General features: G+C 40.0%; 2 protein-coding genes and 1 non-coding gene across 18 annotated transcripts; 2 read left to right on the top strand and 1 right to left on the bottom strand.

Annotated features, from left to right (window-relative positions):
* The first annotated feature begins 40,356 nt into the window (after positions 1 to 40,356).
* On the top strand, positions 40,357 to 94,890 carry STK38L (serine/threonine kinase 38 like). 8 transcript variants are annotated; one of them, XM_074871336.1, is made up of 16 exons: positions 40,357 to 40,469; positions 53,086 to 53,168; positions 69,958 to 70,003; positions 70,286 to 70,430; positions 72,239 to 72,290; positions 73,513 to 73,635; positions 74,220 to 74,303; positions 81,362 to 81,485; positions 82,057 to 82,211; positions 83,002 to 83,104; positions 83,864 to 83,925; positions 84,252 to 84,369; positions 84,792 to 84,915; positions 87,418 to 87,513; positions 89,169 to 89,260; positions 90,750 to 94,890. In XM_074871336.1, exons 4-16 carry the CDS (start codon positions 70,297 to 70,299, stop codon positions 90,875 to 90,877), a joined length of 1,395 nt encoding a protein of 464 aa, XP_074727437.1. In that variant the 5' UTR covers positions 40,357 to 40,469; positions 53,086 to 53,168; positions 69,958 to 70,003; positions 70,286 to 70,296; the 3' UTR covers positions 90,878 to 94,890. The 8 variants fall into 8 exon arrangements, with proteins under 8 accessions (XP_074727437.1, XP_074727435.1, XP_074727434.1 ...); XM_074871334.1 differs by lacking the exon at positions 69,958 to 70,003 and adding an exon at positions 45,861 to 45,900; XM_074871332.1 differs by lacking the exons at positions 40,357 to 40,469; positions 53,086 to 53,168 and adding exons at positions 54,410 to 54,974; positions 55,251 to 55,340.
* Positions 94,891 to 103,782: 8,892 nt separating this feature from the next.
* On the top strand, positions 103,783 to 143,938 carry BMAL2 (basic helix-loop-helix ARNT like 2). Of its 9 annotated transcripts, XR_012629272.1 has the most exons (18): positions 103,783 to 103,996; positions 112,258 to 112,405; positions 113,729 to 113,764; positions 116,878 to 116,916; positions 119,576 to 119,733; positions 122,296 to 122,375; positions 123,137 to 123,229; positions 125,209 to 125,326; positions 126,143 to 126,286; positions 127,803 to 128,043; positions 128,959 to 129,065; positions 129,646 to 129,796; positions 131,003 to 131,058; positions 131,849 to 131,957; positions 138,618 to 138,699; positions 140,407 to 140,515; positions 141,206 to 141,268; positions 141,827 to 142,018. XR_012629272.1 is itself a non-coding variant. In XM_074871327.1 (17 exons), exons 1-17 carry the CDS (start codon positions 103,936 to 103,938, stop codon positions 141,961 to 141,963), a joined length of 1,869 nt encoding a protein of 622 aa, XP_074727428.1. In that variant the 5' UTR covers positions 103,783 to 103,935; the 3' UTR covers positions 141,964 to 143,938. The 9 variants fall into 9 exon arrangements, 4 of the variants coding, with proteins under 4 accessions (XP_074727428.1, XP_074727429.1, XP_074727431.1 ...); XR_012629274.1 differs by lacking the exon at positions 138,618 to 138,699; XM_074871327.1 differs by lacking the exon at positions 141,206 to 141,268 and having other exon boundaries at positions 141,827 to 143,938.
* On the bottom strand, positions 136,920 to 136,992 carry TRNAK-UUU (transfer RNA lysine (anticodon UUU)). Its single transcript has one exon. It is a non-coding gene; the product is annotated as a tRNA-Lys (tRNA).
* Positions 143,939 to 144,179: the final 241 nt, after the last annotated feature.

The following is a 144,179-nucleotide window of genomic DNA, read 5'->3' as shown; positions in this document are numbered from 1 at the left end:
TACAAATAATTGTCTGCAGCCTAGAGCAGGATTTCTGTATTACTCTTGACTAGGTGAAAAGAACATGAAAAGTTACTTCCGTTGCCAGTAAAAATCACATTTCACAAGCTGGACTTTCAAAAATGTAATGATGCAGCACAACTAAATGCAAGAAGTCAGAACTTATGCCACTGCGCTATTAGTCTGTCCAGGAACTATTTTGAATTGAATAGAATCACAAAAAAACACTTAAGAAGTCCCTCAAAAAGAGAACATTCACCAAGGAATAATTCATAAGTAACCTACTGGTAAAGCTACTTCATGTTTCAAGTGTTACCACATCTGGTCCAGCAATTTTGACTTATCTAATGGTAAAACTTCCTGATTTTATTTTAAATTGCCATAATTTCCTCCCCTCATGTCTAAAGCACCATACAATGCATTATTTAAGCCAGAGCAAGTAGCCAAATATACCAGTTCCTTAAAGAATGGTAGTAAGTCACCTTTTATTACAGCAAATTGGTAGTTGCCACATCCACTCCAGGTATGGACTTACCTCATGAAGCAGATAGATAAAAGCACTGATAAGACAGGGCACATAGCCTGAGATCTGCAAGATTAGCATGCTATTCATAAAATGCATCAGCTAGAACCAGGCTAGGTTCCCAGGGACCGAATAGCTGCATGGGTGCAATGGCATGAAGAAGGTGACAAATTTCTGCTGCTCTTACCTGTAATAATATTGTTAGGTGTAGAGTAACATCAGCGAGGCAATCAAAAATAAAAGCAACAAACACATCTCAATTAGGTATGTCACACAAGACTACACCCCTTTGCTTGTGATATTTTCATCACACCCTCCTTAAAGTGACACCTCTGAACTAGTTTTGAGATCTGGCAGGAAAGGATGTCATTAGAGAGGCAGCTCCTGAATGTGAAAGTGATTGACAAGTTTAAGCTATTGTAATATTTAAAACTGGCACTAAAATATCTTAACCCAGTTTCTTAAGCCCTCTTTAAAAGTATTCAGAAATACTCCTCGTTCTTGCCAAAATAAGATAAAAATAATGTAATGTACTAAGAGAAACAGGTACTATCCAGATCATTGTTAATGAAAGAACATGGCAACACTTCCCTAGGTATGATTTACAGCTGAAGTTTAGTCCTACACTGTTAAAGTCAAGGGATGCTGCTCTACTAATCTGTTGTCGCTTCTGTCTTCCTATTCCTGGTGTGGGGTAGTTCCCTTCTGACATCATGTGTGGGATGAAGCTTCCACGACTTCTGTGCACATGTGAAGTTATGGCTTTAGTGATGGAACTGAGAGCAGCAACTGCATCACTTACACATTGACTCTAGTCTCTCATGTATGTGTTTTATCGCCACAATATCCATTCTTCAAAGTTATTCTTCAGAGGGAAAGGACTCTTTGTACACATTTCACATCCTTTCACCTATGTGCATGTTAATGATGATATTTTAATTAAAAGTACAGAGAAGGACTATGTTTTAAGGAAAATTGAGTAGTAAAATGACCATGAAAGAGTGAAAGAAAGAGCAAGCCAAATTGCAGGTCTTGTTGAGCTAAGACACTTGAAATTAAAGGGAACTAGAAATGCAATAAGTTGTTGGTGATTTTTACTTTCCAAAAAATTGTGTAATGAAAGCTTAAAGCAAAGCTGGTTGTGCAAGCCTGTGCTGGCCAATAGGCCAAGATTTAGTCAAAGTTAAGAGAATGGTTTTTTGACGTTGTGCCCTAAATGTGGGGCAAAACATTATCAATCGGTTGAATCATCTAAAAAAATATGTGTCTGTGTAAGATGTTAAGGAGACCAATTAGGTGAAGAAATTATTCACTCCATTTTCCCTAATTAGCCTGATTTTGGAATGTCATCCCTGTCCACTTGCTTTCAGGCTGTGAGTGCTTATGGGGATGAACACCCTACTGCAGAACTCCACTGCTTATGGAGAGGGCAAGTCAGCGCTTACTCCCCAGTGCCACCATGCACACAAACACACAGTTCACTCCATGAAAGCAACAGGTCCCACATGTTTGTTAGCTGAGAATAAAAAACTTACAGGGTCTGTCTGTCATTCTAGTTGTCCAACATCTAGCATCAAATATGTTGGTGTACTGGGCCTGCATCTAAGAAATCCTGTTGTGGGGCGGGGATGGGAACTGTTGACTTGGACATTAAGTGCATCATTGCTACAGTCTGAAAGGACAAGTCTGCTACAGAAGAATCCTTTCTCTCTTAAGAATGGATCTTCATCACGCTTTCCTAACTGCAAGCTGGGAATCAGTAGGAGAACTGGCCTCAATGTAGCTTATTTTTAGAAGGATGGGAGAGGAAGCAGGGCATGGAGCAGTGGGCCTCCTGCAGCAGTAACTGACAGAGTGAGGAAGGCAACTCAATAATAAATACTCCTGACCACGTTTTCATTACTCAGTCCCTTCCCTATCTGTTTAAAGAGAACACAGTATAGGCACTGCCTTGAATTGGTTGTTGTTTATAGCCCTGCCTAAGGACAGAGCTTTTTTCCAGATATTGGACATAAATTTTTCCTGTCCAGAGAAGCTCAAAGTTCAGGATAGATATTAGGTGTAGGGGACCAACTGCAGGTGATATATGTTATACTCAATGACAGTCCTATAAACACCCTCACAAAAGGAGCTTTTTAAAATTTACCTGACTTTGGGAAGAAAGGTGACCAGCACTAAGGAAATTAGCATGTGTCTTCAGAAGATATACTAAAGGACAATCTCCTTGTTGAGCATTGATGCAGTAAGCTGCTTTCCTTTGAGCATATGAGCTCTCCTATCGTAACATGTGTATCTCTGGGTTTGCTGAGGCAGCATGTCTGACTCCTTGTAGCTGATGACCCATAGCTGTGATTGGTACCATGGTTGACACTGGCAGTTACCTGCAGAGCTAACGGCGACTCTGCAGCAGGGTGAAGGTGTGGACTGGTTCCAGGCTGGGGAGAGATGGAGCATGATATTGGATTTCCAGTTTGGATGGTGTAAGCACTAATGCCCTGGTGATTAATCTAAACACAATCATTGATGCTCACTCACTCTTTGCCATATCCGTGGCCCTTTACTGAATTAGTCATAGAAAAAAATGTTGAGTTATCTCTGTTGAAGTTCCCAGAAGCCCTCTCCTGTTTATCTGAAAGAGGAAGGGAGTTGGCATGAAAAATTGTGTATAGATCCTTCTGATTTCATTTGTATCAAGTGTCCTCCAAGGGCCGAATAACATTTTCAGTGGTCTTTAAGTGGACATAGAAACTTAAATATTTGATCTTGCTGAGTTGTTTTTGTGCCAAAACTTAGGAATTGCCATTGTTGTTCAGTGAAGTGAAAAGTGACCTGATCCCTGGAGGGAAGTGTCCTACAGATATTTCAGGGGATGCACTGATTTTTAGCTAAACCCATCACTGTCATTTCATAAAATCTTATAGAAATCAGCAAGCAAGAAATGCAAGATTTCAGTAAATTTGATTTGCAGATGGAACAAGGGATCATTTTGTTTAACTATGAACTTTATGCAGTAACTCGTCACAGAGTATTTTATTGATGCCTTACTATCAGCAATATGTTCATGCAATTTACCCAGCTGGGCCAGCTAGAAACAGGCAGGAGAGGAGGGGAGGATGATGAAATGTAATGTGTATTCTCCCAACACAAGTTTCTTCATAATGCTAAAACACATTGCCCTGCAGAACAGGTAGCTTTCCCAGATGATCTGCAGAGTGTTGCTTTGTTTCTTGCAGCAAGGCATTTACATGAAGACAGAATAACTTGCCTAGCTTGGCTGTTCTCTTGACAATGTGATACAGAGGCAATCTACTTAGTTTACTTCTCAAAGCTACAAAGAAGTACGAGTCACAAAATACAGAGATAGCATCCAGATATCACTATCTCTAAAGATCAAGGAATTCAGCTCCGTTGTTTCTGTTCAAGCTTTTCTCTCTTTGAGATGATGAAGTGATGAGCCCTGAATAAGAGGAAGTTAGCATAAGTGTTTATTAGTACACTCTTAAAAGGAAAAGAGAAGCCTAAAAAGGGCAAAGCAGTCATTAGTTCTTGGCAACGTAGAGCTGCAAAGTAGTTAGGGCAGAAAACTGGAAACAAAGGCTAGACAAATCTATTCCTGATTCATTGGGTACACTTAGGAGAGATGCTTAGCTCAGACTTTTGTTAAAATACAGATATTACTTGTCAAGATTACTGCATTCAAATTAAAGCTTTATATCAGGCAAATATAAAGCAGGTATCCCTTGGGCGATTTTCATGATTTAGAAGAATCGATCACAGAGATGCATAGATGTGGTGCAAATTATAGAATGAGTGTGTGTGTGCGTGTGTGTGCATTTGTGTGTATTTGTCTGTATTTGAAGGAATCAGACTTTACCACAAACATCTCTAGCAAAATCCCAGTGCTGATGGAATGAAGCTTGGCTCAAACTCCTTCAGAAGGGTGGAGTGTGTGGATTCAGATCTGGCCCTTTTGGGGGCCAGATGTCTTTCTCCATTTGGTTATATCATACAAGTAACAAAGGTACCTAAAAATTCACAGATGGAAAAGGCTGGGAAATTGCACATAATTTTTTATGACCAGCTGGACCAATTTACCATCCCAGACAGGACAAGAAATTAAAAAAAATCCAACCTTTTTCTGAAACTGATTCATGGTAAGGAAAAATATTCCATGTGTTTCCTCATTCAGTTAGGAAATGTGAGCTGTTCTAGGAATCACCAAGAAGCATTAAGTCATTTGTAGGAAGCTCAGATTATTACATCATCTGTCTGGACAGAGATGTATTGCTGCCAAAATTCTGTGCTGCAGAAACCAGTAAATCATCATTTCACCTTGTCAATAGCTTTAACAGGAGAGGGAACAGGCTGGAATTTTTTCTGGTCACAACGGTACTCCAAAAGAAGTTCTGAGACAGGAATGCTATTGCCATTAGGAAGGAGTAACAATATTTACTTGTCTCTCAAAGGGGAGGTCAGGCCCATGGTGTTGTCATCCCTCTGAAGGAAGTTACTACCCCTACAACAGCTACCAAATAGCTCCTGAGAGTACGGGGAGTGTTCCTCATACACGTCAGTGGAAATGGCGGGGCTCACCTCTCTGGCTTTGCACCAGAGAGGATAAGGAGAACAGGCAGAGCTCGTTGTGTGGCTAGTAACCTCCAGCTTGTGCCAAAAAGCAAACATAGAAGATCTTTTATGCCCTAGGTTGGATAATATTTGTGAAGCATTTGCAAGTGAAAGAACTGTATAAATGCTAAATACTGTTGTTTAACTGGATTGAGCTCTTTTTACAATTGAGGAACTGCATTTAATAATGTGGCCTGTCTTTACTGGAAGGGATTTCAAATTATTTCCCATTCTCCACCTTGTATAAATATACTGTGTTTAAGGCAGTTACTGTGTAATTCTGGAAAACAACAGGACTGTAATTTGAAGTTAGTAGGATGGGAGATTATAAGGCTGAGGAAGTAGTAACTTGTCTATGGTCTCATACATATTTTCCATTTCTTGCTTTTATACTATCTCTTTGTATTTTTGTAATCCTTTTGAGTATTCCCTTACTGATTGGGGATTTTGTTCCACAAATTTATTGCTTCACAAAATTTTAAAGAAGACTGGGTAGCCAATAGTGTTGGTTGTTTTTCCTTACACAATGTTTCTGCTTTTCATTATTCTTATTAAAAAGTGTCTTGCTTTAACTTTACTTAATTTGTTTTTCTAGAACTCTTAATTCTGCACTCTCCCTTCACTATAGTTTACATTTGTCATGTTCTTTATCCTCTGAGTGTTTAACAACTACTGCCAAATTTCCCTTAGCTTCATCCCAAGAAGGCTTAAAAACCCCTTCAAAAAGAAGCAGAATTTGTTCCAAAAGAAATCTCCAGTAAGGAAATGAAAGTGAGACTTGATATTTCTAAAGTCAAGTCAGGCTATTTCACGTGTACTTTTACATCAGAAGAGAAACTAAAAAGAAAATGCTCAACATCTTTCCCATTTGCAGGCTGTCTTTAGATAGGAGCTCAAAGCTGGAATGAGTAGAGTGGTCTTATTTATTGATCTCACCTCAGTTGCCATCCATCACCTATGAAAGCTCTTAATATATCGTGAAATACTTCAAACGCAACATGGGAATTTTACAAGAAGATGCCTTTAACTGAACCACAGTAGTTGCATCATGAAGCATCAGTATCAGTGTAGACGTCACGATAATAAACTATTAGTTGCCTGTATTTTCTGTGAATGTGGGATTGGTCAAATTTTCCTGCCTGCTTTGAAAACTCTGTGGGATAGTAATCCATAACTGGGTTTATGTACTGCAGCACATAACCCTTTGATATGGGGTGTCTCCTGCTGTCTAGTTTAACTGGCTCCAAGTTATATACTGAGGTGCCCTGTACAGGTGTCCTTGTAGAGTATGGGCATTGGAAAGTGAGATTCAGAGAAAGCAGCAAGTTGAGCAAGAAACTTCCAAAACCAGCCAGAAGGAAATGCAGAGGAGCATGCCCAAGATTAATCTTCAAAGTCAGTGGAGAGAGAAGTATGTGATTCTCTATGTGCTTCTCTTTCTGCATGAACTCACTCTTTGAGTCTGGTGCCTAATCCAAGTGAGCCACTGCCATGTTAAGGAAAAGGAAAAAGTCCAGAAATAAAAAGAAACTGCATTGTATTTCAGCTATATGTTAAAGCAGTTGTTAAGGCAGATATTTACTTTGGAAACACAAATTTACTAGTTTGCAGTGAGACTGTTAAAATAAGTCTCCTGATGCCAGGCTTGTGTGTGTTTTAGCCTGAGCCTCTCCTGGTTTCTCTTGTTGGGGTCGCTCCCATTTGTACTCTTCATGAAAAAGTAGTGGAGTGAGGAACTGTCAAGTAAGGGAAGAGCAGCAGAGCAAAAGGCAGGCATGTGGAGGTCTGCAACCTTGAGTTTATGTTCCCACCTGTGACAGATTTTTGGTGACCAAATATTTATCAAAGGAAGGTAAAGCATATCTTTCATCATCTTGTGGGTGGTTCAGGGTTCAATTTAATTGTTTTTCTGCAATCAGACAGGAATCTGGAGCCAGAGTTTTGTCTTATAGATGCCTTGGGGCTAAAGTGCAGATTGATCACTGCTACATTTCTTTACTGTAACAGGTAAATACAGGTGTCTCAGGAATTACCAGTGAAGAAGCAAGTAGCCTTGGCCCCTGCAATGGGGAAAGCTCCCTTAGGAAGCTTTGCTCTTGTTGGGTAACTATCCAAGGTTCATTTGTAGTTCAAAAGGCATTTCATGGGAGGTGTTTCATGGATGGGCACTAGCTCCGGTTCTGATTCCATCAGATCAGCAAATGCCACGTAGACCAGTGCAAACCTATTGTGACTTGCAGAAACACGACCCCACAACCTATAAGGTTATAAAGTAGGTATGTTTATTCAGCGCTGAGATGCACAGGGGATCGCTCCACCACAAACGTGCACCCCTCTCGTGGCACCTTGTCTTGGCTTTATGCTACAAAGCATCACATATTCATAATACACCTATACATATGCATGACCTATCCCCGCTTCGTATTATAATGAGCCTGAAAGTCTTTTTCATATGTTCCGCCCCGGTCTCCTCCTAGTTGCGTCTGTGCAGTGTGTCCTGGTGGTCATGGGCTGGGGTCGCAGAGATGAAGTAGCTCCTCTTCCTCACTGTTGAACTTTTTACCTCCGTTCCTTGCGCAGTCTCTCTAGCCTCCTGGACTCAGGCCGGACCATAGGGTTGGTTTTGACCAGTTTTTAGGGCTGTCTTCCTATTCCATCAGGAAGCGTTCCCTCACAGCTTCCATTAATCAAGGTTTCCATGTTGTTCTGCTCTCTGGCCCATCGACTATGATCTATTATCCTATTCAATCTTAGTTATCTTTTAACTAATGGGCCTCTAGCCCTTAGCCTGATCTCTAAGTCTTCCATCTTTATCTCTAAACTAAGTTATACCTTCATTTCTTGAGTGCCTAATTTCTATATCCTATTTTAATTTCCTAGCTCCTCATCTCAATTGCCTGTGATCTTTCCCCGGGGCTTCACAGTGAGATATACCCAGAAGAAAACCAGATGTGTTTGAGACCTGCACTTTTTAGACTTGGAGGCTGAAGAGCATTTCCATCAAACACAAAATTCAGGTAGACAGATGAGATCCTTCAGGAAATGTGAAGGCCTCTGTAGGTAACAAAATTTGAATGGGCTGATCAGCCACCCAAAACATGATGCTTCCACTATTTGAAAGCTGATTCATGGCAAAAAAATTCTGTATCAGGAATAAAGAAACGACTAGATGGATCTTATGAACCCTTATGATTGTTATAAAATATGTATAGATTCTGGTGGATCGCTGTCTCATGGTTTGTGATGAAATGTTTAACAGGAGGATGCATGTTCACTAAGGTACAGTGGCACTGGCAAACCAATAATTTTTCTGCAAGGGTATGAATTCCCAGCAGAGGTTATTCTTTGCTTTATTCTGGTTTATGGAGTGCTATGGTTTACCAGCACAGGTCCTCCATGCACTTTATTCTTTTTGGTCAGTGTGATGGTTTAGCCCCTGCCGGGGTCTGAGACCACGCGGCCGCTGCCCCTCCCCCACAAAGGGAGTGAAATACAAAGCCCCAAGACTGAAATAAGGAAAGGTTTAATACAACAATGCAATAGCAACACAACCAACAACAACAATAACAGTAATAGTGATAGCAATGAACAGAGCAAAATAGCTACCAAATACAGCAGTTTGAAGCACGATGTACAAAACCACCAGTGCACCGCGCTCCCGCGCCAGGAAAAAATGTGACCTGCCAGGATGTGACGTCGGCATGGTATCTGAATAACCCGGCTAGAGCTCCCCCCCCACTGCTGGGGAAACTTAACCCTATCCTGGTTAAACCAGGACAGTCAGGTATTCCAATGATCTCAAAAAATCAGCTGAATCAGCTGAAAATCTGGCCTTAAGCATTACAAGAAGCACTGATGTGTGATGGACGTCTGAGAGTTGGATCCGGTTGTGAGAGCTTGAGCTCCTGACAGTCGCTGTGTGTCAGGGACCAGAAGAAGCCACCCAGCCTAAGATGGAAGCTCAGTGTGTGCAGAGCGTGATTAAAACATGCCAATATATTACTACCTGTCCTATGTGTTTAGGTTTTCTTCACGCTCTTCCCCTAAACTTCCTAGCCTACTGCTGGTACAGCATGGTTTGCTGCTATCTGTCACACCAGCATGGCATTCTGCCAAGTCCATTGGTCAGTCTGTTTTATACAGCTCATTTCTGATATGTGCTGTCCATGAGAAGAGCTGAACACAGGTAAGAAATCTTCAGCTTCAAGAGGAAGGAAGGACTTCATAACAAAAAGGGGACGACTGAGGACAACACTGTGCTATTTCTTGAAGATGTCTTGAATTCTGCTGGCAGCAATGAAATCAACACTGTCTTGGACAATACAATACAACTAATCCGCAAACGCAGACCCTTCAGGTGATAAAGAGGTGAAAAATGTCACCTGAAATAGAAACGCCAGGCAATCAGAATACTGAGATTCAAAGAGAGCAGTTGCTGACACACCTTCAGTGGGAAGTGAACAATCTCTTCTTTGCCAAGGGGTTGCATAGTCTTGAGTACAGATGTCTCTATTACAGAAGGCAGACTATTGAGGAGCTGGGAGCTCAGGCAAGCTGGTACCCCAAGCCGTGACGGCTGTGCAGGTGCCAGCCAGGCACACCAACAGGGAGCAGGCTCGCTTCCAGTGTAAATCAGCCTGGCAGGCATGTTTGCCCCAGAAACCAGCCTGCTTGGACTACATCAGAATTTCATTGACACTGTCACATTTCTGCAGAACATGTTGGGCCACCAGGCAGGATGTCCTCCCTATGCACCATCTGAAAATGGGACCAGATTTTATAGTAGTGGGATGACAGCAAGAGGGGCATCTCGTTATCCGTCTGAACCTCACAACTGGATCAGCAAATACAAGAAAAGCAGACAAGAAAAGTCAAAGGCTTGCTATGGTGGAAAGGTCAGCTGTTCAGCTTTGTGAGTGCTGATGTAGATCTATTTTGTTTACACACTTGATCATTAATAGTGTTTGCCTAATTGTCTCACTAGACTAATTGTTAGTTTTACCCTGTCTGTAAATAAGACAGTCTGTGGTTATAGTAGAACAGAATCCCTCACTGTGAGTTTGACAAATAAATGCAGATTATGAAATACAAACATCTACTCTGCCCTGCAAGTAAGAACCTGCTTTGTAATACTGCAAAGGATAGTCTGGTTGAGTAATAAACCTCCTGTGAAATGCACAGGCTCCAGAAAACACAGATAGTGAATTTGAAATACATAAGTAATTTCAGACTTTGTTTTCAGACTTTTGACCAGTTGCGTTCAACTGGTTTGTGTTACTGAAAGCATCATCGCTTTTACAGCACAGGAAGGAAGGACAGAGCTTTTAAGTGACACATAACAACTGAAGAAATGCCCGATGAGGCACTGGATGAGAGGCAGCTAGTGGATGCTACACCAATCACGGTGTAGGGATGATAGGGAGAAAATTTGACTTTGCAGTGACAGTAAGGATGGTAATACTGGAGTAAAGGTGCTACAATAAGACTGTGGTAGCTTATATTTTATGATGACACACTGCCTCTGTTGACTGCTTAATCCTTAGGAGAACTCAGTACCTGCAAGCTTCTGTAGCCCTTGCAAGTGGATGCGAGTAGATATGAGCTGAGGATCTGGCTCTCATACTTCAAAAAGGTCTGTAAATGCTAAGTATTTTCCAGCACCAGTGAAGAGTGTCTCCAGAGATGCACTGTTACTCCCTCCTTCTGATGTATGCACAGTTCTTGCTAGCCTGCATGAGTACAGAGCCATGGGAGGGAGTTGCTTGCCCAGCTTTGATGGCTCTTAAAGGAGGCATGTGGTCAGGAAATGCATCGCTCTCCCCCATTGTCCTGAAAGGCAGTCTAGACACCTGTGTTTTAGGACAACAAAGTTAGGTGAGATAAATTTCATCCTAGTGTGACAACAACCAAGGTTTCAATCCAATGATGTGTAAAAGGGCAAATCACTTTTAGTCATAGTAAATTCAGAGGGTACCTCAGAAAGCATATGAGCAGATTTGTATTTAACTCCAGGCTTTTTCTGGTCTGCTCATCTGTGCTGGATATATTGCACAGCGTGGAGCACAGTTAATATATGATTGCTATGTGCTATCTTGTCCTATGATGCACAACATCCTTAATTAGCAAAAACACAAGAATGAGACAACACATTAAATTACTAATGTGAATGAGTATTTCACAGATGTTTCTCTTTTAATCAGTGAGAAAACTAAGCTGAAGATGTGTCAGCATACTCACAACAGCATGACCATGCACATGATTAAGCAAAACCCTTTCAAGGAAGTGATACATTGTTTTGGGTTTGCTTTTTTATTTTTATTGCATTATGCATAATAAGCATATAAATGTGCTTTTGCACATCAGTTAGGTAATCCGTGTCTGCCTTTATCCTAAGCTGCAGACATCGAAAAGCACAACTGGAAGATGACCATCATGCAATAACTATGTTCCAGTGTCTCCTGATATTGAGTCAGATCATTCCGATGAGGATAGCTTCTGTGAGATTGTTCTCCCTGAGCATCTCTTAGAAGTTGTGAGACTCAGCTCTGTCTATTCTGAAGCACTCAGACCTATCTTATCCCATTGTTCTGGCTAATTTGTTAATGGATAATTGATTTAATGGGAAAGGAAAGTTTCCTGTTCATAGTCAACTTTACAGTACTGCCTGCCTGGATATGTAGTATGCCAAGATACTGGTTCCCAGGATCATATTTCTGATCTTCCACCTAGTCCCAGCATGTATCTGATATCCAGGTTTACTATGTGCCCTAGCCAATGATTAGACCTAAGCAAGTCAATACTGAGCAGATGTCCTACGGTACAGTTTACCAGGTGCAGATTATCATCTCAACTATACTGCATTCAAGGACATATGTGCTCTTCAGATACAGAGTTAGAGCCAATCACTGTATGTGAGGAGCAAGTAAATGCTAGGAGAAGAAAGTTGGTTTAGTGGCTTTTTGTTTATTTTTCCCCACTAGCTGGGAATTGGGAGCCATGAATTTAACACAATGTTTTATGTGAGACTTCCTGGGTGGTCTGTGACAAATGACTAGTTGAATGTCCTGTTATCTGTAAAGAAATAACTCTTCACTGCCATTTGTGCCCTTGAAAATCAGCCTTAAGTTCATTGGGTCTCTGTAGTCATTTGCAAATTGTTTCAATTTAGGAGCATAGTACAAGTCTTAGAAATCCTCTCTGCTTAACTACAGGAAACATTTCAGTGCTCATGAAAAAGTGTGGATGCTGAGCAAAGGTAATTTGAAAATTATTGCTGTGATTATTAAACTGCAGTACCAATAAATAATGTGGTGTTGTAAATGTAGTAAGTAATTTGCATCCAATTTCCACATTTTATTACAGCATCTGTCTGGAATTTGAAGTGTGGCATCCTAGCCTTAGTTTCTGTAGCTCAGCCCTGGTGGGAGACCAAGGTTTAGTGTTTGTGTTTAACTCTTGAAAGCAAAAATCAAAGAGGGCATTCGCTTCTACTTCCTACCACCTGGGGTAGAGAGGGTTCCCTTGGCTTGGGTGTCAAATTCAAATTCTTCTTTAACCCTGGAACCAAATCCCTTGAACTTTGGCCCTCTTTTTATCCCTGATAAGCCTCCTAAGAGTTCAGAGAAAATACTTTGTCTGGAAGGCAAGAGCCCTGGGCTGTACCCAGCTCTGGCAGGGCGGCTCAGACAAGCATGGCTAGCAGGACCTTGTCATCCCAAATGCATCCCGCCAGGTGACTCACCCATGTGGTTAGGTCAATGGCATCATGAACTATTTCTCTACTTACTGCAAGTGCACGTGGGATGTGTGTGTGGGATTTGCTTTTCACACAGAGAAGTGAAGCAAAATCTACGGTGTGCTAACATGGCCCCATGCTTGTATTATCTGAAGAGGTTCATTGTGGGGACGTAGATTAATGGTTCTCTACCTCATTTCCCATATGGCTGGCAGCTTGGCAAATCCTGGGGCCTCCAGCTGTCACACATGATGGTGCAGCTGATGGCAGCATGTGGCTCACTCTTCTCTTGCCCCCAGTGAGGTTGTTTTGAGGCTGACTGAATCTGTGTCACTACATGCCATCAATTTACCACTTGGCTTGCCTAAATGCTGTCACAGTTGCTTGTGGCTGACATCTTACAGTTAATGATGTGACATAGTCTCTGAGGACCCACCGCTGAGCTCTGTGTCTGCCTGCGGGCAGTTTCATGGGAATGAGCAGATAAGATTGCTTTTCTCCCATTGTGCCCATCATGATTATTCCTCAAAGGCTGGGGCTGCTTGCCTGAATTTATAAGAATGTGAATGTAAGATGGCTCTGTGGGCCACCAGTGCATGCTCCTTCAGTATTGGCTCAGAGGGTGAGTGATTACCCTGGAGCGGTGGGATTGCATTACGTTGCATGTGCATCTATGTTGTTTAGCTTTTTCCCCAAATCCTGACTGTCACCTTCTGCTTAAATATCTGATATTGTTTCTGTCCCAGGTGGATCAGGATTTGCCCTTCCTCATCACTGTCAGCATCTCCAATGTAGTGTCACATGGTTTCTCTCTGTCTTTCCTGCAGCTAATGAGAACGCTGTTGTAGGGAAGCTGCAGGAGAAGACCCAGATTCATTCCCCCAGCATTCTTCTCCTGGCTTCTGCTTGTGCAGTGCTTTTTCAGAGTGATCTGTTTGAAATGAATGCATAATCAGCTGTTGTCAGGATGGATCCACATTATCTCCCATGTATGGCCAAACCAAGTTTGCTAATAGCAGCTGATACACACCTTCAAAACCATAATTACAGGTCAAATCTTCAGCATCCTTTAGCCTGGGCACAATAATTAATATTCCCTTTTGAGAGCACACTAATAGATGTTTCTGCTGATCAGAACATTTTTATAGACTAAGTAATCTACTTCTCTGAGTGTAGTGCATTGTGTCTTTAGGCGATTCCTCTGAAAGGACCCAGTAACGTTTTTGGTGGGTTACTGGGTATATCAGGAGAACACAAGCATCTGTTGACTAACAGGCAGTCAATATGGCAGATCTGCACAGTGATGGTTTGTTTAGGTGGAGTTGTAACAGACATTAACTGGCTGCCATAATGCGTGGGTATAAGTTATTTAGCCTTGATTTAGCCTCATGCAAATTCAAAGCAGGGGGATCACACCATGGCTACTCTAATTATATGCTTTAGAGATAGTTTTAGCACCAGTAGTTATACATACACTTTTAGCAGTTAAGGGGGCTGCACTTGTAAATTGGTAATAGCAACATGTTACCATACAGCCAGAAGACCCTACTGTAAAAGTTGAGCAGTGGCCTTGGAATGATGTTACCATACATCAGACATGGGGCAGTATGGGTGCTGGGGGTGGGGGGTGAGTGGCTTTCTTCCTTCTTGCCACAGTGTGTCTGCACCTTTTTGTTCAGCTGACCAGCTCTTCCAGTGAACCAGCAGATGGTATTGTGGATGCAGCAGTGTACATCAGCAGCGACATCCTTTTCTTGGCTATGTCCTTCACACTGAACACAGTACTTCCTTGGCATGTTTCAGTTTTCCACGTTCAGCTTAGATACAAACTTAGGCTGGGTTGAATTAGGCTTTTCGAAGTGGTCTAGATGGGCCTGAATCCCTCTGACCCTGTGTGCTTTTTTTTCAGACCTCTTTTTAAGATTCAAGGTTGAGCCACTAGGTTTGGCTTTTCCAACACTTTGTTTATGGTTTTCCTCATGCTTTTCCTCCTCTAACTTGAAAATTCACATTTTGCTTTTTGTATGTGCTATTTTTTGCCTTTCTTTACTTGGGTTTTGAGCATGCTATGGCAGGCAGGCTGCTATTACCAGCCTTGCTTCAGCAGCACCCAAGCAATCCTATCACGTTGGGCAGCAAGATCCGTTTCTAGGTCCCTTCTAGGTTCTGACCCTACCTTTTGTAATATTTTGTGGCAACAGAAAGATTTCATGCAGCTTGGACAAGGACTTTATGCCTGAGAGCTGAAATCTGTTAGCTCTTTGATCCAGCTGTAAAGACAACCCCTTTTCAGCCTCAGATGTAGATGTGGTTCACACTCTCAGTTTTCAGCTTCTACCCTGCACCTGCTGTAACTAGAAAAGAACAAAACAAAAGGCTTTCTGTTCTCAGATGGTTTATGAGTAAGGTGAAGTACTATATTTTTTGCAGTCATATCACTTAAAGTGATTTTGTCCTTGAGGGCAGCATTACCTCACACACAACAAGAGAATGTCTGTGAACTTAAATGTGAGGCCTCATGAGACAAGTGTTGCTCTGCCATAATTCCTTATGTAGCTTTATACAGTTTTCTCTCATTTGATCTTTTATTGGTTCTGGTATAGAGTTACCAGTCATCCTTGCACAGATTTCCTTAACACAGTGGACAGTTTTTATTTAACGCAAGGGAAGGGTCTGTCACAGCAAGTGGAGCATCCAGGTAAAACTGCTTAAAAGCCAGGACTCTCTGCAAAGCAGCACGTTTGCAGAGCCCTGTCTCCCACTTGGCATACTCTTGTTTAACAGACAACCTCTCTGGCTCTGCTTCACCTCTGCCTTGTTTGTCTTGTCTTTCCCTGGTGCAAGTTCATAAGGGCAGTAACTGCCTTCCTGTTTGTACATCAGTGCCTTCATCTCAGCCAGGGGCTCTTGGCATTGCATAGCTAACTGCACTGCAGAAACATCATTTCCTTCAGGCCACTGCTAGAGAATGGAAACACAGCTGACATCTGATTCTCCAGTTAATCCATAGGCCCCATGCTAATTACCCTTACACAGTAGGCTGCACATCCTAAGTGCAGAAAAACAGCTTGTATCAATCCAGAGAACAGCTAATGAGAGTAACCAGCCATTAACATATCAAATCAAATAATAAATGCTGGAGAGCACATCTGATGGCTCAGAGTCTTTTGTAATATGTGAGGGTTGGTTTTTTTTAACTGCCCAGTAAAATAGCAGCCACTTCTGTGCAGCTTAGCTTCACAGGAAATGGCTTTTATTAGAGTTATAAATCAAATTGAAAGCTATAGTGAGTTTTAGTAGCTGGGATTAAAATTCTAGACTTACCCATTAAAATAATCTTCTGCCAAGGCTGTGTTTCACTCTGTTGGTCAAGGACCTTAGGGCTAGCTGTGGGAAGTCTGGGAAGAGTAGAGCTCTCCAAGTTCAAGCACTTTTACCAACAGACTCAGGCGTAGGGACTGGATGAAAACAGGCAGAAAACATGCTAGTGAGGTGTGCCAGAATGCTCTCCTATGTGCTGTTTTAGCCTGATGTAACTCACATAGGATTTCTGGATGTAAAGATTGTTTGGCATTAGTCCTTACTACAGCCAGCATGGAAACAAACGAAATACATTTGAAAATATGCTACCTGAAGTTAAAACTCTGGGACTAGCAATCAGAGGAGTTTTCTGAACTTCTGTTAGATATTTTGCTTGACGGTCTTAAATCTCTTCCCAATCAATTAATGTATCTACGTGACACCTCTCCACAGTAGAAATTGGCAGTTGCTAAAAGCAATTCTCTTTGGTGCGGGAAATAGCAGAAAATGAGCAGCCAGAAGAGTGTAAGTGCAGAAAATGAAGACTGATGAATGCTTTTTAAGCTGGGCAGAGTGGCGAGGAGGGAATCTGCATAGACAATGCTGTCATCAGCTGGGATTTGACGTTCCTCTTCCAGTTGAAGCTACCATGGGAGCTTCCATGACCAGTTCCCATCACCAGTGGTCTTATTCAAGTGGGTCAGGACCTTTCAGCTTCTAGCTTCATCCAAGGAAGGAGTACTGCAGTGGCACAGAGTTGCAGGACACTCTTCTGGGGTATCTGTTCCAGCAGATAGACACTTGGAAGGGAAGAGAGCTGGCTGCTGCCTCATCCAGCTGCTTGGTGGAGCACAGAACTTTGTTTCTTGCAAGTCTCTCCTAAACACAGCTGATTCCCTCCTGCACCATGTTTTCCTCAGGTAAACCACTAGGACCCTGGCCATTCTCCTGCCTCAGGGCTTTTTAAGGATAGAGCTTCTTCCCCCGCCCTGTCTGGTACAGCACTGCAGAGTAAGGCACTGCTCATTTTGTCATCTCTTTTGTGTACGTTCACTATAAGATAGAAGACCACAATTCCCACCTAGGAGCAGACCAGAATAACTGGATCTACAGCTGGACCATTTTCTATACAAAGCCATCTTTTAAAGAATTATTCTTCTTTGCAATGTACTCATGCAGCTATATTGCTTTAATAATTCACTTGGACACCAGGGTGATGATGATAGCATCACTATGATGCACTGTCAATCAAGAGTATCTGTTAAATCTTCAGCTCACTGAGAAAGTGTAGATTTGCTGTGCAGCCAGCTTAGTTGTATTACAGCTCACGTGCTTGTGCCAGGATGCTCCTCCCTGCCAAATTTTGATGCCACTCAGAAGCAGCACATACCTGCACCTTGATTTCCTCACCTGTTTCATAGCATTAGCTTGGCTCAATCAAGAAGTTAACAGCACCTGCCTCATTGAGTTTCACTGGATGGGCTGGCAGAGGCTTAAAATCCAGATGCTCATTTATTTTCAATACACAGAATGCATATGTTTATCTTTGGTGAGCTTGATACAAAGCTAGTTGAATTGTTTGGGAGATTTGTGTTACCTTCAGTGTGTTTGGACCTAGGCTCATAGGAATGACTTGCGGAAACATAACTCTACAACCTATAAGGTTATAAAGTAGGTATGTTTATTCAGCGCTGAGACGCATGGGGGATCGCTCCACCACAAACGTGCGCCCCTCTCGTGGCACCTTGTCTTGGCTTTATGCTACAGAGCATCACATATTCATAATACGCCTATACATATGCATGACCTATCCCCGCTTCGTATTATAATGAGCCTGAAAGTCTTTTTCATATGTTCCGCCCCGGTTTCCTCCTAGTTGCGTCTGCGCAGTGTGTCCCGGTGGTCATGGGCTGGGGTCGCAGAGATGAAGTAGCTCCTCTTCCTCACTGTTGAACTTTTTACCTCCGTTCCTTGCGCAGTCTCTCTAGCCTCCTGGACTCAGGCCGGACCATAGGGTTGGTTTTGACCAGTTTTTAGGGCTGTCTTCCTATTCCATCAGGAAGCGTTCCCTCACAGCTTCCATTAATCAAGGTTTCCATGTTGTTCTGCTCTCTGGCCCATCGACTATGATCTATTATCCTATTCAATCTTAGTTATCTTTTAACTAATGGGCCTCTAGCCCTTAGCCTGATCTCTAAGTCTTCCAGCTTTATCTCTAAACTAAGTTATACCTTCATTTCTTGAGTGCCTAATTTCTATATCCTATTTTAATTTCCTAGCTCCTCATCTCAGGAATGTTTGTTCCTTTTTGCTCAAAAGAGTGAGATACATCAAGCTTTGTTACCTGAGAAGCTGAATTGGAAAAGAGTGATGGCTGGGAAGGGAAAGAAGGGAAATGTTTTCTCTCCCACCAGAAGACATATTTTGAAATATTGGTGGCTTTATAAAGCCTGCTTCGTTGCATGGAAAGGGAGTGAGGATTCTTTCTGGGGGTAGCTATTGAGAACTCCATGGATGAAAAACCTGCTGATGAAGTTTCAGTTATCACTAAAGTTAAAATATACCATGTACTGTAGAAGAGTTGTTTCTCCTTTTGCCAAGATCCAATCCCAAAACAAAAAATAACAGAGCAAGAAAAACTCATGAAAATTACAGGAAAACTATCTCATGAAATCTGAGACCTTCAACCAGTCCACATCAGATCTTCAAGGATCAGAAAATACCAATGAACAAGGAGAACATTTCTTTCTTTTTCTGTGGCTCTGTCTTCTACCTTATGTTTTCAAATTGCTTTGGGCCTTTCCCAGCCAGCCTAAATTCAACCTAAATGTCTGTGCCTGTAGTGGGTTTAGAGCCCCTGGATGACAATTCAGAAAGCCTGAGGGAAGTGCAGAGAGCATCTTGAGTCCCACAGCAGGAAACATGAGACAAAGACAACACTTGGTGGTATTTAAGCCAGCTGAATATGCCCATTTTCTTCTGTTTGCTTTTTATAATGGTGATATCAGCTGGTGTGTTTAAAAATTTATTTCTGTCCTTTCTTTTTTAGGAGATGGGCTGTGTAGGAGGAGAAGAGAATCCTTTTGTTTATAAGGAACATAAGGTACAAACTCAACCTCTATCCAATGGATACTGTAGGCTCCTTCCAGAAGGAACATCTTGTGCCCATTGTCCATGAACCTTCTGGGTTCACACCGTAACTCTCAAGGAAGTGGAACTTCTTGTAAGTGACTACAATAACAGCAATTCAGAGACAATCATCCATTTGAGCTGCACATTTTAAGTGATAATGAATATTCATACAGTAATTAGAATCTCAGATAAAACTGGTGCCAAGGTACAGAGTTCTAGTTCCCAGTCAGGAGTGAAGCGGGTGATGGTATGCCTGAGTAACCCTTTTGGGGCTGGGTCTCTGCATCCTCCTTTGTGCAGTGCCAGGGTTTATTAGTGCGCAGGCAATACTGTGTGGTTGCCTGGCTTTTCAGAAGGGTGATGCTGTTGACCAGTGCAGGTGGGGGGCATTCTGCCCAGTCTCCCACCAGATCTCAGGAGGAAAATGATGGAATGAATGGATGTAAACCACATTGTTCATAAGGCCAGTGCAAATCCTCCATCAAAAATGTTTCGTTTTAGACCATAAGAAAGTTCTGACAGAGTTACTGTGGTCCTGGAGACCTAAGGGCCTTAACATTTTAGGAAAGTCCTTTTTCATCAGACAACAACAGTCACTTTCAATTCTCCAGGGAATTAGAATCAAAGCACCCAGCGATGTCAAGCTATGATATCTCTCCTCCCTGGGGACTGCAGACTTCTAGGACACTGCTGGGAATCGGGAAAGGCAGGCAGAGAAAAGTAAAGTGATTTATCCAGTGGGAACAAACCCTGCTTTTTTCTAACCCCTGCTCACATTATGCCCCTCCTCTTGGGGTGTAATGCCAGAGGCATACTATCAGGTTAAACTGTGATCACAGGGTGCTAACTTCCAGATGGAGGTATTAAATAAAACCCACAAACACCCCTCCCCTTTCACAGAGAAAGCTATCAAAGCACACCTGCCCATAGACAAGGGGGCAGGTGCAGTTCCTTGGGGAAAAGCATTTGATTTCTGCCAAGGCTTTTTGGAGGATTTTATCGTGCTCCCAGAATAGACACAGCCATCTTCTACTTTGTAAAAGGCATTGACTTTGCTGTCATCTTTCAACCTAAGCACCCCTTATTGCCCTCCAGGAAAGTGTATCATGGGGACTGGCAGCTCTCTTCTCCCATTTCTTTCTTCCTTGATGCCAGCCCCTGCACTCTCTCCACACTCAGGAGTTGTGAAAGGCATAAGAAACTGAGGCTTATTTCTTTCTATGTTTTTCTACTTGCATGACCCTTTTCACTGCAGCATTTAAATGTCTGTAATGTATTTGTCTTCCTAATACCACATTAAATAGGGAAGTACTGTGGTCTCATCTCACGTTCAGGAATGCCAAGGCATTGTGAGTATTTGCTCTAAACTCGAGAGGGAAATTCTCTTTGAGCTAGCTTCTCTTTCACCCATCCTTTCTCTGTTTATTGGCGGGGGTGGGGGGGGTGTGTGGTACGTACCCTTGTTTCTGTGTGTATGTCCGTTCTGTGTTCATTCTACTGAAACCAAACACCTTTGTTTCTGTGTGTTTGTCCGTTTTGTGTATGCGCATGTATATATAAAGGTACCGTTAAGTAAGTTAGTGTGAATCTTGTCATTTTAGAATCTGTGAATAAGTCACTTTTCTTTCTTTCAGTATTTCTGAATTATTTTGTAATAATAAATTGTTGTTAGCTATTAATAAACTTAGATTTCTTACTAAATCATTACTGTGTCAATACTTTCATCTGCAACAGATACCCAAAACCCATCTGAACAGAGTCCTGAGCAAGCTGCTCTAGCTGACTTTACTTTCAGTAGGGTGTTGGAATACAGGAGCTCCAGAAGTGCCTTCCAACATTATTATTCTGTGAGACTGTGACTCTGAGTTCTGCAGCTTTTGCTGTGTCAGGAGTATGTCTGCTGGTATGACTGCAATGTGTGGTTAACTCTTGGCTGTTCATATAGTGTAATACCGGAGTTGAGGTTTGATCATAAAACACACTCAGAGACACGTGGGATGGCTCTGCACAGAGCTGGAGTGGGACAACAAATGCAACTTCTAAGGTGCATTTCTGTGGGGATGACGCTACGCTTTTCCAGGATGAGCTGAGTTAAAGTGTTTTTACAGATCAGAGTTCAGGCTAGTAAACTCTGCTGGCTCTAGCTGCGTTCTGCTCCTGGAATTGGAAGCATTGGGCATCTTGATGAAGAGACACCTTGGCCGCACCTCATCTAACTTAGCCTCACTTATTTTCATACTGAGTACAGGCTGGCTCCATTTGGAGATAGTTTCCTTTCTCTAAATTCTGTTCTGTATCTTTTCAGGTTCCAGATTTTTTTCATGAGAGTGTGCCCTCTGCCTCTTTGTGTGATGTAATGAGAAGCTAAGTGTGTTTGTTTCCAACACCCAGCTCCTGAATGCTTTACTTTTCAGATCAGTAGAAAGTGGCGCATATGACATTATACTGAGGCCAGCTTATGCTGACTTCTCTATGGGAGAAGAGGCTTCTGCCTCTGTAAACTCTGTCTCTGGAGTTCACGTGAAAATGAACATGCATACATCTGCAGACGCAGTAAAACACAAGGAAAAGAGTGCAGTAATGATTTGCATTATGGTGTACAACACTGAAAAGAATGTTGCATCTTCTTTAGCCCCCACAGTAAAGTCCATCCTCAGCCTTTTTCAGGAGTGTAACTGCTATATAAAGCCAAAGAGTGTGGAAACAAGAACTGTCCTAATCATGTCCAAATGAAAAATTACACCTTCTTTCAGCTCTGATTTTATGCTTAGAAATGCTGGCAATTTGGTCATGGGGTCAAAAATTGCCTTTAGCCCACCATGCCCTGCCTTGCCAAGGCTCTTTTTCTCCCCTGTCTCTGCTTGGCAGGAGAGAAAGAGGAGGAGGAAGAGCTTGGCAGGGCCCTGAAGGCACCAATAGACCTTAATTGTCCTGTCCAGCCTCACCTGGGGCCTCTACCCACAGCCTCTTCCAGGGGCCATAGGGCTGTTTAAGCTCAGGACTGGGCTTCAGACCCTGTTAGAGCTACACTGTAGGTGCACCTGTCTTTAGTTCCAACTGTGGCCATGGACCCCCTTGATCTGGACCAGGCCTTACTGCAGGTCTGCCACATTGCTATGGACTTGCTTGGTGATTACTGGCTGACTCTGACCCTCATTATTGGCACTGGACCTAATCCAGACTTGCTAACTCGTGTTGCCTTGGACCTGCCTCATCACCATGGACTTACCTGATGATCTGGACTCTTAGCTGACCCCAGCTGTCATCCCCAAGGCTGCCTTGCTCGCCTTGCTTGGAGGCAGTGGGACAGGGCCTGGCTGGCGAGGCCCCGGTCCTGCTGGCCATGGTATTACGCTTGGCTTCCCACCTCTTGGGGAGCAGCTGGCCCCTGCTGAGTCCTGACCAATCCGGTGGCACATACGTTATTGCCTACTAGGGAAATCTTACCTGGGTGGCTAGTTAGGCTAACATGGAGTTGCACAAGACTTGCTAGCTCTAAATGCAACTTGTTAGAACATCTGAGATGGTTGAGCTTCTTGGAGAGAGCTGGACAAAACTATAGCAAGCCAATAGGAACACGTGCCTGGTGAAAATGTTCTAGACCATTCAGAGTCGGCCCCAAGTGACTAGCTCCCCTCTTTCATTAGCAATTTATGGAGTTATATCTTACTAGCAGGTGCTTTGCCACCACTGCTCACATCAAGAAAATAGGATGTTATGTCCACAATATGCCTGTAAACATGTGAAAAAGGCTCCAGATTAGGCCTGTCAGATCTAGAGAAAAAAAGACTAACAGAAGAGACACAGAGCATTCCCTTTCAAAGACATGTCTCTTCTGAAAGTCTTTCAAGAATTCCTCTTTCTTCTGGAAATATATTTTGAGACTTCTGCCTTCATGTTCTGTCTCTGTGAGCCCATAACTTGGCCTGCAGAGGTGACAGTTTTATGTTGTGACTTCCAAGAATGGCTTGGTCCATAAGCTGTAAAAGCCTTGTACAGCATGAGTGTGTGCATGTTGACACTGGAGGTGTGGATCTGACTCGTAGGTCACTGTTATATCTGAACTAATTTTAAATTTGTCACTGCCTTGGCACTGCCCATACTCTACTGGTAGCAGCCTGGAGCTTGCAGCAGGCTGCCAAACCATCCCAAAAAGGAGGGCACCTGCAGAGGTGATTATCTGAACTGATCTCTGGGCTACGCTGTCTAGGCTGCTTCCTGTCATTGGTATCCCAGGGCAGCTAACCTGACCATATTTGGAAATCAACTGGCAAAGGAACTTGAAGTACAGAAACAAAATGATTCATGGCCAAAGCCTGGACACTTACTTTTGCAATATGTGGATGACATACCGATTGCTACAGAAGAAAGATCCACCTGCATAAAGGTAACAATAGAACGTTTAAATTTTCTTGGACTAAACGAGTACAAAATATCCAAAAATGAAGCCCAAACAGCAAGCCAGACTGTAATGTATCTGAACTTTAAGATTTCAAAAGGACAGTGGCAATTGGGAATAGACTGTAAGGAAGCCATTTGTAGCATACAGGAGCTGAAAAATGTTCATGAACTAAGGGCCTTTTTGAGAACGGCTGAGTGGTATCGCCTTTGGATAATGAATTACGGTCTAAAGGCTAAGCCATTGTATGAAGCTCAAAAAAACTTTCCCTTTGTATGGGGCCCACATCAGCAACAGACCTTTAAAGATTTAAAATGAGCTCCAATGTCTGCACCTGCCCTTGGGACTTCCAGATTTAACCAAAGATTTCCACTTGTTTTTTTATGAAGGACAACATCTTGCACTAGGTGTGCTGACACAGAGAATGGGAAGCTAGAAGAGACCAGTTGGATACTTTTTCAAACAGTTGGATACTGTAAGTAAAGGATGGCCGACTTGCCTTAGAGCAGTTGTTACAGTAATGCTTATTCAAGAGGCCCAGAAATGAACTTTGGGAAGAACAATAACAATGTACGTCCCACACATGGTGATAACTGGTTTAGAACAAAAAGGGAGACATTAGTTGTCCCCAAGCAGAATGATAAAGTACCAGGTGGTCCTGACTGAACAAGATGATGTGGTTTTAAAAACAACTAACCTAATAAACCCTGCAGTTTTTCTAAGTTTTACACAGGAAGAAGAGCAACTGGAGCATGACTGCCTGACTACCATTGAACATGTGTACTCCAGTCAAGAGGATTTGAAGGACACACTGTTAGAAGATCCCGACTAGGAGTTATACACAAGATGGCAGCAACTTTGTGGAACATGGAGTTTGATACTCTGGATATGTGGTAACAACAGACAACTAAATCATAAAGGCAAATGCATTGTCTAGCACCACTTCAGCTCAAAAGGGAGAACTCATTGCTTTAACTCGAGCTCTTGAATTAAGAAAAAGAAATAAAAGTAAATATCTGGACTGACTTGAAGTATGCTTTTGAGGTAGTACATGTCCATGAAGGTTTGTGGAAAGAAAGAGGATTACTGTCCTCCCAGAGATCAAATATTAAACATCAGGATGAACTTTTTCAATTACAGAATCACAGAATCACAGAATCATCTAGGTTGGAAAGGACCTCGAAGATCATCCAGTCCAACCGTTAACCTAGCACTGACCGTTCCCAACTACACCGTATACCTAAGCGCTATGTCGACCCTACTTTTAAACACCTCCAGGGATGGGGACTCCACCACCTCCCTGGGCAGCCCATTCCAATGCCTAACAACCCGTTCTGTAAAGAAATACTTCCTAATATCTAGTCTAAACCTTCCTGGTGCAACTTGAGGCCATTACCTCTTGTCCTATCGCTTATTACTTGGTTAAAGAGACTCATCCCCACCTCTCTGCAACCTCCTTTCAGGTAGTTGTAGAGGGCGATGAGTTCTCCCCTCAGCCTCCTCTTCTCCAGACTAAACACCCCCAGTTCCCTCAGCCGTTCCTTGTATAACATGTGCTCCAGACCCTTCACCAGCTTCATTGCCCTTCTTTGGACACACTCGAGTCATTCAATGTCCTTTTTGTAGTGAGGGACCCAAAACTGAACACAGTAATCAAGGTGCGGCCTCACCAGTGCCGAGTACAGGGGCAAGATCACTTCCCTGTCCCCGCTGGCCACGCTATTTCTGATACAAGCCAGGATGCCATTGGCCTTCTTGGCCACCTGGGCACACTGCTGGCTCATGTTCAGCCAGCTATCAATCAACACCCCCAATTATTGCAAGCAGTTCAGAAACCAACCCAGGTAACTATCATGCACTGTAAACCACTTCAGGTTGGGAATACAAAAGAAATTGGAGGAAGTAATTTAACAGATAGGGCTACCAGAAGAACAGGGAAAGAAATAACATTACAAATGGCATTGATTCCAACCAAGATAGTAATTCTCCCGAGGGAGAAACCTAAATATTCAGAAGAAGATAATAAATTAGGACAATTATTGAATGCTAAGAAAATGTAGCTGGATGGTGAGTGACGACTAATAGACAAATAATAGTACCACCTCTTCTAACTAAGAAATAATTCAAATAAAAAATCAAGAATGTCATTGGGACATAGAGGCTTTGGTAACCCTTTTAATAAAAGACAAGTAGTATCAGTCAAAATGTTAGGATTAGCCAAAATAATAATTGCAAAATGTGTTTTTAAAAAAATAATAATTCAGTAATAAAGGGTCCAAATGGGTAAGCTCAAATCTGGAACAGAACTAAGAGACTATTGGCAAGAAGACTTTTCACAGTTACCTAGACAAAATGGGTATCGATACATTCTGGTGGGGGGGTTGATACTTCTACATGATGGCCAGAAGCCTTTCCTTGTTATACCACTCAGACAAAAGTAGTAGTAAAATGGTTACTATAAGAAATAATCGCGAAATTTGGAGCCCCTATTAAGATCTCTTCAGATAGAGGCCCACACTTTGTTGCTGAAGTAGTACAAAGTGTATGTAAAACTCTAGAAATTACTTGAGATTTACATACACCATGGAGGCCACAATCCAGTGGAAAAATAGGAAAAAAAAAAAAAATCAGACCCCAAAACAACAAATTAGCAAATAATGTCAAGAAAATAATTTAAAGTGGCCTCAGACAATTCTATTAGCATTGTTGCAAATCAGGGTACAACCAGAAAATAGCACATCAGTTAGTCCTTATGAAATACTATAAAAAACCCCATATGAATCTCTGGAACCGAATCCAAATGTGCATGTAAGAGAAAACAAGATGTATATAATTATTTACTCTCAGGAAAAACCCTGACTGCAATCCGAAATGCAGTACTGTGGAACTGACCATTATCCATGAAATATCCAATACATGACTTTCAACCCAGAGACTACGTCTATGTGAAGACGTGGACTTCTGAACCCTTACAAGAATGCTAGAAAGGACCATTTCAAATACTACTGGCTACCTTTACAGCTATCAAAATTGCAGAATCAGATGCATGGATGCACTATACTAGAGTGAAGAAGGCGTCCCCTTCCTAGAAGATCGACAGTAAGAATCTGGGAACTTTAAAATTGACTCTAAAATATGTCTAACTTTATATATTAATTAGAAATTGTTTTAGATTTGATTCTAACCTAGAAACTGATGCTGGTAGAATTCTAGTTTGAAGTAATAATCAAAAGACATATAAATATATAACTAAAGAAAAATAAATAAAAAAATATAACTAAGAAAATACTAGACCCGAAGGTGAAGAATAGAAAGCATATAGAAACCGCACAACTAATATACCTCCCAAAGAAAACACCAGAAGAAAAATTTGATATTAGAATTATTTAAGAAATTTGACAATTTGCAGAACATAACACAAATTACTGTTTACTGATACCAAGAGCAGTAGATGAATGTGTTCCATAAGGAATTTTAACAATTAATTTGACCAATTTAAAACACAAAAATGAGACTAGTTATTGTGAACAAATCCCCTGTTGTTCAGTAGTATGAACAAGTAAAAATTATCAAGAAACAGTAGAAGTCCCCAGGAAATAAAGCAGATTATAAAAAATTGTTAAATTGTGTTTTCACAAAAATAGAAAAATATTGAACTGTTGGGTGGTGTTCTCATGATGAACAAATTAGAAACAATGTAAGTAGAAACATCATGGAATAGATGTGTGACAAAACCTATTAAACTACACAAGAGGAGGAAGTACAATAAGATTCTATATGGTCCATGACTACATTTTCACAGTTTCAATATGGCTAGAACTCCTCGGTGTTTTACTTGGGATTCGACAACTTTTGCAGCCTTTCCATCAGTAAATGATAAAGGAAGCACACTAAGAAAAGAAAAGAAAAATTTAGTGTCTTGGTAGAAATATGAGGAAGTATATAGCTACAACAATGTAGACCTAATAATTCAGAGAATTCCTTGTTTGGCTGCTGCCTTAAAATATAAGTGTCTTTGCCAAAGTCTTAAAAACAGCCTTAATTTGACCAAAACATATATACCCAGAAAAGGAACATTATTTAGCTGTAGAAGATCTGCAATTCAGAGCCCAGGACATTTGGTTTGGGCAATGAGTGATGGAACCGGGACAACACATCTGCCCTTGAATGGAAAAGTAAAACAAATTACTTTAAGTATGCCAATGTTGTGCCCAATTTAGAAGAAATCTCCCTTTATGAGGTCCTTAGAAAATTTAAAAATAAAGTGGGTTAGATCAGAGATGGATGACACATAGAATGAACCTCCAACAGGAATAAAAATTAGTTACGTTCTAGAATCCCTTTTGAATCCCATAGTATCATATAGAAACAGAGAATGGTTACATCAACTAACTGGACAGGTAGACAAACTGGTTAATGTCACAAGGAAAAGATTCAAAGAATTAAATTTTCAATTACAAGCAACTTCAAGGGTGACTTAGCAAAACAGAATGACACTAGATATGCTCCTGCTTAAAGAGCATGGAGTTTGTGGATACCTTAAAAAAAAGAACAGATCACTGCTGCATACATATCACAAATGTGACAAAAGACGTAAAACATGATCTAGAACTACTAAGAAAAATTTTAAAAAGATACAAAAAAAAAAAAGTCCAAGAAGATATGTCAAAAGATTGGATAGACAACATTTTTAGTGAATTAGGTTGAAATTTAAATTCATAGATAAGGTTATTAACTGGCATATTATTTATCTTACTAGTTGTTTTCTTGATAGTAATGTTGATTTATTCCTGCTTAAAAAAAATAAATTACCAGCAAAATTGTATTCAATTGCATGAACATAAGAGAAATCCAAGACTCACACCAGCATACAGTAAAAAAGAAACATAATAGACTCTGATATGCAAGTATTGAAATGATTTTCAAAACTTTCAAAGGGGGGAAATGTTACTGATTGTTACTGATTTGTTATTAATTTGAGTTGATGATTTTTGGTGATTTTGATAAGGAATGATTAGGACTAGTCAATTAAATAGAATCTCACAGAAATATCAGTTTTTATGAAAGATAGTGGTGGAACGTTTTAAGTAGTCATAGAGATGTTGTATTTAGTTTAAGGTAACCATACAACCAGTTATGCTGCTGGACGAGGTACCATTGTTAGACTGTTTGGTAAGCATGATTTATTGCCCTGTAGACCAGGTGTTTTAAAAGCTGTATTGTGAAAGGGCCTCGAAGCATGTTAAAATTGCAATGTGAGCCAAAGTATTTGAGTCAAGGGCATTGGGGGGTCTTTCTTTTGAGTCAGTAGTCTGTGGTGGTCACAAAAGCAGCCCCCCGACTCATTTCAGGACTCGAGTGCGCATGACTGGAAAGAGGTGGAAATATGAAAATGAGTTACGAGGATTATCATGTTCATGTATGAGAACTTGATTAATATGTATTGCTGTATCCAATATAAGCAGCATGTTACACGACTCAGGTGTGAGTTGTTGGTGAGATGACTCTCCTACACACTGGACCGTTAATACAGGAGTGTCTGCTTATCTACATGAAATTGGTGTCGATAAGTTCTTTTATCCTGCTTTGGTGACACCAGGAGATCTTTTGTTGGCTTATATTAAGACCTTAAACATATTTTTTCTTTAGGATTCTGCCTTGTCTTTATCAGACCCAACTGTTTCCAACCTTTGGAAGAAGGGACTAGCCACTCACAGTGATTACAAAGAGGCTGTGAGGCTATGCAGGGCAGAAATCAGGAGGTCTAAAGCCCAGATGGAAATTACCCTGGCTTCAGCAATCAAGGATAACAAGAAATGTTTCTATAAGTATGTCAGTAGCAAAAGAAAGACCAGGGAGAGTAAGAGGAAACATGGTAACAAGTGACGAGGAGAAGGCCGAAGTCCTTAATGCCTTCTTTGTCTCAGTCTTCAATAACAAGACTAGCTGTACTGAGGGAATCCAGCCTCCTCAGCCAGAGGACAGAGACTGGGAGAACGACCCCCCCGCAATTCAGGAGACAGTCAGTGACCTACTGCATCACATAGACACACACAAGTCTATGGGACCAGACAGGATACACCCGAGGGTGCTGAAGGAGCTGGCTGGGGTGCTCGCCAAGCCGCTTTCCATCATTTACCAGCAGTCCTGGCTGACCGGGGAGGTCCCGACAGATTGGAAACTAGCCAATGTGACGCCCATCTATAAGAAGGGTCGGAAGGATTATCCAGGAAATTACAGGCCTGTCAGCTTGACGTTGGTGCCTGGGAAGCTGATGGAGCAGCTCATCCTGAGTACCATCACACAACACATGTGGGACAACCAGATGATCAGGCCCAGTCAGCATGGGTTTATGAAAGGCAGGTCCTGCTTGACAAAACTGATCTCCTCCTACGACAGGGTGACCTGCTTATTGGATGAAGGAAAGGCTGTGGATGTTGTTTACCTCGACTTCAGTAAGGCCTTTGACCCCATTTCCCACAGCATTCTCCTGGCAAAACTGGCTGCTCGAGGCTTGGATGATCGCACGCTTTGCTGGGTAAAAAACTGGCTGGATGGCCGGGCCCAGAGAGTTGCGGTGAGCAGAGTTAAATCCAGTTGGCAGCCGGTCATGAGTGGTGTCGCCCGGGGCTCGGTTTTGGGGCCACTCCTGTTTAACATCTTTATTGATGATCTCGACGAGGGGATCGAGTGCACCCTCAGTAAGTTTGCAGATGACACCAAGTTGGGTGGGAGTGTTGATGTGCTCGAGGGTAGGGAGGCTCTGCAGAGAGATCTGGACAGGCTGGAGCGATGGGCTAAGGCCAACTGTATGAGCTTCAATAAGGCCAAATGCCGGGTGCTGCACTTCAGCCACAACAACCCCCAGCAGCGCTACAGGCTTGGGGAGGAGTGGCTGGAGAGCTGCCAGTCAGAGAGGGACCTGGGGGTGTTGACTGACAGCAGGCTAAGCATGAGCCAGCAGTGTGCCCAGGTGGCCAAGAAGGCCAATGGCATCCTGGCTTGTATCAGAAATAGCGTGGCCAGCGGGGACAGGGAAGTGATCTTGCCCCTGTACTCGGCACTGGTGAGGCCGCACCTCGAATACTGTGTTCAGTTTTGGGTCCCTCACTACAAAAAGGACATTGAATTACTCAAGTGTGTCCAGAGAAGGGCAACGAAGCTGGTGAAGGGTCTGGAGCACATGTCGTACGAGGAGCGGCTGAGGGAACTGGGGTTGTTTAGTTTGGAGAAGAGGAGGCTGAGGGGACAACTCATCACCCTCTACAACTACCTGCAAGGAGGTTGCAGAGAGCTGGGGATGAGCCTCTTTAACCAAGTAATAAGTGATAGGACAAGAGGTAATGGCCTCAAGTTGCGCCAGGGAAGGTTTAGACTAGATATTAGGAAGTATTTCTTTACAGAATGGGTTGTTAGGCATTGGAATGGGCTGTCCAGGGAGGCGGTGGAGTCCCCATCCCTGGAGGTGTTCAAGAGGCGGGTTGACATAGCCCTTAGGGATATGGTGTAGTTGGGATCTGTCAGTGCTAGGTTAACGGTTGGACTAGATGATCTTCGAGGTCCCTCCCAACCTAGATGATTCTGTGATTCTGTTTTCTTCATGCTGTGACAATTATTTGGAATATTTTCATTTAAAAATCCAAGCCCACAAGATAACTGGAATGGAACAGAATTGTTTTCCTTTCTCTGCTCTCCCTCATTAGTAATCTAAACAAGTATGAGGCTGTATTAAGTTTGTAATGATTTTGTTAGCTTGGAATCACTTTCTTCTCTTCTGCAGATGGAGATTGTGCTTAGACCATTATACTCCAGTGTGTGGTTATAGTATACTAAAAGTGAAAAGGTTAGTTGTATAATTTATGTTTTCAATTACCTTGATAGTGAAACAGAAGGACAGCAAAGGTAAGTCTCATAAAGAAGAACAGCAAGAAAGAAAGGAAATTATGGCATGTTTATATATTTTTTATTACAAAAGTAGCATAAAAGGCTACCTAATCAAATCTCTGTGCTGAGAGGCTAAACTGGGAAGATGACAGTATCATTGCAAGCTCTAACTGCAACACCGGTGAGATTTCAAAATGTCATCTCATTTATTATGGATGTCTTCACAGGGGGATTGTCTCAGTTTCTTATGGGCTTGACCAGCATATGCAATGGTTGATCAGTTCCTCTCCTTAGTAAACTTCTAAAACTATTACTGAAATGCTAAAATTATTGTGAAAACATTCACAGTAGTTAGGACTTCATCTGGTGCCATCAGCAGATGCTTTTGAGATGAATGGGAGAAGCTCACACCCATTTCTGTGTTCCCACAGCACACTGGCTGAACATTCAGGCAGATACCCTGCTGTGTAGGGCGATAGCATGTATTACTTGTTCTTTACTGACATTAAAACTTAAGAATGAAAGTGATCTTGCTGACATAGGCCAGTACACTCGACATCTTCATGTGCCAGATTTAATTAGACTGACTGTGCGTGTATGTGTCTGTGTGTAGGACAGAGTCAGAGCCCTATAAAATTTGTGTCAACCAAGAACCGATTATTGATAGTTTATCAAGACTTCACCAGCAGCACCATTCATCTTTTACGAGAAAAAGAGTACATTTTCTGGATAGTTATAGGGACTGTATGAGAAACATAAGCAAACTGATTCTTATACCCCCATTTCAAATTAGAATTACACTTTGATTTTGAAATGTTTTTCTAGAAACTCCTACTTCACATTAGATGATACATGTATCATCAGCAAAGAAGCCAGCTCATTTAAGAACTGACCTTTGCCAAGTTGATAACTATTATTTTTATATCCCTGTTTTTTTACTGCACTTAATTGATGTGTAAGAAATACCCAGACCTCAAGAGCTGACAGCTCTGCTCCTGTAAAGAGTTGTCTCTCTCTTTGCTCTGTGTAGCAGAACCAAAGTTTACTGTTTACTGCCAAGGTTGGAGAAGTGCCCTTTCTGCAACTTTGGCGGTAAACAGCACCTTCCTCACTAGCACCCTATAGCTTTGAGGGGGAAGCAGAGGTGTAGGAGAGGCACAGTTATGGTAGAAACAGCAAGGGTTCAAGCACTTGGCTTCAGTGCTGGCTGAGAGGCAACACCTCTCAAGAGAGAACCAGGTTAAAAATTTGTAGAAGACTTCTCATGTTATTGAACAGCAAGCAATACAGAAAATACCGCTATACTGTTCAGTAAGGAAGAGTCAGTAATGAAAGACATCACAAGGATGTGCTTCACACACACTGGAAACAAAGGAGAAGCTGTGCCAGTCTGTTAGTGTGTTGGGGAAATCTAGTAGGAATGTGCAGGAACAGTCAGGTACTGCTAAGGGGACTTAGGGAACAGGGAAGGTTCTAGGGAATAGAGCTAGAAGACAGTGAGGGAAGGGACTGGAAATGTAAATCAAGAATACAGCAGAGCAGGGATTGCATCTCTGTGTGCATATTTAGGATGGAGTTTTCAGGCTTTCAATTATTCCATTGAAATGGAGGGTAGTGACAGAACAAGGCAGAGGAAATTAAATAACTAAAGCACTTGACTAAACTGCAGGATTTCATCACCATCATCTCCTTCTTCTTTTCCAGACTCATGATTTTGTGACTTTTATGAAAGTTTGGGAGGGGAGAGCTGATTTACAATTTTTGAGTGTTTAAGAGTTTGCAGTGCTGCATTAGTCCTGTATTAGCTTAGCTTTGTGTAAGAAATACCTCTAAAGTTCTTTACCCTGTCCTTACTTCTTCCACCATAGAAACAGTAGGTCTGCTCTTGAGACTCCTTGATCCTTGGAACTGTGGTTTTCTCAGGCTATCTGTAACCTGTGCTATCTGTGGCCTCTTCGCTCACCAAATCCTTCTCCCTTCAGTGTAGCTTCTCTGAGGTATCTACAGCTGGACCATGCATCTTAGCAATGGAGTGCCTGAACGTGAATGCAAGCTTATGTTCTAAGCTTATACCAGCCACTTTTGGACAAATCTTTCATGGTCCTAGAAAAGTTTCTTCACAACCCCAGCGGTGTTTTATCCCTCTTTGTTGTAACCCATCCTCTTACCTTCCATACTGACTCCATATTTTGAGCTACAGACTCTGAAACTAACAGCAGGTTTTGACTCCCCTGCAACTGACCATCCATACATGAAGATATCAAGAGGGAGAGAGGCCAGAAGTCCATGGCCTTCAGGCAGGAAGCTTGTCACCTTGTGTAGGCAACCTTCAGCCCCATTCTGTGTGACCAGACACACGACCCTATCCTGTGACCTGAAGTGTGGTGTTTCAAGTTACAATAGAAGAAATATGACAGATCCGCTACACTATGCTGTGATGCCAGCTATCCCTTCCAAGCAAGAATGTCCTCTCCCTAGGCTATTCCAGAAGCCCATGTTCAATGGGATAGCTCCTGTGAGTATAAAGACTTCAGTATCAGGCCCTAAAATAAAGGCATTAGGGTTGAAAAACAGAGAACAAAACAGAACAGCAAGTCGCATCATTTTGTTTACATCTTGTTCCAGTGTCTTTTTTTCTTAATTTAAGATCTTTATGTCAGACAGAAAAGCTGAACTAGATAGCTATATTGCAAAGACAAGAAGAAAGCAAACATTAAGAAGACAGACTGTGTGGTAAGCTTGCAATATACAGATGATCTCCCATGTATCAGGATAATGTGAAAATAACAATGGATCTAGCAAAGAATCTGCAGAGAATCTTTGCTAAGAGAAAAAAAAGCATATGGTCACTCCTGAAACAGTCTAAGAACAAAACAAATATATTAGAATAAAATGTCTAAGGAATAGGAGTATTTTTGTTAAATATATTATCTTGTATCCCTGGGTTTGACTGGAAAGATTGTCAACTTCATTTTTCTTCAGAATTTTAAAGAAAGGACAATGCCGACTATGCTAACTGATGAAGAATATTGAGCTTCCTCAATAATTAAAAACAGTTGTTGTTATTAGTGCTTTTGTTAACTTTTTTGTTCCAGACTTTCTGTGTTTCCTTGTTTATGGAAAAAGATCATGTACTAAATATGTCTCTTGCACGTCCACCAAGGATTTTCTCCAAAGAGAATCTAGGAATAATATTTTAAGAGAAGATGTTGTTTAAGTGAACTCAGCTATAAATATTTTAATTGCTTACAAAATTAATCAAATTTGTCACATCCTTAAGTCCTGCATGAGGAATTTGGTATCTCTGTGCCAGGAAGAACCATGCGGTGGGTTCCAAATTGCCTGCAAAAGTCACAGCCAAGCTAGAAGTTCATGCTAAAATATAATACTACTTACATAGAAAAGAAGTAATTTAAACAGTATTGAAAACTGGCAAAATACTGGTTTTGGAAGGACAGCTGTGAATTGCTAAGACATTCAGGATATGAGCTGACAGTCTGTAAGGTGACTATAGTAATTTCCTTGATTTTGTATAGCTGAATGAGTTGCTTTGTTCATTAGACTACTCATATGGAAACACAAATCGTTTCCCAGTGACATAGATGCTATTAATATAAAGGAAATTATTTGGGCTTTCAAGAAAGTATAAACTAGAACTTCCTAAGAAGGGGTGTGCAGATAGCAAAAATCTGTAGTTGCCTGTATGGAACAGAGCTGGATTGTTACACAGTTTTCAAAAGGCACCTCATTAAAAAACTTAACTAATATTACTTACTTGCTGATATTGCTTAACTTTGTTACTATTTTTAAGAGGCATAGCAAACAGTGTATTCTGCCTTCAAAATAAGATGTGAGGAACAAAGGCTATGCCCCTGGATAAATTCATCCACACCCTGAAAAGTGAAATTCTGATCTTGTTACTTCCAAAAATGTAATAGAAATGGAAAAGGTTCAGAGATGAGCAACAAGGATGATGAAAAGTCTGGAATGGCTTTCAGACTGGGACTCTTTAGTCTGGAATAAAGACAACTGAGAAGGTATAGGATATTAAAAAAAAGAGTAGCACTGCCAGGATGGACATGGATTGATAGTTTACTGTCTATGCTGATACCAAAACCAGGATCCACACCAAGATGCTCTCAGGAACCAGGTTCAGGACAAGCAAAAGGAGGTGATTTTCACGCAACAGACTGTGGAACTCCCATGTGCTGGGAATACAAGATGTTTATAAGGTTTTAAGAGGAGACTACGTAAGCACTTGGAAGAGCAAACCCTTGGAGTTACTATTTAGACAGACCACATCAGGCTTAGGATAGGTGGAGGCTGGGAGGATTTAAAAAAAAATCCATTGTGAATTTGTTCTATTCTTCCTTTTCCCTAGGTGTCTGCCCATGATCACCAGGAATGTGACCCAGACAGAGCCTAGGTCTGAACCAGTGCAGACATTCCTATGTTGTTACATCTTTTTAAATATTGATGACAGTTTCCTAAATAAGGAGCCCAACCTAGGAAAAACGAGACGAGTAATGTTACTTCTGTAAATAGTCTCACAGAAGTAAACCAAATCAATTTCAGTGTTACCTAAGTCTTCAAGAGTTTGCAGGCCCAAGATCTGCTAAACTGTTTAATTCAGTGAATTAAACTGTGAAACATTGCATATGAAGTACAATCATACATGCCTCCTTCTAAGTTTGCATTCTGCCTATTAAGAAATTATCACAGAATCACAGAATCATTCAGGTTGGAAAAGACCCTTGGGATCATCGAGCCCAACCATCAGCCCTACTCTACAAAGTTCTCCCCTACACCACATCCCTCAACATCTCAGATTTTACATTTTATTCTGTGCCGCAGCATTTTTAAAATATTTGATTCATTACTGTGCCCCACAGGAATCGAGCAACTAAAGATCTACAGTACATTCAGCAGGTATGAAATCTTGTCAGAATTGTATAATAGCATGCTAAGTGTCATAAAACAGATCAAGGGATTTGCATTTATTCCTGTCCTTCTAATGTATTAAATAACAAAAACATATGCTTTTTTTATTTAGGCAGATCAGGGAGTTACAAGTAAAATTTGTATTAAAAACAGTATCAGGAGCAGCTAAAAAAGTCATAATGAAAATGTGTGAACGTTTCTGTATGACTTGCACTGTGCTTACTTAGCTCCGCGTTATTTCTTGACCAGTCTTAAAAGTTTTGGTATTTTTTGGCTTATTTTGAAGAAATACAACTGGTTCATATTGTACAGAAAAATAGTAAGAAAGCAAGGAAGGAAAGTCAGAACTGATTCCTAAATGCTACATTAAGTAGTTAGCTGCAAACTGCTTGTGATTTCTCCTGTAAATTAAACATTTATAGGTTATTTCTGATGCTGAGAAGGTTAAAAAACCCCAGAATCTTTCCAAGAGACATCTCCAGCATGACTCTGATACAGAAACTTGTATTTGTTACACCAATTGACTGCAGAAGAAAGAAATGTTTGTCAAAACTTCACATAACTGGCTTTTCACAGATAAGATATCCCTCCTTTGAATTACAATAATGAGGACAGTATTGGTTTGGTTTGCTACAGACCTTCCCCTAAGTTTTTTGAAGGCTTCAGATGTTCAGTGGAATTTTACAAGTGGTATTTAGGCTTTTGTGTTTGCCTTTAATTGCTGCGCACCAGGGTATATCTTGATGCTGCAGCCAGAACCATCTGAGCAGAGGGCGCAGAACCTTTCACTGCTTGTTGAAACTAGCAGGACTGGAACACTATACAGTCTGCAGAAGTATGCACATTTAGAGCAAAGATTTTGTTTCAGAATTGTCCTGTTTTCAGCCAGGATAGAGTTAACTTTCCTTGGGCAGGGAGGGAGCACAGCTGGAGAGCCGGGCCCAGATTGGCTGTTGGAGTATTCCATATCATGTGACATTATGCTCAGTATATAAAGAAGGTGGGTTCTCTCTCATTTCTGCTTTTGGTTGGTGGTGGGATCTTTTGTTCTGTTGGGATTGCTGTTAGGGGCAAGCTGCATACCAGTCATTGTGTGGTGAGCAACCAGATTATGTGTTACCTGTTTGGAGTCCCTATTGTTACTGTTGTTTTGTTATCATCACTGAACTGGTTTTTTTATTCAACCTACAAATTCTCCCTTTTTTGTCCCTCCCCTATTTTACCGGGGGGGGGGGGGGGGGAAGGGAAGGTAAGTGACTGGCTGTGTGGTGATTGGCTACTGTCTGAGTTCAAACCATGACAAGAATGTTTTCCTAAGTCCTATGCCTAGCAACTTAAAGAGATGTTGCCCTTCCACATAGCACATGGGTTCTTACACCTCTAAATTAAGGCTAACTCTGCAAATATACACAAATAGAAGCTATTGGGTCAACAGTGCTATAACTGTTAAGCTGCATTGCAGTTTTGGTTAAAGCCTTATGTATTTCTGCCAAACTTTCCACATGTCATTTGCCTGCACAGACATTATTTGCAGGTTTGGTTCTGCCATAGTTCATTTCAGGATGAGCATTTTGTTGTAACTTTCTTTGTGTGCAGCCCTTCAAAGGCTACAGACATGCTTAACTGTATTCACACCAGGTGTCCCATTGACTTCAGTTGCAACACTGGTGATCCTATTGTAAGATAACCTTTTATGTGTACAACAGTAAGATAACCAACCTTCTATATATATAGCTATGTTAAAAAACATGTAAAATTAGAGAATTAAAATAAACCATGTCCATTTTGCAATGGAAAGTCCACCAATATAAATACTTTTACAGCCACATAAAAATAGAAACATTAAATAGTTTTTCCATAGGTATCTTAAGTAACAGCCAGTGCTACTATTACAATGTTTTTTCTCTTTATAATTGTGCTACTACTTAGGAAAACTCATGATTCTGGCTTATGAGGAAAGTTATATGGAATTACAAGGAAAATTTATAAACAGACATGTATCATTTGTCTAAAATAAGAGACCAGTTCTTTACATGTCAGGAATTTTTGTAGTCTTAGGAACCATTTGTTTTCCTTTTCTCTCTTGAAAATAACTAAATAAATAGAAGTTTGCCCCACTTTCCCCCTCACACACGCAGGACCAATGAAACAGTAATTTTCCACTGGCACAACAGCCTTGCAGTGTCTGTCATCTACTTTGCTGGCAGGATCCACAAGAGGAGCTGCAGCAGCAGTTCAGGAATTGTAATGTCATGTTGTGAATATTCATTCAATTTTCATTGTCACAGCTGGTCCTCATCCTCTCCAAGACTGACCTTGCCTCCCCCAACTTTCTTTTGACATCTTTAGAGCAGGGGAGTGGACAGAAGCAAGATACTGAAATCAAAACTCTCAAATACCAGAAATACCCAATCAAAATCAATCTCTGTTCCTATTGGGGGGGCAGGTGTATTTGTCCCACCCATTTACCATTGCTACTGATAAAGATTTTTAAAGACTTTTGCTCTGGGAAGAGTGCTTTAGGGAAATAGGACAACCACTTTTCTAGATCCGTAACCAGTTTATTTTGAATTTACTTATCATAGAGTGTCTTTTACTCTCTTGCTAATTCTTTTTCTGGGTTATATGTCTGTGTTTTCAACACTGCAACATGGTAAATGGGAGTGCACAACTTCATTACTGCAGGCTCCAAATGTGGAAATGGAGTTCAGATACCACAGAGGGCAGTCCCTCCAGAAAGCACTCTTGCACTGGATTCAAGTAAAAACATGCTAATTTTAGGCTTCTGTTATTTCAAACCTACCAAATCTAATGCTTCTGAAAACCCATCTCTGCAGGGAGGTCCACAGTGAATCTCCTGGCTCTGTCTGCAGGCAAATAGGACACATAGATACACACTTACAGGTCCTGAGATGGTGAGATCTCTGGGCAAGAAATCTCCTTTAGTGCACAGAGCTCCTAGACTAATGAAGTAAAACAAATTAAATGCAGCTGCCAAATAAGTCCTCTTCATTAGCAACTATCCTCAAGTCAAGTGACAACACTAGGAGAGACTTTCAGTAGCTTCCACATGTTGCATGTTTGTGACAGAAGCAGAAGATGGTTGTACTTTGTCATTCTTCCAATCTGAGCTCAGAGATTTGCCTTCTATGTAGCTGGCTTTGTAAGAAATCTGTACCACTGCATCCTTGTGGTAACAGCTTTCCCCCACAAGTGCTGCTGCTTCATTTTATGATGGGTAGTACTAAAACCAAAGCAGGGTTTTACTTATCTTCTGCCTCTGTTAATATCCTTACCCTTGTACTTTGGTGGTGGGACAGAAGGCTATAAAAGCAAAAGGCCTGCAAAAGTATATTTCCAGTTAATTCTACTGTCTTCTGTTTGAGCATCTGGGCACCTGCGTATGCTCGAGGCAAGTTTAACAGTGCCCTCCTGGCTGTGAGATCTCTTCACAGCCACAGGCCCTCCGGTGCACCTCCACCGCCAGATCCGGTCGAGAGCGAAGGTTTAAGCTGGCTGTTTCGACTGAAGAGAAAGGCAGCCCCTTCGGCCCCTGGGGAGCCAGGGTAGCCAAGCGGGCGGCTCCAGGAAGAGCCGCAGGCGAGGCCGGCAGCCACCTCTGAGGAGCTTTTGGCTGTTTTAGAGGAGGAATAGAGGCAACCTGGGGGGGAAGGGGCGGGGCGCGCTGGGCTCCTGTAGCACCTGCCTGAGGGGCGAGGCGGGGCGCGCCACTGGCGGGCGGCGAGAGCAGCCAATGGCGACCCGGTTCGGCGATGCCGAGCTCTCGCGAGAGCCGCCGGGTAAACATCCCTCCGCCGAGGCCCTCCTGCTGCCGCTATTATCGCGGAGGAGGAGGTTGAGGTTGCACACCAACAGGCGCTGATTGCAGGTCAGCGAGCGAGGAGCTACCGGGAGGGCGGCGCGGAGAGGTGAGTGCTGTGGGCAGCCGGAGCAGCCCTCGGACCAGCCCGGAGGTAGGAGAGCAGCCGTCCCCTAGCGTGGTGCGGGGTGGGGGGGAGACGGGACACTGTCATAACAAGACTGAGAATCTCTCCCTGCCTTTCTTCTCTTTTTCCCCCCCACCCCCAGTGTGAGGCAGCAGGAGCAGCCATAGCTGTCGAGTCTGAGGGAGGACGGCCTTAGTCCCGGCTGCTGCTCAGCCCTGGGGGGAGGCGGGAGGATCGAGGGTGGCTCTCGGCTCGGGAGTCGCCGGGGCAGTTTGCCCTCCTGCCTCTGGCGCGCCGCCCCTCAGATGGCTTCTCCCCCTGCCCCCAGCGGCTGAGCCGGCGGGCGAGCAGCGGCTGCCGCGTCCTGCCAGCGGTAGAAGTTGCTTGAGTTCGCCCTTCTCCCCAGGAGTGGGTGCCGCTAGCGGGCGGGGCGCTGGGGTGCCCCGCGGCCGCCGCCAGCCGCCCTATCCCGCGGGGTACCGCCGGTTGGACGCAGCGGGCTGAGGGAGCGCTGAGGGGGCTGGCGTGGCGGGCGGGCTTGGGGAGCGCTGGGAGTGAGAGAGGTGAGCTTGGGGGGCAGGCTGGGCTCTTGGCGGGGTGGGGGGCAACGTCGGGCCTGTGGGAGTACGGCGCTGTGCGTGGCGAGGCTCGGGCGCGGCAGGGGATTGTGAGGGGGTGTGGGGTGTACCCGGGTACGTAATGCGGATTTCGGGTTTAAGGGAGTCCTGCCCTCTTTAAAATTCAATAAATCACTAAAGGGGCAAAATTATTTCCGTAATGTGCTTAAACAAGCAAACAAAACCTGACAAGTTTCCACTCACGAATGAACAAACGCAAAACCTGCTTTTTAACATTGCCCTGAGCCAAAGGAGTTTGGGATTGGGCCAGTAATTTGACAGTCTGGCTCGTGCTCTGTATCTTTAGTCACTGTAAATTGCCTAAGGTAAAAGTTAAATGCGAAGAACTGTGAGATGTCTCCTGGTTTTGTTTGGTTTAAGTTAATTTGAAACGTCTTGGGATAGAGTTCACAAGTGTGCTAAAAGACAGTCTCCACTGATGTTGCCTACCAGATTTCCTGCTGCAAAATCCAGAATAGGAATAAACGAGCCTTGATGTAGCCTCTGAATAAAAAACAATGCTGAAGTTTGACTTTTAAAAAAAAGTTTCTTATAGGATATTTGGTGGGATATATTCGTGTTGTTTTGCTGTTACTTGCTCTTTGCTGAAGAGCAGTGAAATTTATTTTGGAGACCACGGATGTTGGGTTTTGTCATGTATGCTGTGATTCAGTGTTTTCATTACAGCTTTTTGAAGTCACTTGAAGTAGAGGGGGATCTTGTTTGTGAGTGTATATAATGGAAATAAATCTCACTAAATTGTTGTGCGTGTTCCATAAAAGATGTCTGGATATACAAAGAAATCTTAAAAACCTTTTTCATTCCTTATTCTTTAGGAATTTAGGGATGAAAGAGTATCAGTTTAATTTTACTCCGAGCAGGTAACTGAAATAGTAGCCCATAGGCTGCTACCCTGAGAGGTGTAATGAGCAGCAGCCACACTTATTGGATGTGAGAAATCTTACTGTATCTGATAGAAGTGATGCAGTTTTATCTTATGTACTATATGTAAACATGTATTCCTGCTTTTGTTAAAAGGTGTCTTGGATTAGGAAAAGTCAAATTTGCATAGTTCTGTGAAACTGGAACTTGGCTGTTTTTCACATTGTACATGGCATAGTATATGTTCAGTTTAAATATTGCTTCATTAGAGTTGAAAAAAATGCTAAACTTTTATTTCTCAAACATTTCAGGGGAAAAGAAACCCAAACAGCTAGCTAAACAGAATTCAGAAGTGAATATTTACAGTGGACAGGTATCATGCTTTATTTTTTTCTGCCTTTCTTTGCAGAAAGTTAGTCTTTCTAAAAAAACAAAACAAACAAAAAAACCAAAACCAAAACAACAAACCCACACCCAAAACCCCACAAACTTGCCATGGACTTCAACCAGGCCCTATGCTTTCGGTGCACAATGGGGGAATGTTCCTGGGAGAACAGAAGTTTTGGATTTCTGTCAAATGATCCGTTGTGGACCTGCTTGTGTAAGCCTTCTGGTGCTGACTTCTGAGGGTCTGATCCCGTGCTTAGGGGAGTCCCTGGTGGGTTGGAATGAAGTGGGATGGCACATTGAATGGAATTCACTGTATACATAGCTTCTCGGGTGCATGGGTGAGGTTTGCCTAGCTATTGTTTCTCAGGACTTCTGTGTAGCCTCCTTTTGGCTTATCTGTCTGTATGCCCCTGAAGCTTGAATGGTGGGTAGAAGTTTTTAATCATGTAAGTTATCTGCTGTAGTTTGTGATCTCTCTTGAATCCTTTAGTGACCACAAGGAGCGTAGTCACAGTTTGGGAAGCACTGTTCTTGTCCACTGTATCTGTCTAGGCAATGGGTTTGTCTTGTTTTTAAAGCTTGTCTTCTCGCTATAAATACAGTTTTCACTCAGCCCATGTTTATTCTAATAAAAATGTTCTTCTTCCCACCAAGTTTAAGTCAAGGGTTAGTTAAAATGTAAAGCCAATTGATAAACTTTGATATTTGTATTCTAGGAGATGCAGGGTAGGCATGTAGATTACAATGAAAAGACTTACTTCTCTGAATACAGTATTCATCAGCACAAAGACTACAAAGCTGATATTATATGGTAAATGATTTGCTTTTAGTCCTCCAGAAAGAGGCTTTATGTGTCTTAGAGTAATGACAGTTGACATAAATGAAGCATACTATTGTCCACAAAATCATTTAATCTTCTCTTGTTTGCAGCTCATTTCAACATGTAGCTGCACTTAGAGCAGACCTGGCATCAGTAGTAATTGCATTACTGTAGCATGAAAATGTGGGTTTGATAAATAACTGACTGAAGTCTAATTCTTTGTGATGGGTTAATGCAGGATTTTTCAAAGTCTCGTGACTAATTAACATCTTTTGTTGTGCAAAAGAAGTAACAGTAAGGGTAACCCAACCTAATATTATGGGTTATGTACTCAGGGAAGAGTTATTTAGTGCATGGTGTGAATTTATATGGTGAACTGTATTTAAGGTGGGGCATCTTTTCTTGCAGGATCAGAATTTAGTTGTTGCCAAATGCAGAAGAGTAGTCTTTATCATTTGATTGATACGAAAAGTCCTGCAGCTCTGTAGTCTAATGGTAGTCTGGGTTTATGGGATTTCACAAGAGCAAGAATCTCCTGGAGCAGTAAAAAGAGAGACAACTATTCACCTTTTAGTAACGAGGAACAGGCAATATTAAGTAATAGGTTGGTTGAACAGGTTGAGCAGATTGAGTTTATAACAGGTGCCAGAATGAACGGAGGGAGGAAGTAAAGGGATAACTTGGATCTATATGGGGAGAGGAACTGTGTTTACAGGAATAGTGTTTATCGTATTGCAACTTATATGTATTATATCTCTTATGTTCCAGAGTGTGAGCCTGTGACTGTTGACATGCTGTAGAGGAGCTCCAGACTTAGCAAAGATCTTAGCACATGGGAGTTTCTTAAATTTCTTTCCACAGAAGTGGAAACAGAACAACCTTTCTGTTATCTTTGAACAGATGTAAGGTTGTGAGACCTTTTTCTACTACGTGTAATAAAGGTAGCAGTTTACAATTCTCTGAAAGCACCGTGTGTAATGTCACATTAAGTAAGGCACTGCTAGTGCATTTATGAAATGTGCCAAGAAATTTTAGCAATTAAGTCTCCTTGTAGTAAAACAAAACCAAGCAAACTACCCCCCAGACAAACAATTAGAAAACTTCAGTCAAGTTGGGTAACTTACCAGAAAGAAGTACTTGGTTTAGGGCCCTCTTTATGAGCCACTATAATAGAATAATGCTAATGAGAAATACAGTTGTGCTTAAGCTGGGTGCAATTAAAATTAAGATATTGGATCGTGCTGAGCCATAGGAGTTAGAAATACAGTCAGCTTCCATATGCAGGAGTTTAAAGTGGGGGTGGGGAGGGAATGAAAGTCATAACTTCAGTAAGACACATGACTATGCTGAAGCTACTGCTAAGAAGGATGCAAACAACAAAAGAAAGTCGTTTGGCAGAAGTGGCTTGCTACAAGTGGGGAGTTGTGTGTGCTTAGGGGACTCTCCTGGTTGTACTAGGTTAGGCTCCGTCTCCCTGTCCCTGATGCAGCAGAGATAACTTATCTAGCACACTTGTGCTCTACTGTGAACTGTCAGCATCACTGAGAACTGCCACAGAGGACATATGTGTCCTCTTCCTGCCAGACCACTGCCAATTTGGTGACTCTCAAGTCTGCTCTGTGGGAAAGGGGTTTTCCAAGAACCGTGTTCATTTCCAAGGTAAATTTGCTTCTGCCATGTAGGCAAACCTTGAATTTGCCGGCACTACTACCGATCTCAGTCACTTGTTTGATAACTCAATCACTCGCTTGATAAAGTGAACCTTTCCCACAGATCACTGTTTTGTATTTTGTTTCTTCCAGAATGAGTAGAGCTGAGTCTAATAATGAGAGAGGCCTGACAACTGCCACGTAACACCAGAACAGCTATAGCTTCACTTGCTAGAAAGCCTGTCATCTTATGAGTGCACTAGTAAAAAAATGAATCTACTTATAGCTGAACCAATAGTTAAATTCCAAACAATATTTCATTGTCTGCAGGAGAGCTGTTTTGTACAAGCCAGCCAGAATGCAGATTGCCTAGCCACAGAACCGCCTTACTACTGTTTGAAGCTGAAGTTTTGATTAGCCATCTTAGGTTTCCAAGAGGAGAGGGTGACAGGACATAGGTGTGGTGTGGTATCTCCGCTTTATTTCCCAGTGCAGAACTACCTCTTTGGCAGATTAGCTAGATCTGAACCAAAATATGGAGAAGGCAGCTCGTGGGCTTAAGTGTCCCACTTCTTCCCGTAAAAACTGAGAAAAACCTTTCCTTTCAGGAAAAATTTCCTTCTTCCAAATTAGCCAGGTAGAAATAGCAGAGCCTAGTCCAATGATATCAAGTGCCTTTTGTCTTGCCTTGTATATTGGAAAAGTGTTTATTACAGACATTTCTTAAAATTTGTTTTAATTATTTTTTTGCAATGAATAGTTGCATAATGTGTTCCCAGCCCTTCCCTCTCACTGGTGCCTTATAAGGGAGGTAACCAGAACGCTAGCCAAGTATCAGCCTGATGACGGAAGAATTGTTCCACTTAAAATGTCACTAATTTTTAGCATGCTGAGTTCTGTATGAAGAGGAAAACTTGTATTAGCTCCACAGACAAAAGTGTTGTACTGCATTGTTCAAAGGCGGTTGGTTCTTGAAGTTAAAGATAACTGGATTCTTCTGTTTTGTGGTATTTAGTGCTTGGCAGAGCAAAAAGGAGAACAACTTCAATCACAAGGTAAGGATTTAATGGGAGTACCTGTTACAAACTGTAGAAACTGAATATGGAGAATGAAGTCTGTTTAACAGTAATTGAAAGTATAATTTAACAAGCTGTAACATCTGGAACTATAAGGGAATTTTGTGTTCTGTATATGAGCTTCTCTATGGGACACTAGGCAATCATACAGTAATGAAAGACAATGGAAGACGTGGCTGTTATAAACATGTAACAGCCAACTGTTAAAGCACATTCCTGTTTTGTGGAGTAATGGCTTTGGGTTAACAGATATTTGTGTAGCAAATACACTTGATGAGACTTACTCACCAAGTAGGGTTGTCTTATGGTGCAGATTGTATAGTGGTGTGTCTGGGAAAGCAGTTCAGTGCATTGCAGTGAATTCTGACTATCAAGATAAGAAGAAAGAAAGGAATTTTATCAGTTCTGGTGTTGTTAACATGCATCTTTGTCACATGGTTTTGTTGGTTTTGTTTGTGCTTCGTTAGTCCACTAAAGTGGTGAAGAACTCCAGTTGAGCAGGTGAGTTGATATTCTTCATGACTGACTTGCCATATTTCACTTTTATAAATCAAAAGGGATTTTTTTGTGCCTAAAGAAAATTTCTCTTACTAAATCAAGTTTTAAACTGAAAGAGGCAACTTATTTCCTTCACTTCATGAAATTAGTTACAGCATGAATCTTGGTTTCTGCAAATGCTGTAGGAAAGGAAATATTCACATTCAAGTGGTGGTGGTAGTGGGGGACCAAAATAAAACAACCCTCATATTGTCAATACACTTTCTAGTAAAGTCTAATTGTTTAGCCCTTCCCCAATCTTAACGGGCATAGGTAGCATCTTATAAAGTAATGTCTAACTTGCAGAGAAGCAGGGTTTATTAAAACAGTTCTCCATGAATTCAGCTCTCAGATCTCTTGTGAGCAAAGTATATAGATGACAATTTTATATTGAAGTGTATCAGATGGGTTCTCATATGCTTAATTATTGTATGGAGACTCTTTCCCTACTCTGTCCTGTTTATCTTCTCAAGGAGTTTCATTTAACAGAGAAGGAGAGTTCATATAAAATATGTGAGCATCTTAGCCCACTTGTATTCTGGATATGGTGACCTCACTGTTCAGTTGCATAAGTAGCAATTAGGAACTTTCCTGTTTGGTTTTTTTTTTCTTCTTTATTAAAAAAAACCAATTATGTTAAGAACACCTGGAATAATCTCCTGTAAATTGCTTATGCTTTGAATTGTCCCAAGTAGATCTTGAGGTCAGGCAAAATTACAGTAAGACAAATAAAAATCTATAGAGCAGAGACTGTTTTAAAGTATTTGAAAAGCCCAAAGTGCGGAATACAGGCATTACCTTAGGGGGATCCTCATCAGAGGAAATAAAAACATACATGTGTAGTATAAAACATGAATATAACTGACCTTTAGTATCTGCTTAGAGAGATACATGTGAACTGAAGTCAAGTAAATCTCTCTCTGATATTCTTCAGCTGAATCTGAGTGTTACAGCTGTCTCTGAGGTTGAGTTATACAAGCCATAGAGTGGTTAGACAGCAACAGAAGTTGAGGCTGTGGTTTTCAAGTCCAGTGAACCACGGACTACTGTGAAGCCACAGCGCACTCCCAGACCATTGTACAGCTTTGGTTAAAAAACACTCCTGCCCCATTGACCAGCCCCACGCTGCTGACAGTGTCTGTGGACCACGGGTTGGAAATCACTAAGTTATGGTGAGCTGTGGTATTGAGAACAATCCTCTCCAGAAATAGTTTCAGGTAAGAAAATGAATTACAGGTAATTTATTATACAGTTTTGAGAAGGACAGCTTTTGAGATGAAGGGAGCTAAAGGTTTTTTTGATTTGGAAGAGAGTAGAGAAAGGGATTCCTTCCTCCCCCTGTTAAATCTCTTTCCTCCCCTTTCTTTTCTCTCCCTGTCTCTTTTTCCATGAGCCAGTGACAAAGGGAAAAGAACGAAATGGAATGCTTTCGCTTTTTCAAGCTTTGCTGACTAATCTTCAAAGAAATTGGAAATTTTTCAGCTTCTTATGTCGCAGCATGCACCACTTCTTGACCAGCTCTAGTTCTCTAGTAATGAGTAGTGTTTACAGGCACCATGCATCTATTCCTTCAACAGGAAGGAACACACTGAAGTCACTGTGAGCCCCAGGTGCACAAGAAAATGCAAAGTTGTCTCCAAAGATTTGAGGCCATGTAGCTAAGGTAGTGTTTACAGGAGAACAAATGTGTGGGATGAAAACTTGGATTTCAGCTGTGCTGGCATGGTACTAATATATGGAAGGATGGAGCTGTCTGTGTGAGGATTATAGTATGTTCACCAGATAATCTTTTTGAGCATGTAAATCTTGGCATTTCCAGAGGGTTGGTTACACCTGGGATGTAATTTAAAAGCAAGTGAACTTAAATCAAAGTTTCTTCTCACAGGGGTGGTGATTGTCCTCTTGTCTTCCAAGACTTACTGCTCTGGGCTTTGTCACAAAGAGGAGTGCGAAATGAATGCCATACTGATACGATCAATCCCCCTGATGGTGCTGTGAATCTTGGACTGTGGATGTGTTAGTGGGCTAACCAGTATGTGGATATTCAAGTTGACTGAATGTGTTGTAGCTCTAATCCCAAGTCCTTCAATCACTATCAGTGGTGCTGATATTACTGTAGGGTGACCTAAAGGAACTTCCCACTTGTTTTTTCAGGAGGCATCTGAGTACAACCTGCCATGTTCCCTGCTGTGATGGTTCCACTCGCTTTAAGTTCATGCTGAAATCATTGTCTCTGACAGCTATGGTTCATTTGTAACTCTTAGGCTTGCTCTTGGATACCTTTAAACCCCGTTTAACCACAGAGGGCACCTAATTCATGTTAACTGTTTGCTTTTGCTCAGACATGTAAGCCATTTGTGTAGTAGCAGATGAAAAAAGAACAACAAATACCTTTCAGTGTTCAGGAAAAATATATGAACATTGTATCGCCCAAACCAGAGATGAGAGAATTTCACATGTCTGAATATACCCTGACCTCCACCACTGATTTCAGCTGCTGCTCACAGCTTATGCTGCAGCCTGGCTGCTGACAGAATAACTTTGCTGAGCACCTTTGCTGGAAACTCCTTGTTTCCAAGTTTCCTTGGAGGCTGCCAAAAATGCTGCTGCCCTCACCTTCACTCATCAGTAAGATGCAAAACTCTGGCCATGGGGAAGGTACAGTGAAGAAACATGCTTGACCATTATCTGTTTAAAGAAGCAAAGTAACATTCTGCTTTGTAAAATAATCTTTACAATCAAAAGCAACATTTAGGAAAAAAAAATAGATACACATCCATTTTTTCATATGTAGTTTAAATCACTGCATTTGAAAGAATTGAAAGAATAGTGGAAAGTCAAAAATGAAAAAGGAAGTAATTATGAGGTACTTGGGGGGAAATTGTTATACTCTAATAAACATAAGAAATTTTGACTAGTTTTCCCTCTGCCTTTTTTATTAAACAAGCAGTAATGTTTGAAAGCCAATTTTGTTTTTGTTTACAGTCCCATCTCAATTTTGGATTTTGACCCCCAGGCACAAGATGAGCCTGTGTTGTTTAGGGAGCAAAGACGGCATGAGAAGAATTATGATGACAATTTTGATTATTTCTCCTTAAAAAAAAAATCAAAACACTGAAACCTGTTTGTGTTCTTTGTATTTTTTCCATGTAGAAGCTCACTTTTGAAACTAGTCTTGACAGTATCTTTCTATTTGGCTGTAATTTTCTCAGTAAATGTATTTTCTTGGTTCTTCTCCTTAAATACTCCGAAGCAGTCCTGTCATCTTTAAAGAATGCTGCTATACAGACTAAGATGATAAAATCTTCTGTATTCTTACTTAGGACATTAGAGAGTGATAGTGAATCTGCATCTGCCTGTGTGCAGTTGAAGAATGCATAATGAGATTTTTTTCTGTCACTGTGGAATCTAAGTGCTTTCCCTCCCTCTCTTGCCTGCCGAGGCAAGGCAAAGATGTTGGTAAAGTCCACCCCCCCACCCCCCCATTCTCTTCGAATTGTAAAGTAAATCCTCTCCAGATATTGCAAACTAAAACCACCGTAAAAGCAGTGCAGATTAAGCTCCATATTTGGCTTGGATGGAAGGCCAGACTTCTGTCTGGAACATCTGAATTGGTGCTTTGAGCGTTGAATAGAAGGAAGCTGCACCTTCTGGGTGGTGATCATCTTGTCAACAAAGCATCTGATTTACAAGATGAAGTCACTTACAGAAGTAGGCTCCCATCATGTATGTACATCTAGGGAGGGAAATAGGGGCTATTTTGCTTGTGGTATAACAACTGCTGCACCTGCTTATGCTTTTTCCTCCTGTTTTTTCTTTTTTGGATAGGTCAGGAATGAAGTTTGTGCTTGACCAAGGGTGTAGGATTTTTAATGGAAATAAAATTTGGCTAACCTTTCTTTTTACAAGGAAGCTGCAGATGCATGGTTTTCCAGATTAATGGGATCTAAACTAATATTTGCTAATGACTGATGTATGAATAAAATAAACAATTAAGAATTTCTTTGTAATTCTTGGCTTCCTTTGGTACCTCAGTCAGTGCTGCTTCTAAGCAAGAGCCTCTTTTATTGGTACAAAGCTAAATACTACCCATATTGAATTTGGGGGTATAATTCTCAAACTTTGAGGGAGAGGGGACTGACAAAGAATAATCCAGCCTCTGTTGTGGCATTTTTTGAAGTGATAGGCAGAGAGAGAATGTATGCATGTACGAAGATCTTTTTATAAGTGCTTTTTCAATATTGAAAGATCTGGTGTTCTTTGAGGTACTGACCACATTTGACCCTGCGTACTTCACAGGCATTGTTCAATTAATTTAGCAACTGTTTACAAAGCACCAAAATTCAGGGGGGCCTTCATCTTTGAATGAAACACATTCTTTGTTCTGAACTTGGCATCTCTAAATTTACTGAGCAGCACCAATCCCCTAATATTAAGTGTGTTTATATTGTTACCTTGTGCCATCTGAGTGCAACAAAGTTCAAATTAATTAACTGATTTTTCAAAACTACTGCTCTGAATTGTATTTGTGACACATATGGCTTTGCTTTCTAGCAAAGTTAATTCACTGGGATCTATATGATACTTTATGTGGGTGTGGGGATTTATTATGAGAAGTGAAGACTGATGTTCATGATCAAAGATTATGATCCCATATTATCTGTGTCATCTTAAAATTACTCTATATTATTAAAGCAGAGTTTAAAATATTGTTACTTTTTCTTAGTTTTCTAAGTTTGTATTGCTTGCTTCATGCCCCTTTACTGGCAAAAGACAAGGCAAATGTGAGTCCTTGAAATTCAGTGGTTTATTCAAGGTAAGCCTATGTTTGTATCCTAAATTTTCTTGAAGAAAAATACTTGGGAGCTCTTGAAACTTTTGTTGGCTCTGGAAAGCAGAAATGCAGTTAGCATGTGGGATGGGAATATTCCTGTTGGATGCTCTCCTTTTACATGGCTTTGGCATGTTAGAAGTCAGCAGGTCCTAGTTTTTCCGACTGAGAAAGTGTGAGGTTACATATATTACTTAAAGAAATATTTAGATTAGTTCATGTTTTGTAAAAACACATTGGGATACTTTCACCAAAGATGCTAGGTAAAAGCAATGCATATTTTGAAGGAGTGTGCTATTTTGAGGAGGATAATTCATTTTCCCCACCTTATTCAGCCCTTGGCCTTTAGAATAGTATCAACAAAGGAAGTGACTCTTACAGATGCTTTTGTGATGTGATTCCTAATTTACTGAGACCTGGAATGAGATCCGTTGACGCATTTCACGTAAGCTACCAAAGAGCTATTTCCAGTTATTGCCTGGTCTTTGAGCTGAAAGATGCCATCTCTGCCAGCCACGCTTTACAAAAAACATAACAAACTTGCACTACAAATATTTCAACATTATAATTCAGCCTTTGAAGTTTTGGCACTTATTTGGCAAAGGATGTCTCCAAAGAGGTATTTTTAGCAAACACTATATAGAGAGAGCTTCATCTTTTTTTTTTGTGGAGAATATTTTTTACTCTCTGTGAGGTGCCCAGAGTTAAAGGATGTAAAAATGGCAAGATGCTTAAACCACAGTTGGATTCAAATTGTCTCAAGTTTGGTAGGAGCTGGATCTATCCACAGTTGCCCAGTCTTCCTTTGCTGGAGATTCCAGTGCACTGTGATGCAGATGGGGATGGGGGAGGGACACCACCTATTTGGTTGGCTTCATCTGGCCCTTGGAACATATTTTAACTGTAAGTCACATCCATTTGCTGTAGGACTGCTATTTGATGAGGCTAGGTTTCTAGAAGTGCTTGAGAAACCTGTTATAGACATGGTCAACAGTTACAGGCTTTTGTGATGACCAGCAGAAGTAAACTACGAAATCCAATGATTAATTTCAGGTACCCTCATCACAGTGAGAGTTGGCATTGTATCAGCTGCCAGGCAGGATTAATCTACCTACCCTTGGGTGCTTAAAGGTTGCACATCTAAGCCAGTTAGTAATCTTAACTGTCCTCTGTAGTCAGTGGAGATGAAAAAGCACTCGGAGGAGATGTTTGCTTCTACTTTCTGTGAGGCTGGCTATTTTAGGACTCTGCCACTACAGCTGGTAGAACAGAGGTTAACATGTTTTTCAGGAGAAAAAGATGGGTGCAAGCAAGGCGCTGGGGGACTTCCAGTTGTGCAGCCTCCAGTGCATGTTTATGCTCTGATACTGCTCTGTGATTTCTGAGTAGTTTCCTATGGCAGTTGAAATTTCAACAGTAATAAAATCTGCTGGCTTCACCCTAGTAAAATATCCCTGCAGGTGCCTGCAAAAACTTGTGAATTCACAGACTCCTTTTGTTTTGCTGATAGCGCGTAGTCAGAATGCATTTGTTTTTCTCCAGAAGAGTGTGAAGAATGTGCTTCCTCAGTAACAGCTTTGAAAGCCCCAGGGCTCCGTGTAAGCAGCAGCGTGAGTAGGCAGAGGTCCTCTGCAGTTGCACCTCCGAAAAACCCCAGGCTCATGTCAACTGAGCTTTTTTCTGTTTCCTGCTGTAATTCTAGTTTTTCCCATACTTCATCGTGCCATTTAGTGTTAAAAATAGGATTCCATGAAACATTTTTATGTTCCTTTACTTGCATGCATTTTATTTTTCAGACGTGTATCTGTATGAAGGCTTGACAGAGAAACAGCTTGCCTTTCTCCAGTGCTGACCTGATCTGACTAATACTAAACTCAAGGTAAGAGTCAGGGCTAATGTGGCAATTCCGTGTCTCATCTCTTCCTTCAGGTTTGTGGCAGCTTCTGCACATTCCACTTTGTGCTTTGGATGCTGATATGGTGCTGCATAGTTGACTTTTTAAATTACTTCTTATTTTGGTGGCTCTGATTAATTTTGTTGTGCCTCACTTTCCTCATTTCTAAAATCTGTTTGAAATTGTCCTCAGATTTTGAGAACTATATGTGGAGAGTGTTATGTAAGCCTATATGTTAACTTGCATATATTTCTGCTAGTAAATGGGTGGAGTTGGAAGGGGTCTCTTTCCCAGACCGCTGTAGATACTTGTTACAAGGCAGAGTCGAGTTCTTGCCTTGCTCATACACCTTCAGAGTCCTCCCAGGATTGAGCCCGGGTTTATTTACTTCATAGTCAATGGTGATACAATGCTGGCTTGCTTTACCAAGATGATGTGTTTTATGTTTTGGTTTTGCAAAGTACCTTGAGATCTGGGTGGAAAACACTTTAAAGGGGCAAAGCATAATTTGGTTGAAGGCTGGGGTGGGAGGTACATCACATAGGGAAGCAGAATAAAGTTTGCAGCTCCAGTTCATTGGAAGATGCTTTCTGGCATTATTAACACAAGGAATAACCCTAAGGAGAGGAAAGCAGCTGGAGGCTTGGTAACAACCCCAAGAGACCTTTGCAGCTCTGGGCATGCTGGGAAGGGGAGGGCATACCTTCCCTCCTGGAGGCTGCCAGCAGAGCAGCTTCCCTGTGCTTTCAGGATTTGCTGAAATTTCCATAATTTATTTTGCAAGATTTTACTCAAGGGGATGCAAAAAAAACCCCCCAAACCCATAAAATAGCCTCCAGATCTTGCTTCTATCCCTGTGTTATCATCTTAGATCTGGAGAGAGTAATGAAATTTTTATTACATATCTAGGCTAGGGAGGTACGGCTCAATATTAATTGTGGCACGATCTGTGGTGTAAAAAGTGCTAGTTTTTGCACAGACCTTTCCTGACTGCCAGGGGCACTTCAAAAATAAGGGATTTTACCTGGTTTTCTTTTTGTAAATAGTGCAAGTTGTAATTTAAAGACTCAATCAAAGCAATAATTAATCATCTGAGAAATCACAGATGTAAATGTTTTTGATTCAGTACTAATACTACATTATTAGACTCCTTTCTCTTTATTTTTTTAGTGTTCTTCATGTTTTCAGAAATGAACAGAATATAGCAGAGCAGCCGCTTCCTAGTGATTTGTGAAACTGAGAAGTATTCTCTCTTTGTTTTATATTGATGTGACAAACTACATTCCTGATGTTATGTGTGTCTTTACCAGGAACTGGTAAAACTTTCCAAACATTGTCTATTTATCAGTACTTTAAAAGACAGCTGATTAATGTTATTTGCATATGAGCAACAGAATGTGTAGACATAGACTGGGGAGTCATTCAAATGAATACTTTCAGCTGAATTCACAATAGCAACATTTTGCCAAGGCTGAGTGTAGCTCAACTTGGAAAAGTTATTGCCAAACTTGGCCACTTGCAGTATATTAATATTTAATTGTCTTTTGTATATTTTTTTCCCATATATTTTCCTCCAATTTCTGAAATCAGAATGAGACTTCAACCCTGTTCTTGGAAGAGTGAAAAACATCTGAGTTGCTTATCTTGCCACACACCCTTCCAAATCCACAATGTATGGATTAGTGCCTCTTCTGCAGTTGACTGAAGTAGTTAACTTGTCCAGTCTGATCAAATAGGCAGCTCAGAGGAGTGCAGTGACAAGAACGGACGACATGTTGCCTAAGTTCTGGGGTGAGGTTAAATAATGAATTTTAGAATGAGTTAATAATCTTTTAATACTACTTCAGCATCTTTCCTTTTAAGAGCCCAGCTTCTTTGTGCGTATGACCTCATTAAGACTCCTTACATGACCTGCTAGGTATGGGAATGATATGTTTGTTTTCATGCAGGGTAACTGAGGCACACCCTAAGTACATTTTTTTTTTTTCTGTAGGGATTGTTTTTGCGCATGAGAAACAAAATAGAATCCAGACCATCTGTTACTTAATGCAGTTTCCTGTTTTATAGCCACAAGAGCATCCTTCCTCTGTACATACATCATCTGCAATTAGAAAAAGAAAACTCAAAATATTCATGACTTCAACACTTGCATCATTGGTAAATACCAGAATTTAATGTGGTTTTATTTTGCAGAAAGGTCTGTCCACCTCAAGCCATCATTGGAGGTTGTGGTGGGGATACCTTCGCTGGTAACTCTTCTGGTAGAGTTGAGTAGAATGAGAAGAGGCACATTAAGGAATGAGTGAGAAGTTAGAGTGGGCCTTAAGGTGGATGTTCCTGATGTGTTACTGTAGATCAGGCTTTGCTCTAAGTCTTTGCTCTCGGCATTCTTTGAGTGAGCATAAAACTATTCAGATTCAGGTACAAATTATGTCTCTGCTGCATAGTGTGGACTTCTGCTCCACGTCAGCATGGCTGTTTGAGCTTGCTTCTCCATGTTGGGCTTTGTTCAACTTACAGGAACTAAGTAGTGCTGCAAGAGGAGCACTTGGTATGGCTTCCAAAGCAAACAGAAATAGCACATAGTACAAACCCTTCCTGGTCTTTGTAAATATAGCTAGGGTTATTCATGAATAGAATGCAGCACATGATAGTTATGCTATCTAGGGGATAGATGTTCATCATGATTAGCCTCACCATAACTATTTTCATCAAAATTGAATGGACTGTGTTTTGTGTTGTGGCAGCCTGAAATAAAGGGGCTGTGAGAAAGTTATAGCCTGTCTTTTGAAAGCTTTGCAGAGCTGTTCTCTTCATCAGCCTATTTTCAAATGGAACCAGCAAAAGTTGGTGCAAGAAGAATGTGACTCATTGGTGAGAGTTAACATTTGTTTAACAGTTGTCACCATTGGACTCTGGGATTTATGTTGTACCCAACCTGATATAACTGGCCACTGTGGAGAGGGACAATGCCTCAAGTGTATCCAAACCCTACTTGGATGTAGTCCAAATTTGGGTGCCTGCAAAAGGGACAGTGCTGTTCTCTCCCTTGTCCTCTGTGCCTATCCATGTTTCATTACTCCTCTTTAACTGAATTTAAGTAGTTGTGTAGTTGGAGAGTGGGACAAACCAACTTGCTGATTTTATGGAAGAAGTGTCTCCTTTTTACAGGAGCATGGGAGTGGTTGGTAGCTTAGTTTTGTCAGGCTGCTGAGTTCACCTAACTCACCTGTGGCTGTGACTGCATTATTGGGAAAACTATAGGAGTGCATGGTGAGGGCTGGGCAGGGATCAGCAAAGTGAGAGGGAGGGACTTCTCTAAGAAGCAGTTCATAGAACTGTACTGACACTCCTTGAAACAGAGCTTGGCAGCAGTGTCTACCTTTTCTGTGTAAGGGCCTTATGCTTGGGGCCCATCCTCATAAGGAAATGTTAATGTTAAATAATATTTCAAAAGTGGAAATGATCGCATTCTTCCTATGGCTTATTTGGGTTTTTCTCTGGTTATTACTTATGGGAAATAGCTGGTTGTATCCACCTTGCCAAGCAATTCAGATCACTGCCTGGAAGACTTCTTTATTTGCCACTTTACCAGTCTCCATCTTTACATATTGTTTGCACTAAACTGGTATTTTTGTTCAAATTTCCTGCAGGTAACTCCACTGGCCTTTGTCTCTGCTTGACAGATAAAGAAACAAAGGCACAATGACACTTAGTCACCTTACAGGACAATAGAGACACACTGAAAAGGAACAGTAAGAGCCATTCTTCAGGAACACAGGTGTTGCTTTTCCTTCTACTTTCCTGTAAAGCCCATACTTTTATATGAGGTGACCTGTGTTCCACAAAGAGTCCTTCTTACTGATGAATCTTGCTCCTTTTCTCAGTCAAGAGCATGCTTAGCCTTCAGGATGTGCTGCAAGACTGTTCTGTTCTGAAGAATTTCTTCATAGGAAAGTTTTGCTCCTGGAGAAGTTGTCGTTCTCTTATTCTTGAAAGCATATGAAACTATGTTCTTTAAGAATTTTTTTAATCTGGAAATTTGCCCATTCTTGCATGTTTAACTGTAGCATAGCAGCTACGTACAGCCTTAATATCTTATAGAAACTTAAATATCCCCTGTTGCTTTTCTCTCTCACTTTCTCTTGTAGCTGGATATAGCCAGAACTTTTACTCACACCCTGCTTTTGCTTCTGTTGTCCTTTAAGTAGGAAACCAGATAATAGAATCAAGTCTCCGAGATTAATTTAAAGGAAAACACCTATTCTGAGTGAGCTTTCCCAGGCCAAGACTGGAGAATGACCTTCCACAGGGAACTAATGCCCATCACAAACCACATCATCTTTCACCTAGAGACAAATCTTTTATTTCCTTTTCCTTTTTTGCCTTTCTCTTGTCTTCCTAGAAGGGTGGATATGTGATTGATGATCTTTATTGATCATCTTTATTGATGATCTAGATGAGGGGATCAAGTGCACCCTCAGTAAGTTTGCAGATGACACCAAGTTGGGTGGGAGTGTTGATCTGCTCAAGGGAAGGGAGGCTCTGCAGAGAGATCTGGACAGGCTGGAGCGATGGGCTAAGGCCAACTGTATGAGCTTCAGTAAGGCCAAATGCTGGGTTCTGCACTTCAGCCACAACAACCCCCAACAGTGCTACAGGCTTGGGGAGGAGTGGCTGGAGAGCTGCCAGTCAGAGAGGGACCTGGGGGTGTTGATTGACAGCCAGCTGAACATGAGCCAGCAGTGTGCCCTGGTGGCCAAGAAGGCCAATGGTATCCTGGCTTGCATCAGAAATAGTGTGGCCAGCAGGGACAGGGAAGTGATCTTATCCCTGTACTCGGCACTGGTGAAGCCGCACCTTGATTACTGTGTTCAGTTTTGGGTCCCTCACTACAAAAAGGACGTTGAATTACTTGAGCATGTCCAAAGAAGGGCAACGAAGCTGGTGAAGCGTCTGGAGGACAGGTTTTATGAGGAACGGCTGAGGGAACTGGGGTTGTTTAGTCTGGAGAAGAGGAGGCTGAGGGGAGACCTCATCGCCCTCTACAACTACCTGAAAGGAAGCTGCAGAGAGCTGGGGATGAGTCTCTTTACCTCTTATCCTATTGCTTGTTACTTTGTTAATGGCCTCAAATTGAGCCAGGGAAGGTTTAGACTGGATATTAGGAAGCATTTCTTTACAGAATGGGTTGTTAGGTGTTGGAATGGGCTGCCCAGGGCAGTAGTGGAGTCCCCATCCCTGGAGGTGTTGAAGAGTTAGGTTGACATAGCGCTGGGGGATATGGTGTAGTTGAGAATGGTTAGGTTAATGGTTGGACTAGATGATCTTCAAGGTCCTTTCCAACCTAGATGATTCTGTGATTGTGTAGGAGGGATTATGTGTGTATGCACATAGCCATAACAAAGCACTCCTCAGCTTCACTTCAGCCTTAGAGTAGATGAGCAGCTGGGATGTGAAGCAATAGGCTGCATGAAGACTCAGATTTCATGAAGGCAAGGCTCTGTGAGTCTGCCACTGAAAAATCTGTTTTTCTATATGCCTAAACCTCTAAATCTTAGAAGGATAAGCCCTGGTGTGTGGTTTGAGCCCAGAGGGCAACTGAGAACTGTGCAGCTGTTCACTCACCCCTTTCTCCCCAGTGCTGGGAAGGAGAAAAATTAATCAAAAGGCTCAGGAATCAATATAAGGACAGGGAGGGGTTACTTACCCACTGACAGTCACAGGCAAAAGACAGGCTCGTTAGGGGAAGAAAAAAAGATGTCACTTTAATTCAAAACATTAACTATAATGATGCTTAACAGACAGAATGGGACAGTGAGGAATGTTACCATATCTCAAAAACACCTCCCCCCACTCCTCTCTTCTTCCCAGGCTCAGGTTTGTTCCCGATATCTCTACCTCCTCCCCCAGTGGCACAAGGGCAGGGGATGGGGTGGTGCAATCAGCCTGCTGCTGCTTCCTCCAGGGTGAGAGGGGAAGCACTCTTCTGCATTCTTCCCCCTGCTCCATATGGCATCCCTCTCATGGGAGACTCCTTCACAAACTCTCCACCATGAGTCTTCCCCACGGGATGCATTCTTCTCAAGATGCTTCGGTGTGGGTCACCTCCACGTGTTGCAGTCCTCCCAGTGATGAGCTATGACAGCAGGGGCTTCTTTCCACAGAGACCTGGGGGTTCTCCACATGCCGCAGGTGGATCTCTGCTCCTCTGGTGACCTCCATAGGTGTCAGGGAGGGTGACCCTGCTGTCTCACCATGGGATACAGGGTCCATGCTCCGGCACACTACCCCCCGTTCCTCCTCCTTCCTTTCCACTGACCTTGGTGTTTGCATAGGTGTCCTTCTCATAACTCCTCCTCAATGTCCCCCACCCTCTCTCAGGTTCTGCTTCTTAAATATGTTATCACAGAGGTGCAGCCACTGTTGCTAATTGGCCCGGCATTGGCCAGAGGCGGGTCCAACTTGAAGCGCAGGGAGCTTTGAGAAGCTTCTCACAGAGGCCACGTCTGTAGTCCCCTCCCCCGCTACCAAAACCCTGCCACACAAAGCCAGCACACCAGGCTACCCACTTGCAGTGTATTTTTGTTCTCAAAATGATACATAGATTGATACAGTGATATATATGTTCTCAAAGTAATATAAATGTTGAAATGCAAAAACAGTTGTATTGACTGTTCTTTACTAAAACAGTCTGCTAGTAAGGCAGAATGGTAATGCTTTCTCTTTTCAGTTGTCCTTGTTATCACTGTAGGGATCAGATGTTGCCATTATTGTTCCTTCTTGAAATAATATTTCTTTCTCTACCTTTGGTACTGATGGTTAGAGCTTCTGATGGTTTAGTGGTAAGAGTAAGGCACAGCTCCATCCCCACCGTTCCAAATCTGCTTCCCAGCTTCAGGCACTAGAAAGGTGGTAAGATGTATTCCTCTCTTAAGTCAAAAGACCGCACACATCTTTCCATCTTTGTGTATCCTGGGCCTCATCAAGGTAGTCTGCTTTCTGTGCCATCAGCTGTCTCCTTCTCCAAAAATCATAGTTAAAGAACTAAACTGTTGTAGTGGGATTTGAATGGACAAACATCTGCTCTCCAGTATTTCATATACAAACAAGATGCTCTACCTGCATTTGCAGCTTTTTAAGGCCAGAGGGATCTGTTGTGCTCATTAACTCTAGAGAGACTAGAGACATTGCACAGGCCATAGCCGGTCATTGATGTTCCACATCTCATTTAGCAGTCAGTTCCTTTGCTGGCATGCACTTTTGTGTAATTACCATATTAATTTGATTGATGTGATCTAAAAAGAGCCTAGCAAGAGTCAGGGATTCGAACATACGTCAGTTAAAACAAACTTAGTGCACTCTTTTCCTCCAGCATTCTCCAATGCAAAGGTGAAGCCCCCCTCTGTTCCTCTTCCCTAGGCTCCTTAGAGAATAGAAAGGCTTTACAGCATCTGTAAAATTTGAGAGTAGAGTTGATTGGATCAAAGCTGAAAACGTATTACAATTTCAAGGAAACTTTATACAGGTGACATATTAGAAGTTCTTCCTCTGATTCTTTACTTCTGTCCTAAGTTGTGTCTCTTGGCCATGGAAGAGCTGGATGTAGAGAAACTCACTGTGACTGAATTTTACTTTTAGACAGTTGGACATGTTTTGGAGTGGGGCATATCTTTCATTAGACCTGAGTATAATTTTATGCAGAAAACTAGTAAGGAGGAAGCAGATTTTTGGTCACTGACCTTGCTCTGTTCATAATTATTTCATGATCCAAAACATTGCAGCAAAATATTTAGCACAGGATTTTTTATGCCAGTTCATTTAGTAGATCTTTAAAACAATGTTTTCTTGAATATGCCTGGATGCAAGTACCTGCTCAAAGCTGAGAAAATGCTTAAGTGCACAGGAATGCAGTTACTTCAATAGATAGAAGAACTTCCTGTTTTTAGACACTTTGAAGAGGACAAAGATTTGCAGCACTGTGAAACTTGGGGAAAGCCAGGAGAAAGGAAAGATACGAGTGAGCAAAGCAATGCCATTTCATTGCACAGCATTGTTAGTTTTTCAGCAAGCTACTGATTTCTCTTGTTGCCAGTAAATTAAAATGCATCAATTCAGATGCTGCAGTAAACCCTGGATGAGAGGGATGACTGCATTGGACTGCAAGTCTAGTTCCTTCATAGCATATTGTGCTTCATTTAATCATACAGGGTGTTGTCCTGAGCTGATCTCCCATTTGGAACACTCCTTGGAAGACAGAGCAGTGTGTGGATACACCAGCACCTCTATTCCCTTCCTGTTCCTAACTCTAGTCCTCCATCCTTGCTGATGAAGCAGAAGTACAACCTCTCTATTTTCTCCTTTCTCTCTACAGGAGGTTAATGGGGTGGGTGGGGGCGTCCTATCTTGCAGCGGCTGTGTAGTGCTGGCTGGGGTTAAACCCCCCCACACACGCATAATAAAACGATTTGAGTGGATACAGCTAAAATACAAATGATTGGATTGTCTTAAAAAGCCCTCTGTAAAGAAAATGAGTTATTTGAAAGGACTGAGCTCATGAAGATTTTTGATATGTCATTGCAAGTCACTCAACGCTGAACGAGTGTACAGGATGTCTCAATGTACTTTGGGACAGAGCGATTGATAGTAGAGCATAAAGAATGTAATTGTATTGCCAAAGGTTGAGGCAAGTGGAGCAACGATGGAAGTGACCTTATTAATGGATTTTTTCTAAACATTTGGTGGCCAGTCTCCCATTGTTAGTGAAAGCAAAGGTTATGATGTTTGAATTAAAAGGTTTTGCTACTTGAAGTGGACAAAAGATTAACTCTAAAAGGAAGAAAACAAAGTACATGTATTTTATATAGGTGTAGATGACATACTTTATATGTATACCCATATAAATATATATTTTTGTATATACATACATAGTTTCACCCAGCCCATATCTTTTCCTGTCAGGGAAATTATTTTGTGTTTGTTGGCCGTGCTTGCTGCTCGTTGAAAGTAGCAGAGAACTGAATCACAGCCACTGTTCATGGGAGACTTCTGCTGTTCAGCCTCATTGAATAGCAGGAAATCCTGGAGTGCAGCACGACTCCAATATTCAGGTTTTATTCCATATTAGGAAATATTTCCTTATAATTACTGCGGGTGTGTTGGAATGATTTGCGAGATTAATTTCTGTGGGCCAGATTAAAAAATGAAGCCCTATCACTTCTGGGTTTTGGACAAACTCCATGGGAAGGAATGAACAGGCTCAGCCTGGGGAAGGGTGGCCCTTTTCGATCAATGCAGGTGAAACTGGCTGCACCAAAATTCTTTTAAAAGAAATTGTTTCAGCCCAGTGTGTTTTCTCAATCTGGGTTACGCAGCTTCTCGCACTGGCACAAAGCATCTAGTGGCAGCAGGAGAGAAACAAACAGATGGTTTGATGGAAAGTGGCATGGCTTCTTTCAGGAACAGTACTGGCTAATGCCAACGTACAGTGTGCATACAACTGTGGCCTTTGCAGGGCAGGGTTGTTGGTATTTTTCAGAGGGTTTTTTTGCCTGGTCTACTCAGAGCCCCTCTTTGACATTTTTGGGGTATTTGTAGGTTTAGTTGTCTACCCCAAGATAGGAAAGTAATTTGATGAAAGCATCTCTTACTTGGGTGCATTGGGTGAAAAGCTCTTCTGGGGTTTAGGGGGCATGTTGGAGCCAGCCACTGACACCCTGAGTTGCTCTCTGGGCCTTGCAGTCCCCTGGGTTTCCCTGGTGTCATCGGTCCCAGAAGCACAGCAGCTGCTGAGGCTGCAGGACCCGTGCAGCGTTTCCATCCCTGAGTCCTTTGTGTCTGTGACTGTCTCCTCAAGTTTTTTTCATGGTCGGGGAGGGGTCAGACACTGGGAGTGTCCACCCTTTTTGGTTTATGAGCTGGGGCTGGGTGAGTCAGTCATGGAGTGTTCTCTGCTTTTAGCTGTGACTATAATGGGCAATTCATCCAGACGCTTCATGGGGAAAGCAAGAATGACTTAAAATGGCTAAAATGTTTGAACATCTTTTGCTTTTAAATAGCAAAGCCTGTTCTGACAGGACTAATTTTACTCAGTTTCTTAGTGCTACTTTAAATAGAACAAATGTAATTCACTCTGTAACTTTTAAAGTAGCAAAACTTACTAGAACAAAATGTACGTTGTGGAATGAATAACAAGTCAAAGGAAATGAAGTATATAAATGAAGTAAATGAAATGCTGAAGTGTCAGTGATGTCTTGTTATCTCATTTTCCCTTCTCAGATGGGGACTGTTGTAAAAACTGGAGAGTGTCAGAACGATCTGGTCTTGGCAATAACGTCAAAGAAGAATAATCTGCATGTTGAAGTATCTGATTTGTTTTATTTGGCAGGTAGCATATTAAATAAAATAGGGGCTTGTGAATGGTGAAACTGCTGAAAACCTGAAATATGTAGGAATGTAATATTTCTTTTTCTTTCTGAAGAAGCTAGTACCATCCAGATGTTAGAATGGGAATATCAGGCCAAAACCTATTGAGCTGAAGGTTTTTTTATTGACCTAAGTGAACTTTGGACAAGGCTTCATTCTGAACATGAAAATTGGTATTTAGTAATAACATGAGTATTAAGATCAGGCTTCAAGAGTTGAAAAATACTGGCCCATAACTGACATAGATTGGAGTGGTGGTGTTTTCATGTTTGCTTGCTGCTCAGAGACTTCAGGATCCTGTACTGTTTTGTTTGTTTCTGGATGTTTCTCAAAAGCTTTGGAAGTGGATTTAAAGTGGGTTATAGAAAAAGAAGGCAGGGAACCTCTCCAAGGAGGAGGTTTGGTATAAACAGTTGGATGGTGAAAATATGCACAGTGCAATTGCCAGATTTGTGCTAACAGAAACCGTTGTGCAGAAAGTAATTTTCCCTCTGGGCTGATACCACAGTATGACCACTTTCTCCTTCTGTTTCATCATTAGAACTATCAGCTGTTGTACAAGATTTTTATCTTTCTTTCTGTTTGCCTGTCAGTTCATACCACATACAGTTGCATGTTTCAGAAGTTGCTCAGGGTGCCTGGGTGTGTGCTGCTCCAGCCGGGCTGGTGCTCATACTTGAAGCCTTGCTGTATCCATGCTGCTTTCCTAGATAGCACTTTTTAAATATCCTCCTTGTCGGTAGTGGCTTTTAGTGCCCAGTTTTGTGAGTTGCTTTGCTGTGTTTGTAAGGAGCCAAGCAGTGTTGCTAAGTCTGCTCTAGCTTCTTGCTCAGAAGAGCTCCGGCACTACGCATGGTGGTGATAGCTGGTGTTTTTGAAGATACTTGCTTTATTGAGCTGTATGTGTTTACTTTGGAACAGGTCTGGCACCAAAAGCCTGTCTTTCCTTTCTCTTCTACCTTCCAGTTCTTGAAAAATGCCATTTGTATACTTCATTTCAGGATCAAGTTGAATGGCAAAATGTGTCATGCTGAGACAATGGGAACTTTGAAAGGCAGAAATATGTTTCAGTATCTGCCTTACCCAGAGGCTTTCATTCAAGAGCCAAATTCTCTTGGAATGTAAATGGAATTTTTATAAACTTTGCAGTTTTACTCTTTTTACTGCAGTGGAGTACTGCCTTCCTAATGCGCTGGGCTTTGGCTGCATGCTTAACTGTATAAATGAAAATTATCAACCTTTCTGTGAAGTGACGTATCTGTTTTGGGAGGAATGATTGGTGTTTCCTGTCCTGCTGAACAACATGTATGTAGCTTTACGTTTTAAATCCAAATCAGAGACCCCAGCAGTGTGACATAAGTAGCATTGTTCTGTCATGTGGAAAAAAACATGCTTTTCTCTGAGAAAATTGTATGTGGTGTTTGCTCCCTAACTTAAATATGCACTAAGTAATGAGTCCAGAGTGAACTTATTCTAGGGTTGCTGTATAATTATACTACATGCATGGTTTCAAAAATAAGAATGATATTTCCATTGTGCAACTTAGGTCCAGATTAAGTTGATAGTATAGATCCAGCCTTATTTGATAGTAAGAACGAGCTATATGATATAACAGAGCTGTGCAGGAGACTTGTCTGTAAAGTGACTAGCACATTCAGACCCGTTCTTACAGAAGTGAGGCCCAGTCGTGATGCACACCACTGTCTAAGTGGCACAGACTTGCTCTTTTGCTGGCACTCTGTGTAAGAGAAAGCAGGAATTGATCAAATAGGTTACTGTAGTATCCTGAGAAATGTGAAACCCTCTAATAAGGAAGATAGCTGGAAAGATTGGTTTCAGTTTTCACTGCTTGTAGCATACTCTCACATGTTTATATTCTCACTGAAGTGAGAAATTATTATAAAAGTAAATGTGAATGTTTGGAAGGATATGTTAGAAGGATCTGAAATGATGACCTTATCTGCTTGGGGGGGTGGGGTGTTTTTTGGTATGTTTTGTTGTTGTTTTTTTTTTTTCTTTTTACCATCAAAGTGTTTGAATCGTCACTACAGTTCAGATGTTTGGTGATGATACTCTCTACTCCACATCCCTGTTCTCTTGCACTATTTTACAGGCTAGAAACTATGCAATGGGTAATAAAGGGAATTTCTGGAGAACTTGTAGCACAACTGTGTGGGGATCCTGTTTCATCCCTCGTTATGCTTTTCTCCTTAAAGTCTAGAGCTACCTGGATATATAGAAATAGACTTTAAAATTACCGAGGGTGTCAAATCTCCATCCTTCCTTCCTGCCAAGCAATAGCTCTGTGCTCTGCCTTACCTTCATGCACCCTGGATGCCCAGAGCCGGAGCTGTGCAGGCTGGAGACAACTTGCGAGAGGTTTGGATTTTGTGTTCTCATCCCTTCCTGATCAGAAAGTGATCCCACAAAGTGACAAGTGTTTCTTTCAGGGGAGAACAGTTCTCCAGGTGCCTTGATTTCTTCCCTCTTTCCTCTTCTGAGTTGTTGTAGCAGGTGGGATTGGATGCCTCGGTGATTTTGTTCTCAGTAACCAGAGTCTTAATCTGATAGTCTAATACGAAAACATCAATGACAATGTTGGAGCTGCCAAGAAGTGCCCCAGAGAGGACATGAGTTTTGAGTTACCAGTTTTGCAACAGAAGTTGGGTGTGGGGTTTTCAACAGTGGAAATTCTTTCAGGAGAATCAGTTGAGGGTTTGACTTAGAGCTGTTGTGATAGATGGGAGTGCAAATTGAAATTGTAGTAAACACTGTGTGGCCTTTCTCTGCTTCCCAGTTGGGAGAGATCTGGGAATAAAAAGATCAAATTTATGCTTTGACCAGGCAGCATTTTCCTACCAACTGAAATTGTTCTGTTCTATTCTGTGGTGGATCAGGAGAGACTTGCTTAGAGGAGAGTTTTGAAAACTCCAGTTTGTTAGCTGTCCCCTTTCTGCTGCTGTACCTTCCTCTCCCTCATTCTTCAGGAACATCCTTCAGCTCCTCCCTGCTATGCTGCTGTCCCACCTGCCTCTGGGGGCAAGATTTTCCTTGGTTGCCCCACATCTGTAGCTCCTCATCCCCATGCCGTAGGTGCTTGCTGCTGCTGCTGAGCAGGCATCAAGAGAAGGGCTTGTACTGTGAGCTCAGCCATCCATCCAGGAGGTGCAGGCTGGATTTCTGGGCAAAGCAGCAGATATGGCGTCTCTGCTTCTGGCAGCTCCAAGACATTGTCCTGCGGGCTGTGCGCTGCTCAGTGTGTCCTGTCGATTAGATCAGTTTCATTTGTCTCTCGTTCACAGCCGGTGGTGTATCATTGTGTTCTGAAGTAACAGGCCCTTCAGAAAGAAAGGTCTTTGGTCTTTGTCAGCCAGAGGAGTTTTGGCCAAATATGGCTGGCTGGTTTAATATGACCTTTTTTGTGGTCTAGGGAGTCTAATGCAAGGCTGGTGATACAGCAGGAGTAGAATGGTTCCGTTATGTAAATGGCATGAATTTTGGTGAATTAATAGGTTTTTGAGGACATTTTCAAGCAGTGTGGGTGGCACCTTTTCAAAACACTCCTGTTAATGTGGTGAGGTCAGCATAAGTAGTGTGCTATCAATAAAAGGCCCCATTTTGAAGCTTCTTCCATCCCGCCCCCCCTCCCCTCCGGTATCATTTGTTTATAAAGGTCATGCTTAAGGACTTGACTTGGTTACTCCTAACTGAATATTTTGTTCGGGATGTGGATTTGTGCTTTGTTTGGGGGTTTATTAGTTGCAGAGAGGTGGGAGGAAAAAGGATGAAGGGGTTTTCTTGTCTGTGAGTTGACATAGGATTTTGTGGGATACCTTGTGTCTTCTGCCAGGTCTGTGCTCTTTTCCACTTTGGGGAAGCCAAAGAGCTTAGGGCATCTCTTGGTTTTACAAATTTCTTTTTGGTGTGTGTTGTGTTGTTTTTGGTTTTTTTGTTGGGTTTGTTTGTTTTTTTTCTCATGGTGACAGAACTAACTGGGGACACCAATTGCAAACTGAGCAAATGTAAAGTAAATTCTATCTCAAGGAAATGTGCTGTGGTACGGTGTGGTCCAGAGGCAGGGCTGGTAGGGTGTGCATAGGATTCACGGGATGCTGGAAGCAAACACTTGTGGTGATGTATCCCTCATACTTTGGTGGGCTTATGCCATGGTATGATGGTAAATAGCTTTCTCTGAGCTCACTAGTTTACAGGTTGGGTTCTAGTCTATATTTCCTTACTGTAGAACCACAGTGAGGGTCAGCCCTGCTATTTATGGCATAGTGTGCTAGTGCCAGAATTGTTACCTCCTTTTTACAGGCTTAATAAAATCAAGTGACTTAGATTTGCCATTTGGTAACATCTGCATTTGTGAGTATAGGAGCATGGGGAAAACAAATTAACAGGCAATAAAATTGCAGTGTTATTTTATCCTACCAGGAATACAAGATTTGCAAAAGATAAATATCCTGTTGCTTGCCAATGTTAGAGTGCACTCATACCTTAAGTAAAGATTAATCCATTTCAAGCCTGGGTTAATGCTACGCTATCCTGACACTCCAAAATGATCAGAAGGTGGGTTTTTACTCTATTAGGTCATTTCTTGAAATAATTTAATCACAGATGTCAGTGAGTGGTCCACAGTTGCTCTGTTTGATTTGGGTGTGTCAACATGCTGTAGGTTTTGCTCTCAGATACCTGTTTTATATTTATCTTTTCCCACCTATCAAGGGCGAAAGAGTGTAATATTGTACAACAGACGCAACAGGGAGAGTGGTGCTAAGTTCTCCCGGCTTTTGGAGAAAGGGTACATCTTTGTGTGAAGAATAGAACCCTTTAATTTTTAGTAAAGACTATTAAGAGTTGAAAGCTCTCATCTTTCTTTAGTAGAAAATCAAAGGGGATAAAAGATTGATTAAAAAATAGAAATACTGACATCTTAAAGCAGCTGTAGTGCTATTAAAACCTCTTTGTATATGTAAAGATATACATTTTTATTCTCAGAACTCTGGTGTCTTGCACAGTCCAAAATATACAGCTAAAATAATATGTACATAATGCTGTAAAACACCTTTATTTGTGACACAGCAGCTATGTTTCTGGCAACAAATACCTTATTGTTGCACCAAATCCAATTAAAAATCCACAAGATAAAATGCTGTCCTCACAGAGGGTAGCAGGTAAATCCAAAACAAAAAACGCAGAGCAGAGTTAAGCAATCTTCCTGCTCTGATACGAATGTGCCAAGTTTTCTTCTGTATGAAACTTTGAATCAATTCACCTTAAAAGGCATTAGGATCTCCTTGAAGATCATAAGCCTAATTTGGGATTTGTCTTCCTTAGAATCCCCTGGTGAAATATGAGGATTATGTAAATAATCAAAAGGAAGTGTATGTACTTCTGTGTAATTTTCCAAAACCAACCCCAAAACAACCTGAACAAAGGGGTGTGGGGCTGAGATGCTGCTATTCGTGGCTCCCCTCTGTGAAGCCCTCCTAAAGTGCCTCAACCCACATAGGGCAGGCAGTCTTAGAACAAAGTGTGCTTTTTTTTTTTTTAATCTCCTCTGGCTTCCCTAGACCAGCTGCAAGGGACTCAGGACTGCCCTAAGATGTCTTTTCCCAGCATTAAAAGCATTCTTCTAGTACATCCAAGTTCTTTGTGTTCAGGATGAAAGCTATCAAAGAGAGCAGGCTTTCTTCTTTTCTCTTTCTTCACAGTTTTTAAGTGCTCAGTGACCATGTGCCCTGATCTATAAGTACTTTATCTACATGGGTATCCTATTTACAGCCACATAGAAGATTCTCCCCCAGTTTGAGAATCTGAACACAGGGAGTTCTGTAAGGAACAACTGCTCCAGAAAATGCTCATTTCATTGGCAACATGACAGGAAAGGAAAAGGAAAGGAAACAAATGGAAAGACTGGTTACCTAATGGCCTTGTGGTGAGGAAGGGTTTTCTATTCTTAGTGGTTGGTTGTTGCTTTAGAAAAGCAACCAAACAAAAAAAAGCAACAGAAGTTTTCAATTTAAAATAATCACGATTCCATTATTTTGTTTTCATGTGATGACTTCTAGAAATCCACATGTAATTTTAAGTGGCTTTAAAATTCAAAGATATTTGATGGCTGTCTTCTATCCTTGAAATAGCTTCTCCTCTGGATGGGATTAGGGTTTTTGTCCATTTATTTTCTCATTTTATCCTGTCCTTTTGGTAGCATCTAGAAGTTCTAGAGTCTGAAATTCTCAGAGTTGTGACATGTCCAGCTGTGGGAGTTGCCTGGTCCTCCTCTCACTTCTGCCTTTTACTTTTCATGCTCTGCCACCTCTTCTCTCCACCACGCTGGACTCAGGTCCTCTGGAGGTACATTTTCCTCATTTGTGGACAAGCACTGCTGGGTGAGCTGCCCCTAGGCTGCATAATTCTTTGCTATGATTCACCCTTTGTTTTGCCAACATGTTGTTATTTTTTTAGAGAGTGGGTATTAAGTCCTCCTGCTATCTTGGGATAATTTTATAATACAGTTTTTTTAATGAAGTTTATTATGTCTAAAGAGCAGTCCCTTTCCTGTGAATTCTATAGCATCTAAGAATTTGGAGCTTGAGATGGGAAAAAGGAGTATTTTTTTAAATCTTTTTTTTTTTTCCAAGTGAGTAATGATTTGACATGCTCTGTCTCAGTACATGTTACCATGGCGATGACTGCAGGGACTACAACATCCTTTCCCATGAGTAACCACACCCGGGAGAGAGTGACGGTGGCCAAACTTACACTGGAGAACTTCTACAGCAATCTAATCATACAGCACGAAGAGAGAGAGACCAGGTACTGGCTCTGCTTCCTCTCACCCCTCTTCAGCTTTTCTTGGTTGACTTTTGGTGGTGTTTGTTCAAGGGTACTTTGATCCCCGTGCATGGAGCAGTTCTCAGTTTTTCTGTACTTGGTAGCAAGGAGCTAATCCCCAAAGGGCAGAGGCTACCTTTCAGCTGCTGGCTGTGCTGGTAAACCTGTGAACATCCCCTGCTACTGCACCAAGCAGTCACTGAGTGGCCACTGAGTGACCTCCACTTTTGACATTCTCATCAGATTATTACTACTTTGGGGAAACCACTCTGTGCAGGGTCTTATTTTGCAGCATGTGTGAGGTTTCTACTTCTGCATGTGGGGCTGGTGACCTCATTCCTCTACGTGTGCCACAAGGAGTAAACTCTACAGAGGTAGATGTTGCAGAGCTGCTGATGGGTGATAACTTGAGTTTGTGTAAGGCAAGTGGCTTGTGGTGTCTGTTCAGCATGGAGCTTATGCCAAGACTCATAAACCCTGCAGAAGGAAGTGTATAGGAGGTAGGGAACAGGACTGATAAGAGAGGCGTTTGACAGGGTAATGGGGTAAGGAAAGGAGGCAGAGCTGAGGGTGGCCTGGGGTGGAAATAAGGGGCAGTAAATTTCATAGGGTTGGTGATGGAAGGTTTGAGAGGCTCTTGGGTGGGCAGGAAGAATTCAGGGGATAATCTAATACCCACCTCTAAATTCTCCTTGGGTGGTGTTGACTGGTATTCCTTGTGTGGGAGTATGTGTTGGTCATCTCCACTTTAACTTCTCTCATTGGTGCCCAGTTCTGCCTCAGATGTGGTGAAGTTCTACTTGAATTAAGTGTCAAAGCACCAAGCATTTGATTATAATGAATGTTGTGTTTCAAATTGTCATCAGCATGTGAAATTATCATTCCCCTGGTAATATGTTTTCAATTGAGGGGTTTTCAGCTGAGCAGCAGGGTTTGTCTTCATCATACTTAGTTGTTATCCCCTGTAACTGAGTTTCTTCTAGTTAGGAAAATAGACTGTCTACCGAGGGCCTTTAACTTAGGGGATCCTGCTGTACTTCCCAAAGTGCAGAAAGACACCAGCAGCTTGGCACCCAGCCTTGAAACTCTTGGCCACTGCTAATGGCTAACCAGCTTTCTGAAAGTTGTACCCTGACAGTCATAAAGAAGCATCCCATGGGTGGAAAGAGGGGTCTATTGGACATGTTGCCATGTGCTGAGCCCCCGCTGTCTGTGGGGTGCTCCCAGGCTTCACTCCCTGCTCAGACCCTCCCAGCCTGGCATGGCACCAGCTGGAGGAGCCCTGGGATTGGAGACAGCGATGAATCCAGGAGGTAGAGTTAGTTGGCATGAGAGTAAGGGGAGCAGGACCAGGTGTGTGACCAGGGAGAGGTCAGCAAGGCTGGGGGGACTGGAGGTGAAACCTGGAGCTGGCTGAGGTGTTGGGGGTAGAGCTGAGATTGAAATGGTGCAAAAAAACCTTGTTTATTCTGATTTTAATCCTAACTGATAAAACCAGCTTTACTTCAACAAGATTGTATGAAGAAATAGAAGTCATTAGAGTGATTATATGTTTGGACCTTTAATGCTCAATTCGGCAAATACATAAATATGTGCTTTAATTTGCTTGCACATTATCAACAGCTTTGGTCACAAATGAGTAAATGGATGGAGTGGGCAGTAAGTCTTCAAATTTCCATTAGAGACAAATTCTTTGGTATCTGGAATATGTGAAGCAAAGGCATTTTCTTTCTGTAGTGTATGTTTGTTTTAATAATAAAAAACCAATCTTCTATTTCTCCCCTTTGCAGGCAGAAGAAGCTGGAAGTGGCTATGGAAGAGGAAGGCCTTGCAGATGAGGAGGTAAATACTACTTAAGTACTTTGAAGAGACTGCTTTTTTCTCACTACTTCAAATTGACATTTGAGGAACTTACAGAAACATTAGCTAGCATGACCTTAGGTTTTATTTTGTAAATGAATGTTGCCCCTGTAAATAACTTATTAGGGAAGCTGTGAATGATACTTGCAATAGCTAAGGCTTTTCATGCCACCCTTAGTCCTTATGAGACATACGGTCACAGCAAGTATATAGCATGCGTTTCAAAGATTAAAATTGTTTGCCATTATATCTGGCAAGAAAAAAAAGGTGCAATGTGCTTGGAAGAAGTGGGTAGAAAGCAAAATGCTGAACCATTTTTTCCTGATTTAATAAATGGGGCACACCCTTGCTCCATTTGGATACAGATGAGGGATCTCTGTACGGTTGTCATCTCTCAAAACTTTGGATGGTAAGTTGCTTTTCTGAGGTCCATCACACCATAGCTGCCTGTACTGCCTTCAGGATAGGCAGGGAAATAAGTAGGAACAGTGCCTTAGTGATTTCTGAGTCTGTGTGGCTCCTGGGAAGAGGGAAAAGCGAGTGTTGATGCGTAATGCCATCTTGTGGTTTTAAATGATGCTGTCATCCTAGTACAAAATCTGGCAGGTTGATGGATCTCGTTAGCAGCCTCTGAGATCTTCTCGGTATCTTTGGGAGCATAGGTTGGTACTTGTCTTCTCTCAGATTTAATCCCACTGATATTTTTGTAGAAAAAAAAAATATGACAGGATTTGGACAGATTTTTCTTTCAAATACAAGTGTTTGCCTGCTATAAACCAAATGGATTTTGCTATAGACTGTGTAAGTTGGATCTCTGCTGCCTCTTAGGCTCCTTGTTGCCTGTCATCACTCTTTCCAGTGGGGTACAGGTTTCATGCTTCACACTGCCCCAAACTTTGGCCTTTGGACTGATATACTTCGAACCAGTATGATTTTTTTTTTCTTCATTACTTTTTTATTGCTGCTTCTTTATAGCTAGGTAATAAAAAAATTAAAACAACCCCCTAAAAAAGTGAAATTGGCCTGAGGCCTCTTTTATAAAAAGACTGTGCTCATGCATCATACGTTGAGAAATTCAGAAAGTCTTTTCCTTTTACATTTCCTTTGTAATACTAATGAGAGAGAGAATACTTCACAGGAATATGTATATCTTGACTTTCTACTGTCAAATGACTTACAAATTTCTGCGTATGTGTCTCCTTAGAAAAAACTGCGTAGGTCACAACACGCTCGCAAAGAAACAGAATTTCTGCGACTGAAGAGGACTAGACTTGGCTTGGATGACTTTGAGTCTTTGAAAGTTATAGGAAGAGGAGCATTTGGGGAGGTTTGTGGTATTCTTGCTTGAACAGGATATTAAAATTGGATTTAACATTAAAATGAAACATTTTAATTACAGAATAAAAAGTTCCGATTGGGGAGTTTTATTGCCGAAGAATAGCTATTTGAGTAATTGTGTGAGACTGATAAGTCCAGTAATGAATTACATGCATCGATTTCTCAAGGCCCCTGGGAAGGCCCTTAGTTTCCCACTGCTTCTGAAACGGATGTTGCCCACATGGCCCCCTGAAATGATGGATTTGCACTTGCACAGCTTCTCTCTGTAAATATCTTCCCTGCCTGGTGTCACATCACAGTTGTATCTGTTCCTGAATTTTAGCATACACAATCTCACAGCTACCTGGAATTTACTGTGCCTGCTGACTTTTCCTAAAACAATAACTACTTCAAACTCTCTGTTCATCACTAGTGTTATACATGTACACGTACATTTTATCATGTGTTTTCAAATGTTTAACAAAAGAACTTTTCCATGCCTTCCAGTATTTTTTTGGGCCTTCCAGTAGATTCCACGCTGAGATCTAGTTTCTGAGGTAGAGAAGACTGATTGGGTTATATTTCTCATTATAGGTACGCCTTGTTCAGAAGAAGGACACGGGTCATATTTATGCAATGAAGATACTAAGAAAAGCAGATATGCTGGAGAAAGAGCAGGTTTGTGTTGTATAAGTCTCCTAGATTTCAAGCTTACGCTGTCTAGAAAATTGCCAAAGTTCTTTGTGGCAGATACTATTTGGTAATATTTTCCACTTCAAAAGCCTCAGTAATGGGGCTTTATAGTAGTCCAAAACATCTATGGAGTTGTTACCACATTAGAATAAGTTGTTACCACAAAAGAATAAGTAGAAGTTAGGAAATAAGGTCCTGTAACAGCATTTTAAAAAATGTTTCATTTACAACCAATTTGCAATAGTGACAAAGATGTTTATTTTTCTTTCTCCCTTCCTTTATCGATGCAGACCTTTATAGTACTTAATCTGTAAACTGCATTCAAGAAAAATCCTTCTTGAAAAGTAATACTGTGCCAAAGTAAAAACTGAGAGGATTTAATGTTTTCTTTTGTTGGTTAGTTACCAACAGATGTCACACTGTTCATTGGCTTTATTTTGCTTTTTAGTTGGGTCTTGTTAGTTTGGGTTGGATTTTGCTTTTACTTTTTAGTTAACACTTCACTCTGAATTCCTGGTAGGACACAACAAGTACTTTAGCACCACAAAGCAAAGAAATCAAGTGTGGATGTCTCAGGCAAAAGGGCAGATAAGAGGACTTTTCCTTACCAGCCCAAACCTTACCCATCATTTGCTCTTGTATTACATTTCCCTGCAGTGGTACTTGTACTTAATTTTCTTCCTGATGCAGACTTTTTGTCTTCTCAAGCCCATGCTCTGAATATAGGGAACCAGAGGAGCAGCATGTTCTGCACAGCAGCCAGGATGTGTGTGGCCCTCTTGTTGAAGCCCTGCTGCCATTTCATAACCTGATGTGGCAAGGAGGCTGAGCTCACACTCTCCATTTAGTTTGGGATAGTAATCTTCCCTGCAAAATGTTTATCTGCTGTAATTTTCATTGCCTGGTTTGTTCAATGGAAAGCAACATAGGACACAAATACAAGAAAATTAAGATTGTTATTCAAGCCTGCTAGCACTGGGTGATACCGTGGCTGTTTTTTAAGCAAGGTTTTAATATATCTATGTTGAGGAGTGGAAGGTGGAAAGAAATATTTTCTAATGAGAACAGAGAGAGATAAATCAAAGTTGGAGTGTCTCCTACAGAGAGGGAACCCATTGCCCTATGAAACCATGTGAAAAGAGTAGATACATGTTAAGATGTTCCTGGCCAGTAGAATTGGGGAAGACATGCAGAAGACTGTTTGCTGCTTATTGGAAATAGCCCTCAAAGCTGGAATAGTGGTACATACTTTCTCTCCAGAGAAAGCTTCCTGGTATATGAATAATGAAAATCTTACAGCTGTCAAGAAATATTTTTCCACGCATGTCTTTTGTTTGCCTTCAGGATGAGGGTACCTTCTAGTGAAACACACACCCCTCCTCCAATCTCCATTATTCTTAGTTACCAGTGAATTCATGGGGTAGCGGCTCTCCATACATTTTTCAAAGCCTCAGCTGGGACTGGAATATCGTGAGCAAGGTCAGATGTTGGTCTTGGGCAAGTGAGTTTGGGAACATCAACAGCAGTGGTGACCATATCAGTTCTGGGCCAGCTTCATGCACATCACTTGGAGGAATGGCTCCATCTTCACTTCCCTTTCCCTTCTGCTTAAACAGCCCAAGACCCTTACCATTTTTACACTGTTTTAATACTGGCCACTGAGCGCATTGCTGTCTGCTGTCATCTGTAAGGGCCCTTTTCCCACTTGGCTAAGGCACTTGCTGTACAGTTCAAGTAAGGTTTGCCATGAATGCCCATAGGAGCAGTTTCTGTGTACAATGTGGGTTTAGGAACTAGACAGTAGTTCACTGTCAGGCATTTATCTCTTCACAGTGATGGAGGAATTGGGTTTTTGCAGGAAGTAATTAGTTTAGACACTCACTCTTGCTAGAGTAGTTTCCCCAGGCTTATCTCGCCAGGTTTAAACTGTGAGATACCTGTATAGAAGTAGCTATTAGCTCTTTGTTTCTTTGTATACATACATGAGAAATCTGGTAACTTCTGACAGTAATCATAATTCATATATCATTTTACCTCTTGGTTCTTGCATTCTTTAAGATCAGCTCTGGCCTTTTCCAATAATTTTGTCAGCGTTTGCATCTTGAGTTGCACATTAAATTTTTGTCTGAGCTTGCAGTATGGAAGTATTGGGCGTGGCGCGTCAGAAGGGTGAGGCGTGTCAGTTTGCGCGGCAGTTCGTGCAGGCAGGGCGAGCGGACAGGGCGCAGTCTACCTCCGGGCTCTAGAGCCTATCTGAGCTAGTTTCTCTTATCGTCCTCCATGAGTAGACTGAACCATGGTCTCCACTCGGATCAAAACCACCACCAGAAAGAACGTGGCGACCCAGACGGAACTGCCACGCAAACATGCAGTGGTCCAGGTTCAGGGCTGCAGGGAGTGTCTGAGACTGTCAGTCCTGTCGGAAGGCACCAGTGATAACACCTGTGTGCGCTGTGATCAGCTGGATGACCTGCTCAGCCTGGTGGTGGAACTCAAAGAAGAGGTCGAGAGATTAAGAAGTATTAGGGAGTGTGAAAGGGAACTTGATTGGTGGAGTAACACCCTAGCACCCCTAAAGCAACAGGAGCAAATGGAGGTTCCAAACGAGGCAGGTAATCCCTCAACCTCTTGCTACCAGGCAGAAGGAGGGGACCTAAGAGATGGAGGCTGGAAACAGGTCCCTGCTTGGGGAGGCAGGAAGATCCTCTCCCGACCTCCCTCACCCTCCATGGTATCCCTTCACAATAGATTCAGGGCCCTGGAACTTTTGAGTGAGGAAGAGAAGGAGGAAGGAAATGAGACAAACAAGGAGGAAGACCAAGGTCCACCAAGGCCGGGTCATTCTAGACCAGGTATTAAAACCAGTTCTAAAAAGAACCCCAGAAGAGTCATGGTAGTGGGTGACTCCATTCTGAGGGGTACCAAAGGCCCCATATGCAGACCGGACCCGTTTCATAGGGAAGTCTGCTGCCTCCCTGGGGCCTGCATCAAGGACCTCAAGGCGAAACTCCTCGCTCTAGTGAGACCCAAGGACTACTACCCTCTCCTGGTTTTTCAAGTAGGTAGTGACGACATTACTAGAAGTCCTAAAGCAATTAAGAGAGATTTCAGGTCCTTGGGGAAAGTGATTAAGGGGTCGGGGGCACAAATTGTGTTCTCCTCCATCCCTTCAGTTGGGGGGATGGATGAAAAAGAATACAGGAGAACTCAACAGATGAACTTGTGACTCCAAGACTGGTGTTACCATCAGGGCTTTGGATTTTTCAGTCATGGGTTGGTATACAGGGCACCAGACCTTTTGGCATTAGATGGAATGCATCTGTCCCATAGGGGGAAGAGGATCTTGGGGCAGGAGTTAGCTGGGCTCATTGACAGAGCTTTAATCTAGATTTGAAGGGGGAAGGGGGGAAAACATCAGCCCATCTGAAGTGCATGTATATCAATGCACACAGCATGGGTAACAAACAGGAGGAGCTTGAAACCATGATGAAACAGGAAAATTATGATGTTGTGGCTATTACAGAAACATGGTGGGATGTCTCCCATGACTGGAGTGCGCCTGTTGATGGCTACAAGCTCTTTAGAAGGGACAGACAAGGAAGGAGAGGTGGTGGGGTGGCGCTGTATGTTAGGGGCTGTTATGATTGCCTTGAGCACAAGTGTAGCGAAGACAGGGTAGAGTGTCTTTGCATTAGAATCAGAGGGAAGGCCAACAGGGCAGATGTTGTAGTAGGAGTCTACTATAGGCCACCTAACCAGGACAGAGAGGTGGATGAAATATTCTATAGGTATTTAGGAGAAATCTCACGATCGCTTGCCCTTGTTCTTGTGGGAGACTTTAACTTCCCAGACATCTGCTGGAAATACAGCACAGTAGAGCGAGACCAGGCCCGGAGATTCCTGGAGTGTGTGGGAGACAACTTCCTGACGCAACTGGTGAGAGAACCGACCAGAGAAGGTGCCCTGCTGGATCTCCTCTTTGTGAACAGAGGAGGACTGGTGGATGATGTGGCGGTCGGAGGACGACTAGGGCACAGTGATCATGAAATAATAGAGTTCTCTATTCTTAGAGAGGCCAGGGGAGGGCTAAGCAGAACTGACATCCTGGACTTCAAAAGGGCTGACTTTGTCTTGTTTAGGCACCTGCTTGAAAGGATCCCTTGGGAGACAATCCTGAAGGGTATAGGGGTCCAGGAAGGCTGGGCACTCTTTAAGAAGGAAGTGTTAATGGCTCAGGAACAGGCAGTCCCCAGGTGCTGTAAGAGAAGCCGGCGACCGAGAAGACCCCCCTGGCTGAACAGGGAGCTTTGGTTGCAACTCAGGGAGAAAAGGAAATTTTACAGCCTTTGGAAGAAGGGACTAGCCACTCACAGTGATTACAAAGAGGCTGTGAGGCTATGCAGGGCAGAAATCAGGAGGTCTAAAGCCCAGCTGGAAATTACTCTGGTTTCAACAATCAAGGATAACAAGAAATGTTTCTATAAGTATGTCAACAGCAAAAGAAAGACCAGGGAGAGTATCCATCCCCTGCTGGATGCGGGAGGAAACATGGTAACAAGTGATGAGGAGAAGGCTGAGGTCCTTAATGCCTTCTTTGCCTCAATCTTGAATAACAAGACTAGTTGTACTGAGGGAATCCAGCCTCCTCAGCCAGAAGACAGAGACTGGGAGAACGACCCCCCCGCAATCCAGGAGACAGTCAGTGACCTACTGCATCACGTAGTGTGGTGGTTTAGCCCCTGCCGGGGTCTGAGACCACGTGGCCGCTGCCCCTCCCCCACAAAGGGAGTGAAATACAAAGCCCCAAGACTGAAATAAGGAAAGGTTTAATACAACAGTGCAATAGCAACACAACAAACAACAACAATAACAGTAATAGTGATAGCAATGAACAGAGCAAAATATCTACCAAAATACAGCAGTGAGAGGAGCAGATGTACAAAACCACGCGTGCACCGCGCTCCCGCACCAGGAAAATGTGACGCGCCAGGATGTGACTTCGCATGGTATCTGAATAACCCGTCTAGAGCTCCCCCCCCACTGCTGGAGAAACTTAACCCTATCCTGGTTAAACCAGGACACGTAGACACACACAAGTCTATGGGACCGGATGGGATACACCCGAGGGTGCTGAAGGAGCTGGCTGGGGTGCTCGCCAAGCCGCTTTCCATCATTTACCAGCAGTCCTGGCTGACTGGGGAGGTCCCAACAGATTGGAAACTGGCCAATGTGATGCCCGTCTATAAGAAGGGTCAGAAGGATTATCCAGGAAATTACAGGCCTGTCAGCTTGACGTTGGTGCCTGGGAAGCTGATGGAGCAGCTCATCCTGAGTACCATCACACAACACATGCGGGACAACCAGATGATCAGGCCCAGTCAGCATGGGTTTATGAAAGGCAGGTCCTGCTTGACAAAACTGACCTCCTCCTACGACAGGGTGACCTGCTTATTGGATGAAGGAAAGGCTGTGGATGTTGTTTACCTCGACTTCAGTAAGGCCTTTGACCCCGTTTCCCACAGCATTCTCCTGGCAAAACTGGCTGCTCGAGGCTTGGATGATCGCACGCTTTGCTGGGTAAAAAACTGGCTGGATGGCCGGGCCCAGAGAGTTGTGGTGAACGGAGTTAAATCCAGTTGGCAGCCGGTCATGAGTGGTGTCGCCCAGGGCTCGGTTTTGGGGCCACTCCTGTTTAACATCTTTATTGATGATCTCGACGAGGGGATCGAGTGCACCCTCAGTAAGTTTGCAGATGACACCAAGTTGGGTGGGAGTGTTGATGTGCTCGAGGGTAGGGAGGCTCTGCAGAGAGATCTGGACAGGCTGGAGCGATGGGCTAAGGCCAACTGTATGAGCTTCAATAAGGCCAAATGCCGGGTGCTGCACTTCAGCCACAACAACCCCCAGCAGCGCTACAGGCTTGGGGAGGAGTGGCTGGAGAGCTGCCAGTCAGAGAGGGACCTGGGGGTGTTGACTGACAGCAGGCTAAGCATGAGCCAGCAGTGTGCCCAGGTGGCCAAGAAGGCCAATGGCATCCTGGCTTGTATCAGAAATAGCGTGGCCAGCAGGGACAGGGAAGTGATCTTGCCCCTGTACTTGGCACTGGTAAGGCTGTACCTCGATTACTGTGTTCAGTTTTGGGTCCCTCACTACAAAATGATATTGAATTACTCAAGTGTGTCCAGAGAAGGGCAACGAAGCTGGTGAAGGGTCTGGAGCACATGTCGTACAAGGAGCGGCTGAGGGAACTGGGGTTGTTTAGTTTGGAGAAGAGGAGGCTGAGGGGAGACCTCATCGCCCTCTACAACTACCTGCAAGGAGGTTGCAGAGAGCTGGGGATGAGCCTCTTTAACCAAGTAATGAGCGATGAGACAAGAGGGAATGGCCTCAAGTTGCGCCAGGGAAGGTTTAGACTGGATATTAGGAAGTATTTCTTTATAGAACGGGTTGTTAGGCATTGGAATGGGCTGCCCAGGGAGGTGGTGGAGTCCCCATCCCTGGAGGTGTTTAAGAGTAGGGCTGACATAGCGCTGAGGGATATGGTGTAGTTGGGAACTGCTAATGCTAGGTTAAAGGTTGGACTAGATGATCTTCAAGGTCCTTTCCAACCTAGATGATTCTGTGATGCTACTGTATAAAGCTCTGTGATGGTCAGCTCAAATTTTTTGAATATTCCAATTTCATTTTAGGATATAGTAAAAAAAGGGAATTGCACTTTTCCACCAGCTTTGTCAGTTCTTCCAACAAACAAAAACAGCTTAACAAACTATGCTTTGTGTTTCTAGAGATTACTTCTGCAAAGTTGTGTGAATGGTTCCTTTCAATATTGAGTTGACTTCTGTGGGTTTCTGGTGGGTATTTTGTGAGGACTTTGAGGGATCTAATAAAAAATTATGAAAAATATGAGTATGAAAAGAGCATAGAAAATAGGTTTTTTGCTAAAGATCATGAAAATGTATTGTAGGACTAGGAATATAATACAGTGTTCCTTGTTGAAATATTTAAGTTGTCCTTTAATAATAGTAATTTTAAAAAAATTTTAGGTGGCCCATATTCGAGCAGAAAGAGATATTTTGGTTGAAGCAGATGGAGCCTGGGTAGTGAAAATGTTTTACAGCTTTCAGGATAAAAGAAATCTTTACCTAATCATGGAGTTCTTACCTGGAGGTAAGCTGTATATTGTGGTGTTAGGTGATACAAGTACTTCTTCCTTAGCTTTTCTTGTCAGCTTTGTAAAATGTTATAAACAAGCATACTGTGTAATTTGTGATAATAAAAATTTTAGCACTGTTTTAAATGAAGTCCCAGTAATGTAACTGTTCCTGATTTTTAGGAGAAGGAGAAAGATTATGAAAGGGTGTTAAAATAGACTTGGATTAAATAATTATTCTAATCCAATGTTCTGCTTTTTACTGCTGAAGCTATTAACAGTAAAAACAAAAAGAAGCTCTTGTTCAAACAGTTTATTTGTGCAATACATGTATTATGTGTTAAAATTCACTATATCTTCCTGGGCTATCCAATTAAAAATTCCCATTTAGGATTTTCAACAGTTTTACATCCAGTTTACTAATAAAGGATGTTGGGTTTGTAGGTCCTCGCAGTAATAGTTTTATAATTAGTAGCTATAAGGCCAGTTACAAGGTTAAATTTGGATTCTACTGGGGTTTCACACAGAATTAGCCCTGTGATTAAAATGTTCTGATTTCTAAGCTGTATTTTCTTCTCTTTTGATTAGGTGACATGATGACCTTACTAATGAAGAAAGACACCTTGTCAGAAGAGGAGACACAGTTTTACATTTCTGAAACTGTGTTGGCCATAGATGCTATTCACCAGCTAGGATTCATCCACAGAGATATTAAACCGGATAATCTTCTGCTGGATGCCAAGGCATGTAATGTGCATGTAAACTGCCTATGCTTTAAACATCTCAGTCTGCAGATAATGCCATTTATAGTGGTGCTAATCGGTGGGAACTAGTAGTGCCACACCAATGATTGAAACTAGCTGGAGTAAAGGCAGAAAATGGTCACTATCCTTTCCTTGTAGAACACCAATATACTTTAAGCAAAATCACCTTTTGTTGTTGGAAAGCCCTTTCAAGGCAAGCCCACTTAGGGTGTCAGATGCTCATATTCATACACATTAAAAACTCTTACACATAGTTACTTCAAAACAAATGAAAGCATGAAACATTCAGACAGTGCTAAATAACCAGTTCAATTCCTACAGTTATCTCATTTTATTACCCGCTCACCAGTGGAAACACTCTGTTAGACTGACTATAGTGAGCCATGAAGTGGACCCAGTAAGCATCATACACAAGTCTGTAGACTATCTAGCACTGATGTCTGGAAACTGAATAAAGCCAGGTTACCAAAATCAACAGGAATTTTGTCCTGAAGGCTTTCTCAGTCTTAGTGGTATCCAGTTCAAAACAAACCCAGGCAAACTAGCTGCCCTCAGCTGTTGCAGAATTGTAGAGGTAGCCATTCCCAGGGGGCAGTAACCTGTTTGAGAGAAAACATAGTCTCTCAGTACACCAAGATTCAAGCATCATTTCCCTACTTGGCCTGTGCAAGTGCATCATGGCCTGAGAAGGCACATGCAGTTATTAAAACTTTCTTTTTCAAGCACTACCTTTCTAAATTATGTTTTCTCTGATTATTTTTTTTTTTAGGGTCATGTAAAACTATCTGATTTTGGGCTATGCACAGGTTTAAAGAAAGCTCACAGAACAGAGTTCTACAGGAACCTTACACACAACCCACCAAGTGACTTCTGTAAGTATAAGGTGTCCTAGTTTAAATGTTTAAATAGTTTTGAGCTGCAGCTATGCTGCATCATAATTTATTTTTGCTGGGGTGAGCAAAATTCGTTAGGCTGATTGCTTTAATTGGAAAACTGGAAATGCCTGTTCCCTGGGACATGGAAGCATTTCACAGGAAAGAAATTATGATTTCTGCAGTATTAATGTATTTTTGCACATTTGTACACAGATACAAATACACATAATGTGATGTATCTGTATTTTAATTCTCATAACAGCTTTAGTGAAGTTAAATAACACTCTTGCAGAAGGACATGGGTTTCATGTGCCAACTTACTTAAGTCAGTGACAATCTCATGAAGCTTTTCATAAGAGTAAAGTTGTTCATCAACATGACTTGGTGACACATCCACATCAGTGTTTTATTCTACAAATGTAAAATTCCTCTGCAGTTCTTGGATTCTTCACTTGTTGCTTAAAAAAACATTGCCCTTAACTGAATATATGTTGCCAGCTGCAACAGTAAGTGCTGCTGATCTCAGATCAGTCCGTAAAACTTTTAGCAAGTTCTAAATTAGAATTGCTGATCATGTGTCCTACTTACATGATTTTCAGTTGCAAATTGGACAGTAGTTATTATCATTTTCCCATTTCCAGTTATAATCAAGTATTTGTTTCTAGACATTCTAAAGATACAAAATAGTTATTCTCATAGAATCTTATCAGTCTTTCTTAAATGCATTTATTATCTAATAACTGTTTTGTAAATTAGCATTTCAGAATATGAACTCAAAGAGAAAAGCAGAAACATGGAAGAAGAATAGGCGACAGCTGGTGAGTTAGTAAAATTATGTGTAATTTTTTTTGCTTTTAAACTATTTACAGAAAATGTTAAATAAAATCTTGGCATCTGATATTACAGTGGGAATATTCTATGACTGTCACATTTAGGAGGATGATTTCCATTTACTTTCAGGGTTCCCTGTGCTTACTCATCTGAAAGAATAATGTTCTTGGGACTTTAGATACTGTGAATTCTCAAATTAAGCATTCTTGTCCATCCAAGTAACAAGATCCTGTATGTGAATTCCCAGAAAAAGGTTTTGCAAAGTGTAAAACCACAGTATTTATCTCTTAAAGAATTTATTCTTTTTTTCCAGGCATATTCTACTGTTGGAACCCCAGACTATATTGCACCAGAAGTATTCATGCAGACTGGGTACAACAAGCTGTGTGACTGGTGGTCTTTGGGAGTGATTATGTATGAAATGCTAATAGGTATGTTAAAGACTCCAACTTAAGAATCATTCAAAGTGTTCAGAGGTAACAGGGGTCCATTAGTTCACCAAGTCTGATCCCCTGCATAGTGGAGGTACCAGAATTTCATTCAGTTCTACCTGAAGTAAGCCCCAAATTCAGCTTCCAGAAAATTTTGAAGACTTCCCACCTTTCCAAGAAGACAGGAAGAGATGATGCCTCAGTTAATTGTTTCAGTGAGTAACTTGTTCCCTATTAAATGTTTTTGACATTGCGTCTCATTACTTGGAAGTTACAAAGTAACCTTTAATGTTGCATTACAAAATAGAAAACTTTTGGCTAGTACTACTTGTTAGATTGGGAGCTGTAGTGGCAAAAGCAGAGGCCCGGGTCACTTTCCTCTTCTGGGAAAAGCTTGTTAATTTTTGAATTTATTTGTACAGGGTATCCACCTTTCTGCTCAGAAACGCCACAAGAGACTTACAGGAAAGTTATGAACTGGAAAGAAACATTGGTATTTCCTCCAGAGGTGCCCATTTCAGAGAAATCAAAGGATTTAATTCTAAGGTCAGTAACAAAAGCCCACTTCTGGTCACTCACCCAGACATAGTCATCTTCCATTAGGTTAACTTTCCAATCTGCATGAAGGAAGCTTCACATTGGTGGGAAAGTTGGTTTCTTCTGTGTCACATCCTTGATGGATTTTTGTAGTCTTTTTCCCTTTGCCATTTGTTTAACATGAAGGAATAAGCTGTAACGATCTTGGTTTGACCCATGGTATCAGGAGAAACAGAGCAGACTTGGGGAGGGGGGTGGGGGGGGAGGAGAGTGATTAACACACAATTTCTTTCAGAGGAAACTAGAAAATAACAGCTTGCCAGCCTTTAATGCGCTGAACAGAAATCTTTGGATGTTTTGGACTTACTCACATTTTCCAAAATGACCATTTTTAATCCATTCAGTTTGCACTGAAGTTTTTGCAAGGGGTTTTGGTGTCAAAGTCAGGCAGAAATGCTCTTTTGTGCTGGGAGGTTTCAGGGGGGATGTGGTTTCTGGCTTTTTTTTTTTCCTCCCAAAGATAATATTACAAACTTACACAATTTTGTTACAGTCAAAAAGGGGAACATACTTCCTGAGCTCTTTGCTGTTGCTGCTGAAGATGTCTTCCTCCTCAGTCTTGGCTGTGTTTGGGGCATTTATAGATAATACAGGCAGTTTATTTTTTAACATGTCTTGCTTATGAATTTACTTATACAGTGACTAGTTTTTTTAAATTAGGGTAAAACATCTTTAGTTATAGACGATTTACTCAAATGAGGTCAAAACAGCAGGTTAGGCAACAAACACCTGGCCTTTGAATACTTTGTCCATTATAGCTTGGACAAGTTAGACAACATATTTCAACTTAAAGGAAGTTGCAGACAAAGCTAAAGTTTCCTTATTTTTATGGGTATAGATAAAACCAAACTAAAATAAGCACAAGTTCAGACAAAGCCTGACAGATCCCAAGACCTGGTCTGGCTAACTGTTGTTACAAGGTTTGAGGTCTATTATTAGCACTTGGCATCAACCAACTGGCTGGGCTGCAGTAGAAATACAAGCAGGTTTTTTTTTCCCAAGTGACACTCAACTACAAGTAAAAGACCATCACAGTCTATAATTGGAGACAGTTTATAGCCTAACATGCTACATTACTAAATTACCTGCTGAAAATTTCAGTAACTAGCAAGAAGGTGACCTTTTTTGTATTGCAGTGTATTGATGTGAAAACTGCCTTGCGAATCTGGGTGATGTGATTGTGTGTAGAGATTATGAGTTCAGGATAACTAAATCAACATCCGAAGGCTTTGCTCATCTAGGCAAACAGGATTTCATTTAACAAAGGCCAACTGACTTTGAGAACAACAGGAGGCTCACATCCCCATGCTACCAAGTACTCCCCATTTCCAGAAGGTCATCAGGTGACTTCAACTTGGCAAGACCAAGCTTTTTGTTTGACAGGGGCATTTTTTCCTGTTATTGTAAACCTCCCTCTTTGTGTCACTGTTGACACCTTTTGCCATCCTCAAAGAAACTGCAAGGACAGTGTAAAAATATAAAGCAGTTATATCTTTGCTAACACATACAAAAGATAGATATGATTTAATGAACTCCTAGGCTAAACATTGGTATGTTCACCATATCCTTGGTGAGATGCTTCCAAGTCTTTTCCAGCCAGCTAGGCATTGGTCCAGAGGAGAAGGGTCAGCCTCTGCTGCTCCATGGAACAAATCCCTGATGTCACTGAGTTGCTGTTAGAGCTTTCACCTCTGTATTTTTCTTCTTTAGGATTTTATACTTCTCCTTGGTGTTTTTCCTCCTGCCTACTTGAGCAGGTAACAGTCCCATCTCAACAATCCTATCTGTCTCCAGTTTCATCTTTTTCTTCTTACTTGACTACGGACTTTCTCACAGCTGCTCTCATAGTGACAATTTCTTCTGGAGTCTGAGCTGAGATTATGCAGCTGGGCCGTATTAAAAATAGGCTTTGGTTCTTTGTACCACTAGTACCTGGACCTCTAAGGAGAGAGGGAAGAGGGGGTGACAGGGAGAATAGTGACGTGGCGTGTTTTGAATGTGTCTGGCTCACTGTAGTTCCAAAATGTGACATCAGAGAGTAGTCCTATTTCACTAAGTTTATCTGTTCCTGTTAGTTTGACTTTGAAACATGTTTAAATAGCTGAGAACATGCAGAGGAGTTTTCAGTGGTATGGACTTAAGCCTCCATTCCAAACTAATCTTACAGGGCTGGAACTTGAGCAACTTTTCATAAACATTGAAGATGGTGATGCAACAGTTTAGAGAACATGCAAGTTACCGTCATCATAGCTCTTTTGTTTTGGAACTCTTAACAGTATTCTGCTTCTACTATTTCCCTTCTCTCCTAGATGCAATGCTGCTTTTACGTTACCCGGTGATGCAACAATTTGAAAGAACTTTCTCAAATTCCTGATACAGGATCCACAGCAGTTGTATTTGCTGTTGCTTCGGTCTGCATTTATTGTAACATTTTCTTTTTGACTTTTTCAGGTTTTGTATTGACTCAGAAAATAGAATTGGTAGTAATGGAGTAGAGGAAATAAAAAGTCATCCGTTTTTTGAAGGAGTGGACTGGGGACATATCAGGTATATATATACACATTTTCTAGAGAGAATAAAAGACACACAAGCAAGAATTTCATGTACTATCATGTCAAGGATAATTATTTTCAGTTTATCTTTTATTTTGAAGAGCAGCTACAGGCAGTAGGTGGGTGACAGCAAAGGTTTTCAGGCCTCGCTGGCATTCATAGATCTGATCAGAGTTTAACTGTCTTGGGATGCCTCAGATTGCCCCAGAGTGCCCAGGATGGAAAGAAATTGTGGTAGGGTGGCTCTGTTATTCCTCATGTATGCTCTGATATCAGCAGAGAGCTCTTCTTCAAATAGTAATGGGCTCTGCAGCTATTGCTATAATCAATCTTTATTGTAATAGCACAAGAAAAGCAAACTCTATGCTAAAAATGCAGGGAAAATAGATGAATGAAGAGGAGAGGCAGCAAGTAGGAGGAAAACACAGGGCATGTCTTTACTGCACGTTGCAGATGCTACACCTGAGTGAACCAGTGTGTCTACAGAGCGCTGGGCAGAGGCACTGACTCACCTCATAGTTGCAGCCTCTGTGGCCACGTTCTGCTGGGCCAAGCCTGGGTAGAGGGCGCAGCTGAGGCAGCTGTACCAGTTCCAGCCTGAGCTTGTGCTTGCAGATGCTGAGCTACATCTGCATGTACCTAAAGTGGTAACACCTTTAGAGCAGACTTTGGTGGCCCCACAGAGACTTTCAGTTGAAATGATGGCTACTGTTCAGCTCCCTTTAGGGTTTGAGGTAGTCTGCTCTTTCAGTAATACTGCAGTATTCTACATGAAAATCCATACTGTGGGCGTGTGATTGTCCAGCTCTTGTACTTCTCATTTCCTCTGGTGCAGAAAGCTTCGTTTAACTTATCTTTTCAGTGTGGGAGACATTAATAAGCAGCAAGAGTAGAAACATATGTGTTCATGCCACATTTGGCGACCTGGCCAAATGGTCTCCCCGTTCCACCCAGAAGCAGATTTAACTGTAATTGTAATAATTACAACCATAATAACTTTGCAGGTGTAAATTAATGACTTTCCCACTGTGCCGTGTTCCAGTTTTGAATGCTTTTGTGGGACAGATCACTTGGGCAACTTTGAAAGCCACCTTAAAACTTCTTAAAGGGCTGCCTAATTGTTGAGCTAATAAAGCAGTAACATGTCAGAGCCAACTGATTTTGGATGAGAGATACTGGCAACTAAGTGTCAGAAATACGAGCTGCAGTCAAAAGGTATTTGGATGAGGTCCAGGCTGATGAGCACTGGAATTGTAAAGCAATGCATGTGATGGCTCCAAATACAAGTAAAATCCTGCTCAGCTGGGTAGGCTAGGTTTATGAAATGAAGGTAACCACAGTGGTTCTTGGTGACAACCAAGAACATGGCAATAGCTGTATGGCAGATAAGTGTGGAATGTTGCTTCAGTTAATGGGAAAACTATGATTTCCTCAAGTTTGCCAGGAAGATACTAATGCTAGATAGGAAACCAATAAATCTCCCCATGATTTATCATCAAACAGACGAGTCAGATACATCTCTGATGGACTCAGTGGAACCTTTGTGCTTTAAAAGGATGTTGTAACTGTAAAAAGCTAAGTTAATCAAAACTGGGATTTAATGTATCTTTTCCTAGTAGTCACTATTCTGGCATTTATTTCTATTTGCAGGGAAAGACCAGCTGCAATCCCTATAGAAATCAAAAGTATTGATGATACTTCCAACTTCGATGAATTTCCTGAATCTGATATTTTACAACCAGGTGAGACTGCCATTCCAAATTTCTATCTATTACATGCCATAATACTCCACAGATGTTGTTTATATTCATTTTTCTGATACCCTAATCAAGGTAATATACAGACTTGATCTAGAAACTTACTTTCAAATATAAATGTAAATCTGTGATCTCTCATAGCTTCTACTTCCTTAGAATCTTGGAGGGGGGGAAAAAAAGCCCACAGATTTTGTTAAATCTATTAGTAAAAATGGTTTGCATATATAGTGAGCACAGAAAACAGTACAGTTTCCCACCATACAGTCTAAGCAAATTCTGGTAAAACACTATGCACTGATTTGCTCTTGATCTTTAATGACTTTTGAGTTTCATGCCAAACATAAATGTTCACATATTTGTGGGCAAAAATTTTCGGACAGATGATTATTTAATATAGTGATTTATGAACCTGATTGGTTCTGCAACGCATTTAAGTTTTTTTAATTGTTAACTTCTATTGGCAAGTAGTAGGACATTTTTATACATAAAAGGCTTGATTCTCTGACGTGCCAAATTCTCTCAGCTCCCACTGTTTCAATTAATTATTAATGGCTTAAAGTTAGGCAGATATATAATGATTAATTGATGACAGATAAGTGTAGATGTGTCTAACAACCATAATCATCAAAAAACAGGGTTTTTTTTTTCTGAAATGGCTTTTATTTAAAGGAAAGGAAGTTTGTCCTTTTAATGCAAAAGCAATCAATCTCCAGTGCCTCAATTAAGCTGTAAGTCCATATTTGGATGTCAAGTACATTTGTGTTGGTTTTGGCATTTCAGACCCGCTAAAAATGTTACTGTACATCTAGATACCTAACTACAAACTTTGATATTGGTGTGTTTGGCATCTTGAGTTGAAAATATTGTTATAGAACTCTAAAAACAGCATCCAGAGAGCTAAATATAGAAGCCCACTGCAGTGAATGTCCATGGGCAGCATGCCAGCCATGTGGGCTGTTCATAAAATAGGAGGCTGTACAAGCCTCACTGAAGCTATAAGCTGGGAGGAAGTCCTAGGAGAGTAATATGTGCGTGGTATGCGTAGTTCTCTTGGGAGAACCTGAATATATCTTTTTCTTCTGTTTGTGGTAAGGATAACATGATATGTATACATGTGTTTGTTGTGCATGGAGCATACTAAATGTTTTGCATAACTGTATATCCTGTGGGTGTGTTAGAGGTTCCTGTCAAGGTATGCCTGTTATGGTATGTAGACATACTAAAGAAAAAAACCACCTCAAAACTCAAACAGAAAAAAACGTTTTCTGCTTCAGAGTTACATGCTGAAATTGTACATCTTAGACCATTGACAAAAGGCAACTGACCTGATTAGAAACAGGATTTCTTCAAGGAATTTCTTTTGACTGGAGAAATAAGAGTTTGGGGCTGTTTATGTCAGTGCTCTGTGAAAAATCCTCTCAGAAGCAGTGCTGGTTTTAATTGTGGTGTTTTTACTTTTGTTTCTGAATTCTAGTGCCAAACACAACGGAACCTGACTACAAATCCAAAGACTGGGTTTTCCTCAATTATACCTACAAGAGGTTCGAAGGGCTCACGCAGCGTGGCTCAATCCCTTCCTACATGAAAGCTGGGAAGTTGTGAAACAAAACACAAACACACAAAAGAAGTAATACAAACCTCAGGTAGCTGCATCACCAGACCCGCTTGGCATTAGTTATCAATACATTGACTCTGGTGCACATCAATTTCACAAGGAAATTCTACAGGATTAGGATTTCTAAGACTACTACAGGAATTAGTTGGCAGTGCCAGCTGGCTTTTTTTTTTTTGTTTTAATATTTGAATATTTTTGTTAACTTTATTATACAAAGGTACTGGAATAAAAGGAACGTACATCCCTTTAACTGTACTGCCTATGTGTGTATAATGGTTAATTATGCCTCTCTGTACTGTGGCTTTGTACTGTAAACCATCTAATCAACCCAGGAGTAAAACATACCATTTTATGCAGCATTGTTGTTATACTGCTTACCTGGTGGGTTTTAGATACGCAGTATAAGAAACCATTGCCCACATTTCCAAAATTCTCTGAGCAGTTGCTCAAGGGTGTTCCAGTTGTGGTCTGCAGATACCCCATGAGTGTGGCAACATGGAGTTGTTTTAAATAGCAGTGTCCCGTGGGCCTACTTTTGTACCCTGCCTACCCTTGCTTCTCTCCACTGGAGGGTTTTATCAGCTGATCATCCATTCTCTTTCTTCCTTTTTCCACTGTGTCTGGTGGTGACACAGTCCCTGTGATCTGGTTAGTGGTATTTCTGCTTTAAATTATAGTTGTTCAGTTTAAGATGATGATGCCTGTTGGCAACTTCAGAAGAAAAGAGGAATCTGAATAAAAAAAAATAAAGTTTTTTAACAGAAGGGAAACTTTCTGATACCAAGTTCTGAGGAGGTGATAGAGTTTCCAGGACTGCATTCCTACGTCTGCTGTAAAGCAGCTCATCTTTTTGCTACTCATAAATTAAATTGCCTTTTCTGTCTGTGCAAAACATATTCTAGAAAAGTGATCAAATTGCTGCTTTTTCTTTTTTGTCCCCTAAGAAGTTCCAGGCAGAAGGGATCCTGCTCTAGCCTTTTGTTTCCAGAATACCCTGTAGCAGCCTCTGCCAAGCTAGAGGAAATGGATTGCCCCACTAGACTCAGACTTTCCTGTGGGCTCCATGTTCTAGTATCTCCATCTAACATGGGCCATGGGATTACAAAGGATCAGCTGAGTCTGCAGCCCAGTTTCCAGGAGCCACAAACAACCACGACTGAATTGGGCAGAGCATCTAAAGGCTCTCCCCAGTCTGCAGGATGGTGACAAACTGACACCTGACATGGGTCTCCTCCTAGGTCGAGGAAATTGAAGCTGAAATCCCTCCATATGCAGGGTATGGTTTTGCTTCTCAGCCCAGCAGCAGTTCAGGACTGAATTGCACTCCTTGATCAGTTTCCAGTTACCTCGTTGCTGGCAAATGTATCTATATCTCTACCTGTACTAGCATATTATCTGCAGTATTTTGAATCTATCATAATACAGTAGAGATCTTTGATGTAATTTTCTGGTTACAAAAAAGATTTACAGCAATGAACAATTCCCCAGTAATTGAACAAGCAGAGTCGCTGTTGCTGTCTTCCTCTGAATGCAAGTGAAAGGCACTCTAAAACCTCTGCAACACCCACTGCAGTAAAGCACAGGCTATTTTGGCATACAGTAGGAAAGACTCCATTAGACTGGCTTTTGCAGCAAAATGGAAGTGGGTATTTATAAAGCTATTACAGAAGTATTTGTTGCTGTTAGGCACCATGGTATCAGCTGTTCTGAATTATTTGTATGCTTTAAAAACACACTGGGGTGTTCATCTGCTGCATAAAAGACCATTTACCAGCAAGATTTATGTGCATCAGTGGCTTACTGATCCAACAGCTACTAGGTTCTGCAAGGGCTTCAGTGATATCTTTCCTGCAACGTTTTGTCTCCCTTCAAGCATCTAATATCTGCTATTTATACTGCATTTCTACAAAAAACTTTAATCTTCAGCTCATCAAAGAGGAGTAGCCAGTACCTCAGGGCCCATCCAATTTATATAACATTATATCAGAACATGGCTAATACAAACTTTTGCCTAAATGCTGGACTTACATGGGAACAGCTCATTTATCTCCCAGTTTTTCTTCTCATACCTTACACTAATTAACACCCCTTTACTGCCATTGGGGCAAGATCCCTCAAATTCTCCAGTAGTGTTCTTAGCCTTGTCAATGTAGTGAAGCTCTACCTGTATCCATCCAAAGACTGCCCAAAACCAGTAACTTGCTTAAATCCACCTTTACACTTTCAGATTTCATTCTGCCAGTGCCCTAGCAGCTTCTGAGGCTTCTCAGGAAAGGAAATTCCTTTTCTAAAGCCTTCAATCCATTCTGTCAAGACAGAGGAGCTTGGGCAAAAACTATCAGATGCAAACTTGGCCTCAAAGGACACTGCTATTCAAACGAGAGTTTTTATTAGTCTTAATTTCCAATCTCATTCATGGGGCACTATGTGGAATTCCTGTGAACAACACATTGCAAAAGACCACAGTAACACTATTTGCATAATATAAAAAGAAGTCTTTGCTTGAACTTGCTAAGACAAGATAAGTGTCATGGAAACCGCAAATGTGCAGTAATACTGGTGACTTTTTTTTTTTTTTCCTGTGGGGTTTGAGGGCGAGGAGATAAATACACAATTTAAAGCTATCTGTTAAACAACTATGTCTGTACATACTCACTGGTTTACAAACTCGGGAAAAAGCTCAACCGTTATATTTGTAACACTAATGATAATACTCATTTAAAATTGTGGATGATTAATCATATCAGTGCTCACATAGGAGTTATATCTATAGGGAAACAGCCTGCAGCATATTTAGCATAAATTCCCGTATTGCGGTAGTTGATTTTTTTTTTTAAACATAGCATTATTTTAATCAGTAAGTCAAGTTAAACAAAATATTAACTACTGCTTTTAGGATGATACAATTTTTTTTAAAGGTGAAACTGTGACACCAATGGATTAAAGAGAACAGAAGGTTAATCTACACTGGCTTTCAAAAAACAGAAGTGCAACATATCTTTTGTTTTGTTAGTCTTATTCCTTTGGATGTTTGTGTTTTTTCCTTTGGCAATGTTTGTCACTGTGCCATTTATTTTTCTTATTCTTGGAGTACCAAAGATCCTGAAATGGCTTGATGATTGCAACCATGTGAAAATTTATTTTCTGGAAGTATGTTTTGTTAACTTCTGTTAAAATGTGGAATTGTGTATGCAAATTGTTATCAGAGGTTTGCTGGAAAGTTAATCTATTCCAGCAGGGAAAACTTGAGTGCATCGATGGAAGTGGTGAGCCTGAATCCAAATTCTGGATCTGAATACCCGGAAACTGGAGAGGAAGCTTAGATTGGGAAACACAGCTGAGCTTTTGCACTTTGTTCCATCTCCAGTCAGAGTGAGTGAGTGGCCTTAGGAAATCAGCAGAAGTTGTTTCATGTGCAAAAGGAGTTAAAAAAATTGCCGGCATTCAGAAATCAAATATTGTTGATACTGCATTTGCACTGTTAAATTTGCCTTGCTGGAGAGTTATATAAGTGTTATTTTTATAGGTCAACTGTTAAAACACCTGAGCCGTTGGATACAGTATGGAATAATAGCATCTGATGTGGGTGAATTCACCTAAGTGCAAAGGGGCTTGCTGAAAGCTCTCCACACTACTAAGATAAATGGGCATAAGCAGTATAAAGGGTGTTGTGTCGGCTCCTTCTAAAGAGGTGACTTTCCTCCTCTGCAAACAGCAAGTAGGGAATACTGCAGTTTAGCCCAGTTATACTCTAATGCTTAGGAAGTGCTCTCACTTTTTCAATAATATGAGCAATTAAAAGCATTGTAACATACTGTACCTTGTCCTTTTAATGTTGACATATTACAGCAGCTCGTTCTTGGAGTCAAAATGGCAACTGCTATATTTTTCCTAGACTGTTTCATTCGTTGTGGTTGGGAAAGTTACATAGAAGCATTATAAAAATTTATATGAGGCTTTTTACAGCATTTGAAAATAAAAGTAGCATTCTTTTTGTAAAGTTGCTGGTTTTATTTCTTCACACCAGTGTACTGGATTTGTTTATCTTCCAGAATGGAATTATCTAAGGAATTGAGACACTATTTTGTGTATTCTCGTCTTGAATTCCATAGACAGTGAAAACCCCAGTGTCACTGATCTCAGTCAGAAAGTAGAGATCACAAAAATTGCTCAACTTGTACCAACTGCAGTCATATGAAGCTACTTCTGAAATCATTATTGCTCTTCACAAGAGACCTTTCTTCTTCCCTGTAGACCATAATTTATTCAAGAGAGGCTTCCACAAGCAGTTGTGTTCTCTGGTTCACTATAGAAACAATTTTGTCCTCCTGTTCCTTACTGAGGTTAGAGCAGTGACAGCAGATGCATTTGTGAAACAGTCACATAAAAAAAGAGTTGAGCAGCTGAAAGCAGAGGAGTTAGCAGCTAGTGACTGGCCTCTGAAGCCCTCCAGTGAATAACAGCCCTCCCTCCACTTGAGAATTGCTGCTTTCAGTAAATAATACAATTTTAACAGAATTGTACAAATTCTATTTAATGGGATTACACTTTTCTTCCAGTAACCATATATTGTATCTCAGAGCTACATATCATAAGAAAATGTAGACTTATTCTTTATCCCCTTGCATTACCAAATTCAGTATTCCTCAAAAATAGTGGTAAATTCATTTATCCTCAAATTCAGTGGTAAATAAAAAGGCTATGCCTTCAGCATGTGGAGAAATTTTTTTTTTAAATCAACCACTTTTAAATATTATATACTAAAACACTATATATACAAATATCTATTGTGCATTTTTCATTTCTTTATTCTTGTACAAAGTGTGCCTTGTACATAAGCAAAACAATTATGCTTTGGACAATGAAAGGTCTTTTCTGAAAATCCTCCCATGGAAAGAGAAGGGAGGCATGTTCAAAACAGTCTGGCTTGCTGTTGAGAGTGATGACAATAGTGGTTCCCAGCTCTGGACTAGACAAGGATTTATTTGCAGTTCAGGAAGTGCTTCAGGTACTCCTTTAAGGTAATTTTATTTATCATGCATGTAAATTTTAAATATCACAGAGGTTCTAAAATGCCTATCCCATAGCTTAATTTCAGCAGGTTTTCAATGTGGGTGCCAGTAGTCTGTAACCCGTCAGCCATGCTGGGCTCAGCAGTGCTAGGCTCTGCTGCACAGAATGCTGTTCTGTCTAAAAGAAGTCACTGTCTGAGAGATACCAGGTGTGTTAACTATTGGGACAGTTAAAGGGCAAGTTAATGTATACATAATACAATGAACTTATTCTTTGTCAATAGTAATGGCACCTAGATTTGTACACTTCATCGCACAGGAACACTTGTACAGTTGGTGTGAGGGGAAATGAATCTATGCATGCAAAGAGAGTTCATCCCACTATCTCTTACTTCTCCCACCACCTCTCTCCAGGTTATTTGATAGCATGGAGGTTACTGTTCTCTGGGGAAAAGGGGCATGTAGGCTTGAACCTTCTCTTGCTGTGGAGGGAAATTAACCCAGGTTTCTCATTTCCCAATCAAGTCAGAGCTCTGCTAGGAACAGTTTGTTTCTGATTTGAACTGACCCTTGATGCCACATCTTGTTTCTGTACCAGCTGCTTTAATCTGTTTCTAGTGAGCCACCATCTGCTGCTGCTTCTCTCTTCTCTAGGAATATGTGCTCTGTCTATGTACTGTCCCCAGGCAGTCCACCTTCAATTGGTAGTAGCTCCTTCTCCTCCAGGTGTCTCTGCACATCCTCCCCCCTCCAAAGACAAAAGCTTTGCCCTTGCCTCTACATTTCCTGCCCACGAAACTAAATGATGTTGAAAGGGCAGCTCATCAGCAGAGTAGTAAGTGCTGTGACCTTGGAGCTGTTGTGTAAAAGTGTAACCACAGCCCTTGCTCCCCATTTTGAAAAAAGAGAGGGCAGCTCCAGATAGCAAGTGTTACATACACGCCAAGTCTATGTTACACCTTGTTTCCTTCCTGGGCTGAGGCAGAAGGATGGATGGGCTGGAATAGGAAGGTCATGGAGCTCCAGCCGCAAGCAGGTGCCAAGACATTCATTCCCCCAGGCCCTGTCCCTGCACACACAGCCATCCACAAAACTGAGACTCAAAATGGAAGCATTGATTTGAACATACATCTCTCTAGTGTTAGGACTTACGCAAAAACTGCAAGAGCTCTGCTAGTCTTGGACACTGATTTCTCGAAAAAGTCTACTTCTGACTTCAATATATCTATTTAAGAATAACGAATGATCAGATAAGAACTTCAGTGACTTTTTGGTCATGACAGAGTGAATCACTGGTAAACTAGACACACATCTCAAGATTCTTCAATCCAGCAGCCTGCCTTTAAGGTCTCATCCAGCTCTCACTGATGTCAGCAAAAGATCCCTATCTAAAGCCCAAAGAAACAACAAAGTGAACAAGCATGGTCTCCAAAGCGAGCTGTTTGCTTTTGTGTTCTTTACAAATGAGATGAAAAGATTTTATTATCTATACAACTCAATTGGTTGAAAAGCAGTATCTGAAGAGGAGGGCTTTTGGCTTCAAATACAATGGTGAGAAATTTGCACGGTACTTCTGTTATTAAAGAAGAAAATGCTACCTTTTTTAATAAACAAAATTAAACTAATGCCTCAAGGAAACTTCAAAATGCACAATTTATTTCAATGCCTTTTTCTGAAATAGCACAGTACATAATTGGGCTTCAGTATGGATTTTGCATATTCTAGGAAGCAGACAGATCGGCTTGACTTCTTGATTTGTGAAGTTCACAGGCAGCGAGCAATGAATGTGATGCATTCAGTTGTCTCAGTTCTGTTGAGTAACATTGGCCATATTCATGGGCCCACTCTGTGCAACAGTTGTTGGTTTCCCTTTTCAGTTAATTGTGCCTTGATTTATTGGCACAGATTGAAGGTGGTTTACATTTCTGCATCTTTGCATTGTTACTATACCAGCTGTTTAATATGAGGCTGTTAACACTTGAAAATACCAGGAATCTGTATGGTAGGTGCCAAGTCTACTTTAACCAAGGAGAAGACTTTCAGACAGTGATGTAATGCATTGTCGGGACCTTTGCAGGCAAGATGGATGAGATGACTGCAGCTTGGGAGGTTCACAGTTGGGTTGTGTGCAATCCCAAGAAAAGGTGTTTTGTCCTTGGAGGGATGCTGCCCCCACAGCTGTTTTTGTTTTCTTTTAGTCACAGCAGAAAAGGCCTGGGTGGGATCTCACTGATCCTGGTGAGGTAGGACTCAGCTTGGGGTCTGTGCCTTGTGCACCATGGGCACATTTGAATTGCTCTTCCTTTCAACAGGTCCCCTAGGCAGCTTGCTTTATCCTTGTGTAGGGATTTGTAACAGCAATACTGTTTTTCAGAGACATTAGGCTCTTGTGAGGCATTCAGAAAATACCCATTTCTGCCAGGAATGAAAAGGCTATTTAAATACTGAAGATTATTTTGGTTTTAAATCAAAAGTGGCACCATCAAATTGGGAGACTTCTAGGTAAGAGGTTTACAAGCAAGTGAATTACCTCATGGGCACAGACCTCACCAGCCAGGACTCCAAAATAAAGTAGGCACTTTGGAAAATACTAATCTTTTTTACTTGTTTTAATTAGAAAACCCCAAACTAAATTGATTATCCTACTGGCTCCAATACTGAGATTAGAAAGAGAGAGCAAGTAGGATTTGGAAGCTCTTCTAAGTTAAACTTGTTTCATCATGCAAGGAATTTGTCTGTGATTCACAGATATTTAAGGCCAGACTATATCACTATCACAATCCAGTCTGATGTACTGCATAATCACTCACTGTATTATGCCAGCATAGCACAGCCTGTTGCTGGCAAAGTTGGAATTCTTTTGTGCTGTTTTTTTGCTTCCTCAAAGGGCTTCTTTACAAATTATTGAGTGGATATAACTTTAAAGAGCCTATGTTTGTTATTGACTGATTACAGTATGATTATGCTATTTATATAATTTTTGAAGAAAAAGAATTTTGGATTTGAGGAAGAAATTTTGCTTTAAAATGATAGCAGATTTTACTAATGCATAGACACAGAATTTATACCAAAGTCAACAAATGGCTTGTGGTGCCTTTGCCCTTCAAGCACAAACCACAGACTAAAACAGATTCTTTTTTAAATTGTATTAATTCTTCTAATTAGATAGCCTGTTCACTTGTACTCTATAAAAACACACTTGATTCAGGACACAGGTATTGCTCTTTACATTACTTTGAGCCATGTAATACCATGGCCTGAGGGGAAACCATAAACACTTGTGTTCTGGGAGAGAAGTCTGTGAAAAATCTGTATTTGTATTTACAGGTATGCTGAGTAACTTCAGTTTACTGCTATTAAGTTTCAGTAGAAAAAAGTTAGCTAGCTCACCCTAAGTAGTCACCTAAGTATGTTTTTATGTGAAGCAATAAAAGTCACACTAATAACACAGAGTGACTCTCAGTGTTCCCTCAGAAGAGGAGAGTGCTTTTGACCAGTCTCTCCCAGCTTCTGAAATAGGTATCTAAGTGTGGCATGCATGGAGCTAGCTTGGCCCCAGCAAATACACAAAGAAATTCGCATCCTCTTCAGGATGGTATCTCAGAGAAATGCTGACTGTATGCTCTTCATGTCCTGTGTAACAGCTAAGACACACTGTGCTTTGGATGTCATTAATCATTTACAGAAAAGAAAAAGGAGTAATAATACAGACACCTTTTTTTAACTGCTCAGTCCCAGGCTATTATTTAACTGCTCTGAGGCTTGATTGTTATTTTTACCCCTTTAGCAAGTTGTTGTATAAGTTGTTTGGAAAAAAGAGGCTATCTGTTGCTTACATAAAGCATTCTGTTCTCTATTTTATACCTAAAAGCTACTCAACAGAAAGTGCTCACCTAAAAATTGGGCCTACTCAAAATCAGTGCCTTACATAAACTGGGATCCTTCTCTGCCAAGACTCAAGGCTAACTATATACTATAAACGCCAGTTACTGTCATATATTCAATGTATGAAATGTTCAATGAAGAGACCAATCATCACCTTTGAATAAGAAACAAGTACAACAAATGTTTAAAATCTGTGTTAATGAATTGGCAGTGCATTATGTTTATAAGAAGGCTCTAAGTGTCAGGAGATGTGACATTGACCATGGATGAGAAATACACAGCAGAAAACATGACAGGCAGAAATATTGCTAAGAGATTCATCTGATTTTCTGACCTAGACATATCATAAAGTGCCAAAAATTTCTGCATTGAATTATGAGTACTTCTATTGTTGCACTAAAAAATAATAAATAAAATGTGAATAAGGCACATTAGCTCTGTTTCTAGTGAGTCAGTTTAAAAAAACCCTAACTATTGTATTTTTAATGTCCTCAGTGAATGTTCCCATATGGAGAGAGTTTGTATTTAATAGCTGTTAAGCTATTAAGTTTGTTAAAACAGTTTTCTGGAACTATTTAAATCTTTAACTCATTGAGCTTTATAACAACGGCCATCTTCAACTTTCTGTGGTTACTGAGTCTCTGAAACATTTTCAGTCAATGTGGCTGACTCACTCTTCTGAAATTTCCTTAACATTTGGGTGTCCACTGATGATGCAAACCTGGAGGAGGGAGCGCATAGCTTCAAAACTGGAGCAAAAGAGTATTTTAGCAGGGCCAAACATGACATTTAAGCTTCCTATGAAAAAATTCTGGGAAATTTTTTTCAATATCAATATAGCATATGAATAAAACAAATGTGCATTAATAACAATTATTTTGTCAAAGATGGCAACACTAAACCCTGTTTGTTAGCTCTTCCTACTGCTTTCTATTTCATTTAGGGCAGAAATGGTTTGTAATTGCCTTTGTCCAATACAAATTCTGTAAGACCAATTGAACCCAGCATGGTGGAATATATATATCACTGCGATAGTAACTGCAGGATTACATATAATTTAAAATTGAGATGAAAAGTTGGATTTGCAAGGGAAAAAAAATAGCGTATGAAAAAGCGTGCATTGAGACTGTAGTAGTCCAATTCCATTTGTTCGGCAACATCCCCAGTTGGAACGCACGATTTCCCAGCCAGGTAAACATATTCTGTTAGAGCCGTTCACCCACACAGCTGTTCCACATGCCTAGTCTAACCCTTGGGCTTAGCTATGGGCAAGATTCTCAGCCACCCACTCCCTCCCATACAGATGGGGTGCTTCCAAGTCAAATGTGAAATGTGTTAGGAGCTTCAAAGTATAAAAGATGGCACAAATGGAGTTCAGGACTGCATCTGAGTAATCATTCTCAAGATTACGGTTTGGAGTTTAGGCAAGTAAATTCTGCCTAAATTTCAGAAAGCTATGAATGAAACACATCCTTGTTTCCTGGGTTTTTTTCCCAGCTCTACCATTGACTATGCACGTTACTAATCTTCCACCACGTTACATGAAATCCATAGGTGTTCAAATGGATTTGGCCCACGTCATTTTGTGAGGCTTTACTTTCTCAAGTTCTTAGAATCATAGAATCATGGAATCATTTAGGTTGGAAAAAGCCCTTAAGATCATCGAGTCCAACCATAAACCTACACTGCCAAGTCCACCACTAAATCATGTCCCTAAGCACCATGTCTACACATCTTTTAAATAGCTTCAGGGATGGTGACTCAACCACTTCCCTGGGCAGCCTGTTCCAGTGCTTGACAACCCTTTTGGTGAAGAAATTTTTCCTAATATCCCAGCTAAACCTCCCCTGGTGCAACTTGAAGCCGTTTCTTCTCATCCTATCACTGGATACTCGGGAAAAGAGATCAACACCCATCTCACTACAACCTCCTTTCAGGTAGTTGTAGGAAGTGTTTTGGCAGACATAGATCTTTATACATAATTAAAATAAAGACAATACTGAACTGCTGTCTTAGATGGGATGATGGAAGCAGAGAAGCAAAGATTTGATGAGACTTCTGTTTCAAGGCACTAGTTTTCTCAACATAAAATATTAACTTTCCTACACAGAGAAAACAAACACAGAAAGAGCTGTTTTACACGTATGAGGTTTTTGTCCAGGTATATCAAGCTATAGTAAGAATCTTTAGCAGGACCTCAAAATTTCCTTAATTTTGAAGAAAAAAAAAAGCTTTCTTTTTTTAAGAGAGCCAACAGTAAACAGTCTCTTGTAATTTTATAAATAATCACCTGTAGTCCTACCACCAGGGGTGAGATGCTTATAAACATTACTACAAGAGTCCCTCTGCACTGTTTCTACAGCTCCAGACTCATCGTTTGGTTGCATGTGACTATCCTTTTGAAGAAAACAGCCTTTCAGAAAACTATCTTTCAAGCAATTTCTTTCTGCAAGAGCAATTTTATAATACATAGGTTTGGCTTAACCCTTTGCGTGTTTGCAACTTCCTTTGATCTGGACACAAAACTGGCATTCAAATAGATATATTTCCCCTCAGCATAATGGAGTTAATGATGAAAATACTGATGTAAGTAATAATCTTGCTTTTATTAAAACCACGTGGATCTTTTTTGCGTATTTAGTCACACTGCCTTTTTCACTTTTAGCAAAGGATGGTTTTTTATCTTAAGAGTAAATTTATCATGCCTCCAGATCCGAAAAAACAATCACTTGTCTGCAGGTCAAAGATACAAATTTTAACTTAGATATTAATCACTAGAACAGATGATGAAAGAATATAATATACTGTGCAAAAGATTACACCTACTTTTTTTAGTTCCAAAGGACCCCCCATTACTAATAACAGACAGACGCTCTGAAAGCCCACTGAACAGTACACCAGCAAAGTAGCTTCCTTCATACACGTCACTGATGATCTAAATCCAGTCTTACTGGTGAGCAATACCAGCTGCACTGTACATGTAAGTTCCCTCACACCCGAGTTCAATAGATAGAAGCAGGCACACACACAGCCCATGAAGATGGCACAGGTAAGGATGTGCGAGTCTAGGCAATAGCCTGTTCTGCCACACCTACAACTGGAACTGAATAAGCACAGGCTACATCAACATCAACAGACAGGGCAGGACAGTAAGAGAGGTTCTGCCCAGCAGAATAGGCATTGCTGTAGTCCTGATGCCAACACTGTACATGTTGTAGAAGCTTCATTTCAGACTAGCTCTAGCAGGGTCTGCTGGAGTGAGTGCCCGTTAGCAGCTGGAGCACATTAAGCTCTTACAAGTGCATCTCGAAGTCTTCATGCAAAAGGAATACCCTTTGCACACACCAAGACTACTACAGAGTGCAAACCAAAGCACAATGAGGATGGATAGATTCACCTCAAAATTGCCCTCCTGGTATTAGCAAAAAACATAGCTACAGTCTCAACCACCTAGTGTGATCCAGGTCTGCTAACACAACTTAATATACTGGTAAAAGTTAACCCTATTTTTATGCTTTTTATCAGTATGTGTGACTGTTCTCTACCCTGCGCACACCCTGGACCAGATGACCCAAAGAGCTCTCTCCCAACCGAAATTATTTCAAGATCCCGATTCTTCCTCAGACAAGGTGTCCTCTGTACAGCACCTTGAAAATATAACAGGTACACAGGCCAAGGCAAAGCCGACCCCGGCTCTCCAGTATGCCAGGAGGGAGCAGTAGGCACTTCCATCCTATACTGAACATGGCTAGCATGGCGGCCAGTCCAACTGCCACGAGTACCCTCGTGGGTCTCAGGGCTCGAGATGAGGACACCAGCCTTCACCCTCTTCTACCCTGTTCGGGGATAAGGGAAGGGCGCCCGCCTGAGGTGCGGCAGAGAGAGAAAAAGCAGCTCCGCCACGCCAGACCACCAGCCCTGCCACACGAGCCACTCCCAGCTCGCGCGCGGCCCGAACTCTCGCGAGAAGTGTGCCGCCGGTTGGGCCGGGCGGGGCGACGGTGGCGCTGCTGAGGCGGCCCCAGTGACGGGAGGCGGCTGGTGGGGCGCCCGGGCCGACACGACGGGCTCTTTCTCCTCACCTTAGCTCACCTCCTGCATGCCGCCGGTGTCGGAGGCGCTGTGGAGCGGGGCACGGGCCGCCCGCCATGGCCGAGGCAGGAGCGGGAAGCGCCGAGGTGGCTGAGGAGGAGCGGCGGGCCACTGAAGGTAGGGGCGGGGGCCGTTTGGGGGGTGGCTGTTGGCGGGCAGTGGCTGGGTGTCCCCCCGTCCCGCTGTAGCGGCTGTGGGTGGTGTGTTGTACTGTGCGTGTGAGGCGATCGTGGGTAACTTGTGGGGTGGGGTGGGGTGTGCCTGTCTGCCTCCGTGGTGTGGCACGAGCGAGCTCTGCGTGAATGTTGTTGGGAGGCTGGTGCCCGTGGTGGGTGTCTCCAGGCTGTGTGTGGCCGTCCGTGGGGTACAGCCTTTCTGTCGGGGCACCCTGGGTCGCAGTCCCAGTATCACTTGGTGGTGGTGGTTTTTTTTTAATTCACGCCGTTGTCTGGAGACATGCTGGTCCAAAGGCTCACCCGAGTGCTGCTAACTCCTTTCTCCCATTCAACTTCAATAAAGGTACACGGGGGCGGATGCAACGGCATTACATTGTGCACTCACAGAGAAATCCAGAGTATAATGTTCACTCTGGGCTTCTGTTTATTACTGTTATAGATGTGTTATCATACTGATGTGATGTGGACTAAAAATGGTTTTGGTTTTTTAACTTAGAATGTACTTTACTGTTTCTGATACACAGCCGGTTTATGTGCTCCTAATACACTAATATGATTTTTTGTAGATTAAACATAATTTAGTATTTTAGATATAGTGATTTTGACTTCTCTGTGTGTGTGTATGCCCGCGCTTGTATGGTGGTCAAGGTTTTATGTTCCTTGTTCTTAATCATAAGTTTCTGGTACTAAAACAAGGCTCGTTGTAAGCCACCAGCAGCTGTTTGCGCTCCTCCTGCTTTGAAATGAGTATGTTGCTTTGTCTCTCCGAGGAGAAAGAAGTGTTTTACACGGGGTTTTGAAAAACAGAAGTGAGCAAATCTCTTCTAAGTCAACATTGCAGTTCTGTTTTATTAGCACTAATCATTCTAGGTTTAGTAGTTGTTGTTTTCTAAATGTCTATTATCTGTGTTTTAATGTATATGCGGATCCAGGCGGTCTAGAATAATTGATGTTTTTCTGTATCTGCAGCTTGATTATTTAAATATGGCTATAATTTTGTAGCAAGTGATCTAGCGTTTGAAAACAAAGTGGGGTTTTGGTGGTGTTATTTTTGTAGAGTTTTTGCAGTCTTTTCAGTTGTGCTTAAAACAAGGTTTCATTGTTTCTATATCATGCACATAGTGTAAGGAAAGGAAATAATCAAAGAAAACCCCAAATATGCAGATGTTTCCATTTACAAACAGACTTGGGAAAGCAATGAAAGAAAACCCCCTCCCTGGTTTCTTTTGTTACCTATGTTTATATCTATTTTAACAGATTTTGAAGAAATGGGTTTTTTCTTCTTTTTTAAGATAAAAGTATCTTAATTTTTGTGGAATAGGTCCATACTAAGGTTAGCTGCTTAAAAGCTGTTTTTCACTTAAGTGTACACGTTATTGTTGGTATACTTGCAAATTATGAAGAACAAATTTCTAAACTGGAAAGTTCACATCAACTAAGAATCAAATTAATTGTAAGAAGAAATAATTTGGTGGGTGATTGGGGGAAGCAAATCATTGTGAATTGCAGAAAATTCCCTGTTTGGACTGCAGGGCCAGCTAAAACCATGGAAGTTCTGCAGCTGACTTGATGGGAATCAGCATTTTACAATAATATGAATCAAAAACTTACAAGAAAACAGGTACCTGCCATTCCTTTAACAGTATATGATTGGAGAGTTGTTTGTGTTTGTGTTTGTTTTTTTTTTTTTAATAATGAACTATGATATAGGAGACTCTTGATTTCTATCAGCAACATGGTATGAGCCTGAAAGTGACTGGGAGGGCAGGGTAGCCTTTCAAGGGCTTGTGTAGTAGTATCTCTTCATTAGCTGGTTACAGTCATACTTTTTAATACACTAATAGGTTTGGCCAAATATTTGGTGTTCGAAATCTATTAAGTAAATGTGTTGCTTCATTGCTAAGTTGTGATTCTTGACTACTGAGTGGTGAAAATAAGTAAAAATAGATGCAGAAAATAATCAGCTGCCTATGATAATGTTTGATTTAAATTTCTATAATTCAGGATAAGTTTTCCTTTCATCATTTTGTGATATTAAAAACAAATCCAATGTTCTTTAGTTAACCTGTAAGAGTTTATTCTCTGTCTGTATGGTGTTGTTCATAAGATGGCTTCATTACTGAAGTCTCTGTATCTTGTTCCTGCATAATGCATGCTTATAAAATGCGGGGCACGGGGCGGGGGGGGGGGAACTGTACATTTCTACTGTTTTCACAACTTAACTCCAATGAAAATTGTTGCCTCAACTTTCAATGAGAGATACTGTGGACTATGATCTGGATGCTAGACTTGCTGTAACTAATCTGAAGATGTTTCATGTCCTATTTTAAAGCTCTAAAATAAATAAAAATAATATTTAATACAGCTCTCACTCCTGTTTAGAAAATACAGTTCTTTGTTTTATAGGTGTTTGGATCTGCAGGACCTGTAAAGTGATGTATATCACAGCACCTGCAACTTTCTTCCTCATACATGTGAGGAAGTATATGTATGTAAGGATATAGGTATAGTTTTCTCATTCTCTAATGAAAATCTGCAGTAAGAACTCATTAAAATAATTTTAGAAAAATAACTCCACAGTAAAATAAAGCAATTTACATGACATAGCTATTGAGACAAATAATTTCAAATAACTCTATCCTGTGTGTGCTGCATGTATAGATAGATATATCTGTGATTACTTAAGTAATCAGAGACATATCTTAAGAAAAATATTACTGTGTCAATTGTGACAAAACTTAAGGATCCAATTTGACATCTTGAGTAGTACCTCAGTTTAGAAAATTTATGTGACTTGTGTGCCTAGATTTGTGTCTGTCTATATATCTCTGCTCCTTTGTATGACTGTGCTCCTAAGGACTTTAGACTGAGGCCCTTAAGTAAGTACTCAGAGGCTGTGTGCACATTAGTGTTTTGGTTCAGAGTGATAGCATTGGTTTGAATTGAATCCCATCATCCCCACTTACTGCTCATTGGTTTGGTTTGCAGAGCAGTTTCGCTATAAATGAACTGGACTCCTTTCAGAAGAAACTAAACTAGAATTTTTTTCTAGCAAAGTTAGTGCTACTCCAGGCACATAGCAAACATGCTCCAACTCCAAACATAAGGGACTGCTCAGGCAGCTTTAAAACACGTAAGGATTTTTGGCCCAGTGAACCAGACTAAATGTGAGTTAGCTCCCTGTACTACTTGCAAATCAGAAACAGGGGCTTCTGCACCAGCTGCTTCTCTCTACTGACCTGTTGCTGTTATGCCATTGTATTTACTGCTGTAGACATAGCCTAACAGCTTGTGAGAGTAGGATTCAATTCTAATAACTCATCTAGTTAGGCTGAAGAACCCTTATGTGCCACTTTAACTACAGTAATTTACAACATAATTTTGACTTCTTTAAACTTGTCAAAGCTTGAAATTCTAGCTAAAGGTTTTTGTGCATGCCAGGAACATACATTTGGAAAATACACATTTTAATAGTTTGTGGCATCCATGGTCTTAGAAATTTCAATTCAAAGCAGCTTCTTTCTTCTCCTTTCCTTCTGCCAGAAAGTGTTTCAAAATAGGAAGCTGGATTGAAAGTGTTGTCTTAGAAAGCTTGTGCCAGTGTTACCATATTGTTAACTTAAGCAGCTGCAGAGCTGCGATATTTCTCCAAGTCTGGTGTGTACATTATTCGCAGACTATGAGGAGTGCCACCCGTAAGTTTTATAAATGTACTTATTCATTGACATTTTATTTCAAGCATATTTTACTGTAATGTCCTTATAGATTGATTTAGATGTTCCTTTTTAAACTGGCTAAATGAGGGCTGACTGACAGCTTTTTTCTTAATTTATGAATGCCTACATGACGTGTACTTTTTCTGCTGATTTTTGAAGTGCTTCTGTGTATGTTGTATGATTTCCTTTTGATGATTCTAAAAAGTCAAAATAATGTTTTAGTACTACAAGTAATATTTTCAGAAAGCCTCTGAGGAGTAAACCTCGCCAGAAAAGCTAACCTTTCATAGGGGGGGTGAGTAGGTTGTGAGGTGGTAGTGCATTATTAAGGAAATAATTTTGAAAGACTGTTTTAGGCTTTCACTTGTTGCATGTGACACAAACAGGTGCTGTCTGTGGCTGTTTTATTTTAAGAATTGTGTGGTATAGCCACCTTGGGTGGGATTCATCGCGCTTATCTTTAGATGTCTACAGAGTAGATATCCAAGTCTGAGCTAGTTACTTTGGGTTTTGTATAATTACTAGATAGGGATAGGTACTCTTAGACTGTATTTCATCTAACCAACTGTAGGAATCTATTTTAGATTAAGATGAATCACCCTAGAAATGTTGTATTTCTTCTAGCCAACTGTAAGAATCTATTTTAGGTTGAGATGAATCATCCTAGAAAGTGTCTTCTTCCCTCCTAGAGGGACTAGAATGGCTAGTTCAGATGTGGACATCTTTTTGTTCAGATGAATCTCACCTTTTATGGTTGGTGGAGTTTGGCTGTAAGACTTTTCTAATAGATTGTGTTTGTTTAACAACTGAAAACCTTAAAACTTGGAGGAGAAAACAGGTCAGGAATGTGGCATGCGTTTAGAAAATATTGCTATCAGTAATTGGAAAATTGTAGAATCTTCCAAGCCTTGTTTCTTAATACATTACATTTGATTTGCACAGAACCTTTGCTGAACGTAGGAATACAGTTGATTTCATATGATTTTACTTCATATTCCACCCCTAAACAGTAGTTTTGTGTAGCTCATTTGCAGTTGTTCACTTCCTTGCTAAACCCCTTGGGGACTGTACTTGTGTTTTTCTACAAGGAGGAAAAAAAAAAAAAGAGAGGTCGTCGTTCAGTAGGATATGGTCCCGTATGTTGATGTGATGAGAACTGTGTGTATTGATAACCATTCCTTAAATACTTTTTTGCCTGGTGATGAAATATACAAAAGTTAGTGTTAATAGTTTTTTATTTCTGCTACACTTTCTAGAAATGAGCTATTTTTCATATGGTGTGTTTGTAATGTTTGGATCATCTTTGCTTTTTTGCAGAGGGAGTGATTACAGTGGTTTTTTTCAGTATTACTTTCATCTGTCCTGATGTGCATAATATACTTTTAAAATAGTTTCAATTTTTAATATAGATAAACACATATACTTAATACTGAGAGCCAAACGTAGATCATAAATAGACGTAAGTATTTGAAGAACTATTCAGTTACCAGTATGCCAGGGCATTAGCAAAACTTTGACATGAACGGTAATAATTAAAGTGTCATTTCTTAGTTGGAATTTTATTTGACTGCAGACCAGACTAGTGTAAGTAATAGCCCTTGGGGTGGTAAAACAAAACATCTCTAGATGAATTAAATTGTTTCTAGTAGTTTAAAAATTGACTAAAGATTTCAGTTTTCCAGGAAATAAAGAATGGTCTTTCTGGATATTATTTTTCATGAAGCAAGGGTGTTATGAAATTGGGAAACATTTAGGTTTGCTTCTCATGTTCTTAGTGGTGTTTATTTTTGATGTTAATGGTATGAAAATGTTCACAGAAATTGAAAACATAAGAAATTCAGCCAGGTGCACAAATGGAAGGTAAGAATCCAGCTTTTTCCTACCATAGAAGCACATCCTGGTTACTGGGGTTCATTCTAGCTCACTCTTTTTATGAACTCAAAGATTTTTAAATCCTTTATCCAGCTCTTCCAAACTAGTATAGCTGAAGAAGTAAAGAAATCTTTGATCAGAGACTACATGAGATTAAGCCACTCTTCAGGGAAAGAGTAAGCACCCTGGAATCACCTAGTGTCATAATGATAGCTATTGTAAAGGCCTAAGAGATTATTTTATGAACTGTTTCTGTCTGCTTCTTGTTCGGTGAGTAGTAGGTATTAAAAAGATTTGCTGTTGTCTGTTAAATTCTGAATAATTACTTTTCTACTAAGTTTGGTAGTTCTGAAGCTTTAAATTTATTTCTCTGTTTTATTTTGCATTGGTTTTGGGTTTTTTGGGTTTCGTTTGGGGTTTTTTGAGAATCTTAAAGAACATATATAAAGAATATATGCTGTGTGCTGTACATGTCAGGGATCAATACAGATTCTTAACCTTATATTTTTGGATGGCATTTCACATAGCATTTAGTTTGTCACAGCAATAGTATTTAGGATTCAATTTATCACCTAAAAATTGTAGTGTAGAAGTTCTTAATAGGTCATTGTTGCTGATAATCTAGGCATCTTTGATTTTCTTAGTTAAGAAAGAGAAAAGGGTGTTTTTAGGAAATGTAAAGGAGGTAAGTGCAGTATGCAGAATTTAGTGCTTGAGCTGAGGAAAAACTAGTTATTTTGATAATATGAAGGATAAATCGGAAGAGCTGTAAATGATGCATTTCATTTTGTTTCTTTAAAGGGAAGTGTTTTAGAAAGCAGGCTGGCCATCTGTGTGCAAAGGAGTATTTAGGTCAGTGGGTCTGTTCTGGCCTGCTTTGTTCCAGGATGAAAGGATCTATAGTGCTGAAGGCATTCTTGTCTTTGATACATGTAGGTTTCTGTTTAGTAAGTAGTCTTTCATGAATATTCATGAAGTATGATTATACTTCAGTAACTTAATCTAGTAATTATAGGCTGCTATGACCTAAGTGAATTAAAACTACTCTTTATAAATAAAGAGTTCCTTTGGAATTGTTGGGGTTTTTTTGTTTGTTTTATAATTGCATGAATTTATAGTAGAAATATAAAACGAGACTGTATGAAGTAATGTTTAATCAACAATATTTCAAACATCGACCATTTGTGCCCTTGTAGTATTTATGATGTAATTTCTTCTAATATATTTTTAATGCACAATGTAATTCAAGTTAGGAATATTTGAAGTAATCAAATTTTCTTTCTGTTGCAGATGCCCAAAGGCTGTTACTTATTTGTCAAGTATTTATTGATTCTTTGATTTTGGTTTTTTTTTAACTTTCTGTGTGACTTAATGAGTTAAAGAGCTTTCTAAAATAAAACAGGGGCTGACTCTGTGTAGTCTGACTTGGTAGAGAGAGGATTAGTGGAAGACCAGGCAAGCTGTTCAAGTATTAGCCTATTTTCATTTAACCCTCCAGAGTCATATTCCAACAGAAAGTGAGAACCTAGAAGGTCATTTTTCTGGTGTAAGATGTGCTTATGCCTAGGAGGAAAAAAACATACACTGTGTGTCGTCATTCTTACACATTTTTATCTGTCACTTACAGACAGCACAGATGCTCAAAAAAACCAAAGCTCACAATAAAGTATCCAGTTTTTCTTCCTGCTGGATTTTGAGAGGACTCATCTTGGGTTTTTGCCTCCTGCTAAAAGTAGGAGATGCTTACTTCCTTAAATGACCTCTCAATCCCTCCTGTGTCTCTTCATGGTGTTAACTCTTTATTGTTTCTAGATGTATCACATAGGATACTTTCCTCACTAGCACATGAAGCCTAAAGGAGTCCCTACATTTGCTGAAACAGAGTTAATTCTGATTCTTTACCTAAATATCAACTGGGTGATTCTTTGTGATAGCTTTGCATTGAGATAGGAAAAAAAAAAGAAGTTCAATAGTGCTTAGATTCCTTGAGACTGTTTTGCTTTCCCAGTAGGTTGCTAGGATTATTTTGGCTTGTGACTTCTCTTTTGTCCCTCCCAGAAACAAAGCGGTTTTCCTTGAGAGGAGAACTGTGAAGGGAACTTTGAGGTAGAACTTGACAAGCTTTCAGGACTCTTCCAACTGATGTTATGTGTAATTATAGATTTTATGTCAGAAACATAGTTATGGCAAACTTTCAGTTTTTGGATGTCCAGCTTGTTTAAAAGATAGAGTTCACTATATATTAAGTTTAATTTAGTGTTAGTCACACGATTTTGATCTGTTAACTAATGCCACATCTTGTGATTTTGCAGCAGGATGTTTGAGGTGCTTGGGGGATTTAAGTGTAGTCTGCTAAGATTGTGTAAGGAGGAGAATAGGTGTATTTTATATTGCACTGGTGTGTTGATTGGGTTGATGAGATTGTTACAGGACTGTGGTGACGATGTACTCTTTTCTGTACTTAGGTTGTAGCAGTGCAGCCTTTATGGTTTTTGTGTCAGAGGCATAGAAGCCACACACAGACTTTTTTTTGTTGTTTTTCCCAGATGAAAATCAGAATAGATACATAATGATATAGCTCTAACTGGACACTGAGCATTTTTCTCATTCACAGATAGTTTCCCAATAGATGGAAATCTGTGCATTGCTTCTGGAGTCCTCAGCCTCATGAATCCAATAACTAAGCCTGCTACCACCACTTCTTTCAGTGCGTCTGTGTCTGAGATTCCAAGGAAGCGCAAAGGAAGTGATTCTGATAACCAGTAAGTAAATCGATCCTGTTTGTGTCTCAACATAAATTTGAGACATTCATCTGTTATTTGTGCGAGATGGTAACTGTCTAATCCTCTTTCCTTTATTTATTACCGTTATTTATTACAATTTCTTCCGAATGCATTATTTGACAGTCCTGAGTTATTAAAAATAGAAAAAATAATCCTTAAATCTAAGGGTTATATGTAGGATTCTATAATACCATTTCCTGGCCTGAGGTGTCTGGGTAATGTGTCTTTAATACTGAAATTTCAAACTTTTTTTCTTGTGGGTTTTTTTTTTTTCCTTTGCCTGCTATTAAGGCAAGTTCTCTTTGCAGCAAATTGTTATTAACTTGCTTGAAGTCTCACAAGTACACACTAGAGTATCACCTTAAAGTGTGAAACAAGATTGCTAGTTAAGCTCTTTGATCTGGAACTGCAGAATCAGAACTGCTTCTTCAATGACCAGGGCAGCCATTTACTTAAATGTCCAGACAGACCTGTGACCTAAAAATGAGGACTGTCCTACAGCAGTGCTCAGTCTTTTAACTGGGTCATACTTGACTACTGATACAATACTGTCAACTGTTTTCTGCTGTTTTATAATTGCTAAACACATGCCAGTTAATCAAATAATCATTTACATAGAAAAATATTTTTTTAAAGTGATCTATTCAAAACTGTATTAATCAGCCAGAAGTAAGGGACACGAGTCAGTCTGCAGATCTACTGCCTTACAATTATCTCCAAACTAGTGTGGAAAATCGATGTTTTAAAAGCTGGGGGGTGGGGTGGGGTTGGGGGCAAGGTAGGAAATGTATATGTATTTAGGATTATTGAAGCAGTTCTCTTTAATCACTGCTTCTTCCATATGTAGTCCATTGGTCTACAGAATGTGGCCATGCTGTGGATGTTGATACAATTGTCAACTTGGAGATTCAAGTGTATCCTGTAGATCACTGAAAACCCCAGAAATATATGAGTTTTGGAAAAAAAAAGTCTCCATTCTTTTTCAGTAGCACTTGTTAATTTTTACCTGTTCAGTAAAAGTGCTGGTTCATCAATAGTGTTTCCCTGAAGTTTGGATCTATCTCAGATTTTATGAAACTTGTGTCATAAAAAAGAAAAAGCCCAAGTTGAAATACTAATTGAAAAAGTATTGGTTTATAAGAAGTAGTAATTAGTTTCTAAAAACTAATGTTCTTGCTGAAAATAACTAATCGAGTGGGCTTTCCACTAAAATTTTTCTGTGGCTTTTTTTCATTGGGTATATTAAGTCATCTTTTTGTGCTTCAAACTACATTTTGATTACCTTATTACCTGTTTCTGCAGGGATACAGTTGAAGTTGATGGTGATCCTCAGAAAAGGTACTTTTTATAAATGAATCCATTTCTGCTTTCAGTGCTATAAACATGGCACATTTATCTGTTTGATTAGATGAGCTGTATGGTTTGCCTTAAGGAATGCTTTGTCTAAGGGCAGGTCTTTGTACAGCACAAAGTGATAAAACTAATTAACAGGTCCATTTAGTGTTAAGGTTTCATGATATTTCTTTCTAAGAAGATACTCTGACTTGCTTGTAGATTTACCAGACTTGTTAGTATTGAAGTTAAGGTAAGAATGGGAACAAATTACAAGTAACAGTTAAAGAAGACAACTACAGAGGTGAAGGAAAGGTCTCATACTCTTCTAGGACTGGTGCTTGGAAACATTTTTTGTCTGTTTAACTTCGTCAAGTGCTTTTTAAAACAGAACTACCACAACTATGTTAAAATAACGCTATTATATGGTGACAAACCAGAGGTGAGTTTGGCTGTGCAGCATAAGTAAACCCTTTGTGTAGGTATGTTACAGGATAGTTATTGATTACCTGGTTACTTTGTTGTGATTTCTTTTTCTGCACCTGAATACCTCACTTAGAAGATATATTTGTTTATATGTAGCTGTGCAGTATTCTTTTTTATAAAATAGAATATTTCAGTTGGAAGGGACCTACAATGATCATCTAGTCCAACTGCCTGACCAATTTGGGGCTCACCAAAGGTTAAAGCATGTTGTTAAGGGCATTGTCCAAATGCCTCTTAAACACTCACAGGCTTGGGACATCAACTATCTCTCTAGGAAGTCTGTTGCAGTGTTTGACCACCCTCTCAGTAAAGAAATGCTTCCTAATGTCCAGTCTAAACCTTCCCAGTGCAGCTTTGAACCATTCCCATGTGTCCCATCACTGGATCCCAGGGATCAGCACCTCCCTCTCTGTGTCCCCTCCTCAGGAAGCTGTAGAGAGCAATGAGGTTGCTCCTCGGCTTCCTTTTTGCCAAACTAAGACAAGCCCAAAGTCCTTAGCCATTCCGCATAGGAAAGCCCTTTCACCAGCTTTGTTGCCTTCCTCTGGATGCATTCAAGGACCTTAACATCCTTCCTAAATTGTGGGGCCCAGAACCACACACAGTATTCAAGGCAAGGCCGCACCAATGCTGAATACAACGGAATAATCACCTCTTTTGACTGGCTGGTTATGCTGTGTTTGATGCACCTGAGGGTGCAGTTTGTCCTCTGGGCTGCCAGGGCATGCTGCTGGCTCCTATTGAGCCTGCTGGCGACCAGCACGCCCAGACCCCTTTCTGCAGGGTAGTCAGTGCCAGTACGTGGCTTATTGGGTAGTATAAAAATCTTTCTTTGGGGATAAATTGTTTGTTTCTTTGTGGATTTTTTCCATCATGCTCATGACAGAAAAGTGTGAATAAAAATACTTCTCTTATGTCTTTAAAACCTCTCTTTCCACTTTAGAAGAAATGGGGAAGTATGTTTAATAAATCAATTGAAAAAATAGAGGGAAAGTTGGTATTCTTTAATTTTTCCTGGTTAATACAGATTCTGTTCTTCTAGTACCGATTAAATATATCTACATTATAGCCATGAGGTAGAGTTTCACCCTATGTTCATGTAGTCAAGATAGTTTTAATCTAGCTATTTATATCAGTAACAGCACAGCTGTTAGGACGGAGGCTATATAAATCCATTGAAGACTGTGACTGATTGCTTGAGCAGCAAATTTGTTCTAGTTTCTTCCCCAAGTGGAGCTCCTGAGGGAGAAGGAGAGTTAGTTAATAGGCCACATGCTGCATTGCAGTTGGACTGTCTTACCCTTACCTCTTCTCTTACAGTCAGACAAGGTAACTTCTGTCAGAGTTCATACTATATGCACATTTCCAGTAAAAGTTTGTTTTAAAATGAAAGAAAAATACTAACTAATGCTAACTTGTCTAAATCTGAAACAGTTTCACTGAAGAAAAGTCTTAGGGTCTTGTGAGCCCAAACTACTCCTGTATCTGGGTTTATCAGATTGTCTAGAAGATTCCTGGGTTCCAGTGAAATCCCAGGTTGAAGAGCTGGATCTCTAAATGGTGTGTTAATTTGGCTCTGGCTGCTGGATCCTCCACCAGGGTCAGTGCTTAGTTACAGGTGGAAGCAGCTTTTTGGGTCTTTCCTAAAGCTGTAATCTCCAACTGTCCTTCTACTTCCTACTTCCATTTCCTCATAGGAAGCACCTGCTGACTGATTGGCCTGTCTCCTTATAATCTTTCTGGTACGACATATGCCTCTTCTAAAATGGTTATAGACTAGCAGGTCTCTCCTCTGGAATGGAGTTTAGAGTACTGCATGAGATGTTTCCACTGCTGTATTAAAAATAGCTGAAGGACTGCTGTAGAAAGATTAAAAATATTTGTATCAGTTTTTCTTTTAAGGAAAAGAGTAGCCAGTATTTGTATGGGAACTGTCTCCGCAAGTATCAAATTGCTTGTACTGAACTGGCAAGATAACTATTAGGCCGTGTTCTGATGTTCTTAATAGATGGTGGTGAAGAATACAGTGATCTTAGGGAAGAAGAAAGAACATGTTTGAATCATCCTTTATATTTTCCTGCTGCCAAATATGTTCATGATACAGACACTATGATTGTCTTCCATTTACAATTTTATGACATAGACTTTTCAGTCATTGCTGTATGGTATGGAAAAATACTTAATTTTTACCTTTCCTAACCATGTGCAATTAAAATGTATTTTAGGCCCAGTCTGGGCTATGGTTGCTTTTTTCATCATTTGACAGGAAGATTTCAGAAATAAAAACATGAATGGATGATCCCTCTTGTAAAAATTTTAAATAAAAACTAAAATCAAGCCTGGACTTAAATTATTTGAATATTCCATTACTGTTGTGTTCTCCAGGATAAAAATAGCCCCGTAATTATGAAATACCCCATAATATGCTCACATGACTGTGAATATTGGAAGTTATGCTTTGGTCTCTTTCTGTTATGCATCACTTGCTAGATCATTTTTGGTTTAGGAATTTTTGTGGTCTTGCTTTTGTTAGAGACATTGTAACATTTTCTGTATCTTCTTGAATTCATGGGAGGAAAGAAGTGTCTAATATTAAATATGCAATGTAAGAATCTCTATCTTGTTTTCTTTAGGAGTGAAGATGAAGAACATGTTAAAATAAAAGATTTCAGGTACTAATTTACAATAAATGTACATTTTGCTAGTGAATACTAGGATTCATAATAGTAAAATATGAGTTTGGGTAACATTTGTTAAAACTGTCAAATATTTAACAGTAAACTTTCCCTTTCCCCCCACTAAATGTATAGTAATTTTTAGAGCTTCCTTGAGGATTTTATTTTCTACTAATTCTAATGAAAGCTGTGTTGCAGAATATCTCACATAGAAAAAGCCTTGGGTTAAAATTTTCAAGGTGAGAATTAAATGCAGTAGTCTCAAGCTGTATGTAAAGGGAGGAGCTGATCCTCAGTCTGTATGAATTTGAGAATTGTTTTTTTCTAGATTTGTCTACACTTGGAGGTATTTAAAATTTATCCCACATGAAAATGGATTCAGCTAAAGCATGACAAAGACTTCTTGTTCTGGAACAAGTTTTTGTATAGAGAATTATTCAAGGTTTGCCAGTGCACTTCAAATTCGCATCTTAACTGAATCCAAATTGAAATTCACCTAAAGCAGTTGTAAGATTTGAAACACTGTGTGACTGAATGCAGTCATGATTCATCCAAACAAATATTTTAAAGTATAGACAAAGCACTGAGTAAAACCAGAGCTGTTTTATAAAGTTGTTTTGAAAATATCTTTCATTTGTCATATGAGCAGAGATGTCAAAGCAGAAATACGAAATCCACTCTGCTGTCAAAAGCATTATTTATACAGTGTGCTAATAATTATGAAGTGTTTCTGTAATTTAAATAAGATGGAAGAAATTGAAGCATTCCAAAATATATTCACAGTCTTTTTGTTTAAATCCAAAATTCATTTTTATTTACTGAGTAAAATCTTGCTTATAAGAATCTGTTTTGCACACTGTTTCAATAACTTTCATGTCGTATTGTTAATTTTTTTTCCTTAAGTTTTGGTTCATTAGTTGAAGGCAAAAAATAATTAAAAGACTCTTTGAAGGTTTGCTTAACAGTTACCTCCCTCCAGTGTTTCTTTTCTCAAGCTTATTGAGGAGTTTGCTTTTCTCCCTTTCCCTTTGTAACCAGGGAATGTAACAGAAGGCTTTTTGAATCATCTAGTCATCACCTGAATTTCTGCATCCACCTGTTCAGGTTTCTGTAACTCCATATTGACTCCTAGAGATGTGGAAGATTGTCCTCTTTCCCCATATGTTTGTATCTGTCTTCCTGAGTTTCACAGTTCAAGGAGCATGCACAATATATTACTTGATTGTTCCTACCTGACACGAAGGAAAAGTTGGGTGAACCTGTAGAGCTGAGAATAACTGATAAAATTAAATTTTAAAAAAGACTTTAGAGAGAGTAAAGGTAACTGGTTGGATGAATGACCCAGAATTATTTGTGTGGACAAGGGATTTGTTTTTGGGAAAAATAATAAAAATAATAGAAGACTAGGTCTTTAAAACTGTACTTTGTTCTTTCTCAGTAGGCCAGGTGTAGTTAACTCTATTACCTTTGATACCTTCTGTTACAGTATGCCTAAGAAAGAGTTTTGGAGATCAGTTATCCAAAACTTGTTGTCCCACAGTTTGGTTAACTACCACTGTATGCATTCTCAGTCAGAAAGGAAAATAATCTTGGTTTTAGTTGGGTGACTAGCTTGTCTTTTGGGTAAGGAGGGAATTGAATGAATTAAACTTTTCTTGATCTACCAGAGGGTGTTAGAGGGGAGGAGATTGACTATAAAAGCTAACATACTCCCATAGAAAGAATTAAAGAAAAGGTGATCTGAGATACAAATATATTTGTTAAATGCACTGTCATGTGCCTTAGAAGGGGGTTTGTGATTAAAACTGTCCAAGCAGAGAAGCTCTCTTTCTGTGGTTGAGTTCTTGGACAGAGGCTTACCAAGAAATGAAACCTGAGACACAAGGGATGCAGAGAGACTGAAGCCCTTTCTACCACCTTATCAAATGAATGAAGGTGAAAGCTTTCTGAAATACCTCTGGTGAAATTACATGAGACATAGCTTTTTCTTTCAGTTTCTGCTACATCTCCTATAAGCACATAATGTATTGTCGCTTCTGCTGTGCTATGAATAAATGCTTGTGTTTGTGTCTGTCTTCAATCTGAGTAATTTTTAAGGTAATGAGGTAACAAGGAGACATTGCTCATCTCAGATTGTTGTGAGCTTGCATAAAATAGAGTTCAGAGATGCTTTAGCAAGTGCTGAGAGCATTCTTTAAGAAAAAAAAAAAAAGCAGTAGAATGAATACCCCATCTTGGTTATACAGGCCAGGTAGAGACAGGGCCAGCAAGCAGAAATGTTTTCCAGTGGTTACTGGGCATCAGAAGTTCTCTGGTATATGGTAAGGTGTCAAGGTATTCAGTTGGACATCAAGGATCACAAGAAGAATTCAACTTTTATAAGTCTTCATAGGACCTCTTGTTCCAGCCACATATAGTCAAGTTGTTGCTTGAGATAATTTTTTCCCCCTTACTATTTCACATCATTATTGTGACCATTTCTGCTTTCACTTGACAAGTGAATCCAATTCAATTGTCAAATACAAGTAGTGTATGAAAAACTTTTTCAGTGCACTAGTACTTCTTGTGATATGTTTCATTCCCAAAATTGAATTGATGGACATTATGGGAAAAATCATATGTTCTACGTCTTTCTTAAAATAATTTTTCTTCTTAGAGAGGCTCACAGTCAAACAGAGAAACGAAGAAGAGACAAAATGAATAATTTGATAGAGGAATTGTCTGCTATGATACCTCAGTGCAGTCCCATGGCACGAAAGCTAGACAAGCTTACAGTTTTACGGATGGCTGTACAACATTTAAAATCTTTAAAAGGTGGGTTTTAGAAAGCTAATTCTGAAAGTCCTTGCTCTATCAGGAGTTAGACTGTGTATCTTCTTTGATGTTAAATAAATCAAAGGTCATTTATTTTACATTTCCTTGCTGGATTCTGTTCTTTATTTAAATTTACGTATTAGCAGCGTCCAGAACTTCATTTCTTCTTTTTGCTTAGTATAGCAGGAAAAAGCCACCCTTCAATGTCTGATATTTTCTGTTTGCTAAGGGTATGCCTTGCAATTGAATCACTCCTTGATTCTTTTTAAAAATTAAAATGATCAAGCAAGTCTGTCTTTTGTTATTTTCCAACCCCCAAAGTAAACATGTGTTCTGTAACTCTCCACTTTCCATCATACTTTTTGTAACAGTAATACCTTTGGTTCTGTGCCCATGCCAACAGCTGTACTGCTAATAGAGAAGTGTGGTAGTTTAGCCCCTGCTGGGGTCTGAGACCACGCGGCCGCTGCCCCTCCCCCACAAAGGGAGTGAAATACAAAGCCCCAAGACTGAAATAAGGAAAGGTTTAATACAACAATGCAATAGCAACACAACAAACAACAGCAATAACAATAACAGTAATAGTGATAGCAATGAACAGAGCAAAATAGCTACCAAATACAGCAGTGAGAGGAGCAGATGTACAAAACCACGCGTGCACCGCGCTCCCGCGCCAGGAAAGTGTGACGCGCCAGGATGTGACGTCCACATGGTGTCTGAATAACCCGGCTAGAGCCCCCCCCCCCCCCACTGCTGGGGAAACTTAACCCTATCCTGGTTAAACCAGGACAAGAAGTAAATGGTCTTCATACTCCTGTTTTTTATTCCCATGTTTATGATTGCATCAACCCTTTGTCTCTGTATTGGCATTTCTTATTTATCTGTTGACTTTGAAATTCACAAGCTCATGAAAAAGACCATTAAAAAACAAAACAAACAAAAACCCCACACTACCCAACCGAAAAACCCAACTACAGCTAAAATTTTGGGAAGGTTTTATGTTGAAAGCCAAGTTATAAAATATCAAATACTTCTGATGAATTGTTCGTCCAGTGTGCACTGGTAGGAAGCATGGGGAACTCACTTCAGTGATAGGTTAAGTCTTGCACAGTGTAATTTCATAAAACCAAAAGCAGTTGCTTAAAGCTAAAGAAGAAACTGCATTTGGACATAATCATCTTTGAAACTTGTTTTGTTGCCTGCAAGAACAGTAGTCATAAGGAATGTTGCAAGACAAAACATACTTTAACAGAATGGTTGATGACTTTGATTACATTGAAGTCTTAAACACCATGACTTATTAAAGAATACCAAGAAAAAGGAGTTACCAAAAATTTATATCCTTAGTCAGCTAGCAAAGTTAAAGTAATCATGGATCTCAGGGAATAGTTCAGTGTCGGGATCAAACCAGGATCTAGTCTTTCCTCTCCTTTTACTATTGCTAGGTTTTGAGATGTTTTTTTCCTCCCCTAAAAAAATTATGTCCAAATATACATATTACATAGTCTATCAGCAGCACACAAGATTTGTTTTTTTGGCAGCACTGTTTCAGAATAATAATTTGGTCAACTCTAAGCAAAGATCAAAGACTGCATTGCAAAAAAATTTATTGTAAATAAATATATCTAATAAGAAACCTATTAGTTTTAAGTCACAGAAGTGTAAGAAATTAATTATGCTACAAACTTGACAGTAATAGAATCATAGAATGATTTAGGTTGGAGGGGTTTTCTGTGGGCCCACTGGTCCAAGCAGGCTGAGAATTTTGTGTAAAGAAATAATGTGACAAATTAGCAGAGCAGTAATTGCACTTGCAGTTTAAACAAGCATCTACAAGAAATCTTCAGCTCAAACATTTGTATTTTAACAAGAGTATATGAAAACTGCACTCCATCCAGCACAGTTACATGTATCTTCAAAACAAATGTTTTAAGAAAATAGAAGATACTATGTGGAATTATAGTGAATGCTGAAATTTGCTGGAAAGACCAACTTCTGTTTACCTCAAAAAATAACTAGAAAAGGTGGAAATGGTTATAATGACTAAAAATTATTTTAGTGTACTTGCCACAGATGCTAGAACAGTAAATATAGTGCATCAGTCTCACTACTTTTAGTGAGACACTCAACTACAGTAGAGTGTTCTTTGGATTGTTGGATATATAGTACTAATGAAGCATAATTCATGCCAGAAGACAATTGATAACTTTGGAATTATTCAGATTCAGCAAATGTTAAGGATTCTGAAATAAGCCTATGAAATGCTTCTCAAAAATTCAGTTGTCATAATGTATAATTTCTGTACATTGAAGATATCTGGGCAGAAGTTTTCTTGATTTATTTTAAGTAAAGGGCAAGAAAAAAAATGGTTGTGTGCCCATATTCATTACCACCATATGTTTAAGAGGGTTTTTTTATTTTTAATATTTTTAGGATTTTTATTTTATTCAGCTGTTGTAGTTGCAAAGAAAATTTATAAAATACAAAACAAGTATAACTCTGTTAAAAGTAAATTTAAAGTGTAACTTCTGACGCCATGTCTACAAATAATCTGTTTTCCAGGTTCCACTAGCTCCTATTCAGAAGTCCGCTATAAACCTTCATTTTTAAAGGATGATGAGATCCAACAGTTAATCCTTAGGGTAAGTGGAAGAAAACTCTCAGTTAAATAATATCCTTATTAAAGCTTGCTGTTAACTTGAGTTTTTAGTTGAAGAGTGCTTCTTCTTCCCATCTTCAAGCAAGTGCTTTGATGTACTTGATAAGTACTAGTTTATAAACTCTGTACACTATACAGGCTTTTTCATTATGGAGTACAGAAGATGATTTGTGAGTATGGCAGAGAGCAGCCCTTGAAGGAATAATGAATCTGTATACAGTCTGCATATTTAATACATAAATTTTTTTATGTTGATATTGAAGTCTGCATGCAGTAGAGAATGCTTTTAATTACGTGTAAATATACTTGCAGTTGTTTGCTCTCCTTCATTTAAATTTTTGATTATGTACTTTGAAAAAGATGCAGAAATAATACCTGAAAGAAACTTTTTCTTCTTTTTTTCACACTTTGTCATATATCCACACCCCTTTACCCTTTCTCATTTGCAACTGTTTTCTTTTTCCTTTGCTGCAATGACAGACTTTGCCAAGATCTGTAATGTGACTCCCAAGTTAAGCTGTTTTGCAGCTGGCTGCCTCTTTTCCCAAAGCTGGGTTTAAGAAGCTTTAGCTGTCTGTAGTTGAAGGTCTGATTTGGTCCTTGAAATCTTAATTGCTTTTTGGTGTGATTTATAGATTATTTAATTTAAAAAGTTGGGTTTAAAAGTGTGCTTCCTTGTAGTCATCAATATTCATTGTATATTTTAATTGTATGCTTCTAAAGACAGTATCTCTATATTTTCAGGCTGCAGATGGATTCCTATTTGTGGTTGGATGCAACAGAGGAAAAATTCTGTTTGTCTCAGAATCAGTTTGCAAAATACTTAATTACGATCAGGTGGTTATAATTGAGTTTCTTGGTTTGCTTTTACCTTCATTTTCTTAGAAATTTCTAAACTTTTACATTTTATTGTATATTACTGAAAAACAGTCCTTATGTATCATTTTTTGGAATTTCTTTGATTTAACCTCCTTCAGAGTAAGGCTGAATATCATGGAACAAAATATTTGCAAGTACAGTCAGTGTTCCTGACCTGAGTAATAGCACCAGTTTTCAACTGATCATCCTTAAGAAAACTGCTAGTTTGCGAGGAAGGGATAATTTGTAGATGTCCTAATTTCTATCTCCAAGAGATTTTCTTTTAAATGGTGAAGTGATTTTTGAGGTTTTTTTTTTAGTCCAAGGAAGATTGGTAGTTCAGCAGTGAAAGTTAAAGCTTTCCTTGTAGTGCCTTTATGTTTGGATGCACTACATAACACCTCATCCACAATAACTGTCTGTGCATATACTCTTAACTTGAAGGAAAAACGAGATCATGTGAGCTAGCTTAGCCTGTAGAATAAGAGAAATAGGAAAACTCTAAGTAACTTCCATTAGTTGACATTTAACATCATGGACAATTACCAGATAATCAAGGCATGATAACGTGTTCATGTATGGCTTCTGTTCCAAAAACAGAGGCTAGACCAGTTAGTGCTTCCATCTGTCTACTTCTGTAACTTTGAAACCGTTTGTGCTGTGTTCATTTTCTTCATAAATGGAAGGACTCTGGACTCTGTTCTGTATTTTTTTTTAAAAAAAACCAAACTATATCATTTTAAATTAAAGTGAAATGAATCATGGGAACAAGTATAAAGCAGATTATTTAAAAAAAAAAATAGTTCTTGAGTAAATTTAGTGTAGAAGTACCTTTTGGAGTCTCTCACATCAGACATATATCTACTTCCAGACCCATAAGATCTTTGCTATTCCAGCCAAAGAGGTTCAGAAAGCATGACTGTCAACCCATAATTTATTAGCTTATTTGGGAATCATTCTAGGTTATGAATCCCATCCTGCAGCCTAATCTGTTTGTTACACCTGTATATTTTGACAAGGCTGCTATTAGCTTTTCTCAGTGGCACTCAGCATTTTTCCTTTGCATTAGGGGTAGGTGGGGACTGGGCAAATGAAAGAGGCTTTATGTTTATCCTGCTTTCTTAGAAGCTTTTCATTAAACCCATTTCTGACTCTGGCTTACTGGAAAAGTGCTCCCCTTTATGTATGCAGTGATCACATAGCAAGTGGCATGGGTCCAGAATGAGTTACAATTTGAATCTAGAATACTGCTTGTCAACATAGCTCCTTTCTACCCATTGATTTAATCTGCTATGGTGAAGGTAAGCAATGAAAAAACCCATATCAGCCCACTTCTGTGAGAATTGCTTCCTGTTTCAAAAGAAAGTGGTGCTACCTACAGTAGTGCTTTAAAGCAGCAGTCAGCAGGTTGAATGGATCCCAGCTAGAGAGATTCTTGTAAATATCCCCTGCTAAAGTGATGAAGTGAGCTGACCCCTACTTCCAGGCAGCTCCTGGCTCAGTGGTGCCATTTTGTCCAACCAAACTAGAGCTCAGAGTCATTAGGTAGCATGAATATTTCTTCCTGTTTCCTTACCTTCTTCCCCCACAATAATCTGTGAGTAATTTTGTGCATAACCTTTCTTCAGATAGGATCAGGAATCATATTATGTACATAAATAAAACATTTAGTTTTACAGAACTGTTTTTTATTATCCAACCAAATCTGCTGTTTTTCAAAGGGGAAGTAACAAATGATGTTTTTACTACCCTGTTTTTATAAAAATAATATTAAACAATGGCAAATTAAATGTGGATCAAAATATTGAAGTTTAGAGTAACTGTGGTATTTGACTTTTTTTTTAATGGTGTAAAAGTTGTTTTTCCGAGACAATATGTGTGGGGTCCTGTTCTAAAACAACGTGGTTCTTGTTTCTTTTGGTTTTTTTGTTCTTTGTTGTTTTTTTTTTTTTTAATAGGCCAGTTTAATTGGACAAAGTTTGTTTGATTACTTGCATCCAAAAGATGTTGCAAAAGTTAAGGAGCAACTTTCTTCTTCTGATGTCTCTCCTAGGGAGAAGCTCATAGATGGGAAAAGTAAGTCATATTTGAATGTGCTCAGATTTTTTTAAAGAGATATTATTAAATCTAGTTATTATGCTGGACATATTCATGTGTTTGTACGTGCATAGATGTACAAACTTGAGGTATAATTTCTATGAACCAAACATATTTGCATGCTTATCTGCTGCTTAGAATGCACTTACAGTTTAAAAGCTAGCCCAGAAAATAATTTCTTTTAGAGAATAAGAATTACTGAAGTTTGCATTGTTAAAACATTTACCAAGATGCGGTCTGACGTTCTTCCTACCAGGCATACTACTTTTTTTTCTTGTATTTAATAGGTCTTGTCAGTACAAAAGACCTGATGTAGTCGAACATGGGATAAAATACTTCAAAATCAAGAATCACTGTCTTCTCTGAAAATGCTAAGTGTCAATCCTAATTTAACCAAGTCTTATTTTGTTTACAGTTATTTCTAATATGGAAAGCATTATGTACTCTGCAGCTAATGACTGTTTTATAGCTGGCTTTTATAAGCATTTTTGCAGGTCTTCATTGTACCAAATAGAAGTTGAAAGTTTATAAAGCATATTTATTAAAATACCATTTGGAATATCAATAAGGGTTTAAAAATAGTTTGGTAGTTCTTTTTAATTTTGTAATCTGTGTGACAGTCAGGTTTTCTTTGCCCTATTTAAGTTATTAGACTTTTTTCATTTTTAATTGTAAAATTTAGGCAGCTAAACAGTAAGGAGAATGTACTGGAAGCTAAAATGAAAAAAAGTCTTGTATTCTGAAGTTTTATTGTTGGATTTTGTTTTTTAAACTACTCTACTAAATTTCTGTAAGCTGGCTTGCAAGTACACACAGATTTTCAAGCTGGACCAACTCGACTGAATTCTGGTGCTCGACGTTCCTTCTTCTGTCGGATTAAATGTAGTAGGACCACAGTCAAAGAAGAGAAGGAGTGCTTGCCCAACCCAAAGAAGAAAGGTATTAAAACCTAGATGAAGTGGGGGCTTTCTGTCTTGAAACTTGGTATATTTAAGTTCTGAGTCAGTAGTGTGACCCTTGTAGTTATCACTGACTTCACAAAGTAGCTGTAGAGAAGTGTAAATATGTACTGGAGACCATTTTGCAAAACAGTCTAATTGTACTCTTTCTCCTCCCTGTTCATTCCTGGAAAAGAGGGAGGGAGGAACCTGAATTACAGTGGCTGTTTAGGAGTGCATAGTCTGTTGTAGTCTAATTGTAGAAGTCTCAGGGAAATTTTTGAAAGCACTGGAGCAGATCAGAAGAATGAAACTAATTAACGTATGTCTTGAAGATAACTGTGAATAAGGCCTGCAAAATCTACTGTTTTGAAGGAAAAAAAGCAAGTAGACCAACTTTTTTTTCTGATGTACTTTGTGTTGTGTGTACTTAAAAGTATGAATTTTCCTTTTTTTCCTTTTAATAGTAAAGTTAGTTTATCAGTGTAATTCCATTAATTTTTCCAGTAATTTTAATTTAGTTCATATTTTGGTATGCTTGTACAGCAGTATACTCTTGTCAAGTTTTCAGTGAATGGATCTTTTTAAAAAGTAATTTCCAGCTTTTAATACCTTAGTATTGATTTTTGCAGTGGTGTGCTGAAACTGTTTGACCCTGAAAAAGTCCTCCTACTTCTGTTTTTCAGTGTAACCTGTAATTATTGAGATGTACCATACAATAGTAAATTTTAAAATAGGTCTGTAATTGTAAGTAAACAGAATTCAGTCTCCCTTAATGTGCCAACTTACTTAGTGAGATAAGAATTTAACTTGTACAGATGTTTCTTGGGAAGGCACCTTGACAATCTGAGAAACTGTGGCAAAGTCACAGTAGGATAACTCATTTTTTCATATTACGGAGTTGATACATGTTTTCCATAGTTGATAGGAAATCAAATCTATGTAAAGCATAATTTGTTCAGAATACAGATATCAAGAATATGGCAATTTTTTTGAAACATAGTTACTGAATTCAGAAGCCTAACATAAATAGAAGATTAGCTGAGTTGTTTTGAGTGGTTGTCTCAACTGATTCTTTTAGCAGTTGCAGTAAGCATAGGTTATGATTATCAAATTCACAAAAGATAAATTGATTCGGAAGCTACAGAGTGCCTCTCCAGTTTATTTTAATTTACAATACATATACTCTTATATGTATTCTCTTATAAAGAGAAAGTGATATGTGGGTTACCAGAATGTTGGTTTACATTTTTTTTTCTGTGAGACTGTGTTTGAACTTCCAACACCTATAACTCGTCTTCCTAAATCTTACATAGGGTTAGAAGCACTCTCTCCAGGTAAGCCAAAATTAAGTAGTACAAAATTAATTTAAAAATACTTTGTAAAATTATCTGTAGCCTTGTACAGTTGTTGTAGGTAAGCATAAAATATAGTTGTTGGTCTCATGGTGATTAAAAAAAGTAATTCAGTTTACTTTTTGAACCATGACTGCTTCTTATTTCATTTCTTTTTATTAGATCACAGAAAATACTGTACCATTCACTGTACTGGGTATATGAAGAACTGGGCTCCTAATGAAGTGGGAGTAGAAGAGGAAAATGATGTAGAAAAGGACAGTAGTAACTTTAACTGTCTTGTTGCAATTGGGAGGTTACACCCTTATATTGTTCCACAAAAGAGTGGAGAGATAAACGTCAAAGCAACAGAATTTGTTACACGATTTGCCATGGATGGAAAGTTTGTTTATGTAGATCAGCGGTAAGCATTTTGTTCTTTAATGAAGCGAAAATGAAAGCGACACCACCAGTTAAATTTTCTAATACTTTGTCAGAATTGTAATTTCTCAAGCAGGATAGAATTTCTGGGTGCTGTACACAAGAAGCAGCTCATTCTGAATCTGAGTACTTGGGCTTTCGTTTTTTTTGTCAAACATAAAATGTAATGCATAAAAGTTTATTGTCCTATAGGAAAAGGTGAGCTAGCAGGATAAAAATGTCATAAAATGCACTCATACTTATTTATTCATAAATAAAAATCTCAAATTAGACCTTCATAGCTATGCATATGACTTAAGTAACAAAATTAACCCCAAATTAGTACTGCATAAAATCTTAACAATTTGGAACAAATACATTATATCTAAATGAGGCACCAAATTATTTCATTAGAAGTGAAAGCTAAGTTGCTATTTTCTGAACTTTCTAAAACAGATTTTTATTTGTTGTAGAGACTGAGCTACTCATTAGTGTCACTGGAAGCTTTTTACTGCTTTCAGTCATCTTCTCTTTCATATAAAAGCCAGTTTAAACCTATTCCTTAAACTGACAGAGCAAAATTCAACTACTAAATTTTTTGATGATGCCTTATGTGTGACCAGTACCCTGACTGGCTAATGGGAAGACCTAATGATTATAAGTATTTTGTGTGTACATGTGGTTTGCTGTATGAACACTGTTATTTTGTCTTTGAATTGCCATTCATTGCAAATAGCTAATTTGCAGTGAATAATATTTCCTGTTGGCTTAGAGCTATACTAATGCTGTATCTTTTTTCCAAACATGAATACAAGCATCTGTTCCTTTAAATATTAATTCTCTGCTTTATTTGATACTGAAGAAAACAAGCTTTGCAATTTTTGGAATCCACTGTAGTTCATGTTTTTATCTCTAACAGTGCAACAGCAATTTTAGGGTATCTGCCACAAGAGCTTCTAGGAACTTCTTGTTACGAGTACTGCCATCAAGATGATCACAATCATCTAGCTGAAAAACATAAAGAAGGTACAAAATAACTGGTCCTCTCAGACTGCTTACAACTCCATGTAACTCCTGTGTGAAAACACTACAAACCAAAAATGAGAAGCTGAGAATTAATAAAACTAAACAATAGTTTCTACAGCTGCATTAAGACATGCCCGCAGAAAGCTTGTAATAAAAGCAGGGAGAAATCTCTGTTGTCTTGAATCTTAGTGCAGTGCTTTAATCGAAAGGGAATAATGTTAATGCTTCTTTCAACCCTTTGCTTCAATTCTTTGTAAGAATGAGGAAGGAATCCTGAGTAGCAAATGTGCCTAAACATATAATTAAAGACACTGATTATGAAAGTTCACCAAGCCAGAAGTCTCTGTACTAGTGGTTTGCAGAAACTTAGTACTTGGGCTTTAATTTAAGATTAAGGACATTGCTAAAATTATAGTTTGATTTTAGTAGAGCTCCCGTCCGGTCAGTTGTTCTGGCATTTAGTTTGTATTTCTGGCCATGAAAAACATTTTGGTTTTATGATGCTATAAAACAGATCATTTTTTTAACTTTACCTTTCTAAGTATAAATGTGGTGATTACAACTTTCCTTTCTTATCTAGTGTTGCAGAATAAAGAAAAAGTATTTACAAATTCCTACAAATTTAGAGCAAAAGATGGGACTTTTATTACTTTAAAGAGTCAGTGGTTTAGTTTCATGAATCCATGGACCAAAGAACTGGAGTACATTGTATCAAACAACACTGTGGTATTGTAAGTAATTCATATGAATCCCCATGTTATTTTTTGTCTTAATTACAGTTAGCATTAACAGAAAGCAGCCTGTTTAACAAGCAGAACAAGACTGGAAAACATCAACACTGCACAAAAAGTGATTGAGTAACCTGGAAGAACATTTTTTTTTCATTTACCAGTTATTTTTATTTCGGGCTTAAGTCGTAGATTTGACTCTGAAAACTACGCTGTTTCCCAGGAGAAAAAAATAGGTGAAAGAGTTTCTTATTAAAGGAAGAAAGGAAGGATCTTTTAAGAAAAGTAGATATGAATAAATGGAAATGTGAAGTTAGTTCAACTTTTCCTTCTGAGCTTTACATGACTGCATGTGTCAGTTGACCTAATTTTAAGTGTTACCCTACCTACCATCTGTCAAAATGTGGAGAAGCATAATTGATAGATTGTAGAAATGTAAGGCAGGACAGAAAGATACTCTCCAAATTGATTGCAAGGGAGGAGCCTGTGAGACAGTAAATGTGTGTGTTTAGTTCTTCTTTTTTATTTTTAATTCTTTTTTTTTTCATTCTCTGTGACTTGCAGTGGAGCTATAATTTAGATTTCCAATGCTACTGACGATCTTTGCCAATGACTGGGTTTTTGAGAGGGCGACAGGGGATTTTATTTCCATTAAGTTGTCAAGGGGGCCTTTTACCTATTCTGTAGGTGGTTCATGTCTTAAGTCAACATCACCCACCTATTTTGCCCATGTCCTTTTTCTCCAAGAAGACAGAGAAGATCAGTTAAGATAGTCTATGCTACCCAACCGCCACTGGCAACTTTTGCCTGCCCTGGAGATCTGGGCATCTGCAGCTGTCTAGAGGAGGGAAGGTAGGCAGCAGCTGCTGGCAGATGGTAGCCACTGTCCTGTCCTTGTAGCAGTTTTTTTTGCTTAACTGGTCCTAGTAGTAAAAATGGCAGCCTTGTTCTTTTGTCATGGAACACAGACTGTATTGGCCTTTCTTCTTTATTTGGAGAATAAGTGGAAATTAATATTTCACCCAGTGCTTCAGAAACAGTATAAAAGATGGAACATTGAAACATGTGAGGTATATCTCATCTTTTTACTAGTTTGAGGATATCAGTTTTTACTCTGTGTAAAGTATTATTGAAATCAAACATAAATATGCTGAGTTTTGCCTTTGAAAATTTTGCTGATTTTGTTGTCTTTATTTATTTAAATCTCAGAGGTCATAATGAGTCAGCTGAAGAAGAGGTCCTCTACGATTCCCAGCCTGCAGAAGGCAAGTGTCACTTCTCACAGTTACCAAAGGTGCATCTCCTGATCAATTACTACAATTTCAGGTTTATTCAATCCAGGAATTTTTCTATTCTAGGTTGTTGTGCAAGGAAGGATTAATTTGTTCTAAAACTAATTCTGGTGACAATTTCTGGTTACTCACATCATCCTAATTCATATCATTCACATAACTCTGATCAGAAGGGCTTATAGTGTTTCTTTTTCTTCTAGCAACTTCTAATATAGCTAGGATTTTGGTTGATAGGATATTATGCTTCTGTCACAGAATCTTCATATTTTGCCTGGCTTTCTGAAGAAATGCAATTGTACTATCTGTGTTTACCTATAGAATATAGGATGATATTGATATATATTTTGTTAATATTTTTATGCTGTGCATAGATGCTGATTTCTACATGCTGTTTTATCATCTTGCTACAATTTTTTTTATTTTTGCTTTTGAAATTGTTCTTTTTAATAACTGATTTCAGTTTGTGAAAAATTCAAGGGTGTTTTTTTTCTCACGTGTTTTTCATTGTCTGTGAGAGACTGGAGGTAGTAATGATTAAACCTACTTTCACTACTGGAGATCAGTAATTTTCACAAATTCAAATTTTCACTTACCTCTATATTTCAAATGAGACTTAACAACACCCTCCCCCATGAGTTAGTGTTTTAAGGAATTTAACAGAACAAAAACTGCTTTAAAATTAATCCTTGAGGTGATTGTTCCTTGCTGTTTAATGAAACTGCTACAAACTTAAGGTTTTATTTTGGTTTTTTTTTAACTTTAGATGCTGTAAAGCAGTCTTTAGTAAGTGTACCTGGAATGTCCTCTGGAACAGTTCTTGGTGCTGGAAGTATAGGAACCGAAATTGCAAATGAAATATTAGAATTGCAAAGGTAATAAACACTTAACATCATACACTGGGCTTTTAAGTAAAGATAGAGAAGAGTATTATGTGATTATGTGGAGGTGGTTCAAATTTCATTTTTATTTTGTTATGTGTATAAAATATTTCTAGGTTGAGCAGTGGCGTTATGAGATACCAATTATAACCTAATGTTAGTCTCATGCACGGCAGAATATATCACTGGTGGTGAGAAATACTTTTGTTTTGGGCATGCAATTTCCTTTGTTAATGAAAGTATTACTTACCTATGACTTCAAAAGTGATAGTGTGATGCAGCTTCTTTACGCGATGTTGAAATGAGTAGATAAACCATTCGGGAATGGAAAATCAGATGTCTCTGAGTAGTGTTTATATTGTTCTGATAGTGTCACTCTGCTAGGAAGACTTTCCTTGAAACAGTCCCCAGTGGAGTGGTTTCATAGCCTGTATTGTCCATTTCATGATTATCCTGAATGTAGACTAAAGTGATAGCACAATTCCCTCCCAGTACCCAGTAACAGATTAGAAAAAACTCTCACTCTCATTCCAAATGGAAATCCATACAAGATTCAAATTGTTAATTAAAGATTGACGCTTTTAAAAATAACTAGTTTTATCAGATACACAGCATAGCCAAGGAATTCAAAAGGAAGAAAGGTAGTTTTAATGTGAAGATATCCTTATGTATTTTTTGTGTTGTGCACCCACAGTGGTGCCTGAGTTGCTTATAGAGTGAAAGATTATTACTCTATGTCACTTTGCACTGTATCAGCATTTGTTGTCTAAGAACATTTCAAAAAAAAGTCTCTGAGCCCCCTAATTCCAGGACTTTAGGGTGCACATGCACAGAAAAAGTCTGTTTTCAATCACAACTCTTTCAGGAGTTAAGGCTTCATCAGAAGGTCCAACCATTTTTGTTAAGGTCAAATTTAGCATAATGGTACTATCATCTCATCAGCACAGGACAAGTTATCTAAATGTTAGCTTTGCATAATGAAGCCATCCCTCAGACTTTAGATCTTACATTTCCAGTTCCAAGTAACAGAATGCCAAGAATTTTTTTATGTCTGCAGAGCAGTGTGTTCTAAGGTCCCCTGTAGTTCTTCCCACTGGCACTTTTGCAACTGGACCTGAAAGAGTAGTAATACTAAATCTTCCAGGAAGAAGTATACCAGTTTTGGCAAAAATGGTAAAGGTATAAGGAATAGTTTCATACCATAGAATATCCCAAGTTGGAAGGGACCCATGAGGATCATCAAGTCCAACTCCTGACTCTACATAGGGCAACCTAAAAGTTAAACCATATATCTAAGAGTGTTGTCCAAACACTTCTTGAACACTGACAGGCTTAGGATCATGACCACTTCCCTGGGGAGCTTGTTCCAGCGCTTGACCATCCTCTCAGTGAAGATCTTTTTCCTAATATCTTTCCCTGATACAGCTTTAATCCATTCCCCACGTCCTATCACTGGACACCAGAGAGAAAACATCAGCACCTCCCTCTCTGCTGTCCTTCATAAGGAAGTTGTAGACAGCACTGAGGTCATCTCTCATTCTCCTCTTCTCTGTGCTGAACAAACCTAGTATCCTCAGCTGTTCCTCATGAGTCATGCCCTCTAGTCCTTTCAGCATCTTCGTTGCCCTCCGTTGGACACATTCTTATATTTTTATATTCTTCTTATATTGTGGAGCCCAAAACTGCACACAGTACTCAAGGTGAGGCTGCACCAATGCTGAGCCTGGTGGGACAATCAGTTCTTTCAGCTGGCTAGCTATACTGTGCTTAATGCACCCCAGGGTACCGTTGTCCCTCTTGGCCACCAGGGCGCATTGTTGACTCACATTGAGTTTACCATCAACCAAACCCCCCAAATCTCTTTCTGCAGGATGGTACTCCAGCCTCTTGTTCTCATCAACACATATCGATATATGCCATAGCATAGTGAGCTTCTGCTGTTTCAGTAGTAGTCTAACTCATCAGCTTGTCTGTGAGGATGTTAAGGGAAACAGTGAGAAGAGCTTTACTAGAGGCGAAGTAAACAACATCCAGTGCTGAAGTCCAGGATTACACATTATCTCTTTGCAATGTGATTGTCTTCTCAGCTGTCTCTTCATCAGAAGACAGTACTGTATTTTCTGAAACAGTAAAAACCATAGGCAGAGCCAAAGATTGTGATGAGTGACAATGGTAGATGTTTCTTACTCTGTTTTCAGTGTTTTGGAATCACCTTTCAACAATGAAGTCACATTCCTTTACTAGAATAGTTAAGTTGCACAGGGAATCATTAATTTTCAATGAAAGGAAGAAAAGAATAAACACTTTAGTTGTAATGGGATGAAAAGATTGCTACTTAAAAAAAAAAAATTTAGATTAATCTCACAGCATGTTGGCAGGTTGCTGGGGTTATCCAGCAAGGAGGAGGAAAAGCACTGGCAACAAAAAAAGGATTGATATCCTCAACAGTGAAGATGGGATGTTAGATTTTGGTAATACCATTGTTAATGGCCTCTCATCACTACCACCAGTAGAGGGAAGGAGAGTCAATTTTTATATCTTTCTGCAGACTGAAATAAGTTGGCAAAAGTTCTCACCTCTGATGGTTAATATCCAGGCATCACACAAGAGCTTCATTTGACTCTTGTTCTAGACACTTCAGTCAGCTCAATGTGATGTTCTTGCTTCAGATCACCTGACTTTTTCTGAAAATGCTTACCCATGTGAGTGTAAGTGTCATCAACTTAAGGAAACCAGTTTATTAAGTAGATGAATAATAAATCTGCTGGATGATGAAAGAATTAATTCATTCTTGGGAAAGTTTTCTTCAAAGCTATCCCTTGAAAGTTCTAATATTTGTGGTTTTAAGAACCACAAGCAACGCTCTTTCACTTCATATTGCTACAGAGGCAATAGTTTCAGGAGCAGTATCTTCCTAAGCAACAGAGGGAGATTTTGTGAGCTTTGTATGAAGATGAAACCAACCCATTACTCTTCTTCTGTGACAGTTCAACAGATCACAAGAGAGCAAAGTCTATCTGTTTTAATCTTAAGAAACAGAAGAATCCATTACAACAAGCAGAATTGTGGAATTTAGAGAAGATATGGTACTGAATTAATCTCCCCAATTTGGGGTGATTTCTTTTTGTAAGACTGGGATTTTTTTTTTTTTTCAGTCTGTTTAAATGGAATTCAGCTGTACATTTGAGGCAGGTATGATTGAGGCCTCTTTAGGGATATTTCAGGGGAATATTTATTATTTCATATCCTTCCCGATCCCAAAAGAAGAATGGATTTTTCTAGTCCATTACAGACCTTACAGAAATTGATCTTATTTATCAAAAACTTCAGCTTCCATAGTATTAACACTGGCATAATTTTCTTTCTGTTTGTCTGTCTGCCTATCATAAGCTTGAAGCTCATGATGCATACCTCCCTATCTGTCAGAGATTCGTTTTATAGATGTCTTGATTTCATCATATAAGTAGAGCATGGCTTTACTCTTTATGGAGCAGCAGGTTAAGGCAGCAGGATGTTTAGCTCTGATTTACCAAACATCTTTTCAGAAAGATCACAGTGATGGTTCAGACTTGCTTCTAACTTAAAAAGTGAGGCTGCTAGGAGAAATAAAAAACTGCAAGTTCTGGATTGCAAGAATTACTTTCCAGGACAAATATTTGTGGAAGTGCTGACAGTGATGAGCACACGCCTCAAGAAGCTGCATCAGGTAGTCTTACTCTTCAAGTCATTCATTGAACTTAGTATTTTTCCTGGTTATGTTCACATCTTGAACACTGGCTAGTGAATGAAAAAACATTACATTGCTTTCTTTGGGAACAGTCATCTTATTTCTCAACTAACAGACTGAATGTCATGAGATTGCCAAAGGCAAGATGTTCCGCTTGCCAGCTTCATCAGCCACAGTGATCCAAGCCGTTTTAGTCTTGTGCAGGTCTGTTTGTTTCAGTGATCACAGAATCACAGAATCATCTAGGTTGGAAAGGACCTTGAAGATCATCTAGTCCAACCTTTAACCTAGCACTGACAGTTCCCAACTACACCATATCCCTAAGCGCTATGTCAACCCTACTCTTAAACACCTCCAGGGATGGGGACTCCACCACCTCCCTGGGCAGCCCATTCCAATGCCTGACTACCCGTTCTGTAAAGAAATACTTCCTAATATCTAGTCTATACCTTCCCTGGCGCAACTTGAGGCTATTCCCTCTTGTCTTATCGCTTGCTACTTGGTCAAAGAGACTCATCCCCACCTCTCTGCAACCTCCTTTCAGGTAGTTGTAGAGGGCGATGAGTTCTCCCCTCAGCCTCCTCTTCTCCAGACTAAACACCCCCAGTTCCCTCAGCCGCTCCTTGTACGACATGTGCTCCAGACCCTTCACCAGCTTCGTTGCCCTTCTTTGGACACACTTGAGTAATTCAATGTCCTTTTTGTAGTGAGGGACCCAAAACTGAACACAGTATTCGAGGTGCGGCCTTACCAGTGCCAAGTACAGGGGCAAGATCACTTCCCTGTCCCTGCTGGCCACGCTATTTCTGATACAAGCCAGGATGCCATTGGCCTTCTTGGCCACCTGGGCACACTGCTGGCTCATGCTTAGCCTGCTGTCAATCAACACCCCCAGGTCCCTCTCTGACTGGCAGCTCTCCAGCCACTCCTCCCCAAGCCTGTAGTGCTGCTGGGGGTGGTTGTGGCTGAAGTGCAGCACCCGGCATTTGGCCTTATTGAAGCTCATACAGTTGGCCTTAGCCCATCGCTCCAGCCTGTCCAGGTCTCTCTGCAGAGCTTCCCTACCCTCGAGCCGATCAACACTCCCACCCAACTTGGTGTCATCTGCAAACTTACTGAGGGTGCACTCGATCCCCTCGTCGAGATCATCAATAAAGATGTTAAACAGGAGTGGCCCCAAAACTGAGCCCTGGGGGACACCACTCGTGACCAGTCAAGGATAAAGCCTTCGCCTGAACAGGGGCATGAACCCTGGACCCTCAGATTAAAAGTCTGATGCTCTCCCAGCTGAGCTATCCAGGCTTGATCTTAGTTGTCCATGGAAACTGGAAATTGAGAAATAAACTTGTGCTGAAACTTGTAGCCCAAGAAGTTGCTATGCAGGTGAAAGAAAAGATTAAGACTGAAGTCATGCAGAATAAACTAAACTGTGTCCAAAGGAAGGGCAGTTCTGAAAAGAAGCCAGCTATGAATGGGAGCAGTTGCACTGTGTAACTGGGATGTCTGGCATAATATTCATCCTACAGACCTGTATCTTGGGGGGGAAAAACTAGAGGCATTCACAAATACAGTCGGCCATTGAAGGCCTCACAGTAAGAACTGAATGTTTCTGGAGATGTCTGAATGTCATTGCTTGCACGCAGATGTAGTTCACTTTTCCTGAATCATTGCTGAGAACAATGCTTTATTTCTTTCTAGCCAAAGAGTAGAACTTCATGCTATTTCTTCATTTTTCTTTTGTATGAAATCAAGTTACTATCTTGCACACACCAAGGCAATGAAAATTAGACATAAGTGATCAACAAAGGCTAACACCAGCTGTTTTTCATCAGATAGCTTTGTGACTGCAAACACAATCCAATAGGATGAGTGCATTTACTACCTGAATCTGCTCTGCATATTTTTAATATCAGTAAGACACAGATGGTTCTCAAGCTGTGCATCAGGCATCACCAAGTTTTTTTTAAAAAATTTCAGGACTATGCCTACAGCTCTATCTACAAGCATGTTTGACTTGGATTAGCATTTGATGAATGATCATTTCAGTTACAGCAATGCTATAAATCTATTCAATCTGGAATTTCTGTCCTGGCTTGTAGAGATGGCAGTACTGCTTACCAAATGGCACATTGGTTATTGGAATGTAGGGAACTAACAAATATTCCACACAAATAACTTACTTAAGTTAGGCTGCTTATTCACCTGTTTTCTATCTTTCCTCCAATCCCTTATCACATTTCGGATCTGAGGAAGTGACAGATTTCGGATCTGAGGAAGCATCCCAGAGCACCCCAATTCTTCTATAGCCTTGTCCTTTTTGGAGTCAGGAAGAGCAGGGGGAGATGGGAGCAAGCTGTCGAAAGGGCCCTGGTACGACATTTTCACTGTTAGTTTCATATCTGGCATGTTTGGTGAGGGAGGATGAGCAGTATCTCACAGAATTCTGGTAACAAACAAGTGATCTTTATTTTTAGTTGGAATTTTATGAAAATATGGAAAGACAGGTATAACAAAATAACAATAGAGCATTAGAAGGATGTTCTGTTTTTCCTCCACAGTTTAGCAGAACTTTGTTATATTGTCTATATTCTGTATGTATTTGAAATATAGCTATTTGTCCCAGTGTGCATAATTCTGAAACCTGTTACTCTTTAATCTGACAGTACTGATGGTTCAGCAGAAAAATCAAAGTGTGCTCAAGTAATTATGACCCATGGCCTTTATTGATCTCTTCTGCTTTTTGTGTTATGAAAACTTGGAGCAGGAGAATTTAAAATCTTCCAGAGAATTTAACACAACATTGTCTCAAATTAGCTGGCTCATGCTTCGACACTGGGGAGGTCTGGTGGGTTGTGCAACACATAGGCTATTTTTCAGTTTTATGATCAATGTGACTTAGTAAATCAACTAAATGTATACAATTTTAGGTTGCATTCTTCACCATCTGGGGAGTTAAGTCCATCACATCTCTTGAGAAAGTCACCTTCTTTAACTGTAAACTGCAGCAATGTGAGTATGTCACTGCCTGTGAAAATCTAAAAGTAAAAGGTTAATGCCAGATAGCTCAAAGCCCATGTTTGAACCAAATTACCCTGACTTGTGTTTTTGTGAGAGAAGGTGTAAGGTACTGCCAACTACATGGCAGTTATGAAAGCCTTCTGAGAGATGTGACAGCAGCAGAAGCTCCAACTTCATTTGCAGGTGCATCAGTTCAAGTCTTAAGGGGCTATTCCTGAAGCTGAGGGGACTGCAGTCTCCACTCAGTTATTAGGATCTCTGCTGAAGCTCTACAAATATGCTAAATATGAGTGTGAGTCATGTGATGAGGACTCTTCTGGATTTGGAATTGCATTAAAAATTTTGCTAAATAACCATCAGAGAGTAAAAGTGTTTCCACCTGTTCAGTCTGACAACCTAAATAAAATATCAGTTCTTGTTTTCTCTCACTTCTACTTGTAATGTTCTTGAAGATCCTTTTAAAAATCTATGCTGTATGTTTTGAAATGTTTAAAATTTTTACTTTGAAAGTATTTCAGTAGTCTTAAAATTGATAGAATATGCTGTTTTACTAATCTGGTAGTGCTGGTTACACCACAAACTATAACTATCATAGTTATTGACCATAGCTATGGAAAAAATTAACATGGTTTTTACCTAAGTATATTGTATGTTGTGCACTGTACAAACAAACATTTACTTCTCCATCAGCATTTCTTTGAATGTAAATTTCTTTCCATTTAAAGACAGTTTATCTTCCCATTGCAGTTTTAATCTCATAACAGTAATATTGTGGATTAGGGATTGTTTTGGCTTCCTCCCTTTTTTATGATCAGTTCTCCCCTGCCTTACCACAGGTCTTTCCCCCTAGGAGTTGGCTGACTTACATTGAACTCCCTAAATCATGCAGAATTTCATAAGGAGACCTTCATTGTATTCATTGAAGGTTTTTCTTTATTCTGTGCTTTGGTATCCCGTTTGTTCCTAAAATGCTTTTGTAAAGCATTTCAAGTTTGTGTATTCTACTAGGAAATTAATAGAAGTCAGGCAACCCAGGAAATCTATCCTGATAAATTGCATGTATGTGTTACATGAAAATGAGGGGGGGGGGGGAAAAAAAGAGGATTTTTTTTTTCTGGTATGTTTGGTTAGGATGACTTCCATTTCTGTTGCTAGCCTTATTTCTCTGAAGTGCAAAAAGTAATTTAAAACTACTTAGATTTTTATCATGATGGTATCAAGACACAAAACAATAGAAAAGATACAAGATTATAATTCATATAGGTTAATGCATATAGAATGTGGGAGGTATGAGGGTCTTTTTTTAATCTTTTAGCTAGAATGTGTCAACATTGACAAACATGATGTCACTGGGAATTTGTAGTTTATGGTACTAGACATGGAAAGTATATACCAGTACAATTTGTTGTGCTAGATTTATTTGCTGAATATTGAATTAGACCCTCAATAAAGCAGATGCCATCACTGTGAAATACCTTTGACAGATGTGTAACACCTTTTATTTAAGCCAAGTCCAGTGCTACATGACCTTCTAAAAAAAATTACTTTTAAATGCAGTAGATCTGCCTGTTGATGCATATTTTTCATTTACTCTATTTTGTTCTTAATACTTAGTGATTTATAATGTTTCTGTAATGTGATAATTGTGACTAAATTTAGGATTTAATTCTGTCCCTTTTATTACTTCTGTTCTTTCAGGTGCCAGATAAAGAGTTGATTCAGTTATGTCCTTCAGAAGCAGAAGTTCTAGAGACTTCAGAACAAAACCAGGGTGCTATTCCCTTTTCCACTAATGAACCTCTCCTCAGTAAGATTTACTTCTCTTGTGAATATTTTGGGGGTTGCAGGGGAAGAAATTTCTGACAAATGGCGTAATTTTTGAGTGCACCACTTTACAATTTAAACGTGGTTGTAAAAAGATTTGTATGTCTGAAGATGACTCTTAAAACAGATGTGGTTACCACTGGAAGGGAAACAGCAAAATTTGATCAGTGATTAAAAATCTCATGACAACAATAACATCTTGTAACAGAAGTTTACCATTGCATTCTTGCATGCCGCAGTTTTAATTAAGTACTTACTAGTTCTCCCTCCAGAAAAGAGAGATGGGTAAGGAAAAGTATTTTGGTGTAATATAAGGGAACTGGCTGTAATTTCAGAACTATTTTCCTTTTAACACTTTATCTCTTTCTTAACTGCAAGATATGAATAGTCAATATAAAGGGCTAGTCAAAATGTTTCAGAAAGAATTTTTTTTTTTTTTTAATTTCCCTCATTCAAGCATGCACTGAGGCAGCAATTAATCTGGATATAGGATTCCCTGGCCCTGTAAGAGGAGAATGCCATTGTATTATTTTTAACATAAAAGGCAAAGTGCTCTAAAAGCAATGTTTATGCTTATCCTGTATTTCAGCTCTTAGAAATTTTTCCATCTCCCTCTTTTCTTTCAGTTACTAGAGCTTTGTTTATTTATTTATAACCTATGTCTTTCTTCCAGTTTAGCTATGAGCCTGTTATATTAAAAAAACCCAACCAACCCACAAAAAAAGCTAATCCTCAGGTAAGGGTTTGGGAAAAAAAAACCCAAACAAAAAAAACCCCCAACATTTTATCCAAGGTAGGCAAGGAAACGTTTTTTATTGATACTTGAGCTAGAGCATTTTACCTTACTGTTGTTAAAGGCAAGGGTATAGCACTGATTTCTAGAGCTAACACACAGTAACTAGAAAGGTTTCTGGAGTGCATCTGCATAGTACATCAGATGAGATTTCAGGTACATGACCCTGTTTCCCACTAAAGTAACGTAAAGTAGAAAGCAGTTTTCCACTTCAGTAATATGAACTTCACTGCATGGGCACAAGTCTTACTAGCTAGCAGTTGGAAGCAGTGCAATGGATTGGCAAGACTTAAGTCGTCTTCTTAAATCAAGTTATGCATGTCCTTATAACTGTCTGTAGACAGCCATTATTTCTATGACTTGATTAATTTTTTTTAACATTTACATGTAAATGTTTGCCTTGACTTCAAAGTAAGATGCTTTAAGCACAAATATGTTTTGAAAGTTACCATACTCTTCATGCTTTGTACTGCTTACCTTAATATTTTAATAATTTTATAGGTGGTAATTCTCAGCTGGACTTCGATGCAATATGTGAAAATGATGACACTGCTATGACAGCTCTTATGAATTACTTGGAGGCTGATGGAGAACTTGGGGATCCAGCTGAGCTCAGTGATATACAGTGGGCTCTTTAGTCTTGCTTTCTCAAAATAAAAAAGAATGTAAAATCCGTAATGCACAACAACCATACATCCTCAGTACTGTATTATAATTTTTTACTGTTTCATTTGAATTCATACTTACTGTCTATATATTTTTAAAGACTGAAGCCTTGTTCAGAGAGAGACAGTTTCTGCTGCACCTATGGAAAAATGCAATATTTTTTTCATGATGGATAAACCTTGAAATTTTAATATCAAACCATCTGTAACTGGAATGCTTAAAAGACATTACTATATTTTTGCTAAGAATCTTTAACCAAAAGGTACTGTACAATGTACAGGAATATTTTTTTCTTAGTTTTAATACTTAAACTTTTATTTATTGTTTTTGTTTCCAGTGGTAGATTACTGATTGTCCTTGTTACTTTCTGCAGAACCTACTGTACTTACACAGTTTAAGAATATTTGTAACTATTAAATTTCATTGAAATGATGATTTGCACACACTACAGTTGTAAAATAAGGTATTGTAATTTTCAAATGATGCAGTTTGTGATTCCTTGCCATTTTCAGAAGTGTGATTTTTGTAGTCAAAAGTGAAAATAAAGCATACAGTTTTGGGAGCAAGGATTTGAATTAGATCACCATAACAGTCGGAAGAGAATGTTTTGAGAAAAATAGTCACTTCTCCAGTATGCAACCATAAGGGCAACAAAAAAAAAAGAGCAACAAAATCTTCACTACTATTTTGTATTATTTGTAATGTATTATTAGAGGAGCAGTGCAGAGAACCTAAGAAAAGTAATGCTATAACTGAATAAAGCACTTTGATCTCGTCACAGATTTACTAACTAGAGAAGGTACAATAGATTGTCTTGGTTCCAGCATGAGGCTAACACTGTCTGTTAGTGAAAAATGTTAAAATTCTGTAGTATCTTTTATAGTCTCTATGTTTTCAGAGAGATTAGGGTGATTTTCTGTTGCTTGAGTTTCTGACTTTTTAAAATATTTGTGTAATATAGTGCTGTCTGTAAGTGAACACTATATAGGATGATTTCTTTTGAGGGACAGCTTTTGCAAGAGTTGTATCCCAGTTGCAGCAAATTACTCAAGAATATGGCACTTAATAGGTTGTATTAGAAACATATAGCATTAATATATAAAGTGGATCTTTTTATCTCTGGTATTAATGGTTTAGACAAATTTTTGCATCAATTATATGTCATAAGCATAGTTTTTCTGTTTTGTTTTTTTTTTTTAAATTTGGGTAATGAAAGGAAAGCATTTGAAGATATTTGATACACATGTGTATTTTGAATATAGACATTTAAACATAGTGCTTACTACCATAAGCACGTGCCATTTGTTTTAACACTAAAGGGGAGCGATGGGCAGCCTGTTTCACATATTTTCATGGAGGCCAAAGTGTGTGAAGAAACAGACACGATAGCGGCTAGGTGTCACATGGCTCCTGTGGGATAACTGTCCTTCCCTGAATGAATACAGAATTTTGTCATGCACTGAATTCCTACGCTTTGACAGAGCAGCTTATATCTTACAGATATGAATCGTTTTGCAAATGATGAATTTTTTGGTGACATCTTGTCCAGATTTTCTAGAACAGCTTGTTGGATTGATTTTTTTTTTTTAGTCTGTAGATTTTTTTTTGTATTGAACTCGCATGTGATTTCTTGCATTTAAAATTTTTTTTTACAGACATGGGGCCAAAATTATGTGTTCTCTAGCTTTATTAGAATATACTTTTCTGTTTCTTCACAGAAAATGAATTTTGGGCTATATTGTGGAGCAAAATGAGAAAAATAGGCACTTTCTAAGAATTGGTAGATACCTATTTGTATAAATGATATTTGAGAATTTCAATTTTTGTCATTGTAAAATGCATTTTCATTTTTCTGTTTTATTCTAGGAATAAATTCTAAATATAACAAGAAATACTGTAGCTAACACAGAAATAGTAAATAAATAACTTAAAATTATACAGACTTTCCTCAACATAGTTTCTTTTTCAACTGAATTAGTCTGAAAATGGTGCAGATGTTGTTATTGAAGGAGCATATTAATTCTTTCACAAGATTTATATAACCATCTAGAGTCAAACCACTATTTTTGGATTCTTCTTGATTTCCCTAAAAAAACTAAAACCAAACCCGTAACTTTGAGTCTTTTGTAGTCAGTGATCAGTATTGTGGCTTTCAATTAATTTATTAGATTCTCCCTTTACTATTTGT

The sequence above is a fragment of the Strix uralensis genome, chromosome 5 (genome assembly GCF_047716275.1).
Source record: "Strix uralensis isolate ZFMK-TIS-50842 chromosome 5, bStrUra1, whole genome shotgun sequence".
Lineage (NCBI taxonomy): Eukaryota > Metazoa > Chordata > Aves > Strigiformes > Strigidae > Strix > Strix uralensis.
The sequence above is the reverse complement of the archived record's forward strand: the minus strand, read 5'-3'. Positions and strand labels throughout refer to the sequence as shown.

Coding starts and splice junctions, on each gene's coding strand:
- STK38L (XM_074871332.1), top strand. CDS start 55,317: ATGACTTCAACACTTGCATCATTG. Junction 74,304..81,361: donor ATATGCTGGAGAAAGAGCAG/GTTTGTGTTGTA, acceptor AAAAAATTTTAG/GTGGCCCATATTCGAGCAGA. Junction 84,370..84,791: donor TATGTATGAAATGCTAATAG/GTATGTTAAAGA, acceptor TTATTTGTACAG/GGTATCCACCTTTCTGCTCA.
- BMAL2 (XM_074871327.1), top strand. CDS start 103,936: ATGGCCGAGGCAGGAGCGGGAAGCGCCGAGGTGGCTGAGGAGGAGCGG. Junction 103,997..112,257: donor GGAGCGGCGGGCCACTGAAG/GTAGGGGCGGGG, acceptor TCTCATTCACAG/ATAGTTTCCCAATAGATGGA. Junction 128,044..128,958: donor TTTGTTTATGTAGATCAGCG/GTAAGCATTTTG, acceptor TATCTCTAACAG/TGCAACAGCAATTTTAGGGT.